The sequence below is a fragment of the Adiantum capillus-veneris genome, chromosome 23 (genome assembly GCF_014529385.1).
Source record: "Adiantum capillus-veneris isolate H3 chromosome 23, ASM1452938v2, whole genome shotgun sequence".
NCBI classification, from domain to species: Eukaryota; Viridiplantae; Streptophyta; class Polypodiopsida; order Polypodiales; family Pteridaceae; genus Adiantum; species Adiantum capillus-veneris.
Window position 1 is genome coordinate 54821421 of NC_140953.1, and position 144179 is coordinate 54965599.

General features: G+C 43.9%; 2 protein-coding genes across 2 annotated transcripts; one reads left to right on the plus strand and one right to left on the minus strand.

Annotated features, from left to right (window-relative positions):
* Positions 1-13652: 13652 nt before the first annotated feature.
* On the minus strand, positions 13653-114893 carry FIP37 (FKBP12 interacting protein 37). Its single transcript, XM_086497686.1, has 14 exons — positions 114798-114893; positions 114670-114721; positions 70548-70609; positions 69720-69787; positions 69520-69556; positions 63668-63755; positions 63523-63587; positions 46387-46464; positions 45641-45688; positions 40997-41050; positions 38318-38479; positions 15814-15883; positions 14446-14501; positions 13653-14355 (listed from the first exon to the last, which is right to left on the minus strand). The coding sequence occupies exons 1-14, from the start codon at positions 114807-114809 to the stop codon at positions 14158-14160; spliced, it is 1050 nt and encodes a 349-aa protein (XP_086353812.1). The 5' UTR covers positions 114810-114893; the 3' UTR covers positions 13653-14157.
* On the plus strand, positions 93263-99729 carry LOC147427803 (uncharacterized). Its single transcript, XM_086497761.1, has 2 exons — positions 93263-94062; positions 99708-99729. The coding sequence occupies exons 1-2, from the start codon at positions 93263-93265 to the stop codon at positions 99727-99729; spliced, it is 822 nt and encodes a 273-aa protein (XP_086353887.1).
* Positions 114894-144179: the final 29286 nt, after the last annotated feature.

Consider the following 144179-nt stretch of genomic DNA (forward strand, 5'->3'; position numbering starts at 1 on the left):
CAAATCCATGGAAATAAAGTAAAAGCATAGAGGGGAGTGGTCTCATCACTTAATCACATTTTATGCACGCTTAGCTAGGGGACATCTCTGACATGAGGTTGGTCTTGTTGTCAAAATTATGGATGAAAAATGTAAATGGATGATGTCAGTTCTAGAGACAAAATGTTTGCATTTGGCATTTTGTGCCGTGGGTTTTATAAGGTCACTTTGTATGACAATTGTGGGAAGGATTTTGTATATGTAGTTATGGATTCAAAGGTTGTTTCATATGTAAAACTTTGACATGCACATTTTGGGCATCTAAATTTTGCCAATTTACTACATTTGAAAAACTCCAATATGGTTGGTTCATTGCTACCTGTTGAAGCATGTTTATGAAGGTTGTATTTTGGGTAAGATGCACCATTCAAAGTTTCAAAAGGATGGTTCAGTAAGGGCTAAATGCATGTTACAACTTGTGCATAATGATGTTTTTGGGCCTATGCAAACTCCATCCTTGGGTAGTTACCTATACTTCATGACTTTCACTGATGATTATTCCAAGCATGGATGGGTGTATCCACTTAAATCTAAGACTGAAGTGTTCATGTGCTTCAAAACATTTCTGGCACGAGTCAAGATGTAACACATTTGTTTTTGCTTGAGGTTGTGATGTGTGCTACCTATGTACTTGATAGGTGTCCTACCAAAGCCTTGTAGTTTAAGATTCCTTATGAAGCATGGCATGATAAGAAGACATCTATTAATCACATGTGCATCTTTGGTTGCTTAGCTTATGCTTTGGTACCACCAAAGTAGCATAAAAATTGGATGACAAGGCTGTCAAATGTATTTTTGTTGGTTATAGTTTTGAAAGCAAGGGCTACTAGTTGCACCATTCGTAAACAAAACGTATCTAGCTTCACTTGTGGAAAATTATGTTCAAGCCTTTTTGTCATGTATCAAAGGGAGTAATGTAAGCTTACATGACATTTATGACAGTCTATTACCTCTTTTTAATGGTGGAAATTTGAATGTAAGTTCTAGTGAGGTAAATGTATAGCCTATGGAGGTTTTTAAAAATTTCATGGATCAGCATATTACTAATGCATATTTAAATGATGTACGTGACATGGAAAGGGCTGAGAATGAAGAGGCTAGGAGTATGCCTAAATGGCTAGTGCATACTTTGTGTGAAAGTAAATTGGATGCATCTATGTCTAGTCATACTCATTCGGGTTCTTACCATGCACCATGCATCATATGCATCAAGTTGTTATGCTTTGGCTGTTTTTAGTTTACGTGATGAAAAGGAACCTTTTTCTTTTGAAGAAGCACATAATTCAAAAAATTGGATGGCTGCAACACAAACAAAATATGGACTTCTAGAAAAAATGTAGACTTTATGTGATTTCCACCTAGAAAAAGGCCATTGGTACAAAGTAGGTTTACAAGTTAAAACATAAACCAAATGGTGAGATTGATTGCTACAAGGTGAGACTTGTTGTTGCAAAAGGTTATGCACAACAGAAAGGTATTGACTATGAAGAGACTTTTTCTCCCACTTGTTGTGCTCATTTTCTATATGCATTGTCAACCTATTTTGGATGGAATGTAAATCAATCTACAATTGTTACTACTTTCTTGAATGGTGAAACATTTGAGAAAATATATATAACACAGCCTCATGGTTTTTTCAAGAAAGGACAAGCAAAGAAAATGTTCAAATGCAAGAAAGATTATGGCTTGAAGCAATCTGCTAGTGCTCGGTATGAGAGAGTTGACACTCATTTGGTTGAACAAGGCTTTCATAACATTCCAAGTGAAAGCACTTTTTATGTCAAATGTGAGGGTGATAGATATCTCATCTTCGTTTTGTATCTAAATGATTTGTTGAGTAGTGGTCCAAATGAGACACACATTATTGAATTCAAATCTGAATTGAATGCTACTTTCAAGACAAAAGAGTTGAGTATTTTGCATCATTACTTGGGCATATAGTTTAACCAGTGTGATGGAGGCATTGCTTTGTGTCAAGCAAGATGCATAGAGACATTACTATGTAAGTTTGGACTTGAGGACTAAAAACCTATTTCTACTCCAACTGAAAAAAATATGAAATTGAGTCTTCATGATGCAAGAGATCTTGTGGATGTCACTCCTTACAAGACTGTTGTTGGATGCCTTATTTATGTATGCAATACTAGGCCAAATATTCAATTTGCAGTCTCACAGATCAACAAATTTATGCATAGCCAAAGGTCTAAGCATTGGTACGCTATCAAAAATATCTTTTACTACCCATCACCTTATCTTTTTATTAATGCACCAAGAAATATACTCTTTGTTGTGCACCTGAGGTTTTTTAGCTTCTTCAAACTATGTGTGAATCCTTTACAACCCTAATTTCAACATTTTTGACATTTCTATGTGTATACAATGTATCTATGGCAAACAAACTAGAAACACTTCATCGTGATTGACTCGTATGCATTTATAGACACTAGCGAGTCACACGTATGCTTTTTATGGCAAATATGACTCAAGGTCTTTGGGCAGAGGTAGTACTGGTAGCACTGCACATCATCAATCAGTCACCTAGTACACCATTGAATTGCCAATTTCTATGGTGCAAAAAAAACCACATTATGATCATTTACATGTCTTTGGATGTGAGGCATACACACATGTGTCCAAGGAATTTTGGAAAAGCCTAGGTCCAAAGTCACACAAGTGTATTTTCCTTGGTCATGTTACAGATGGAGAAATGGGATATAGTCTTTGGCACCCAAAATCTCATAGTCATTCATAGTTCATAAGTTATCTTCAATGAATCCAAGCTACATAAAAATTCCTATCAAAGAGGCTGAGTATGGAAAGGTTACATTCAATGATGTTACCTCAGAATCAATGGAAACTCATAAGACTAGTGATGCACCTTCCACTAGCAGTGCTCTAATTGACGATGTAGAGAGCATTAGTTAGTCGTTGATGATCAAGTAGATCCTCACATCCACATGAGCGGTTTTAGCCAAGGTTAGATAGTCATGCTAAGTGACTGTGGTGAGCCGTGTGATTATAAAGAATCCTCGCTGCTCGATGACAACGTCCAGTGCAATCAAAGTATAACTCAATTTTCAATCATGAATCTTGGGACTAGTTGAGTTGCTAGAAGGCAAGCAGGATTTACCTTGCAAATGGGTTTCCAAGACGAAGTTTACATGTGATGATTCTAAGCCTAATTACAAGGCTAAATTGGTTGTTGAGGGATTGAAGCAATAAAAGGGAGTTGCTAAGGAATTCAAGCAGTAGAAGGGAGTTGATCTTTATGAAATATTCTTGCCCATGGTCAAGATGACTACACTACATGCAATGCTTGTAGTAGTAGACATTGAGGACATGGAGATTGTCCGAATGGATGTGAAGATAGCCTTTCTTTTGAGTAGCCTAGTAGGGAGGAGGTGTGTAAACTCAAGAAAGCACTGTATGGCTTACAGAAGGGTTCAAGGAAATGGAGGATCAATACTTGTATACACAAAAACTCATTGATGGTTCATTGTTCATTCTCAATTTATATGTAGATGCCATGATCATTATAAGAAAGTCCAAGTCCACTAAGGAGATTGTCAATTTGAAGGAAATGTCGAGCAAAAGCTTTTCTATGAAGGATTTGGGCAAAGCAAATCATTTTCTTGGTATGCTTATCAAGAGAGATAGGAAAAGGAGAATTTTTGAGTTGTCTTAGAAACTTTATGTACACACGGTCTTGCAATGTTTAAATATGCAGGGGGGAAGATAGTGAGTACCCCACTACCATCATATTTGAAACTAAGCAAAGAAGATTCTCCCAAATCAAATTCTAAGAGAGCAAAAATGGCATGTGTGCAAGTGTAGGCAACCTCATGTATGTAGTGAGAGTGGTTAATCAATATATGGTTAATCCTAGCAAGCAACATTGGATAACAGTAAACATATCGTGAAGTACTTGAAGGGTACATCGATCAAGTGATTATGCTTTGATAATAGTGATGCATCTATTGTTGGATACACGGATGCGGATTATGCGAGATGCAAAGATAATAGGAGGTCTACATCTGGCTACATATTCATTTTTGTAGAGGGGGCCATTTTTTAGAGATAATATATCCAAGATTGTGCAGCTTCTTTTATTGTAAAGGTTGAGTATATTGCAGCATGAGATACGAGCAAGCAAGCTATATGGTTGGCACGTTTAGAGATTTAGACATTTAGTACGTTCTAGTTTTGCATTGTGATAGTTAGTGTGCCGTTGCTTTGGAAAGAAATCCCATGTTTTACTCCAAATCAAAACACATTGAGGTGAGGTATCATCCCATTTGTGATGCGTTGATGGCTAACGCGACTAGATTTTATCAAATCCCACATTGATGACAACTCAACATATGATTTTACAAAGATCCTTGCTACGGAGTGATTTGCACATTGTATCGAGTTAATGGGTGTAGGGTGGACATAGTTGTACAAGGGTGAAGTTGTCATACTTCACAATTGTACGTACTAGTTTTAGTCATAGTCAGTTGCAACCACATTGGCCTTTAAGGGAGACATTGTTGGGGTAAACCCCATGAGTAATGCTACAACTATTAACTCTATCTACTCATCTCCGTCTCATGCAATAAAGGAACATACAAACATACTACTTTTATTGTGTGGTTCCTCCCATTTTTGTGTCACCTCCTCTCGCCCCTTCCCCGCATCGCACACACATGCACCACAGAACGTCTTATACAAATAAGGAGTTTATACATGAGGCTAAAGCCTCCAAAAGGGGGGTGCCAAATATTTTTTGAAGAGAAGACATCATAGGAAGGCAACAATGGCACCATCATTGTCCCCACTCACCCTAGCGTTGAATCTCAAGTAGAGAGGCACTAAATTGAGAAGAGGGGAGCATAGTATTTTTTTGGTCAAGAAGAAGGGGACTCTCACACACTCTCTATCTTTTGGGTGACAACAAAGGAGAGGGGATCTCTCAATATCTCTCTTGCTCTCTATCTTTTTGTCATGCTAGTTGAAAGGACTGAGAAGAAGCTCAAAGCACAACATCTCTCTCTATCTTTTGGGTTCAAATCTTGGGGAGCATGAGAAGAGGAAAAAAAAGGGCAAGTGCCTAGAATGAGTGAAAAAGCAAGATACGAGAAGAGGAAGAGGACCTTTGCACGTCCTCACTAATGCACTCTCTCAACAAAGGCAACTTTTTTCTCTCTTCCACTGTTGGACAAGAAGGTGAAGAAGGGTATGGAAATCCTTGATTTACAATCTATTTCAATTATCTACCTCTACTGTGCTTTGCAGTTGAGCACACATATAGCCAAGTTTCATCACACATTTATAATTGTTTATTAATTTAAGGTATAGTCTCCTATTTGATATTCCAAACATTTTTCTTGTGTCTTGTATCTTCTCTCTCTATTCCCTAAGCTAGAGGCATGGTGTCTCCCCAGCTCCTCTCCCAAACTGCTTAGACCTAGACAATGTTGTTGGCGGACTTTGTTCCTTGAGTAGTGAGTAGACTAACCACTTTTTGTAGAATGGTGATGTTGCTCAAACAAGAATCCACAAGCACCCCATCAGATGACTTATAATTGCCCTGCCTCTATTGAGTATATCCTACGATCTTTGCATTCCAAGAGACGCCATTCCGGATAGGAAGCTCTTCAAGCACTTTTTTGTGATTTATGAAGTACACCACATTTGGCATACAAGTCAACCAAGGCAGTGCCAAGTACGTTGTTTTTTTTCAACAACCCCTGGCTAGCAATATCATCGTGAATTATTTTTTCGGTATCAGCATCTTGCATAATGCCGCATGCCTTCAAGATACAAGCGTACGTGATTGCATTTAAGGAGCTGCCCTCTCTTTGCATCTGCTGAAAACAGCCTAGAGATTCCTGGACTTGCCTCTGTTGGGTATATCCCGCGATCATTGCATTCCAGAGACAACATTCCGGACAGGAATCTCTTCAAGCATTTTTTGTGCTTTATGAGGTACACCACATTTGGCATACATGTCAACCAAGGCAATGCCCAGTATGTTATTTTTTTTCAATAGCCCCTGGCTAGCAATATCATCGTGAATTCTTGTGTCCCTATCAGCATCTTGCATAATGCCACATGCCTTCAAGATACAAGCATACATGATTGCATTTGGAGAGTTGTCCTCTCTTTGCATCTGCTGAAAATAGCTAGCTTCTTGGCCTGCCTCTGTTGGGTATATCCGGTAATCATTGCATTCCAAGAGACGAAATTCCGGATAGGAAGCTCTTCAAGCACTTTTTGTGCTTTATGAAGTACACCACATTTGGCATATATGTCGATCAAGGCAGTGCCAAGTACGTCATTTTTTTCATCAGCCCTTGTCTAGCAATATCATCGTGAATTATTTGGCCGTATCAGCATCTAGCATAACGCCACATGCCTTCTAGATACAAGCATATGTGATTGCATTTAAGGAGCTACCCTCTCTTTGCATCTGCTAAAAATAGCCTAGAGCTTCCTGGTCTTGCCTCTGTTGGGTATATCCCGCGATCATTGCATTCTAAGAGACGACATTCCCACCCACCACAAGGCACAAAGCTTCAATACCTAACCTGTCACATATCTTTTGATTAACCTTGCTCAAACTCTGAGCATAGCCTGCTGATGACTGAGAGGTGGAACCCTTTCTTATCTGATTAACTTTTTCCTATCATAGTCCATCCTTGTATCTCTATGTGTGCTATCGATTGCCTTGCCCTATAAATTAGGGCATCTACCTAAGCCTCCTATCATTGGATATGATTTCCCAATATCAACCCACCCTTGCCACTAACTCGTGAGAAACCTCTCCTTACTTGCAGGGAAATAAACCTATTCCATAGCCATGACCACAATCACAAGCTCCCTCCCTTATTCTTATTCAATGTTTCTTTGTTATGATAGTGCTTTCTTTAAACCCTTACCTTTTACTACATGGATTTCCCCCTCACTTTGTTTGGGTTTACTAAAACTTCATCCAAACTTAATAGAAGGGGAGCGACAAACTACTACCATGCTATCAACATTGCCCCAGCTATTATCCCCACTACACAAATGATGAAGTTGGGGAGTGACAAACTACTACCATGCTATCACCCAAAGCCCCAATTACTATCTCCACTACACAAAATGTTAGCCTATCACAATCTGAGAGGTAGGATACCAATAATGATGTGGGGGTTGTGCATAGACGTCTTCTTGACAATCACTTAATTGGGATTGTTAGGTGATTTCTTTTCAAAATTCTTTGTGAAATGCAATTGTTCTTCTCCATTGATCCCTTTGTGTATATTGATTCCTAATGAAGCAATCCGCATAGTCTCTAGCCAAGCTGAGGTATATTGTAATTCCTTTAATAGCCATGGTTATGTTGATGCATCTGCCCCTTTCTTGGTCTCCTCACTTGTCTTGGAAGCTCTATCTACTTTGACATGGCAAGTTGAATTTTGGAGAGCGGAGGGTGAATTTGGTTCTCTAACATGAGATATTTGAAACGAAATAGTGTGGGAGGATCTCAAAGATTAAAAAATTCTAGTTTGGGATGGTAATCATCTCCCATTTTCACTAGATGTAGAGCTTAATAGATAGAACATATAGAATTAGTTATTTAAAATGTGAAATGTCCTTGTTCTAAATATCAATTTTTTTACTTTAGCTTTACCACTCAAAGTGACGTACCTAATGTTAAATTGCAGTTGGTTCACTCCTATGTAGAATGAGGGATGTCACAAGGATCAACCTTTGTAGACTAAGATGTGGTTGTGGTTATTTTTAATGAAATATTTCATCGTGTCTTTTGAGTGGAGAAAGGCTTGCACAAACAAACCATTTACCAATAAAAGCTCGTTGAAGTAAGCTCGCAAAAAAGTATCCCCGGGAGAGAGAGATCATAGCTTCTCAATGCAAAATGTGAGAGGGAAGAGAGGGATGCCATGGCACAAGCCTCCCAAAATGCAAGGCTCTCCCTCCACTTATGTAAAATGCTGCAGATGTGGAACCTTGGGCAATCAAAAAATACAGGGGGGGGGGGGGGGGGGGGGGGGGGGGGGGGGGGGGGGGGGTGTCCTAGACATCTAATACCATGTGAGAGTGTGAAAGCATGAGAGAGGGATTGAGGGAGAGTAGGAAAGTAGGCCAAAATCCATCTCCAACTGGCTCCAAGTAGGCATCTAAAAAGCTCAAGTGACCATAGTTTTGCCATAAAAACCATAAGTTCAAAATCTAGGAAAAGTGTAGAATAGGTGGGGGAAAGAGTCTCATTAAAATCAATGCCCTTCTCTTGAGCATATTCTTTTGCCACAATTTTAGTCTTATAATGATCAACACCACTATGAGACTGACATTATAGCTTGAAAATTCACTAAGAACATAGCGATCAACACTACCATGAGGCTTATATTCTAGCTTGAAAACCTACTCAGAACTGTTGGACTTTTTTTGTGGAGGCAAGTCACACAAAGCCCATGTGCCATTCAAGATTCACAATAGCATCATACTCGGATTGCATTGCAATCAACATCTTCTTTCAATTTTGTGCTTCATCAAATAATAGAGGTTTTTCCTCATCATACATACTAGGCACAACCAAAACAGAACTATTTGAGGCATGCTAATACCTGAGTTGTTGTGTCGAAATATTTTCTTCTTCATGCCCAATCTCCTCAATGTCTTCTTGAGCATGATATACGACACTTTTCCATAAGCATTATTCCTTTTTGGTGTGAGGTTTGAATTGGATACCACCGTGTAGTGCTTTGATCTTCTTCTTAGTATTTTCATGATCTTTTGCACACATATGCAAATGAATTTGTGTGTTCAGTATACCATATGAACGCAAATTTCTAGACTTACAAAATAATTCTCAAAACCACCTCGCACCTGCCTTTCACAAATAGAGACTATTACACAGTAAATGTAAAATACCAAGAAACTCTAAACATGTGGGAACATGTGGGATGCTATGGTCATGAAAAGACCTTCACACGTGGAGAAAAGTCAGAACACTAATCCATTCACAACCCCAAACTTTCTTTCCTTTTGTACAATGGCCCCTCAATCCATAATTATTGTCTAGACCCCTCAATCCATGATTACTTACTAGACTCCATAACTATGAGTCCATGTCCATGGCAAGGTCGGTCCCGTACTCGAGCTATTATATTTGAATCATGCTTTGAGCTAGTATATATAAGTATGTAAAGACATACATTTGATCTTTTTCCTTTTCTCTCTTTTTGAAGTTCCTCCTTATCATGGCATACGATGGAACATTTTTCCACAAATGTAAGAGCCCATATCAACCTTAATATTGCAAGATGAACACAAAAGGGCCAAAATCAAGGTAAAATGAAATGAAAGCACAAATCCCCCACATTAACATCTTCATACGCACACATTGTAACACATGGTATGGATTTTATATTGAATGTACACATTGTAACACATTTTATTGATTTTATATTAGAATGACTATGGTGTTTGCTAATAGGATCACATGTTTAAATGCTTAGTTTCGATTGAGAAATAATAGGTTGGGGCTATAGTGTACATTTTTTTAGTTCTTTGAAATTTATAATTTACTTATTATGATAGGGAAGTCTTATTGCAGTTTACATGCTTTTCCCTCGAGAGAGTTCCATATTGCATATCGTATGGCACCATATCATACGTATCATATGCATGGACCTACCTTGCTCCATGGTTCGATAAGATTCGGTTTAAGATTCCTTATATAGACTCAAGAATTTGTTTAACAAACTATATTATGCTAGAAGCCAATCAGTTGTATGTGTTTATATGCAAACTCCATTTTGATCAACTTCAGTTTGTGTGGTTGTACTGCACAATTCTAGGAAGAAAGGGGCCATAGTAGAGAGTATACAGCAAGTGCATATCAATTGAGCATAAATAAACCCTTAGAATGCTTCTTTCAGTCCTCAAACAATTGATTACTATATAGAAACATTAAGGTGTAATTACAAGTAGTGCTCATCAAATATGATACAAAACGTTCTTGAAAATTTGCAAGAAATGCTCTTTTATTTTAACAGTGCAACTTAATCTCTAAAAGATTATTCACGACATTGAAGTAGATTGCAGAGCATAAGCTTAAAGTACAGCACTCACTTGTGTAGCCTTATCAAAAGAAAGCTACAATTAATGAACAACAAAGAAGACCTACAAAACAAATTAGATTTTAGAACTATACACTAATAGCCTTTATTGCTTTTAATGGTTGGTTGTTGTCAAGGGCCTCTTAACCTTTGATTAATATTTTCTTCTATAGACTTATGAAATTGTTCAACATACTACATTAAAGGCAATCAAGTGCATCTACTAATACACAAACTCCAATTTGATCAACATCAATGTGTGGTTGTACCGCACAATTCTTGCAAGTAATGGGTTACACTTGAGAGCATACACCAAATTCATATTGATTATCACCAAACACTCACAGTGCTTCTTTCAAGGCTCAACTTGATTACAATAGAGAAACTTCACTATTTAAAGACAATCAAGGAGATTGCCTATGTTAAAAAGAAGTAGAACACACTGAAAATTAAGTTGATCCAAAATATTAAAAAAAGTATTTAGAATCCACAAAATAGTAATTAAAATTTGAAAGTTCATACTCTTAGGCATTAGCTTAGTCTATAAAGTTCTTGGCACAATTTATAGGCCTTTACTTTGGGGAATTTGAACCTATATATTTTCAAAAAGAAAGATCTTGTTTTATTCGTTTTCAAGTTTTGGTAACGAAGCGTTCCCCCAATGATTTTTCACTAGTGTCAATCTCATTAAAAAAATTATGAGGGTATTTTTTAACAAAAAACTTGGCAAATGCAAGTGAAACATCTTGTAATTGATAGGTTATGGTTAAGGAACATTTAGCACAATTTGTAAGTATGTACTTAAGGTATAAGTACAGCAAGTATTGCATGAAAGTATTGGTCCTAAGACAAATGATAAGGTTTCATAAGAGAGCATGTCCAAATATTATACTCCATTTGTAACTCCATTGAAGAATTTTCCATTACGGATCCTTGAGAATTTGAACTTCTATCGTCTTGAGAAGACTCAAGCAATAGATATGCATGGACCGTGGAACCACAAGATCTCTCAATACAAAGATTTATTGTAACCATTTCAAAAGGATAGAGTCAATTAGTGCAAGTACAAGAACAAGTACAACTTTGGATGCACATTTGTGGAGTTGGTTTCATTGGGGAGGTACAATCATCAATGAAGGCATGATATTGTATATGAATTTGATCATGTTTTCCCTATGTGTTTTTTCATGATCTCTTACCTCTATCAACCATATGGTCTAGGTTATCATATGTTTTCATAAGATCAAAGTGAGGAGGGGATGTTTTCGTTTTTGAATATGTGCTTTTTCCATGTAGCATCCTCTACTTCAATGTCTTTTATGTCACCAAGGAAGGGTGTTGATAATAATGAATTTTGTATTTCTTCATGATAATAATGCATTTGCTATTTCATGTAAAACCTAGAGTGAAACTTGCTAGTGAAAGTTGAGCCAAACTCAATGTCTCTTATTGCATTTATAATTTTGCTCAATAAATGAAAGTACTGATCTTACTTTGCAATAGATTTTGGATGTGGTCTAGCTTGTCATTTAAAACAAATTGTAAGATAAATTCTCACTTCTTCCTTTGCATCAGAACACTAGGCTCTATAGCTCTCTTTTCTACAACATGTCCTTTTTCTAACTAAAAACTAAGGTTTCTATAAAATGGATATAACACATCTTTTCAAGTATATCCAAACATATAAATCTATTCTAAGAAAATACACAAAATTTTACTAGTCATTCAACCAAATTGGTAATTCTTAAGAATGCTATGTAACACCTCATTAACTACACATGACCTAATCAACATGAAAACGTGAACAACACCTTTATAACATTTTGAACAAGATATCTTTAGGGGGAAACAATCTTTTAGACCAACCAAAGAAACTAGAAAGGATGAATTTGTACCCCATTTTATAAGTGACAACCCAATAATCATTAGTCTAACAAGAATGGATGCTATGATTGGTGAAGTTACAATCGGCTTCTGTAATAGCAAGTAACTTCATCACCGATCACCATTCTTTTGTGGCTCACATTGCATCCATTGTCAAATAAGTACCCTCATTTTTCTAGTTAGTGCAATTGAAAGAAGATGCGCAATATGCCCATCACTAATTATGATTTCCATCTACAACTATTTAATATATATTGCACTTATGCATGTATATTTGAATGAAAGATGCCATACAAATTTTATTATTTATAAGACCATAGTCGATTCCACAATCACATTTTCAAGGGCATTTTGCAAAAGTTTTCCTTAAGAGAGCTCGTATCTACAAAACTCAAGACCTATTGTGCTTGCCATAGCCATATTGTTTGTTCAATTTCATATCTTGGTCAAGCAGTACTTTGTGCAAAGATATGGTGTACAAACCAATAATATGTTTCTCTTGGACTACTACTAACCATGCTCAAAATGGAAGTATCAACTCTAATTCACAATGACATTATTGCACCAAAAGATGGCAACTTATATCGTCTATTTAGGTTAACAAGAAAAATTGTAAAACATAGATGAGAACATTTGTATTTGCACTCAACGCCTCTACATTGTTAGCATGTATTAAGGAAATGGAAATACTTAAGTAGATGGCTCCGCACCCACATTTCTATCCAAATCCAATCACAAGGTACAAAACCTCTATAACATCTTCATAATGATCTATGAAAAATTTATGTATTATTGTGTGTGTTGTTGAAACACGTGTACTTTTTTCAAATGTCATAAAATTCGAATTGAGAAATTCGAGTGATGTGATGCAACCATTTGTGAAAGAGGACTCTTCAACTTTACTAACATTTCGATCAAATAGCTTGAATGTTTTATTATGTCGTTTTCTACCGATGTCAAAATGCACGCATGAACACAAACAATGGGCACATATGGATAAAGCAACAAAAATTGTGAAGTTGTATATATATGTTTAATGCCAAATCTTCATGGCATGAGAAAATTGCAACAGGTTATAAAATTGCAATACCTTGTGAGTTTTTTGAACACAAACAATGGCACATGTGGATCAACAGAAATTGTGAAATTGTATATACGTTGATGCCAAATCTTGAAGACATGAGAAAATTGCAACAGGCTAAAAACTTCCCAACATACCCTTACATTAATTTTGGATGGATTGCTCCAATGTTTTCATAGTTTAATCTTTTTGACAATAGAGATCTATTGGCATCCTACACAATTTTGCACCAATGAGCTCACAAATAGAGGCAGTTTTGGTTGACAAATAATGAACTGTTTCATCATCCAAGCCCATGACACCACTTAAAATCCTAATTTGGTCATCTTCTATTGAGGGAGAACCAATCTTCCAATAAAGAGTACTTGGAGATGTTTGCAAGAATTTTGGAAAAATTGAAGGGCATTTTGGAATCTTAAGATATGACCCGTATTTTGGGTATTCCTGAAATTTGAGGGTATTCTGGGAGTTTCCACAAGTTTTAGGTAATTTTTCCTTCGATATTTTTTATGAAGTACCAAAAACTGTATGGACTAGTAAATGTAAAAAACAAGAGTTGCTTGTGTAATTATATTTACACCATCGACCTTGATGCTTGTCCTGGTAACAAAAAGTGCATTTCTATCTGGTCTGATTAACGAATGAACAAGTATTCTCAATTTCTGAATCCAAGACATCTGTTTTGAGCCAAAAAAAAAAAAGCACTTCAAACTGTCCATTTTCCTTATGCCTTGCTTTAACCACACTCGAGAACACATACTCAATTCACATGTGTAGTTCAGGGTACCCCAGAGAACTCTGATATTAAATGTACTGCATGGTAATACCTCCCTCCATAGATCACCTAGACCAAATGGCAGAAAGTCGATGTACCCTATGGCAGGATGAACCAACTCTTGAGAAGAACAAAAGCAAAGTGCCGATCCATCCCCACTCGAAGACCATTAAGGTGGGAGCTGCCAAATCCAACTCCCCAAATTCATGATTCATCTGGCAATGGCTTCCTACTAGCTGTCTCTTTTGAATGGCTATTTCACACTTGAATCACTCAGATCTCTCAACCTTAACTGCTAGCTCATTGGCCTCCGTGCCTTCAACTCTCTCCTCCGCAACAATGTCTTCTGCTTCCACCTGATTTTCTGCCTCCTGCACAACTTTTGGATTGTTGACCATCTCAAGCTGTCGTTGGAGCTCAAGCAGCATTTGTTCCTTCCGTTCTAGTTGCCTTTGGAGGATGTTCACCTGCCAGAAAAGTTGGATCAAGCCACTAAAGGCAATTTTCTTGAATCAGAATTCATTAGATGCTCTATGTTTTGGTTCACAGATTGATACCAACTCATGTGACCGTTCTGCCTCCTCACTGACTTCCTCCACATATTCATAGAGTTCTATGCAAAACACACAACCAAACAAGAATTGTTAGGACATTCCTATAAGATTAGCTAAAGACGACAGCTTTCTGCGCTTCATTCTACAACTTTTGATTTGACTGTTAAGGTGCTTGTTTTTTTGTGGTGCAAAGCCTTGTGATACCTCAAGAAGCAGGTAGAGCTTTGTTTAACATACAATGGGATGTATAACTCAATTGGGGAAGGGTTCCGACCTTCCCCTAGTGTTCGGGCACCTAAAGGTTGATACAAGACAATGTGGTGTGTCTAGTTGTATGTAAATGAATATGTCAGGAGGGAGCTTTGCAAAAGATTGAGAAACCTGTTTGCTTTATCCCACCTCATCATAAGGCTGCAGAGATCATCTTCTTTGCTTCATTGAGCAAAGAACTTTGTTTCATGCTGTAATATACGGATACTCACCATGTGACACTGATAGCATGAACCTCCCTCAGGTGGATCCTTCAGGGATACAAAGGGGGCGAACACAAGTACTTAGAACTTCTTTACATACATGCCACAGCAGCATACAAAACATCACCAAAATGGACGTTCCTTGACAAAACAAATCCAAAAGACAACGGTCGTGATTGTCGCTCAACATTCATCTCATGACTTCATAAAAGTCTCCGCAACAGGTACAAATGGAGGAGCTAGAGGCTCACAACAACAGCCCACAGTTCTTAACAGCTGCCAGCTCTCCTAGATCGGAAAAGATCTTGCTCTTAATCTGATGGATGGAATTTGTGTACCTATGTATTCCTTGACTCCTTTATGTTGACTAGACAGGTGCAGTAAAGTTGTAATGCCACTGCCAACTATTCATTGTGTGTCATCCACCAAGCACGGTGGGCAGACATAGGACCACCACACAGGCATGTCACAAGATCATCTCAATATAGCGCCCCCCCCCCCCCCACCAAAACAAAAAGAAAAAGAAAAAGGGGAAAACTCTTTGGCTGCTATTAAAGCTCATGCTTGCACCATGCTACATCACACTCTCCATCCCCCTCCGAGCACCCTATCAATACCACATGTTCAAACACCATCTTCTGCATACAGCCGTCGCACATACGACCCCCTCAACAACAGGCATACCCTTCTCACCCAATCCCTTCTTCTTGCTGTGTGTCATTACCCAACCACTCATGAGCCCCCACAATGTAGACCTGCATTTATACAGTAAACATACAACTAAAGAAAACTGCATCAGCAAAGAAAGCGTTTCTTAAAAACTTTTCAAGGCTCCAGAGAGCCGAAACTTTTCAAAACCTTCAGTTACATTCTAGATAAAAGGTTAGCAACAAAAAACCTTGATATCCTCGCTTCAGTTCTGCATTCAAAGACTTCTGCATTGCCAATTTAGTCCCCAGCTCATGTATCTGCAAGAACATCAAGCTCATAGCCTGCATTCATCTTAGGGTATTCACCAAATATATACACATGCACACCCCCAGCCCTACATGCACACACAGACACAGGCATGCTCATGCAGCATTATACTCGGGAGCAAGTGCACAGACACTGAGACACGCTGTAAACAGAAACCTCTGAAGCTCTAAATTTGCCATCATTCAAGGCTTCTTCACTTGGTCGCAAGGTCCACATCAGCTTTTGTGTTTGGTAATCTCCTTAAATTCAAAATTGAAACATCAGCCTTCCTGCTTTTCAGCAGTTTTCCCTTCGAGACCCTATGTTTTGTCTGTGGAACTCAAACCTTTTTCTCACCTCACTGGAACTATGGATTGTCACACCCAATGCACCGTTGCAAGGATTACAAATTGATAGCTTGGCCTATGCATGAGTGTGAGCACATATACTTGATATTTCTATGTACATACAAATGTTTAAAGGTCAAAGGATACTTCTCCATCATTCAAGGGGCAGCATGCTTTTAGATTAATTCTTTTTAATCCGAACATGTTTTCCAACAAATAATCACGAGGCCTGCTGTCATGAGATGCACCAAATACTTCCACAAAACAGAGTAAGACTCTCCTTCAAAGAAGTGAGGCGTCACTAGCTTAGTGTAAGGTTCATACCAACCCTAACAGAAGGGGACCTTTACATAAAATCAATTCGAGGAATTAAACATATCTTGGCCATATGTAGAAGGTCTATATGTCTTTCCTCGTTGTCTCATGCTTATATTTTACCCTTTAACTCGGAGGCTTCACAAGCAAGATATATACCTACGTGGAGCTACAAGAGGCTTTGAGAGGGGTGGAACCCTCTGGCCCAATTTAGCAGATAGGGGGGAGACTTCAAGCTAGGGGGGAGCTTAAACAAGGCCTGTGCTTAAGCAAGGGGGCAGCTTCGAGCTTAAAATTGTCAATAGAGGGGGTCTTCTCTCATTTGGACACACACACACGCACACTCTCAAGGGGGCAGCTTCGAGCTCAAAATTGTAAATGATATGATATATTAACGTCTACAAAGGGCCAATATGAACTATGAGAGAGAGAGAGAGCCATCTCTGTAGAAGGCAGTCTTTCCCTTCTCCCTTGCTGCTGAATCTCTAGCATCACCTCTCTCATGTGAGCCAGTTGCGAGAGGGTGAGATCATCACCGAGGGTGAGGTCTTCTTGAGGGTAGGCCTCTTCTTCAAGAACTCCTCCAAGGAAGGGAAACGTAGTATGAGTACTCTATGCTTTGAGGATTCTCCCAGGCCTTCACTCCTCTTGCCCACCCTCCATACCTTTGTGCGTGAATGCTTCTCCATTCCCATCATGAACATAAGGCTCGTGACCTCTTTTTCACCATTGTTGACATCCTTGAGGCCGGTAACCCTCACATGCAAGGCACGTAGCCGCCTTCTTTGCTCTTCTTTGAAGGTCATGTTAATGATGGCAGGTGTAGAAGAAGCCTCTTTACCTTACCCTTTCTTGACGACCTCGATCCATTTCTCGGCCGCCTCCACTTTCTTTTGTGTCTTCGTGATGACCTCGATCCAAGATGACTTCTTTCCTTCCTCCTCCTTGATGACCCGCACTTGTTCTTTGATTGTGTTCAGCTCCTCCATCATGGAAGGCTGAAATTCTCCTTCTTCAAGTCGCCCACTTTTGGCTTCAAGAAGCTCACCTTGTAGATTTCGGATGATGGAATCTTGGATAACCACTTTCTCCTCGAGCAAAGCGATCCTCCTACGCATGCCATCTCTTTCTTCGGTCCATCTTTGAAGAATAGTGCTCCTCTCCTTCCTCCACTCTTCCACTTCATTTCTCATTCTCTCCTTTCCTTCTCTATTGCCGACATCCGCTTCCCTGTCCGTATGAAAGAGGCCTTGTGGACGGGCGGCAAGGGATGCGTCTTCTTACACGTGGGGGAAGCCGTTGACACTTCTCCGATGCTTTCCATGAGAGAGAGAAAATGAAATGAAATGAAATGTTATATTAACGTCTTCAAAAGGCCAAAATGACCTATGAGACCAATCAGTTACAAAATAGTGAATCTAATACCATGTCTGGGTACAAAAGAACTAGAAAAGAACTAGAAGTGGAACAAAATACTACTACTACTACTACAATCTAAAACTATGTGGGTGTAGCAGCTGATACAATAGGTACCCGGTAAACTGGATGTAACAGTGTGTGAAACAAAGATGGAAGAAATGGTGAGGATCCATCCTCATCTACACTCTGGATGTCGAGAGAGTATGGCTCGAATCTTCTGTTGTAGTCTCCGTCGATGCTGTGTAGCTCCTCTCCTCAGTCGCGGTCGTCTGTATCTCTGTAGCTCCAATGCTCGGTCGATGAGAGTGCCAGTAGTGGTCGAATGAGTGTGGGACGAGCTCTGCAGTGGTGGTTGCTCCTCTGGCTGTCCCATATCTAGTGAAAAGAAATCTGTAATGTGTCTCTGGGACTGCCTCTCTCTAGCTCTCCCCAGTAAAGTGTCTCTATACCTGTATAACTCAAGTAGATATAGTCCAAGACATCTCTGATCCTCATAACTCATGACCCTAGATAGAGGACCAAAACCCTCTCTGAATAAGCAGTGGAAACGCCCCCGTATCTCATAGAACACTGTGCAATGACATATGTAGTGCAACTCTGTCTCTGGCTCTCTCTGGCATAATCGGCATATCCTGCTGTCTGCTGGTATCCCTCTGAATCTACCAGTCTCAATCTCGAGCTGATGTGAGGATGTGCGTATCTGACCAATGGCACAACGCAAACCATGAGACATATGTGTGTCCATGTAGCTGGGTCGAATCACAAACCCATCTCCTGTGAGGTGGAGAAGATGCTCTCTATAGAAAGCCATCTTCGTGCTCAACTCCTGAGGCGGCTCTATCCATGTCCTCCTGGTGTCGAGCTGGATCAGGTCCTGACGAATGAGTCTAGTGATCTCCACCCGTGTAAGAGACAGCGAGGGTGCCTGAAGAGAATACTGGAAAGGGGGCAACCTGTCCATGGTGAAGCCATGCGTCTGAAACCATGAAGTCATCTGTGCATACCAGCATGAAGTGTCCCCCTGTAGAGCTAACTGTCTGGAAGACTCAAGGACCAGTCTAGCATATCTGTCTCTAGTAGTATCCCATAGGCTGTGCACAAAGGACACTGATCTGGTAAGCGCCTCAATCTCCATGGGGGGGGCAGCTAGCTCTGCTCGAATGATCGCGTGAGGTACGGAGGCCTTGGCTCTAATCAATCGGGAGATCATAGATACCAAGGGCCTCTCCATACGTCTCCAACCATCCTGGCCTACAGAAGGTCCCCATACCTGTACCCCATACATCATAGCTGAGGCTACTAAAGTATCAAAGAGCCATAACTTTGTCCGAGGTTCCTGGAACTGAACCTGCGAACACATCCTCTCCAAGCCTCCCAAGGCCGCATAAGCTCTGGTCAGTCTAGTCTCTGCTGCTCTCCCCAAAGAAAACCTCGGCCCAGTGAAGACTATCCCAAGGTAAGTGTATGCATCTGTATACTCCACAATCTCTTGACCATACGTGAAGGTCAGTGCCGATCTCCTGATCCACTGCGGTGTGGTGTTAAACACCATGACCTTGGTTTTACCAAGGTTTACAGACAATCCACTATACTCTGCAAAACTGTGTAATGCATCCAACTGTCGCTGCATACCCTCTGGTGAGTCAGAGATCAAGACAATATCATCAGCATATAACAACAATGGGATCCACGTCCCTGCCAGCTGGGCACCTCTATCACCCTCTCTGTCAATGTAATCAGACACCTCATCAACATACATACCAAATAGAGTAGGAGACAATGGGCAACCCTGTTTCACCCCGATAGTGGAGTGAACTAAGTCAGATATCCCCTCTGGGGTGCGTACATGTCCCATCACTGATCTGTATAAAGCCATAATCCCCCAAATCAACACTGTGGGCACCCCCATCTCCTGCAGTCTGCGCATCAGTCGAGCTCTCGGTACCATGTCAAATGCTTTGCGGAAATCCACAAAGCTACAATAAATCCGTCTCCCATGTGACCTGCCCTCCTCAATGATAGCTCTGAGTGTCAGAATATGGTCAAGAGTGGAGAAACCCCTCCTGAAACCTGCCTGTCCCTTTGCCCGTACACCCTCACCCTCTGCCCAGTTACTCAACTGCTGCTCAATAATGGATGCATACAATCGTGCCAGTGTGTGTCCAACCATAATAGTGCGGTAATTTCCAGGCTCTGTAGGATCACCTGCCTTGAATATAGGCACAATAGTAGACAACCTCCAAGTCTCAGGTAATCCCTCACACATGGCACGATTGAACAACACTGCAAGAACCTCCATCAGCATATCCCTAGCATGTATAAAGTGCTCCGCTACTAGACCGTCATGATCGTAAGCCCTCCTGGTCCTCATCCTGTCAATGGCTCTCTTTACCATCTCAGTGGTAAAGAAGGTGCTCGTAGGTGGACATGGCTCTGTAGGATCTGGAAGGGGATCCTGCCAAGGAACCGTATATAACGATGTCGCATACTGGCCCCACACATCAGGAGAAGTAATCACTGGGGGAGGGGAGTGCTCATGGAAGAGTCGCCATGCCTCGCCTGAGTCTCTACTCAAAAACAACTGATACAAGTCTCGCTCCATCTGGGCCAGGTAAGCTTGTTTCTTCTTTCGCACAAGGCGCCGGAAAGCAATCCGCGACTGTCTGTAGGTGATGACTCCTAAATGAAGATCCCTCTGAAGCTGGGCTCTCATCTCTCTGCACTCAAGAGAGAGAGAGAGAGAGAGAGAGAGAGAGAGAGAGAGAGAGAGAGAGAGAGAGAGAGAGATGAATTGAAATGAAATGTTATATTAACGTCTTCAAAAGGCCAAAGTGACCTATGAGACCAGAAAGTTACAATGCGGTGTATCAGATACAAAGTCAGATTAACAAAATAAATTAAACTAGGATAACAAAATATAAATACTGCGGAATCCTAAACTAAGCTGATAGGTGTGAAAGGTGAAAGGCGTAAAATGTGTGAACTAAGCAGCTAAATGTGTAGACAATATGGGAGGGAAGTAGGGATCCATCTTCATAGAGATCCATCTTCATCTGTACTCTGGACGACGAAAAAGTATGGGTCGAATCATTTGCTGTAGCCTCCTTCGAAACTCTGTAGCTCCTCTTCTCCATCGGGGTCATCTGGATCTCCCTAGATCCAATGCTCAGCCTATGAGAATGCCAGTAGTGCGGGCAAACCTCTCCACTGTTGGCTGCTCCTCTGTCTGTTCTTATGGGTGTACAGTATCTAGTGTAAAGAAATCTGTGATCTGTCTCTGGGGTTGTCTCTATTCAGCTCTCCTCAGTAAAGTTTCTCTATGCCTGTGAAACTCAAGTAGATATAGCCCAAGACATCTCTGATCCTCATAACTCATGACCCTAGATAGAGGCCCAAAACCTTCTCTAAATAGACAATGAAAACGGCCTCGTGGCTCATAGTACACTGTGCAATGACATATGCAATGTACCTCTGTCTCTAGCTCTAGATGGCATAAGCGGCATATCCTGCTATTTGCTAGTGTCCCTCTGAATCTGCCAATCTCAATCTCGAGCTGATGTGACGACGTGCGTATCTGGTCAATGGCACAACGCAAACCATGAGAAAGATGCATGTCCATATAGCTAGGTCGAATCACAAATCCATCCCCCGTGAGGTGGAGAAGATGCTCTCTATAGAAAGCCATCTTTGTGCCCAACTCCTGTATTGGCTCTATCCATGTCCTCCTCGTGTCCAGCTGGATCATATCCTGACGAATGAGTCTATTAATCTCTACCCGCGTAAGAGACCTCAAGGGTGCCTGTAGAAGGTATTGAAAAGGAGGCAACATGTCAATGGTGAAACCATGTGTCTGAAACCATGATGCCATCTGTGCATACGAGCATGATGTATCCCCATAAAGAGCTAATTGTCTGGAGGACTCTAGAGCCACCCTGGCATGTCTGTCTCTGGTAGTATCCCACAGACTGTGTATAAAGGAGATTGATCTAGTAAGCGCTTCAATCTCCATGGTGGGGCAGTTAATTCTGCTCGAATGATATCATGCAGTACGGAAGACTTGGCTCTAATCAGCCGAGAGATCATAGATACCAGGGGCTTCTCCATACGCCTCCAACCATCCTGGCCTACAGAAGGTCCCAAACCTGCACCCCATATAACATAGTAGAGGCAACCAAAGTATCAAAGAGCCATAACTTTGTCCTAGGTTCCTGAAACTGAACCTGCGAACACATCCTCTCCATTCCTCCCAGAGCCGCCCCAGCTCTAGTTAGTCTAGTCTCTGCTGCTCTTCTCAAAGAAAATCTTGGCCAGTAAAGAGTACCCCCAGGTAACTGTATGCATCTGTATACTCCACAATCTCCTGACCATATTTGAAAGTAGGTATTGATCTCCTGACTCATTGCGGTGTGGTGTTAAACACCATAACCTTGGTTTTACCTAGGTTTACACACAATCCACTATCCTCTGCAAAACTGCGTAGTGCATCCAAATGTCGTTGCATACCTTCTGGTGAGTCAGATATCAACACAATATCATCAGCATATAGCAACAATGGGATCCACGTCCCTGCTAGCTGGGCACCCCTGTCACCCTCTCTGTCAATGTAATCAGACACCTCATCAACATACATACCAAATAGAGTAGGAGACAATGGGCAGCCCTGTTTCACTCCAATAGTAGAGTGAACTAATTAGATACCCCTTCCGGAGTGCGTACATGTCCCATCAATGATCTGTACAAAGCCATAATCCCCCAAATCACCTCTATGGGCACCCCCATCTCCTGTAGTCTGCGCATCAATCGCGCTCTTGGTACCATGTCAAATGCTTTGCGAAAATCCACAAAGCTACAATAGATCCGTCTCCCATGTGCTCTGCCCTCCTCAATGATGGCCCTGGGTGTCAGAATATGATCAAGAGTGGAGAAACCCCTCCTGAAGCCGGCCTGACCCTTTGCTCGTACACCCTCTCCCTCTGCCCAATTACTCAAGTGTTGCTCCAAAATAGATGCATACAACCGTGCCAATGTGTGTCCAACCATAATAGTGCGGTAGTTCCCAGGCTCTGTAGAGTCACCATCCTTGAAGATCGGCACAATATTAGACAACCTCCAAGTCTCAGGTAATCCCTCACACATGGCACGATTGAACAACACTGCGAGAACCTCCATCAGCATATCCCTGGCATGTATAAAGGGCTCCGCTACTAGACCGTCATGATCATATGCCTTCCCGGTCCTCATCCTGTCGATGGCCCTTTGTACCATCTGAGAGAGAGAGAGAGAGAGAGAGAGAGAGAGAGAGAGAGAGAGAGAGAGAGAGAGAGAGAGACTCTAAAACATTAAAAAAAAACAAGAAACCCTAAAAAACAGCAAGAAACGCTTGTGAAACCCTAAAAAATAGATAAAATCAGTGTACAAACCTTTAAAAACAGCAAAACACAGGTAGAACTGATGCTTTTGGGGCTCTGCTTTTGGGAATTCCTTGTAAGTTATAAGGACCCTTGGAGCCTGATTCTCGGAGAGCATCTGGATGCAAAGTCTCAAGGAAGAGGACCTTCGAGAGTTATACGTTTACGACTAAAGAATAAAGAAATACCGGAAGGGGCGCCAAGCTTTGGGGCCAATGCATCTAGGTGCGGAACTCCGCCATGCCGTGTCAACTCTCTCTCTCTCTCTCTCTCTCTCTCTCTCTCTCTCTCTCTCTCTCTCTCTCTCTCAGTTCAATTATTTGAAGGTTTTGTTTGTGTGTTGCTATTGATTTCTCGCTTGGAGTGTCCAAGCTTGTAACAATGGTATCAAAGCTTATAATGATTCTTCTTCTACGAAGAATCCGAACTTTTCTGTAGCACACATGGGTCCTCGCGGAGAATTTGACAAAGGTGACACCTCTTCGCGCGGAGTTGAAGAAAACCTGAAACTCGGCATGGAAACTGAAAAAACCAACGGAGATTGACGTTGCCTTCTTAGGAGGTCAATTCTAAGAACACTCCAAGGTGCGAAGGGCGGCATCTTACTTGAAAGGAGATACACAGACATGGTGGTCTACTCCGTTGTTACATAGAGAAGCACCTACGAAGTGGGTAAAATTCAAGAGAATTTTCACTTTTTTCTTGCATGACAGAAGAATATGAAGAAGATGTCATCACCGCTTGGCATCGTCCAAGAATGACTAAGAAGAAATGTTGGATGACTATTGCCAGAGGTTTTGGGATACCTATTTTTCAATGTCCTCATGAGTCGTTTCAAAGGGTCACTTTGAGGGACCACATTGAACGGTTTTGTTGTGGTTTGCTAAAAGAGATTCGATGTAATTGTCTTACGACAGAAGTCTTAACTCTATTTAGAGACTTATGGACATGCCTAGCAAGGTTTTGGCAGCTCATTGACTTAACCTACAGACAAGCCAAAGTCCACCTCAACAAGGCAAGAGTCTTTGAGTAAAAAGAAAGAACGAGGGATTGAGGAGAAGGAAATCAGATGATAATGCATTCGAGGGTTCCAACGAACCAAGGGAACCAGATGCAAGTTCATCAGGGATGCTTGAGAAGAAGTGGAATCACATGACACTGCATCCGAGGGTTCTGACGAAGCAAGGGAATCAACTGATGGTTCATTAAAGAATTCCATGAATTCAGATTGAGGTGCCAGTGGACAAGGAGGCCAGCAGGGCTTCCAATAGGTCACAGGGCACAAGGAAAGAAAAGAAACATAAGCTAGGTCCACCGGAAAATTTGGTCACAAGTACTTTTTGCTCTCGATGCAAAGTGGATGCGGGAGAAGAGCATCGCAAATTCTACGAGAAGAAGCTGTTAACTGTCATACATGCTCTTACTCAATGACGACCTCCTCTCCTTTATCATAGGTTATCTCGATGGGAATAAAGTCACTAATTTATTTTGAGATTTCAGGGATACTGACAGGCTAACAATATTCTGATGAATGACTTAATGTAAAGAAGCATGTTGAAATGGGAATTCCTACAATGTATATGTTACATGTGCTCTCTTAGTGTGTATTGTTTGAGTCCGTGTCAGAAAGATGAAATGATTGCAACATCTTAGTCAACTAAGGGGTGATGTGAATGTGATAGTAACAAGATTAAGTAGATCAAGACATGACATCCATGAAAAGATCAGTGCACTCTTGGTGCGATTGCTAAATAAGTTACAATGATCATGATTCTCATCTAAGACCTTGATGGGGATAGATAGTGATGTGATTGTCGTATGTGTGGTCTAGTATGTCGGTACTTTAGAGTCAGTGTCTACTGAAGCAGTTTCTGTCCTAGGTCTGTTTTGCAGGTGTAATTGAGAAGGATTACAATTCTTTTAAGGAGGAGCTATATCACAAATCGATGCCGTGGCATGGCTTACTGTGCAAGCGAGGAGCCTAAACTCTAATGGAAGAAGAAGCAAAAGTTTTCACCAACTTGTAGGTTCTGGCTGAGTGGCTCAAAGAGGGTTATGCTTAAAAACCTAATCCTACCAACTTACCAAAACTTGGTCGAGGGGCCTAAACCCTTTAAAATAAGATACTTTATTTTTGCGCAAAAAGTGTTGACGTGGAAAGCTACACAGATTTTTGTAAATCATGCTGAGGGCGTGGCAGATTGTACAGATTTCTGCGGATTGCGCTGGGCTTTTTGGGATGCCAAATTTTGGTCCTAATGCTTTTAGGAGTATAGCTTTTCATGTAGCTGCTTAAATGGGATAGGCCAAGAGCCTTTATAAGTGTGCCCAAGGCCTCACTTCTACTTAGATTTAGCTTGGGAGCACTTAGAGAAGGAGGACCCTCGGACATTGTACCTTTCGAAGCATAATAATAAAGAAATACCGAGAAGGGGTGCCAATCTTTGGGGCCAGTGCATCTAGGCACAAAACTCTCTCTCTCTCTCTCTCTCTCTCTCTCTCTCTCTCTCTCTCTCTCTCTCTCTCTCTCTCTCTCTCTTCTAGTAGTAATATTTGTTCTAGTTATTTTGTACCCAGACATGGTATTAAATTCACCATTTTGTAACAAATTGGTCTCATAGGTCATTTTGGTCTTTTGAAGACGCTAATATAACATTTCATCTCATCTCTCTCTCTCTCTCTCTCTCTCTCTCTCTCTCTCTCTCTCTCTCTCTCTCTCTCTCTCTCTCTCTCTCTCTCTCTCTCTCTCTCTCTCTCTCTCTCTCAGGTTCAGTGCAGGTTCAGTTCCAGGAACCTTGGACAAAGCTTTGGCTCTTTGACACTTTGGTCACTTCGGCCATGCTGTATGGAGTGGAGATATGGGGTCCCTCAATTGATTATCATAGCAAAGCTGGCAGTACCTATGGATGGAGATGTATGGAGAAGCCCCTGGTGTCTATGATTTCTTGGATGATTAGGGCCAAGGCCTCAGTACCACGTGACATTATTAGGGCGGAGCTCGCTGCTCCTCCATTGGTAGTGGAGGCACTCACTCGATCAGTTTCATTTATGCATAGCACTTGGGCTCTCCCTAGAGGCAGATATGATCGATAAGCACTAGAGTCTTCGCGATAGCTGGCACTGCAGGGAGATAGATCATGTTGGTATGCAGAGATGGCATCTTGGTTTCAATTACATGGCTTTAGTATGGATCGGCTACCCCCATTTCAGTACTCTCTGGATGCACCCTCCATCTCCCTCACTAGGGCAGAGATTACTAGGCTTATTAGACAGGACATGATTCAGCTGGATACGAAGAGGACATGGACACAACCTACACATGAGCTACGTACAAAGATGACTTTCTATAGAGAGCATCCTCTCCAACTCATGGAGGATGGTTTTCTGATCAGACCAGGATACATGGACACTTATCTATCCCACAGGATACGATGTGCTATTGGTCAAATACGCACATCCTCACATCGGCTAGAGATCAGACAGGCAGATTTAGAGGAGTACTCGCTGAGTCCACGAATTGTCAGGTGTGCCAGATAGAGCCAGAGACAGAGCTACATTACTGCCCAGTATACTATGAGATACGAGGCCGCTTTCACTATCTATTCAGAGAGGGTTTTGGGCCACTTTCTAGAGTCATGAGATACCAGGATCAAAGATGCCTCGGATTATATTTATTGGAGATTCGCAAAAACAGAGAGGACCTCTTGAAGAGGGGCACAATGAGAGAGATCCAGCAATAGCGGAAGATTACAGATTTCTTTCAGTCACAGACAGAGGAGTCTGAGCAGCCCCAACAACATAACAACACCAAAGGCATACTGCTTGATCGGGCGATAGAGTTGGGGTGATCCTGTCGTCCACGGATGAGGGGGCCCTCTTGACATAGACGCAGATTGCGACAGAGGATCCATACCATACTGGCGCGACATAGGAGCCGTCCCGACAGAGTGCCTACCCTGGAGGACATTGAATCTCTATAGCCTTTTGGATACTGATGTATTATGTATATGATGGCTCGACTGTCAGAGAGCTCCATTATATCAGCTCACCCTTTGTATCAGCTTTCACCCCACCCCTACCCACTATTTTCTTTTCAGTTCTTTGTACTTTTTGTACCCAGACCAGGTATTAGATTCACCACATGTAACCTTTTGGTCTCATAGGTCATTTTGGCCTTTTGAAGACGTTAATATTACATTTCATTTCATCTCTCTCTCTCTCTCTCTCTCTCTCTCTCTCTCTCTCTCTCTCTCTCTCTCTCTCTCTCTCAGTTTTGCTCAGTTGTTTGTAGTTTCTCTCGTGTGTTACAATATATCGTCGACTTGGAGTGTCCAACCAACTCTATTACACTCAGCCTCCAACTCTTTAGTCTTCTTTTTCTTCTTCATACTATCTAAACTATCGAAAGAGGATGAGGTCTCCTCTGATTTGCTAGATTGCTTTCTGTGCTTCTTGGACTTTTTCTTGGATTTTCCTTTCTTGCTCTTTCTTCACTTCTTCCGCCTTTTCTCGTCGTCACTAGAACTAGAGGCAAAAGAACTGTTGGAACTCTTTGAAGAAGAAAAATCGGGGTCATCCTCGAAATGAGCACGCTTCTTGGATCTACTAGCCACCTTGAAAGTCCATCTCTGACCCAAACAACCGGGATAATCCTTTAACTTGCTTTTCTTCCGAGAGTGCTTTGTGGTTTTCATCAATTTACTGATCTTCTGTTCAAGAGCTTCATCAAACTCTTCTTGCGAGTACAGTTTCTACTTTTCTCCAACCATCTTTGCTTTTGTCTTCAAGGCTGACCTAAGAGGTGAGTAGAGAGATTCTCGCCATCTAGAGTGAGCCTCATCAAGTGGATGATCATGTCTTCAGGTACTTGACATATTTCGGGTCCTTGGAGTACTTGACTATTCTTTTCATACGCGTCAACTTAGAGCTGACGTCGGTACTCCGTGTTGTCAAGATTCCCTGCTGGAACTTGCCACGAATCCTTGAAAGGAGGCTTGCTCCCATTGGAATCTCTGTTGGTTTCTCTATTTTCACGTTGGGATTTGAATTTTCATCATCTCCCCGTAGAGGACTAGTCGGACGAGTGTCGTCTCTATCACATTCACTGATAGAGGCCATATGTGCTACAGGAAAAGGATCGGATCCTCCCTACAAGAAAAATCGTCTGACCTCTACTACCACTCTTATAGGCTTTGACACTCACAAGTGAGAAATCAATTGAATCACACGAACGGAAATTGCAACAATTGAACCAAGAAGAATCTTACCAATGATATAATCACTTATGTCCTACGCCACACGATTTTCCTAGTACTCGGTGACTAAAAAAAGGCGTGTGCGATAAGATTCTCCACCTAAAACTATCTTTTGACCTGCCCACTCTGTAAAGCACTAAACCACCTTGGACAGTGACACCCACTAGTATAAAGTGATACCCACTCTTGTAAAGTGACATCCACTGTGTTGCCCACCCTAAGCGTTAGCTTGCCCCTGAAGCCTCCGTGCCCCTTCTATATAAAGGAGGCAACGCCTCATTGTAAATCATCTCTCGAAGCCTTAACATAGTATCTCTCTTAGCGAGCGTATAATCTCTCAAGCTTAGCCTATCCTTTGTACAAAGCATCACTCTCAAGTTAAGCCTTGCCTCTTGTGTACATCTTTATAGCAATCCACTGCACACAATGTGTATTACATGTTTGTTTTCCATAATACATACCTTCGGCTTGCCTCTTGCCCTTGTGTACGTATTTTGGTATCAAAGCTTAGTTCTTCATTAGTGTTTTAATGAAGTTCTTAATTCATTGATATATGAAACTCGGCTCTTTAAAGCTATTTGCTGCAAGTTGCAAAGCCTAGTTCTACAATCCACACAACCATACGACCTTGCATTCGACGTAGAACAGCAATGAATAATTAAGTAGACTGTATTAAAGAACTAGGTTTTGCAACTTACAACAAAAAGCTTTGGAAAGATTATTTTCATATTTCAACCAAGTAAAAACTTCATTAGAATATTAATCAAGAACTAGGCTCTGATACCAAAATATGCACACAAGGGCAAGAGGCAAGCGGAAGGTATGTATTATAGAAAACAAACACCTAATACACAGTGTGCAATGGATAGCTATAGATATGTACACAACAGGCAAGGCTTAACTTGAGAGTGAAGCTTTGTACGAAGGATACGTTAAGCTTGAGATATTATGAGCTCGCTAAGAGAGATACTATGTTAAGGCTTCCAGAGATGATTTACAATGATACGTGGCCTCCTTTATATAGAAGGGGCACGATCGCTTTAGGGACAAGCTAACGCCTAGGTGGGCAAGGTAGTGGATGTCACTTTACAAGAGTAGGTATCACTTTACACTGGTGGGTGTCACTATCCAAGGTGGTTTATTGCTTTACATAGTGGACAAGTCAAAAGGTAGTGCTAGGTGGAGAATCTTATCGCACACTTTTTTCTAGTCATTGAGTGCTAGCACAACCATGTGGCGTATGACATAAGTGATTATGTCACTTGTAAGATTCTTCTTGCTTCATATGTATAACATAGATGAATATATGTAATCATATATATATATATATATATATATATATATATATATATATATATATATATATATATATATATATATATATATATATATATATATATATATGTGTGTGTGTGTGTGTGTGTGTGTGTGTGTGTGTGTGTGAGAGAGAGAGAGAGAGAGAAATGAAATGAAATGTTATATTAATGTCTTCGAAAGGCCAAAATGACCTATGAGACTAAACTGTTACAAAATTGTGAATCTGATACCATGTCTGGGTACACAAAGACTAGAACAAAAATATTACTACTACTAGAATCCATCCTATCTGCACTCTAGATGTCGAGAGAGTATGGCTCGAATCCTCCGTTGTAGTCTCCGTCAATGCTGTGTAGCCCCTCTCCTCAGTCGTGGCCATTTGGATCTCCGTAGCTCCAGTGCTCGGTCGATGAGAGTGCCAATAGTGATCGAATGAGTGTGGGCCGAGCTCTGCAGTGATGGCTGCTTTTCTGGCTGTCCCATATCTAGTGAAAAGAAATCAATAATTTGTCTCTGGGACTGTCGCTCTCTAGCTCTCCCCAGTAAAGTGTCTCTATATCTATGTAACTCAAGTAGATATAGCCCAAGACATCTCTGATCCTCATAACTCATGACCCTAGAGAAAGGACCGAAACCCTCTCTGAATAAGTAGTGGAAACGACCCCGAATCTCATAGTAGACTGCGCAATGACATATGTAATGTAGCTGTATCTCTGGCTCTAGCTGGCATAAGCGGCATATCTTGTCGTCTACTAGTATCCCTCTCAATCTACCAGTCTCAATCTCCAACTGATGTGAGGATGTGCGTATCTGACCAATGGCTCACCGCAAACCATGAGACATGTGTATCCATATAGCTGGGTCGAATCACAAACCCATCTCCTGTGAGGTGGAGAAGATGCTCTCTATAGAAATTCATCTTCGTGTCCAACTCCTGTGGCGGCTCTATCCATGTCCTCCTGGTATCCAGTTGGATCAGGTCCTGATGAATGAGTCTAGTAATCTCCACCCGTGTAAGAGACATCGAGGGTGTCTGAAGAGAGTACTGGAAAGGGGGTAGCCTGTCCATGGTGAAGCCATGCATCTGAATCAATGATGTCATTAGTGCATACTGGCATGAAGTGTCTCCTTGCAAAGCTAACTGTCTGGAAGACTCAAGGGCCAATCTAGCATATCTGTCTCTAGTAGTATCCCACAAGCTGTGCACAAAGGAGACTGATCTGGCAAGCGCCTCTGTAAAGATTCTAGGTACTAATCTGTAATTAAGTACTTATAATCATGATTACGACTTAAAAACTTGAACTGAACTCAGAAACTAGACTTAGAAGACTCTGTGTTGATTGATTGAATGTATAGGAGATGAAGAGACATAAATGAAAAGACATTGGTGAAGAGACATGACTTTAGACGTAAAGACACATCCTTTCAGCGAAAAGCTGCAACCATTGGGCGAAGAGTCGAACCCGTAGAGCGAAGGGGTGTGACCAATGTCGAAGGAGTGTGGCTTTTGGCGAAGTGGTACGTCTCTTGGGCGAAGGGGTGTGACCATCCAAGCGTAGGGGTCCTCCTTGGCATGGCACTTCGCGTATCTACAACTAGGAGTAGATGTAATGTTGTTAACATAGTCACATTCCCATTTAAAATGAGAGCCCGTGTCAAAGAAACGACTTCTGATCTCCAGAAATTGTCATTTCATGACTTGCAATTGGCACATCATCATCCAGCAAAGAATCAAAGAAAGCATAGTCGTCTTCAGACTCAGAATCTGCACCTATCTCCTTATCTTTGTCTGGTAACGAAGTATCACATGGAAAAACTTCTTGCTTAAAATCATCTTTGTCTTCAGCAATTGATTCACGACAAGTTAATGAATTCAAAAATTCATCAATTAGAATTTTTGCATCTGTATCGGAGATCATATTCTCTTCATAATCCACTGTAACATGTCGCTTGACTAGTACACGTGAGGCTTGATTCACTCTTTTCGTATGAGAAAGCCCGTGTAAAGTCAATTCACGTCCATCTTTGAACAAATTAATAGTATGTCCTCGAAAGCTAATTGCTGGATCATATTGAAATAACCAATGCTGACCAAGAATCGTGTCGTAATAATATAAAGGCATGACTTCGAAATCCTAAGTTTGAATCTCAAACTGCAACTGTCGAACGGTCCGATCACAAGTCAAAATTGATCCATCTGCTAATTCCACATCATATAAGTGAGATGTCTTCTGAGTTGGCAAACCAAGCTGTTGAACTATCTGAGTGCTGACAAAATTATTAGAACATCCGCTGTCCACCAAAACATTGATGGAACGACCATTGAGAGTTCCAAGAAGGCTCAAAACTTTCTTTGAAAGAGACTTTCTTTGAAAGAGGCTCAAACACTGAAGAATTGCACTGAGCATGCTTCATAAGAATAGTCGTATCCTCTGAAACAAGAATCGTATTGACCACAAATTTTCCTTTATCCTTAGCAGAATCTGGTTGTTAAGAATTCGATCATGTTTCCGCGTTGGAATTTCTTGTCGAATTAAACGGATTGGTTTCTTTGGACATTGATACCATCTATGGTCACCACCGCAAATTGTACATAATCCTTCTTTCTTTGAAGTCGAAGATCCATTTGATGAAGAGCCTTCCTGAGTATTGGAATGCCGATCTTGAGAAAAATTACGTCCTTTACCACGATCAAGTGGAGGAACATGTGAAGAAGATTTGCTTTGAGATTGTCGATCTTGAGAATAGAACCTTGAAGTTGAATAAGGTTGCGTTGCTTGCTGTCTGAATTGAGACTGATGTTGTTGACTTTGGCTATAGCTGTCTCTGCGATCGCGCTGTGAAAAGCGAGCGTTGTTTAAAGATCTGTCACCAAGGGGAAAATTCCATGTAGGGCGCCGATTATCGCCAAGATGCTCCACATAGGCAATTGCAGCACCCAAGGTGGTAGGGTTGTATTTGTGCACATCGTCCTTCAAGTTGAGTTCGAGTCCGTCGATAAAGCTGTGAAGTTTATCAGAGGGACTAAGGGTCTCTATCTCCAAAGTTAGCTTTTGGTACTCTGTGATGTACGCGGCCAAGGAACCTGTCTGGCTCAGGCGGCGAAGAGAAGACCGGGCATGAAAATCCACATTGGCAAGTTTGAACGCCTTGCGAATAGCACGCCGGAATTTATCCCAAGAAGGTGTGTGTTTACCATCAGCAACCCGTCGTTGCCACCAAAGAAATGTTGTATCCTTGAGTAGAGAACTAGCGAGTGCAACTTTTGTACTCTCCACCAAGTCCGTGTTGGACAAGTAGACCTCCATTTTGAATAGCCATTGGTCCAGCACGCGCTTGTCGTGGCGACGAGTGTATGATTCCGGCAGTTTAACATCAAGCTTCTTCTTCTGTGCAACATTAAAAATTTTATAAAGTAATTGAAGTTCGCGATTGTCTACCTCTTCAGTTGGATCTGGTTCGTTTGGTTCGTCCGCTGAAGCTTCGGAAGAAGGTGTTGAAGATGCTGCATTAGTAGTCTGAGAAGCAGTAGGACAACTTCGAGAAGTGTTTTGCGTCTGCATCTCATCCAAGCGAGTGTGAAGTGATGCAAGGCTTGTGGAAAGTGTGGCCATCTGCTCCTTAATAAGAGTAAGGGCATCATCAGATTGACCACCTCCGTCTTGAGAATTTGGCATCATTACGTCTCAAAGAGAACTCTCGAACAGGTGCAATTTTTGGGATGGGCACTCCGAGAGCGGAAATTATTTAGAACGGGTTCCGGCTCTGAAAAAGGCTTCGGAAAAACATAAACACTTAGTGTGCAGAGGGGTACACTCATAATTCTTCTTTGGTATCTCGTCTATGTACGAGAAGTAGAGGGTAGGTGTAGGAAGTCCGTTGCCAGCCATCGTGCGCACACAATGAGGCTTCCAAATGCTTTGGTGCTGGAGAAATGCAGAAGGACATTCGAACTCGGTGGTGAAGAGCACCCACGCTGTAAATAGGCCATCGCTGGAGTGTTTGGGGTAATTTTTTTAATGGTTTTGGGATATTAAAGGTGTTCACACCGCAACATGTTGGCTGGCCACTCAATGAGTAAAATTGAGGTCATTATAATAAGGTACAATTGACTTGCTCTCATCGTAAAAACTGTCCAGCGTAAAAAATAAAACCCAGCCAGCGCGTAGAAAGAAAGTCCAGCCAACGCCGCAGCCTCAGTCGCTTGGAGGTTCCAAGAGTAAATACATCTCAAACTATTTCCAATTTCCTTTTTTATACTCCTCCCACAAATAACCAACAAGGTCCAGGTCATGAGTAAAAACACAATTTTCAATCATTAAATACTCCTCCCGCAAATAACCAACAAGGTCCGGGCCATGAGATATTCGGACATCATCAAGCATCGATTCTTCTCTTCAGTACTCCTCCTGAGAAAGCTCGAGCCATGAGTAAAATATAGTCAACAGTCACAATTTCCTCTTGAATACTCCTCCCAGGAAAGCCCGAGCCATGAGTATCCAAAAGTGTTCCCAAAAACATTGAAATCTGTATTAAAACCAGAATCGACCAATCTCAAATTGGCACCAATACAAGAAACAAATTCCAAACAATATTTTCAAACAATTGCTTAAGCAAAATTTCATGTAAATGGTTCTCCTCGTTGCAAAAGAGTGGATCTCCAGCTCCATGTTCCCGAATGCTTTCTATTGTCTGCAAAAATAACCCAAAACATAATTTTGACCCATGCTACAAAAACCCTAATTTGCTGTTGAAAACCCCAATTTTTCAAAATTGTCAGAATCAAAATCCACTTGTGTCAATGTGTAGGGCTCATCGAGAGGATCAACTTTGACTTCTATTGCATATCCAACTTCTCAACCATCGAAGAGATTTTTAGAGGGCTCTGCAACTTAGAAAAGCGCCGAAAAGCATGTTTTTTGTGCTTTTCAAGGCAAAAATGAACTCCTTCATCTCCTCCTTCTCTTGTCATTTCTTCTTCATCTAACTCCATAGCTTCTATGTGTAGGTTCATGTAGGTCCCGATTTCTCTCGAGAAAAGGGATTTTTTTTTTTTGGTGAAATCTCGAAGTGCCATCTTGCTCTATCTTCTTTGGAAGGACCGGTATGCTTTCAGAAAAGCACACAAATGGTGCTTTGATACCACTATGACGGGACCGCACCACGTGCCAACGGAAAAGAACAGACTGAACAGACTTTAGACGCTTCCAAACAACTGAACTGAAAGAGAGAGACTTTATACGAGACACGCAGTAGTAGAGTTCCACCCCCAGAGTGCACTGGCCCCAAACTGTGGCGTCCCTTTCAGTATTTCTTTATATTGCTTCAACGAGGTACAACACTAGCGGCACTGCTTTGCATCTCCTGCAGGTAGAATGCCAGAGAGTGGGCCCTTAGTATATATTTGAAGGCCCTTGGCCATCCAAAAGCACTTTACATGAAAAGATTTAGGCAGAAAAGCATCTGGTCCCAAAAGCTAGCGCCCAAGGCTGCCAACGCAATTTATAGAAATTAGTACACCTGTCACGTCATCAACTCGGCGCAATTTATGTTGTGTGTGTGTGTGCGCGCGCTTTACTTTTAGGCCCCATCGGTAGGGGTCCCGTAAGTTGTTGGGGGTTAGGATTTTAATCCTAACCCTATTTTATTAATAGGCCGCTTGGCAAGAATTTGTAAGTTGGTAAGGAATTCATCTTCTTCTCCTTCTGCTAGGGTTTAGGCTCCCTCAACCGGGATCTACAAGTTGGCTAGGGTTAGGGCAAGGGAGTCCTAACCCTCTGGGTCCTCAGAGGCTTGACACGTCAACAATTTTTGACATGTTGAGACTAGCCACATTGCGCTAGTGTCTAAAGGAGGAGGAAAGTCCGAAGGACAAGCTAGATACTTTTAAGGTAGCTCAAGGAGAAAAAGGCCAAGAACAATTTCACTACTTGCTATTTCACTCTAGTGTGTGGTGTACTTCTCAGTTTTGACCGCCTTGTCGGTGACTTGTTGGTTACACACAAAAGGGAAGCCACTCCACCTCTATAACAGCTCGACAGAATTGACAAGAAACTTTTATGGTTGTGGCTGACGTTGTTCTTGCTCTTTCATAATTTGCAGGTTTGTTTGAGTATGTGAGAGGAATGGCTGCAAAATTATGTCTCGATATACTCTAGTGCATTGTGAGTTCCAGATCGGGATGGATGGGCTGTTTGCATCTGAATGTTCAGTGTGCCTATGTGGATGCAGGCTGTTATCCGAAATCTTGTGTGGATTAAGATATGTGTTGATGCATGCTTTGTGGATGTATTGTCTTGTGGTGTCTGCATGGAGTTAGTGTGTACTAAAGATTTGGCTTAAGTCTATTTTGCAAGTGTAATAAAGGGCAACTACTCTTCTTTGAAGGGGAAGGAGGAGGAGGGGGTAGTGTTATTTTAGAAAGTGACGATGTGGCATGTGGCCTTGGAGAGAGGAGGAAGAGCCGAGCAACGTGAGAACCGAACTGGCGGACCTAGAGTCAATGTAACAGTTTGCAAATCGCCCCGCAATTCACGGTGGCGTGATAGATTGTACGGACACGATGAGGACATTGCAGGTTCATGAAGGCGTGCTGATGTGGTTGATTTAGACGCTAAAGAGCTTTTGGATGCCTGTTATGAAAGAACTGACTCTCAATGCTTTTGTCATCAGTTTTGTAGCAGTTGACTGTCGTGCTGTTTGAGTTGCAAAATAGATCATGATTTTTAAAGTCGCTTTTCGGTGTTGTTGGATCATCCCTAAAAACGAGAGGCTAGGGGTTCCATTAGAACACATCAAGCTTCAACTTTGTGGATGACTCAGAGGAAGAACGTGGCTCTTCGACACTTTCACTTTGACTTCAGAGAGCGTAATAGCTGCTTGTCAAATTAATTCCTGCGTGCAAAAATAGTTTTCCTGTGAAGTGTATTGTGCTCGTTCACAATTGTACCAATGCCCCTACCTCTATCTGGTGTTCCTGAGTCTTGGCTTGCAAGAGACACTCCCTCCCAGTCTAAACTAGTATTAAAGGATGAGTAAGTGTTTTTCTTGCATCCATAAAAATAACATCAATCTCTGTTGTGAGCCTCTGTGGGTGAAAATCCCGTTTGGCTGTGCAAAATAGGGACAATCCTGAAATCCGATTGGCTTTGTACGCCATCATGTCAAGACTGCCACATGGTAGCAGCAGCAGCAGCAGCAGCAGCAGGTGAAAAGGAGCCCATCACACAGAGGCATCGCAAAAGTGCAAAAGAAAGTAAAGCACTGATAAAAATGGAGCAGAAGAGGCAACTACAGGCCTGGGTCTGGGTGAACCACTCTCAGAGCACTTTGAATGTAATAAAAAATACTGCAAGGGGGACAGAAAATCTCTCCGGGGCGCATTCTGCCTACTCGTGTTTTCCAGCTGTCAGCTCATGTGCGCGCACCCACACACCCCCCTCCCAAAAACATATAAAAAATGCCTCGACAAACAAGGAAAAGTCCAAATTCACATAAAACTGCAAACTGCAAATTATATCATGTCTCAAGGTATGCGAACTACTCTTTGATACCTTCAGGTTATCTGCACTCTCACTGGAAGTGTAGTTGAACAGAGCAAATGGGAATTCGAGGGATGGGTGCATATGGAAATTATATCACTTGGCTGTGGAGACAGTACAGCAGATTATATGTCATTGCTAGATCTATCAAAATCTGTACACAGAGGGGTTTGATCCATTCAGAAGAGTTATATAATAGCAGATGGCTAAGTGCTGATGGAGTTTCGCTTACCAAAAACCCACACTGACTACCTTGGTCTCTATAGCAAAGGTAGACGTTAAGCCACAATTACAGATTATGAGTTTCTTCCAGCCATTTAAATTTGGAACTTCACCTCCCAACAGGAGTTACTCAATGACGTCTGATGCACACATCCAATTCAACTGATAAATGAGCAGCAGCTCCAGTTCTCCACCCGACCCTCATTATCCACACCTTTCATTAACTGGATTGATGAATGTCTAAGGAGACATAAACAGGCACAGAGGCCACAGATACATTGTGCACAGAATGGAAGATAATTTCCTGCTAACCGATAAGTCAATAATGAGCATATGGTAGTGAATAGAGCTAGATGCCATTCTTAGGAGTACTTCCCTACTCCATCCCTGCCATCTGGAGCCTCGTCTAGTAGGCTAATTTAAATATTCAAGCCTAGTCTAAGATCCACAAACACCCACCAGCCCCCACCCCCTCCACCCGTCCACAAAGAAAAAAAAAACCACAGCCAGATTTTCTCTTTTCTAGGCACGAGATACCACAACGATGCCACTACTGACAGCCCAAAAAAGCATATGAAAGTTTAAAGAAGAGAATATTTAAACACGACAGCCAGTACAAACCTTTCCCTCCGAAGCTTCACGTCCAATCTCCTCATTCTCTTCTTGTAATGTACGACACTTCGCCATAAGCATTTTCCCATTTTTGCTATGAGGTGTGAATTGGACAGCACCAAGGTCGTCTTGCAGCTCTTTAATCTTCTTCTCAGCACTCTCAAGCTCCTTCTGCACACATATGCATATGAATTTGTGCATTATTATACCATATGAAAGAAAATTTTCTAGACTTACAATAGAACTCTTAAAACCGCTTTGCACCACATATACTAAGTGTAGTGTTTAGGGGGAATAGATTAGAGAAAGGAATTATGATAAATAACACTTTTGAGTACACAGTGTAGACACAAACTTGATTGCTAGATTGAATAAAAGTGCGTACAAAGAGCCTCATTATATAGAGCTAGTGTAGGTATCTCATCTGGCATCATATGGGTGCTTAAATCAGCCTAGTCCACTTGCGAACTCGTAGATCACCTTCAGGCCACTTTAGGGACCTCTTAACTATCTCTAGGTGAGTCCACAGCCTCTAGTAAAGGCTCCCTTGGGTACCCACACCCCTTAGGTTCTTTTTCCACATGCTACCACATGGTTCTATGCCACCTATGCATCCTAGTAGACGAGAGGGTTAGCTACCTCCCTTCACATACAAAATCTATTGCACATTAAATGTATTTAAACACATGTACACTGACACGGTCATGAAAAGACCTTCATACATGGAAAAAAGTCAAAACATAAGTCCATGCACAACCCCAAACTTTTGCTCATCATGTACGACGACCCTAAATCCGTAATTATTGTCTAGACTACAAAACTATGACTCCATTGTTCGCTAGTTGCCAATACCTTACATCGTTAGTACCCCCCATCCTTCCCCCCGCCCCCCCCCCCCCCCCCCCCCCAAAAGAAAAAAAGGACCCTGCAAAAAAATTTCAAACAAAAAACCAAAAAAGAAGCAACACCCCCTGGAAGTTCTCTTCTCCCACCTGAACCCCCCTTGCACCATGTGTAGGTGACAAGGGCAGTCACTACTTGCAAAGAGAGGTTGATAAAAGGGGCAACCATGTATAACTCCATGGACACAGACAAGAAGAAAGCCTCTGTATGCAGAACCATATTGGTGTGTAAGCTCAAGAGATGCCTTCGAGTTGAAGTATAAGCCAAGGGAATGGTATCACAAGTTTGATGCATCCACAAAGTCAAGGCTAGGAGTTTGGCACAGAATTGATTGTTGCCTATATGCCGAAGAAAGCCATTGAACGTAGTCTTTTGATCTTGATTCTTTATGTGGTTGGCATGCTTATACTCAAGAAGAAGAGTTTTGAGGTAGATGCTTTAAAAGGTAAGCTCCAGAAGACCTTGATTTGGGTGAAGCAAAAGACACTTTTGGAATGCGGATTATTTGAGACAAGAGTAAGAAAGTTGTTTACTTCTCTCCAATATAGGAGAGATGGGGCCATCCGGGGGGGGGGGGGGGGGGGGGCGTGGGCGGGCGCCAAGGTTTCTTATGTATCTGCTTTTGATGCTTGCCATGATTAAGACTTGTGCAGACATTGCATTAGCAATGAGAACTGTTATCAAATTATGGAAAGTCCTAGCAAGAATCACTAGGAAGTAGTGAAAGGTGTGATCAAATACTTCAACCTTTGGGCATTTTAGTTTTGCATTGTGATAGTCAAAGTGCTATCTATTGAAATGGAATTGGAAGTTTCATGTGAAGGCAAAGCACATGTGAAGTATCACTTCATTTGTGACGCGCTTGGGGACAAGCGCATCGCACTCGTCAATATTTACGGAAATGACAGCCTGCAAATTTCCTATGAAAGGTCTAACCCCCAAGAAGTTTGCACATTGTCGACTCCTTATGGGCAATGGATAGAGATACAGACGCTATACATGTTGTATATATATCCATAGCTTGCTTAAAGGCACGTTTCCTTTTAGATGGGAGGTTCTTGGATATGAAGGCCAATGCCCCCTTAGCTAACCAATTTTTCATTCTTATCAATATAGTTCAACTAAAGGGAGCTATACTTGCTGCAGAAAGCTCCAGCCATTCTCTATGTCTTTCTTTTCTCTTGCTCTCATTCTCGCCTCCATGGGTACCCTTCAAGAGCAGCAACAGGGAGAAACGGCGCACAAAGAGGAGGAAGATAGCACAGATGGGGAGGGAGCAATGGCAAAGGTTTGTTGCGCAACAAAAGGGGGCAGCAATGGCAAGTCTTTCCAAGGTTACATAGTTGTCAAGTTCAAGCGCAGGTATTGCCCACTCCAGACTTGCCATTATTAGGGTTGTCACACTGGGATAATGTCAAAGGCATATAAACAGGCATGCACATGAAGTTCCAGAGATCTTCATGGTCACTTTTCATTGTTTGAATATAGACAGGTATGTGCATATCCAGTAGCTTTGTTAACTTTTCTACTGCCATTAACAAATCATGCACAAAAAAAAACCCTATACTAATAAAGCTATGAATTTTAAACTGCCTACCAAAATAGACAAAATAATCAAAGCTAGCGACTTACATACTCCACATCTCATAAGTTGAAAAGATTACTACATGCAAATCAGCAAAACAAGACATTCGAACAAGGCACAACTTTAAAAGCAGTACGTTGAAAGTGAGACTTGACTACAAACAAGAAATACTTGACACTACAAAAATTAAACTGCAATACCTTCATCCGCGTAAACTCTGCATGTATAGCAGGATCAAGAAGTAGACGTCTAGCCTGATAGACATCCACCATTTGTGAGCAACAAACGTGAACAAGTTAGCCAAATTGAAAAGCGAAAATTTAGTCTTTTCGACAAAATAAATTTAAACAATTTTAGGCTCGTTTGTGATTCCAGATGTAGTTGTCCTTAATTCTGATAATTCTGAAAAACAGTTGTCCAGAGCATGATCTATATAAGTTGCGCTCACGGCTACTGTGTTCGCCTGCACTTCCCTCCCATGCCATCGCTATTGCTTCCCCCCCCCCCCCCTTATCCCTCTCATCCCATCCCTCCTGCTGCATCCTCTCCTCGGCGGGAGTCATCGTCGGCTCCTCGGATTCGTCGTCGAATTTCGCATTTGCAATAGCAGACACAGATGGAAGCTCGTGCTCGCTCAGAGGGACTCAAATGAAGTCCCCCTCGTCCGACCCCGCCGAGCCCACCATCCGATTTGCTGGCTCTATCGCCAACAGAGCAAGCGAGCCTTGCAACAGAGGTGGAGCCCCTACAGGCCACCTCTGTTATCTGCAAGATCATTGGCAGTCGACCTAGCAGAGGCGTGGCGCGTGACCTCCTACAAGCATGTCTCTTAGCAGAGGTGGGAAAGGTCATCGACATACAGCTTCTCGGGCGAGGGTACTACCGGATCGAGTTTGAGACTCCCAAGATAGCCGCCAAGGTCATTTCGATGAGCTTGCTGGCCATCTGAGCGGTCAGGGGCTCATTTCCGACAGTGGCGCCATGGTTTCGACCCAGCTTCAGCTGTTCTTGCCGAGGAAGCAGATCTGCCCTTTTGGTCTACTTCCTCAGCCTGAGGAGAGAGTACCTCCCGCTTCTTTCCAAGATTCGTTCCGAGATCGGGACAGTCTTGGAGACCCTGCGCACTACAAATTCAGATGCTGCCAAGGCTGCAGGTATTCCCACAATACGCGTTTTGGTTCGAGACACTCATACCCTCCCAAAGGTAGTCCTTCTACCTAGGGTGAGTGGTGGGTGGCTATGCCAGAGGGTGGAGTATTCGGGACTCCCAAACTAGTGCTTCATTTGCAGACACATGGGCCACTTAGCAAAGGCCTGTCCTCACAAGAGATCTCGACCCGCATCGCATGCTCAGCTCTCCAAGGCTGAACATGCATGGCAGACAGGTATCCAGGACACATGTTGGCACTTCGTCAGAGACCAACGACCAGCCAGCTAATGGCTGACAGCAAGTGCACGGTCGCTGTCGACAAGGTGGGGCTCACTACACCGCCCCCCCTAGTGGCCGACCTCCTGCAGCCCAGCAGCATTGGGTTCCGACAGGGAACCGTTTTGACCCTACAACAGGATTCCCCTGAGGAGCCTCCCTCCACCCCAGCTTCACCACCGCCAATCCCTCAGCCTACAGACTCCTTTGCCCCCCCGCCCCCCCAACTTCCCGCTTCCCCCTGCTCGGCCCTCAACTTCATTACCCCACACATCCCACATTCCTCCTTCGACACAGGGGATTGGACACTCATCTGCATCTTTTCCTCATGCAGAGCAATAATGTGTTGAGGGGAACTTCAACATGTGGGAGGACCCCTCACATAGGATTGGAGGCGGCCATGCTACTATGCACGGGGCTGAATTGGCATCTTGGGAGCGCTTATGTATGACCTTGAGGATTTCAGATGTTTGGCAGCATGCAGGCTTTGTGAGACCCCAGACAGCCTATCCTTCTCTCGATCTGAGGGTGTGAATCTATCTCGGATAGATTACTTCTACGCCAATGACCACAAGTGTGACATGGGAGGATCTCTATGCATTTTGGCAAGGACTACCTTTTCAGGTCATGTGCCATTGATTCTTATTGTGACAAACATACGGAGGAGTGCGAGTGCGATGATGCGCATCCTCGAGAGGATCTACTCGTTATAAAGCTCAGAGAGCGGGTGGTGGCGCTTTGGCCAGAGAGTTTGGGCACTCAAGGCACCCCTGCAAGTAGAGTGGCCATTGGACTTGCTGAGCTTAGTGGCTTCTTCCTCCAGGAGCCTGCAGCTCGCTTGGCTGCAGCCAAGGAGGAGGAGAAGCATCTCAGATAGGGCATTGCATCCTTACAGCAGATGCAGGAGCGCCACCTTGACAGTCCTTGGTTGGAGGAGCAGATGCAACAGGCTCGACAGAAGTTGATCACCATTGAGAAGCGGCGTCATGAGTTTGAAGGCATCTCAGTGGAACCAGGTGGGCGACAAAGTTACTCGTGAGTGTTTGTCAGTTGAGGAGACTTGATGGGTCGGTTGCTACAGAGCCTCAAGATATGCGTGCAATTGCTACTGACTTTTACCGTGAGTTGCTTTCAACTGAGCCACTATCAGAGCGCCAGGATGCATGCAGAGAGCAGGTTTGGGTACCTAGTTACTAAGGAGATGCGTTAGAGACTAGAGATGCCTCTCCAGCTGGACGAGCTCCACAAGGCCCTCAGGGCACTCCCCCGAGGTAGCTGCACAAGGAAGGATGTTTGACTCCCAGTTTTTTCTTCTAGTATTGGGAGCTCCTTGGTCCGGATCTTTGTATCGCTTACCAACATTTTGTACATTGGTGAGATGCCTGACAGCATGAGTGAGGGTCTGATATACCTTATCCCCAAGGAGGGAGGCTCCTTGGATGAGATTCGGCAGTGGCGGCCCATCACCATTCTCAACTTAGCCTACAAAATCTTAGCAAAGATTCTGAGTTTGAGTGAGTTTGCTACACGGGATTCGTGCCCGGGTCTCTCATACGGGCGACCCTTGGAGCCCGTCCATCAGGTGGATTTATACAGAGATGCGTGGAGTTGGCCTGAGCAAGAGTTGGGAGGACCGTTTTGCTGCGAGCCTGCTTAGGTCTTGGGAGCAGCTACAGAGTGGCCTAGAGCAGCACCAGCCCACATGCATGGAGGAGACGAGGCCACTTGGTTGGTAGCACGCCTCATGTTTTTTGGGTCCCATGGCACACGGTCCAGACCACATTCTTGGAGACTAGCTACAAATTTCACGCCTTCCCGAGGAGATTTAAAGTAGGCAAGGAGATTTACCATGTTTCTGTGGCTAGTTGTGCATAGAGCTACTGCAGTTGGGAGTTGGTTGGTACACAGTGATTTCTCGGTAGCATGTGCAGCCTGTGGCCACCCTTTATAAAGTCAACGTCACTGTCTGTGGGAGTGTCCCACGGAACAACAAGTTTGGCTTCGTATTCTTCGGCTGATGCCAGCACTTTCCATAGCCCGACAGTACACTTGGGGTGCTGCAGCCTAGTCCACACTCACTGGCCTTGCGCTCCGTTTTGAGATGGCTCCCACCAGCAGGATAATAGTTATTTAGGGGGGTCGACCTACACTTCAGCTTGCGACAGAGCCCATCCCCCAGGAGTGGTGTAGTGATAGAGAGTGGTGTTGGGAGCTCATCTGCGTCCTGACACTCTGGTTCATTTGGCGGGCCTGCTGCTTTCGCATCTTCGAGGCTCACCCTATCCCACCGGCAGAGACTGTTCGTGACATTTGGCTGGAGCTGATCCATACGCTCAGGGGTCAGTTTGAGAGACTTCAGGGCAGCTCTGACTACATGCGGGAGGGCCGCGAGGCTTTCTTGCGACTTTGGCGCCCAGGGCCTTTCTTCACCATGGTTCATGGTGTGCCTAGATGGCACTACCGGCCACCAGTGTGGTTGTTTCCTCCTCCCATCTCATGATTTAGCCCTCATTGTACATACTTTGTCTTCTCACTGGGAGAGTCTCCCCATGTTTCTGATGTAGCCCTCTCTTGCAGAGGTTGGTTGTAGCCCTTTGGGTAGTTTTATTAACTGATGGAAGGATCTTTTTCTTGTCAATTTTTTTTTCTCAAAAACAGTTTAAATTATGTAATTGCCTTCAGTGTAGTTTCATGTAAATAGAAGTGCACTTCATTTACTATTACAGGAGCTATCATAGGAGTATGAGCAAAAACCACTTCTCTTTCTTATGTTTGGAATACACACACTTGCTATGGATTGCTATCTATTTTCTTTCGCAGTTGCTCATTACTTTGTAAGGCTTAGGAGCTTCCTATATACAAATATGGATGGATAGCTCTCGAGTCATCTAGATGTCTAGCCAATGAGGGAGATATCTTGGATAGATTGCCCCCATTTGAGTACTCACCGTAGCTTCTTTTGAGTCGTACACAGATCAGCCATATTATCACACAGGACATGTATGGAGACACATTTGCTGTATGAGATAAGATGTACTAGTCGTTAGATACATGCCTCCTCATATCAGTGGGAGATAGAGACTGGCAGATACAGTGGGGTGCCACTGGAGAAGCATACATGCTGAGCATGTCAGTTAGCACCAGAGACTAAGGAGCATTATACAGTAAATGCGCTGCTTACGATGAGATCATTTTATCATACACCCCTTCCCTCGTGTGAAAAAAATTCTCCTGCTTGCACGTAACAAAAAAGTAAAGAATGCCCATGTCCAGATGAATTATATCACGTATCCCTCTACTTGAGGACCCAAAGGGACTTCTCAAAAGATTGTAATTTTCATGTGGGTATTTGGATACAAAGTAACTTTATCTTGCAATTGATATGGACTCATTGACTGCGTTCCAAAACCAGACAAACCTGAACTGCTGGTGGCTTCATCATTAGCTTCAAGTCATGCACCATTGTCTGTGAAATTGAAGCATCAACAAGTGTATAAATACTCTATTAGGCAAGACATAGGTTGAGGAGTAAATAATTTAAATTAAGCAAAAAATAATACACGCGTGGAATGGAAACATCGGCTATTTAAAATGGTCATCCCCTGTCACAATATACTCAATTTACCTCTACAATTTCCGCATTAGAATTTTCCAGGTTTTACAAATGACATTTTTCACAAGCATTCGATAATCAAAATCAATGGGTGCACTACATGAGGCTCCATACCAACCTAAAAATAAGTTGTTAAGTCTCATTCTTTGTTCAGGTTTGGTGAAAGGACATGACAGAGTCATCAAACTATTTTATGTCATACTTTACTAACCTTCTTTATGGACTTAGAATGAAATATGGAATATATTATGAACTTTTGACAGCTTGAGTAGTTATTAGCCACAGACTTTTGTTATACAAGAGTTTCCAAAGGTTTCCAAATGCCAACAATTCAAGTTTATTTTTTGTGATTCTTACCAAAATCAGGCAATCATGTATCAATGGAATGCAATCTGCGACACTGAAAAAGATTTGTCCAACAACAACATATGCTTCCATATCCGCTTAAGCTATTACAATAATGTAAAGAATCCAAGCTTGGATACTTGATGTGAATTATGCACCTTTCATGGACATGAGCTTCAATGAATCCAAAGGGTATACAACAATACCTTTAATTGTACAATTTGTTGCTCTTTATTTGAAAGTTTGACAAGCATAGCACCTTCCCTCCTTTTCGCATTGAAAATCTACATCAACTTAAATGAACAAACAACATAAGCGACCAATCACTCTCCATGTCATTGGTCTACAAGTTATAATAAAGCAATGCTCACGTACATGCCCTGGGCTAATAGGAGGCTTAAAACATATTTAAGGCATTACTCACACACAAAATTCGTGATTCAGGACTTTGTGTGACATTGTTCTACAAGTTTAATATAGCATTACTCCACACGAGTGGCGTGAGGTTGCAACGTATTTCTCCATGGCTTGAAAAATATCAAAACCAATCACTGATTTTTGTTTAAGCTTTACATCAAAGAGAGAAATTTTACAACCAAGATCATTTGTCAAATATCTAAAATAGCCTTAGTCTTATAGCATCTGGAAGTTCCAAACCAAACGTCACATCTAGATAAATGTGCTCACTGAGTTCCCTTCATTCGTGTCCTCATGCATGAAGATAACTCTTACGACTTGTTTGAGTATTACAAGTCATGCCCTAATTTTGCAAAAGAAGACTTTCATACACAACTTTCAGAAAAAGGAAAGTGCAAACTTTTGAAAGGTTGGCAATGTCTCAACTATCAAAGAGTTCTTATCTTATATGATCCCAATTTCACCAACAATTTCATCTCCCTCCACAACGCTCAACGGCAAGGCACAAGAATCAGGACGACTGACAGATTGAAAGGACAGTAGGACGAGGCGATACTCGTTCCAAAACAGAGTTTAGATAGAAAATTATGGATAAATTAGCATTATTTTTCTTTATGAATTTATGAAATAAGACTTTTGGAAGATGATTTTGAATGAAACTAACGTTTTATGAAAGAACCTGCTATTTGTGAGCAGATAACAGGATTAAGAATGAGATGATGATGATTTTGAAGCAGTGACAACTCCCAACGAATCATGAAAATTGAATCACGACTGATTCAATGGAACTGTCATGAGCGTATCAAGAGTTCTTGCAAGATGAGATGGCCACACAGCTAGAACTGAATGATTGGACCATTCTGTTTAGTATGAACTTAGTGATGGATTGGGATCCCTGGAAATGATTACTCGCAAACAATAGTGCTTGAGACGAATGATTACTCGTATACGACAGTGCCTGAGTGCAAAATCTCATAAACATGATCGCAGTAAGGATTAGTTAATTCGACATCAGTGAGGTCCAGGATGGTTCTAGATGCGATTACTAAATACATTGCTGGCAGTCATGGTCTGAGATTTTGAATGAATTTTTCTATGATTGATTTGCTCTGTCATGTGATGTCATGTGACGTGACTGTCGTCTTTGTACAAGTGTTGGATTTGTGTCGTCTAGTGCGTCAATACTTGGTGTATGGCCTTTGTCTGTTTTGTAGGTGTAATCGAGGGCGATTACAATTCTTTCAAGAGGGGGGTATGTCACAAACTGATGACGTGGCAACACAGTCCGGACACAGACAAGCTGACGTAGCAGTACGACAACATTGCTGACGTGGTAGGACAGTATGGACGTCCATAAAATGAGTTGGCAGGCCGATGATGTGGCAATTCCGCGAATTGTGCTGACAGCATGCTAATATGGCAGAGCTGTACCGCATTTTCCGCTAGTGCTTTCTGGTAGTTTTTGGAGCCAATTGCTTTTGAAAATAAGATGCTTTTGGGATCAGTTGCTTTTGGAACTCTTTGCTTTTTGAGTTTAACTGCTTTTGGGGCTCTCCTTTTGGCATCCCTTGTAAGAATAAAAAGGGCCCAAGGGCCTCACTCTTCAAAGCATCTGGACGCAAAGTCTGAGAGCCGAGGACCCATGGGAGTTGTACTTTGATCAAGCATTAATATAAATGCACCGAAAGGGGCGCCAGTGTTTGGGGCTAATCTCTCTGGGCACGGAACTACGTTGGGCCGTGTCGACCAAATTGCATGTGATTTTAAAGGTGTGAAGTATTTGATTCTCTCGTGTGTCGGGCTAGATTCCCGTCTTATTGGTGCCCAAGCCTGTGACAAGTCTTGTACCACCTGGATCTTTGTTGGATCCATACTCACTTGGTAAGTTGGTTATGAGAGACTATATGACCGAGATAGTGTATCTCTGTCACAAATTGCTCACGTGTCAAGCCACTGAAGAACAGAGCCAACCTACACATCCCAGCCGAGGCCCTAAAGAAGCAGTAGCAGCAGAAGAAGAAGAAGCATAAGAAGTTTCCACCAACTTATGAGACCCCATCCGATGGGACCCAAGTGACCTAAAGATGAAGCAAGATCCACTCACACACACAGAAGAATCGCGTGGACCATAATGACATGCCAGCTGTAGGAATAGCCTGCAAAATGCGTTGACTTGCTGACGTGGCACATGTACGGATTTCCCCCGTTTTACGCTGATGATGTGTCAGTTGTGAGGATTTCCGTGACTTGCACTAATAACATGGCAAGTTGTACGGATTTTTCGCAAAACGCGCTGGCAGCTTTTGGACCACTTGCTTTTGAGTTTGAAGCTTTTCATGTAACTGATTTTCATAGGCCAAGGGCATTTAAATTTGTGCCATGGGCTCATTCTTTGGTGCACTTCCGAGTAAAGGTGCAAAGCGTGGAGTACCGGTTTGTATTGAGTTGAAGCGATATAAAGAAATATCGAAACGGGCGCCAAGGTTTGGGGCCAATTCTCTCTTGGGGTGGAACTCCACCGCTCCTCGTCTCGTGTGTCGTGCATCTCTTTCAGTTCAGTTGTTATTTGAAGTGCTTAAAGTTGTTCAATATGTTCTTTATCGTTGGTGTCCGTCCCCGTGACAATCTCCATGAGAAAGAACTCACTTTTCTTTGCATTAAAATGCAACTCATGCTTTCCCAATTCCTGAAACAATATGTCCAGACTCCAAGTGTTTCCGATGTTCCTCCTCTGTCTTCGAAGAAACGAATATGTCATCAAAGAATACCCCTGTAAAATTTAGGTGTGGACTAAAGATCCAATCCGTCATTCGATTGAATATGGCAAGAGCATTGGTCAAGCCGAAAGGCATCCATAGAGTCCATACGTAGTGCAGAAAACAGTCTTATGGACATCCTCAAGGGCGATTCGTATCTGATGATTCCCGTCCGCTCTTTAAGTCTATGTGACTAAAGATGCTTGCACTCTACAACTTATTGAGAATATCATCAATCCGAGGGATCGGAAAGCGATTCTTGATGGTGATCTTGGTGAGAGATCAGTAGTCTATGCACATTTAAAATGTGCCATCTTTCTTTTGCACGAATAGAACTAGAGAGCACTAGGGTGAAGTACCTGTTGTACTAGACCTATTTCTAGAAGCACATTGACTTGCTTCAAAATTTCCTCTTGCTCAACAAGACCTACCCTGTAAGGAGGTTGGTTAGGAGGAGAGCTACCCGGTATGAGATCAATGCGACGATCTTTCAGACGTTTATCCTTTTCCCGTGCGAAACTCAAGTCTTCATTTCCTTTTTGATGGAGATATGGCTTACAATAAGGAATAGCCAATTAGAAAAAAAAAAATATTACTCTTGCCCTCATGCTCAAAAGTAAGGGACTTTTCCACAGTCTGGGACCGGTTGGATGTGGAAGTGCCACGGCATACCCAAGATGGCATCACATCCCTTGATGGGTGCCATCAAAAATGATTTACGGTCCTTATACTCGCCAGTCCAAAGATTGAGTTGTCCTTGCACGGGAGTTGCATTGGTGGTCAACCCCTCGAATGCCAATCTGAATGTGACTAGAGTGCCTACCTGAGCCGCTATGAGGCCCAAGTGTTCTACAATATAAAGTGAGATAAAAACCTAGGATCATAAGAGGATCAATACCCGCTCTTCATTTAGAGATTCCCAGCCCTTTAGAAGCTAATGCTTCCCTTTTTCCGTTTCCATATTCACTTGTACATCCGGAATGGAATTCGAGCTTTTCTTCTTCGTTTGTTCTTTCTTCGAAGATGCTTGTTCCTACCATTGTTGCCAAACACGGCGGTCGGGCTTCATGTGTCCTTTCTCTCCAAAGTAGAAACGTCTCCTTCTTCTCTGAAGGTTTGTACTTGGACTGGGGAGAGATATTTAAGTTGCCTTCTGGTGCCCTCTGGTTCCTAAGGCTGATCAGAGTCCTCAGAGGGATGCTTTTTGACTTGGTTGTGTCGAAGGAGGCAACGGTAGATGCAATGAAGACAAGCACTGGCTCGTGATCCGGTGGACACCTCAACTGCGATCTAGAACACCTGCAATGCCACACACATGACAAGGCACTTGTGGAGAAGAGAGATCACTGAGGTACAAAGAGACGTAAACTGAGAATGAAAGAGAGAAAGAAAAGAAGAAAGAAGAAAGAAAGCTTTATTAACGTCTTCGAAAGGCCGAACTCGACCTATGAGACAATATCATATACATGTGTTGATGCTCTAGGCATCGGAAAATAAAAAAAGGGTACAAACTGAAATGAGCCTATACTATGCAAAAGGGTGTGGTAGGGTGGTGCATGTGGTGTACAATGTATAGAGAGAGAGAGAGAGAGAGAGAGAGAGAGAGAGAGAGAGAGAGAGAGAGAGAGAGAGAGAGAAGCTATCCATGCATAGAATTGTCCGGCATAGAATTGTCATGCCCAATGGATAGACCCGAGATACACACAACTACGACCGCTACTAACATTGCCAAATGCTCCTGCACATGAGACGACTAACATGGTCTCCACATGGGCTGCCCTAGCCTCCTGAGAAAGCGAAGCTCAGGCAGGATCTCCACCTAGCAAGAGAACTGATATGGAGGGAGATGGGCATACCTCATGGCAAGGGTGCCATCTAGAGAGCATAGAGGTGGTCATCTGCATCATGATGATCGTCGGCTCCATCTGGGTGCTCTGAGAAGAAAAACGCAAGGAGAGCTGCCCATCATCTGTTTGGCGGTGCTGCCCTATTGCTGGGGATGGAAAACGCTAGGGCCGAATAGGAAAATGTTGGGGCTGATCTGTAGCAAAACGCTAGGCTGATTTGCACCCTCTACCCACCGCCCCTCCTAGGGTTGCCAAGGCTTTCCAATCAACGAGCAAAAAAAACCGAGCAAATATGAGAGACAACCTTGACAAATTGGCTAGAGCGCAAGGTATATTGAAGAAATACTCATAAAAGAGTTAAAACTAGGCTACACATGGCTCTAGATAAAGTATTACAAAAGCACAATTAGTTGAAAGGCCAAAAGTAACAAGATAAGACATTGATAATGCGACTCCAAATCAACACTGATCATCCACATTGAATCGAAGCGACTATAATACCACTTGGGGTTGTAATCAATAGCAGCAGCCCAGAATGGAGCAATGGCCTTTGCAACCCTTTGAAATAGCACTCATCATCTGCGTCGGTTAAAAATACACTGAACTTTGATTTTCTACGAACACTATGCAAGAGAACAATAGCTTTGTGGCTTGTTATATATGAGCAACATATTGAAAAGTAGGTTATAATGTTGAACAACAAAGATGAAATATAGGGGTGCTTAGGCTTAGTTTAGATGAAGGCATCAGGTTCACAAAGGGTGGACACACGTGCATAGAAAGGTTTGCTTGAAGCTCTTCCTGCACAAATGCAGGATGGAAAACCATGGTTTCTGAGGGAACCTAACCACCGGTAGGCCTGACAACCAGCACACAGTTGCTTTGCCAATCAAAGCAAGCGACATAGAGGAAACACCCTTGAACATAGCCTTATGATGTGTCCATCGCATAGTAAAGAAATAATCCTTCTCTCTCATTGGCTATAGTTGTCCTACCAACACCCCAGGCTCTTTTGGTCTGTAAATGTGGTTTGAAATGTCTCTTTAATTATGTCTTTCTTATACTATATGAAAGTCTCTCTAATTCACAAAATACTTTATTGAGGGACTCGCTCATTTTTTTTGTCGCTCAACTAGACAAATCTAGGGAGATGCCTGAACTCCCTCTCAGCTTCTGGAAAGGAAGACGGACCAAGAAGCTAAAGTGAGCAATCTACAACTGTAAAGAGGGGACCGACTCGACGAATCTAGAGAGATGCTTGAACTCCCTCTCAGCTCCTGGAAAGGAAGACAGACCAAGAAGCTAAAGTGAGCAATCTACAACTGTAAAGAGAGGGTTTGGTGGATGAGGATATATGCAACAAACTGTGCATTAGAAAAGTATCTTGCAATAAATATGATCCAACTGCTACCCCCCAAAGACGTCCGGGAAGTAAAATATTATCTGCTTCAAATAAATCCAACTCTAACAAGAGTCTCCTCAACTCAACCAACTCATAAGTTGCACAACTAGCATTTGCAAAAGAAATTGTTGCTAACCGCTCCAAGAAAATGCATTAAAACTCTAGGTAAAGGCATAACTACTGGTATCCACATCATTTTCCAACTCTAAAGTGCTCCACCCTTGAGGAGAGAGTCGGAAACTTGCACCTCCGGTCATAACCACGTGCCAAAATCTCCAAGCTACTACGGAACGTCCAAAGAATAAGACAACCAAAGCTACTGAGAAATCAATTGTTCGATGGCGAAGAACCAAAGAATTGCACCAACCACCATATACAATGATGAACTACAAAATGTATCTAAAGGAACTTTATCAGAACAGAGAGTGAAAATTGCTATTGATCTTCATATGTCTAAAACACATCCCGAGTGGATATCATGCCACTCTCACAGTGAATCGGGAACAAACATCCACCGAAAAGGGACACACAGCAATACTGAGACTGCAGCTAATACGATAAGATCGAGAGACCTTGCACCCAAGCTCTACAAGAGAAGAACAAGGTGCTATAGAAAGCCACCAAATAGACTGTCAATCTTGTCCACTACACATGGAACCACTAAAATTGTACGGTAGTCTTGGAAACTAACATCCCCCTCTCAAGGGACAACACCCAAACCATGGATATCTGTGATAACTCTCCAACAATCTCCACTTGTGTAACTGGATGACCCAACGCAGGTGAATCCGAAAGAAAATGTACATGTGGAAACTCGAACCAAATCTGGGAGAATCGAGAAGACCGTCTCCCCACTATGAAGAATGCTCGAGCTAGCTATAACTGGTTCCTAGTCCAAGAAGGACCACTATCCACTTGTATGAAACAACATGTCAATCTAAGGATAAGGAAAGTAGGTGTGTCTTGGATGGTACAGTTTCAAGGGATCAATCTGGAAGAGAAGGCGTAGGAAGTACTCCTTGGATGCACTAGGAAGAGCAACCGTCACACCACAAATCCGAAAGACGAAGCAACCACCAAAGTATACCTAGATGAATCCAGGATAAGCCCAGATTCACCCTTGAAGGAAAGTGCAAGGTATAGACCCATGGTAGTCACCCACAAGACAATATAACCATCAGCTCCATCATGCATAGTATTGACTACATACCACGACATCTCCAATAACGTCGTCAGTGCCCAATAGACGAAGCAACCACCATAGTGGCCGAAGAAAACATCTGCCAAGATACTAACTGCACTATGAGCTAATTCACACCATCCAAAGCCGCAAGAAATGGACAAGGAAACCAAGGACTAGAAGACATCGTGCATGGTACTCCATTGAATGGAGCACCGGTAGTCGACCGAAGATAATAACCTGGAAGCCCCCTCTCAACAAGAAGCATCCTCAAAAAATACGCTCTGAGGTAGCAACTGACTCAACCCCACGTCGGAATATAGAGGAAACATTGTCATTAAAAACTCTAGAGCTGAAGTCGAGAACTCCCCTCAAGATAGGAAGCCCCCTTTCCCACTCAATCCTAAGAAAAGAGAATAAGTACAACCAAGGATAAATCTGAGACAACCTGGAGTAAAACTGCTTCCTCTATAACTAAATAGCAAAAACCTCAATCTCAAGGAACTCGAAACTCAGAGAATCACACCATCGGTAAACTCGTACTGCTAAGAATAGGAAGACCTAAAAGGTCGTCACCTGAGGATCATGTTTGCCAAAGAAGTCGTCGGGGTCCAATACAACCTAGCTATCGAAGCAAACTCCCTGAGATCAAACCAAATGTCCGCCACTCCTCTGCATCTACCAAGATCAAACCTGTAGGTACAATGCTTACAACATGTCAAACCGGATGCACTAGAACAATCCCCCTTTGCCTATCAAATCCAACTCCAACACATGCAATGGAACATGCATCTGACCTACTGCATACCGGATGAACAAGAGTCAACTGAAGACGGAACTGGAACTTCCATCCTTAGATGGACAAGCAAAATCAAAGGACATCCTCTGCTTCTAGAAGGAAAGTGATCCCCCTTTGTCATCCATGATCTACAATCTCGTACAAAAGTGCAATTGAATCATCAACCTGCTACCCGAGCCTTGAAAACCTGCTCCAGAAGTGATGAAGAAGATCCCAGTGCTGTCCAAAAGCTTCTCTCTGAAGAAGCTGGAAATGAATAGCTCCCCCTTTGGATCCAACAACCGCATGCTTGCACCCCTTGCGGGAAGGTGCGTCAACATGACTCCATCTGGGAAGACCAAAGCAACCCAGCACTGCTTTACATCTTGCAACCTCCATCAGGTTCCCCTCGGTGAAGAGAGGTCGGGGTAAACAAGGGTAAAAGGACGAGGAAGACGTAGACCACGCTCCAAGCCTCCACGTACCCGAATCAGCCCCAAACTCGAGAAAAACCAGAAAAAAACAGCAAGCTTTTTCTCTCTCAATCAAGTCCAAGACAGCACCAGATCAGCCAAATCCAAGCATCCAAGGTGGTCGTGTCACCGACGAGGGCTCTGATACTACCATGTCAAAGGAGGCAGCGGCAGATGCAATGAAGACAAGAACTGGCTCGTGATCTGCTGGGCACCTCAACTTCGATCTAGAGCACCTGCAATGCTACACACATGAAGAAGAGAGATCATTGAGGTATTAAGAGACACGTAATCTGTGAGAGAGAGAGAGAGAGAGAGAGAGAGAGAGAGAGAGAGAGAGAGAGATCTGGGAAAGGCTCTCCATGTTGATAACAAGCTGCTTATACAAGTGACCAAGGGTGGTCTAACATTGAACTATCATGCCCAATGGATAGACCCGAGGTACACACAATTGCAACTGCTACTGACACTGCCAACTACTCCTACACATGAGACCACTGACATGGTCTCCACATGGGCTTCCCTAGCCTTCTCCGAAAGCGAGGCTCTGGCAGGATCTCCTCCTAGCAAGAGAATTAATCTGGAGGGAGATGGACATGCCTCATGGCAAGGGAGCCATCTAGAGAGCATAGGACATCTTCATTCCACAACCTGCATCCCAGATGTGGTGCTCTGCATCATGATGATCGTCGTCTCCATTTGGGTGCTTTGAGAAGAAAATCGCAAGGAGAAATCCCCCTGCTGCCCGTCATCTGCCTGGTGGTGCTACCCTACTACTGGGGATGGAAAACGCTAGGTCTGAATGGGAAAACATTAGGGCTGAATGGGAAAACGCTAGGGCTGAATGGTAGTAAAACGCTGAGGTGATCTGCACCCTCTACCCCCTAGGAGCACCTTGCACCCAAGGGCTCTGTGCACACATTGTCTCCCTCTAGTTCCCCTGCCTTGCCTATATACCTCCATAAGCCTAGGTTGGCCAGCTGTCCACCAGCCCCACAACCTCTAAAATAGGAGAAGAATAGAAAGCACTAGCGTTGGATGCCCAAAGGGGTTCTGAGAAAAAACAGACAAGGTTAAGAAAAATACTCCCAGCCTACAGGAGCCTAATGGCCACGGAACCAAGCCAAAACCCAAGGCTAAACATGGCTAGACATATCCCGACATGAGAAAACAGCCTCACACTGGCCGAGCACAACCACAAAACAACCCTCATTCCCTAACACCTATCCTTGGAAGAAACTGGGTTGGTTCGATTGGACGAATCCAGAGAGATGCATGAACTCTAACAGCTTGCCATGATCATCATAGACCGCTCTGTCTTACACAGTACGTGCTTTGTTCCATCCGTCTGGGGGTACCACTAGAGCGTAGATCCTCCACAATGATTGCGAACTCCATCATCCGTGAAGGGTATTATGGGGATACACCTTCATACTCTTTCAAAGCTGTGGTTAAAGGCCTGCTACGAACCTCCGCATCTTTCCTCGTCGGAAATCTTCATGAACCAACCAATACTTGTCAACATAGGCCGTGACTTTCAAAAGAACCAACCAATACTTGTCAACATAGGCCGTGACTTTCTCATGTTCCTTCTAGGCGAGCCAGACCCATTCCTTCCGAATGCCCTTCTCGAAGTCGGGCGGAAGGAATTATTCGTAAAATTCAGCTTTGAACTGAGTCCCCGTTCTGGCTTGAGTACCTTCCAGAATTTTGACCAACCATCAGCAACTTCAAAATGTTTGATAAAAGGCAGTGCCTTGAAGATATTTTTTCATCCTCTGTAATTGTCAAACTTAACATCCTTGTCACCTGATTTGAAAACTTGCATCTTGTGGTGACGCTTGCAGTTGTCCTTCTTGAACTTGGGCTTCTCCTTAGTGTTATGTAAAGAAGTAGTAGGCGTTCACTTGTAAGAAGAAGGTTTAGATACAATATGAGAAGTAGAGGTAGTATAATCAAGAGAGAGTGACGGGGAAGAGATAAGAGACACCTTTGCTTTCATTCAGCAGAGAGAATTATTTTTCCTAGCCCTTGCTCGATGTAGGCCTTTGTTCCGATCCGAAGATCCCTTGTGTGCTACAGCGCCTTTTTTCGTGTTTTCCTCATGCAAGTTATCGCCACCAGTAGTGTTTTCTTGACGCCTATCGACGTTTGTTCCTCACAGCTTCTTGAGTCCGTCCAAAACCTCCTGGACAGCCAGCAACGTGAGAAGCTGCTGCAATTCCGCGAGTTGAACTCGTACTTGCTGGAGTTCTTCTTCAATGGTTCTCCCATGACTCGTCATGATTCTTCCCGTTCCTTCTTAGAATCGTCCTCCTTTGCGGAAAAAGAGAGGCGACCGAGCTCTGATACCATTGTCACAAACGGGAGCGAACACAAGTAATCAATAAGCTGAAATAAATAGAATATTGACCAAAAGAGATGAGGGAGAAGATCAACACAGTATTGGGGAAGATGGCCCGTCCCCCTCCCCCCCCTTGAGAGAATCTTTATTCAGGGACAATCTTTTTACAAACACAAGAATTGGAGTAACCCCTCCATTCTAGTTCTTAGACTCGATGGTCGTTTCCTTCCCGTTAGGGAAAACCCGAGAGACTAGCTCTCAATTCCGTTTTCCTTCCGTTCACTCTCAAAGCGTCAAAACAGATTGACGACCCAACTAACCCGGGAAGTCAATCCCTTTCTTCTGCTTTTTCTCGTGCTTTTTGGATTTTTTGTTTGCGTCCAAAAGCTGACTAATCTGTGTCTGAACCACCTCTTGTAATTCTTGCTCATTAAACATCCTCGTAGAAGGACGTTTCTTGATTGCCGTTTTGATGGGTGGTTCTGTGGCCTTCTCCCACTGGTCTGCGAGGGATTGGCAAATTTTGGATCCTTCGCAATTTTAATCATCTGCTTTGTTGCCTCGACAACCAATTGTCGACGTTCCATCTCTTCAATCTTGAACTGAGTAGGCCAAGGTGGGCCATACTCTTCCTCTGTTTGCTCATGAGAATCTTCTTCGTGATCTCCTCCCGCATTCGCAGATGCAAAAGAAGTCGACTGATTTTTGTTGGAATCCATAAGTGCCGAGAGAAAAGGATCGGATTTCCCAGTAGAAGAGAAATCGGCCGCGCTCTGATAACACTATAACAAACTTGGACACCCAAGTCAAGATTCTACCGCGACACAACATAGATTCACTTCAAAACAATTCACAAAACTGACACGGCTCGGTGTAGTTCCGTGCCCAGAGGTATTGACCCCAAAGACTGGCGCCCCTTTCGGTATTTTTTTTTGTATTAATCTGTGTTCAAAGTACAAGGGAGCAGGTAAGTGCTCACTCTCAGACTCTGCGTCCAGATGCTCTGAGAAGTGAGGCCCTGCCCACTTATTTAAAGGTACAAGGGATGCCTAAAAGCAAAGCCCCAAAAGCGCTTAAGCTCAAAAGCTTTTAATCTTAAAAGCAATTGTCCCAAAAGCTATCCTAAAAACCAACCAGCGTTATTCACACTAATCCGTACAGCTACCACATCAACCATGTCAGCGCAATTTGCGTAAAACTATCACGTCAACAATCTGCGCGTTTTGCCAACGTGTCGGCGCGTTTTACAGAATCTGCTGCCACGTCAGCATTGTGCGTGTCCGGGGGCCTACTGCCACATCACTAGTTTGTGACAGGTGAGATCCTCTCTTGGCACTAGGGGATGGCTCGTCAGCTGCCGAGAGGTGTGTTCATTGGGAAGGGAAGAGTTGGACCTGCTGGAAGATTGAGGGCGAGGGCTGCCCTAAGTGCCCAAGTGAGGACACCAGTCGGCTCCTCTTCCAACTGCAACTTGTATTGAGGGGCAACCACAAGGGCAGAAGGTGGCAGCCGAGGGATCGTGCTAATTGCTATGAGATTGATCTTGGGAAAGGTGAATTCCGATTGGCTTTGACTTGGACTCAAGATGTGGATACGCGTTGTTTTGGACAATCCTTACTGTAGTGATCCTGAGCCTCAAGGCAATACAAAATGGGCCAAATGGATGGGCGAGTCGGGGGATGAGGCGGTCTTTGCTCTTGCTGCGTGGAGGTGGATGCTGAGGTGTAGAAGCTCTGAAAGGCTGAGGGAGCATTAGCATGATAAAAGCTCTGAGATGGAAAAGTGTTTTGACCTTCCATAGGAGGTGTAGTCAGCAAAGGTGGTATGTAGTTTGGATGGCCACAAGGGAAAACCATGTTGGAGAGTAGGAGCCAGGCTCTATTGTAGTTTCCGTAATCCCTTTAGGTAGTAGCAATCCTTGTGTTTATGTCCAAACTTTTCACAGAGGTGGCAATATGCCCGAAGGGGGCATTTATCTGGAGGATGCCTTGGAGAGCGACATGAGCTACACCACACCACATGCTAAGCACGAAGCTCTTCTAGCCCTCTCTTGATTTGGTCCAAAGCTTCTTGATGTGGGGACTTCTCTTGTCGAAGAGAGAAGGACCTCTCCTCTTGAGAGCTCTTTGTAATTTCAGTGCTTCGTGTTCCCTACGTGTAGAAATCAAGGGGTTAGGGGCACTTTCCATTAGAACTGAGGCTTTCTCTACTTGAGGGGGGTCGTTGAATAACCGCCTTGCTCCTTCTATTCCGGTAGCAGCCACGACAAACTCCAACAAAGTGGCTTCACGTCAGAGAGTCCCCTGTAGCTGCTGTTGAGACGTCTTGGGGGAGCCTTTTCCACCCACTTTTTGACCATGAATTCTCCTGTTTGCTGGAAAAGCTTGGCAACTAGCGACTTCGTTCTTGTCATGAGTTTTGCAAAAGTCTATCTGGTTGGGGCACTAAGTTTTCCAAGTCATCTAAAACCTTCTCTTGAAAATCACCTGGTTTAAAAGCTGAACAAAATTGTCACCTTAGTGCTTCGCAAGTCGTACCATTTGTCTGCTAAGCCATCCAAGGTGGACGGAAAGAGCACTAGGTAGGCATCTTCTTTGTTTAGGCCCCAACCTTTGCAGAGGGATATACACCTCCTAGCGTGACCGTCTCCATCCTCTATGGAGAGTCCTTTGAAAGTAGGAAACTTTATGTTCACCTTAGCTAGTATGCTTGTTAGCTCCTCCATTGCTGCCTCGTCTGGAGCCTGCTGTAACACAATTGGTGGAAAGTGTACTGGGGAAGGTGACAAGGGTGGTGAGGAGCTGGTTGAGGGAGTTGAGGGAGGCGGGGATGGAAGACTTCTACTCGGCACAAAAGGCTGGCGCTTCCTGAGGTAGTACTACAGAGGGCTCTGTAGTGGGCTTTGTCGATCTTCAGATTGCCTTGTATGTGTCATGCAGTAGCAACAGACCCACCCAAGCTCTGGGCACAAAGACCCTTGAACTTGCTGGATAGTCTAGACCCACTAGACCAGACTCGACTAGGCCGCCACTAGACAACTCCAGCTAGACAAGGTCAAGAGACTAGACCAACTAGACCAAGCTGGACGAGGGCGAAGGTGGACTAGACCAAGCTAGATGAGGCAAAGACCAGCTAGACCAAGCTAGACGAAGGTGAAGGTGGACCAAACCAGGATAACCCAAATGAGTCTAGACCAACACGCTAGGCCAGGTGAGAGACTAAACTAGCTAGCTTCTCGACCATGTATGCTTCACAAAGTGAGACTCCAGTTGAGGTCCCACTGGGTGTGCCAAAAATGAGAGCACCTGTAGCAGGATAAGTATGTCGTGCTCTCTACTGTGGGTACTCCTCATTGCAACATGCATGAAACCTTGCTCCAATAGACTGAAAATCTTTAGAGCAATGGAACAAAGCAAACTCAAAAGACACAACAGCAGACTCAGAACTCAATGGAGCTCAACATACTCATGGAACCAGTACAAACTTTGACTGACAGCACACTCGCCTCCAAGCCAAGGACTCACAGATACAATGGGGGTGTCAAGGCTCCAACTTTGCAGGGAGAGTGCAAGTGTGTGATGCTAGACACAAGACACAAGATTCTAGACTCATAGAAAGTATGATGCACGTTGCCCCGACGACTAGAACCAATTTAGCATACGGCTAACACAAATATCCCTGACAGTCCAGCTACGTCTATCTCTGAACAGTGGTGGCAGTGAACTAGCCACGTTACGCACTAGACCACCGCTTTTTTTTTGTTTTGTTTTAGGAGTTGGGGATGGGTACCCTTTTGTCATCTCCCCAAAACAAAGCCAAAACAGATATATACAAATTAAATACGAAAGGGAAAGTGACGACAAAGGCTTCAATTGCACCCATACTCCTAGGGTAGATGCTTTTGTCAATGTTTCCCCTGGACTACGTGAGGACTCGTCTCCCCAAGAGGCCATGCTTATCTACTCTCTTAGATCAGAGCCCATGAGAGACCCACATCGCTAAAAGGTTATGGGCATGGCAGCGACCAAGTACCTCAGATCAGAGGCCCACATATTGCTGGACTTGCTCGGCCTTCCCTTCGGAGTTTCCTCTGCCAGGTAGCTTATCACTCACCACGCACGACGGTTTTCCCAAAGGAAATGTCATACCCGCTTGGAAGGACCTCGGCTCACAGGTGGCGTTCGTTGGTATTGGTGGTGCCTCCCTTCCACCTCCCAATCCCGCTTTGGCAAGGCTGACCCCCCGCAGGGCAAGGTACTTGACTGGCTCTAGCGCTCATCTATCGTCACTTTGGGAGAATATCCAGTGATCTGTTATGGCACAGAGATTATGGGGGCCCACAATCAGCGTGTGCTCCATTCTTTGCAACACCTCGTCACCATCGGGATACGAATGTTAGTCGGGAAAGCAGCAAGGTCAACCTCCGTGGGGATGGCCACCCTCCATCACAAATTTAACATCCCTCCCGTACCTGTATTCTGTGGGGGACAACGAGCAAGTGCTTTTGACAAGTACCACTTGGCTTCATCCACTTGGATAGGCTCCTTGGTAAACAAGAAGCCCAAGAACCAATCATTCAAGAAATGGACTTGGACATATATCCCTGCAACTAACTTTAGCTCAGTAAGCTACCACACATGGATCAAGTGGGACGAGAGGCACTCATGCATTGCGTTGAAACCCTATAAGATGACCGGCTATGAACAGACTCATAAATACTTGTTGCAGCTCAATACGAGCATTGTAGTAGATAGGCGTGATGAGAGAGCGTTGGTTCTCGCAAGGATAGGTGGCTCAAACTAGCAGATAGTTGGAGGCACGGACACAGTGTCTGTCCACTCTGCTCCCAGTTAGAGGGTCGATCGCTTTTGCATTTGATGATGAATTGCTCGATGCTTGATGGTCCTAGGGGACAATGGCTAAACCAATTCAACTCCACCTTCAAAATATCGACCCGCCATTGGACCCAAACGAGATGATCGTTATCCTCCTTGGTGGAAGGCTCGCAAGAAGCGGATACCCTCATGGGTACGCCGTGATCCGCACTCGAGGAATGGAATTGCAAGGCACGTCCCTGTAGCAAAGTTCCTCGATGAAGCTATGCCCCGGTACTTGAGTGCTCTGCATAGGCGGATGGAGGGATAATGCCTTCCTTCCTATGCTTAATCTTATATTCCGATCCCTCTCGAGGGAAATGACATTATTCTCCCAAAGCGACGACCACCGCTCGTGTGTCTGCCACGTGTCACTGCCCAGGCGAGAGTCCACCCAATGTGAACCCGACCAACTGTAACTGCTCGTCCAGTGCAAGTGACATTGTAGCCTTGCTACAGTGTAGCCCTGCTATAGACTCTAGACTCATAGAAAGTACAATCCATGCTGCCCCGACGACTAGAACCAATTGTGCATGCATACAACCATAAAGAGCAACCAACGACTGACACAAATATCCCTAACAATCCAGCTATGTCTATCTCCGAACACTGGTGGCACGATAAACTGGCCACGGTGTCCACTAGACCACCGCTTGTGTGTCTGCCACATGTTAATGTCCAGGCGAGAGTCCACCTAGTGTGAACCCAAGACCAACTGTAACTGCTTGTCCGTGCCAGTGACACTGTAGCCCTGCTACATAAACAAAGAGACAGAAAGATCACAAAGTGCTCCAAATGTGGAGCCCAGGAGAGTGCCACCAAAGGGATCACAAAATCTGCATTCATCCTTTATGCCTCGAAAAATCCAACTCTTGAGGCTCAATGAGATGAGAGAATAAAAAAATTTCCTTTTTCAGCCTGTAAACACCCTGCACAATCAATATCTCGTCATCAATGTGTTCAAGTTGCAATGATGTTTTGCTGAGGCAGAAGCTTGTTACATGGGCCATAGGAAGGTTAAAGGATATGGAAGCCATCTTTTGGTAAGAGCTGTTGGATGCTTATTGGCTTTTCAAATTGTACAGATTTAACCTTTGAACAGTGCAAGTTCGTTTAGGGAGACGAACACCAACTCACATTCTAAAACACCATCAGTACAGATTACATTTAAAATCTTTCGACAAAAACCTTCAAAGGTCAAAAGCAGATCCGCAATAGATAACCATCCTAACAAATACAAAGAGATTTTGAGAAACATGACTAAAACTCACCTGATCTTTCAACTGCCCTTCTGAAGCTTGAGATTTCTGAAGAACGTCCAAAACCACTTCTGGTTCTGCATTATAGACACAAGAAAAAATGGTGAGTATGGCCGAAGCAGCCCTAAAATTAATCAGAAATTTCTGGAGAACCAACCAGGGATGGTGCCAGAAGGAAGAAAAGAATCATTTTGAAAGGCTTTCCTCCATCTCTCAAGCTCCAAGTTTGTTGCTTCGACTTGAGCCTGAAAGACGAAAAAGCAAAACATCTGATGCCATACAAGAATTTTCTTGAACGTGTATTTTTTCCACAATCACAATAAGAACCTTTGGTTAAGATGAAAGAAGCTTGACATACATTGTTTCACAAATAAGCAGATAAACAAGAGCACTTCAAGGTAGATCCACAAGCTTGTACTACTCTTTAGACATCTGACACATACACAAGTGATTCTTCTATTCATCCTGAGAAAGCTGCGTCAAACTACTGAATAAAGGCTAACACCTTATTCCTATCTCTAAATCCGGAGAATTTATCAAATTTGACGACCTGTCCTCCATCGTTGAAGTCTTTCTTTTCCAGTTTGGGCTCCAAATAGTCATACATTGTTGGTGCGACCCAACGGCATCCCATGAGTTAGAGGAAATCCCTCATCTTCCTCATCTGTCTTAATCCTCACCTTCCTCGCCCTTCGGATAATCATAGCGCCATCTGTGTCGGCGAGATACTACTCTCTTCTTCCTCGGTCTTTGAACCTCATCTTCTTCCTCCTCACTGTCATCCAAGTCATCGTTCGCACAGCCACGGACTCTCTAAGAACCGAATGCATCGAGATGAGCACCATTGGCCACCATGTCGGAAAAAGCTGGCCAAATAACTGGGAAAAGACTTTGACTGTCGTTTTCGGACCTCGAACATGCCCCAAACTAACTAACTGTTGATACACTTCTCTCTCTCTCTCTCTCTCTCTCTCTCTCTCTCTCTCTCTCTCTCTCTCTCTCTCTCTCTCTCTCTCTCTCTCTCTCTCTCTCTCTCTCTCTCTCTCTACCAGAGCCCATGCAGCATTGGGTAGATTGGAAAGGATGTGTTCACAGGTTCAGTTTCAGGAGCCTAGGACGAAGCTCTGGCTCTTTGACACTCTGGTGGCTTCTGCATTACTGGAGCTGAGATCTGGGGACCTTCATTAGATCATCACGGGAGGACAGGCCGCAGTGATGGATGGGGGGACATGGAGAAGCCTCTAGTCTCTATGATCTCGCGGCTCATTAGAGCCAAGGCCTCAGTACCACGTGCTATTGTTCGAGCAGAGCTAGCTGCCCCCCCACTAGTGGTTGAGGCCATACACCGCATGTGGGAACTTCCCAGAGACAGATATGCTCGCCTTGCACTTGAGTCCTCTCGACAGTTAGCCATGCAGGGAGATACAGCATGCTGGTATGGGGAGATGACATCATGGTTTCAGGCGCATGGGTTCAGCATAGACAGATTGCCTCCCTTCCAGTACTCACTGGATGCACCCTCTCCGACTCTTACACAGTCCGAGATCACCAAGCTCATCCGCCAGGACTTGACTCAGCTAGACACCAGGAGGACATGGATACAGCCAGCACAGGAGCTGGGCACGAAGATGGCTTTCTACAGAGAGCATCTCCTCCAGCTTACGGTTGATGGCTTTGTGACGAGGCCCAGATACATGGACACCCACTTGTCTCATGGGATACGATGTACTATCGGCCAGATACGTACATCTTCACACCAGCTGCAGATCGAGACTGGGAGATACAGCGGAGTACCAGCAGAGGCCAGGACATGCCCCCTGTGTGACATCGAGCCTGAGACAGAGTTGCACTACACATGCCACTGCCCCGTCTACTACGAGATACGAGGCCGCTTCCATTGCTTGTTCAGAGAGGGCTCTGGACCATTCTCCAGAGTCATGCAGTACGAGGATCACAGATGCTTGGGTTTGTTTTTGCTCGAGCTACGCAGACACAGAGAGAGCCTGATGAGAGGAGAGGCTAGCTAGTCCCAGAGACAGATCATAGATTTCTTTAGAGCTGCCACTGGACACCCGGAGGAGTTACTACCACAGCAGAGCTCGTCGTCTCACACCAGAGGCACACTGATCGACCGAGCGACTGAGCTTGGAAGATCCAGACGCCCACGACTGCGGAGGACTACACAGCATCGACGGAGGCTACATCAGAGGATTCGGATCACTTTGGCTCGACATGCACGACGCCCGGTCAGACTACTGACCATGGAGGAGATTGATGAGATCCGCCAGCGACCGATGCTGGATCTCTTGTGATCTGGCTATCCCAACTAGCTGCTGTTCACACCTAGTAGTTTAGGATTCCATAGTATTTTATTGTGACATTTGTCATTTCATTTTTGTCATTGTTGTCATCTTGTTACCCTGTCTCTGACTTTGTATCAGATCCACCACATTGTAACTTTCTGGTCTCATAGGTCACTTTGGCCTTTTGAAGACGTTAATATAACATTTCATTTCATTTCTCTCTCTCTCTCTCTCTCTCTCTCTCTCTCTCTCTCTCTCTCTCTCTCTCTCTCTCTCTCTCTCTCTCTCTCTCTCTCTCTCTCTCTCTCTCTCTCTCTCTCTCTCTCTACCTACTATTGTACCTATCTTCAAGTCGGGAGACCCTATGGAGCCTAGGAATTATCGCACTATCATGATTGGACACACATTGGCACGGTTGTACGCATCTATTCTTGAGCAGCAACTGAGTAGAGGCAGAGAGGGAGGGGATACGCGCAGCCGGGCAGGCAGGGTTCAGGAGGGGTTTTCTACTCTTGACCATATCTTGACACTCAGAGCCATCATTGAGGAGGGTAAATCGCGTGGGAGACGGATCTATTGTAGCTTTGTGGATTGCCACAAAGCATTTGAGATAGTGCCTAGAGCTAGATTGATGCGCAGATTACAGCACATGGGAGTACCCACAGAGCTCATTTGGGGGGTGATGGCATTATACAGGTCAGTAGTGGGGCAGGTACGCACCTCAGAGGGTCTATCCACACCGATTCACTCCACCATTGGGGTGAAGCAGGGCTGCCCGCTCTCTCCTACTCTGTTTGGTATGTATGTGGATGAGGTTTCTGACTACATTGAGAGAGATGGTGATAGAGGTGCACAGCTGGCAGGGACATGGATTCCATTTGTTATATGCTGATGATATTGTGTTGATCTCCGACTCTCCGGAGGGGATGCAACGTCACTTGGATGCTTTGAATAGGTTTGCCCAGGAAAGTGGTTTGTCCGTCAACCTTGGTAAAACCAAGGTCATGGTATTTAATACCACCCCACAGTGGATCAGGAGGTCAGCCCCAGCATTCACATACGGCTAGGAGACTGTGGAGTATACAGATGCGTACACTTACCTCGGAGTGGTTTTTAGTGGGCCAGCATTCTCATTGAGCAGGGCAGCAGAGACTAGACTGACCAGAGCCCATGCAGCATTGGGTAGATTGGAAAGGATGTGTTCACAGGTTCAGTTTCAGGAGCCTAGGACGAAGCTCTCGCTCTTTGACACTCTGGTGGCTTCTGCATTGCTTTATGGAGCTCAGATTTGGGGACCTTCATTGGATCATCACGGGAGGACAGGCCGCAGTGATGGATGGGGGGACATGGAGAAGCCTCTGGTCTCTATGATCTCGCGGCTCATTAGAGCCAAGGCCTCAGTACCACGTGCTATTGTTCGAGCAGAGCTAGCGGCCCCCCCACTAGTGGTTGAGGCGCTCACCAGATCTGTCTCCTTCATACACCGCATGTCGGAACTTCCCAGAGACAGATATTCCCGCCTTGCACCTGAGTCCTCTCGACAGTTAGCCATGCAGGGAGATACAGCATGCTGGTATGGGGAGATGACATCATGGTTTCAGGCGCATGGATTCAGCATAGACAGATTGCCTCCCTTCCAGTACTCACTGGATGCACCCTCTCTGACTCTTACACAGTCCGAGATCACCAAGCTCATCCGCCAGGACTTGACTCAGCTAGACACCAGGAGGACATGGATACAGCCAGCACAGGAGCTGGGCACGAAGATGGCTTTCTACAGAGAGCATCTCCTCCAGCTTACGGTTGATGGCTTTGTGACGAGGCCCAGATACATGGACACCCACTTGTCTCATGGGGTACGATGTGCTATCGGCCAGATATGCACATCTTCACACCAGCTGCGGATCGAGACTGGGAGATAGAGCGGAGTACCAACAGAGGCCAGGACATGCCCCCTGTGTGACATCGAGCCTGAGACAGAGTTGCACTACACATGCCACTGCCCCGTCTACTACGAGATACGAGGCCGCTTCCATTGCTTGTTCAGAGAGGGCTTTGGACCATTCTCCAGAGTCATGCAGTACGAAGATTAGAGATGCTTGGGTTTGTTTTTGCTCGAGCTACGCAGACACAGAGAGAGCCTGATGAGAGGAGAGGCTAGCCAGTCTCAGAGACAGATCACAGATTTCTTTAGAGCTGCCACTGGACACCCGGAGGAGTTACTACCACAGCAGAGCTCGTCGTCTCACACCAGAGGCACACTGATCGACCGAGCGACTGAGCTGGGGAGATCCAGACACCCGCGACTGCGGAGGACTACACAGCATCGCCGGAGGCTGCATCAGAGGATTCGGATCACTTTGGCTCGACATGCACGACGCCCGGTCAGACTACTGACCATGGAGGAGATTGATGAGATCCGCCAGCGACCGATGCTGGATCTCTTGTGATCTGGCTATCCCAACTAGCTGCTTAGTTCACACCTAGTACTTTAGGATTCCATAGTATTTTATTGTGACATTTGTCATTTCATTTTTGTCATCTTGTTACTCTGACTTTGTATCAGATCCACACATTGTAACTTTCTGGTCTCATAGGTCACTTTGGCCTTTTGAAGACGTTAATATAACATTTCATTTCATTTCATTTCTCTCTCTCTCTCTGTATTTCTGGGTTGGTTAGTTTGAGTGCTATGTGAGCTCATATACAGTGACGTGCATCAGCAAATTCGCAAACCAGTTAAGAGGGCACAGTGTTTGTAACACTTCCTATAGAGAGGCCGTGGTATGTAAGTGCTGAGTATTTGTTTCTTGTCCTTTCCACATCTCAACGTCTCTCTTGATCCATATTAACAAGATGTGCCATGATATCGTAACTAAGATAAGTTTGATAAAATACCAAAATATTCCTGAAATTTGGGAAAATTTCCAGAATACCCCTCAAATTTCAAAAACCCTTCAAAATAGAGAGCTATCTTTAAGTGCCTTATGTATAAAAAAATTCACCAATGACATCACAAATAGAAATGTATCTTTAAGTGTCTTACATATATAAATTTTCACCAATGACCTCACAAATAGAGGCCATAGAGATCTATTTTAAGTGTCTTTTATATAAAAAATTTCACCAATGACCTCACAAATCGAGGCATTTGTATCTACTAATAAGAAGCCACTTCAGCTTGAGAGCCCACAATACCATCTCAAATCCTAGTTCTATCATCTTCCGTTCAAGGAGAACTAAGCTTTGTGTGATGTTTTGCCAAAAGGGGTAGGAAATTTTGGGAAATTATAAGGGCATTTTGGGAATTTTTGGCAAAATATGAGGGGCAATTTTCCCTAAAATATTCAAAAATAATTTTCTGCCACAAAGAATAGAGAGTATAATACGATCTTGAAGATCTAGATAGCTTTTGATTGATAAAATGCAACACTCTGATCTTAAAGGATGGCAGCAGACGCTTTTACTTGCTAGTCTTAAAACTCCTTAAATATAAAACATACGCCACATTGCCATGCCTAGACAAGCCACTATATAAACAACAGCTTTACCTCATTGCCCTACACAAGTTGGCTAATGCAAAACGGCTTGGCTGCAGCACTTCATAAAAGACTCTTAGTATGTTTTAGTGTAGCTTGTACCTTGGCACGCTCACGGATAGCAAAAAGTCAAAGCTCTTCACTGGTCAAATTATATGCAGGCTAACCTGAAGTGAAGCAATCTTATCATCTCGTTCTTCCAGGCTACAAAACAGTTAAACCACATAGTTCCACATTTTTAGAAGAAAAGCACTTAAAGACAAAACCACACAATGAAATGCATTTGGCACGACGTGGATTCTTAAAAGATTTACAAACAATAATGAACCATCCATGATCAAGTTCTCAGTTGTAGAGAGAGGAATACCTTGCTCTCAGATTGATGATTGTTGTAGTGGCATGATCAACACCTCCTGTAAGAGCAGCTCCATATATCTAATACATATAGCAAAAAAAAATTCTTAAATAAAAACAATTCTGCTCATAGTCTTCAAATTTACTTGTGCACAATTACAAGCCACTAGCCGATTAACAACTTATTGATGCCTATTTGAGAGCTCCAGTAGGACACCTCAATGATACCTCAGCTGTAAGTCAGATGTAAGCAGTCCCACCTTATTTTTCAATAAAAATGTGACAGCTTTCCATGCCTGACTGAGAACCTTTAATAAGGAACACTGATTGTCTCAGCTATAAGCATGGTCCATAACCATTCCAAAAGAATTGTCAACACCCTTGGTAAAGCAAAGCATTTAAGCATGTGAAGCTTCTTCCATTTCCCCACCCCCACCCACCCCTCCCCCGGGCCCTTCCCTCTTTTTTGAAAATCTGAGCTTGCAATCACAGCGACCAAAACTCTCAAAGAGCTACTGATTCTAAAGAGCTTAAAAAGCTAATACAGCTAGCACACTAATAGAGACCAAAAGAGCTTAAGGAGCTACTCATCCTAAAAAGCTTAATTAAAAGTCCAATTCTTTTGCAAACAATAAATGAGAAAGGCCCCTACAAGTCCTCTATGCACTTTGATCAAGCAATATGAATTCGCACAAAGCCCCAACCTACAGACTACATGGACACAATCAAATTAGTGTGGCATCCTTCATCATTTCACTCACGAGCACTGCGAAGGTGAGAGAGAAAATATGGCCCACCCAAAACCTTTATAGGTTAAACTTTGAAAAACAAACCAAACTACCTTCTTTTGAGGAAACAACTCTTCATCATCATCTTCTAGATCCCCAAAATTCCGTTTGGTGCCTGCCAACAAAGCCCAGCAATGCAAATTTCAATTTATGTTATTGTACAAAGTGACACTAATATTCTGCATTTCTATCATCATATATCTACTGGTAAAACAAACACAAGCAACAAAGAAGTTGCTTTTAATTTCTCTTGTCAGCTTCACTGAACAATGTGTGTTCCATCACATAAGAAAAGTTGAAACATATGCACAAAGCAAACAATCAAGAAACACACAGATACCTATCAGAAAAAAAAAGATTTAAGATTGAATTCAAAAGAAGACTAACAGACTCATTTTTTGAACTCCATTCACTTCTCATGTCAAGTTAAAAAAACAGAAAGAATGTGCTTACTTTAACGCTGGTGTTCACTGTTTTGGATTGGTATTGGACAGATAGGGCACAAATTAAATAATATACAGACCACACAAATAAGGATTAAGAACGGGTGGTGAAACACTACACAAACTTGATACGACATCCAAATCGAAACAACTTCAAGACAAGACAAACAATTGCACTAAGAAAGAGAGGCGTTTTTCTCACTCAGATGCACTGACCCCTAAGATAGGCATCTTCGCAATAATTATTTCTAAATGGATGTTTCAATAGATTTACAATGCCTCTCTGCACCCAAAGGTTCCACACACTACCTCTACGTACAAAATTACGTCCACTTAGACAAGTCTTGAGCTGTTACACGCTTGGACACTCCAAGCGAGAAATCAATCGCACACATGAACAAAAACTTCAAAATCACTGAACTCTGAGAGAGAGAGAGAGAGAGAGAGAGAGAGAGAGAGAGAGAGAGAGAGAGAGAGAGAGAGAGAGAGAGAGAGAGAGACGGTACAGTGGAGTTCCGCGCCCAGAAGCACTGGCCCCAAAGAATGGCGCCCGTTTCGGTATTTCTTTATTATTGATCACAACAAGGTACAACTCGCAAGGGTCCTCTGCTCTCAGACTCTGCGCCCAGATGCTCTACAGAGTGAGGCCCCAAGGGCTCTTATAAACAGGACAAGGGATGCCCAAAAGCAATCAGTTCAAAAGCACTTCGCCCCAAAATCATCTGCTTTCAAAAGCTAGCGCTGGAGACTCCCAAAAGCAGCCAGCCTAATTTGCGGAAATCCGTACAGTCTGCCAGGTGCCACCAGCAGCGCAAAACGCGGAAATTTGTACAGCCTTGCCACATCAGCATCCGTACGATCTGCCACGGCAACATGTCAGCACATTTTACGAAAATCTCTTTCAGGATTCAAGCTTTTGTCTCTTAGGGTTTCGGGCCTTACGGCCAGTGCTTCATAAGTTCTTCAAGTTAGTCCTTTTAGTGTCTCTCGTCCACTTGGGACATTTCTCTTCCAGTTAGCCATGCCACGTCATTACATTGTAGTAATGCACCAGACTCCACCAATCCAGCACTTCTATATAGACATCAAGCACTGATCAATCACATATAGCAATCTCGACCAAACCACACTAATCTTTTCAGATGTCTTGATCTGCTAAATCTTGTTACTATCAAATTCATATCTTTTCATTTCACATTTCAATCAAGCAAACCATGCCCATGACCAAGACAATTCATAGACATAGCATGAAGTTCACAAAATCACACACTTAGTTAACACAGAACACGGTGTTTCAATCATTCAATCCAGCCATCTCATTCCATCCAGAACTTTTGATGCACCTAGATCACTGTGTAGCCATCTCATCCTTCCGAAACTCTGGATGCACTCACAACAACATCCAGTCATCTCATCCAGATAGACATCTTGATGCACTAGAATTTCATTCACTTAGGCATCACATCCATATCTCACCGATCTCTAGCAGATGTCGGGATGCAATAAGTTCAAATCATGATCTATTGTAACATATTTAGCCATCACATCTAGATCTTTCATTGATCTCTCGTAGATGTCTTGATTGACTAAATCTTGTTACTATCTCATCTTTCCAGAGAACAAGACTGAAATGTTGTAGTCATCTCGTCTTTCAAAACATGCACTCAAACACTACTCACCTGAGAGAGCCCACAAATTCATTTCAGGAATTTCCCAGTTCGAAGTACTTCTTTCATAAAGTCATCCAGCTGAATACTGTCAGCCCCATCAGTATCCCTGAAATCCAAAGGAAGTCAGTGACTTTATTCCATCTAGGTAATCTGTGATAAAGGAGCGGAGTAACTCCGCTCTTGTGCAGTTCCCGGCTGCACCAGATTCAACCCCTTGATTATCGGGAACTCTTAGAATAGTCGAAGCTAGACGAAAAGCCTCAAGGTAAAGTTCCAATATCAGAGGAGTATCTGCTAGGTCCTCCTCCTCCATCCACTTCGCATCTGTCGGATAGTTCTTAAACTAAGAACCACCGTATCACTTTACCTTTCACTTTTCTTTCCATGTAGCCAATATCCTTTTTGGAACAAGAATCTCCTCGGTCTCTTCCACTTCAGGTTGCTCCTCGAGCTCCCTATCCAGTGGCAACTCACTTGGATGTGGGGAATTCTGTGATCTACCAATTGATTCCCTTCCCTTTCTTTCCTTGTGCCTTGGGACGTGTGGGTAGCTTCGCTAGCCTCCCTTGTTCATTGGCACGTCAGTCTCAATCATCGGAACCCTGAGACGCTCTATCATCTGATCCCCTTTCTTCTCCAGAATCCCCTTATGAACTTGCATCTGGTTCCGTTAGTTCGTCAGAACCCTCGGACGCGCTACTATCTAATTCTCATACTGCTCCATAATCCTGTGACGAGCTGTCATCCGGTTCCCCTAATTCATTCTCTTCACTGGCAGACTCTTGCCCTGTTGACGTGGATACTATCATGTCCGTAGAATAAGTCAATGAGCCGGCATGCATTCCAAATCCTTGCTTAGCATGTCCCATAAGTCTCTGGATAAAGTCAGACTTCTGGTTTAGACCATACTCTCGAATCTCTTTGGGCAATCCACAACAAAACCGGTCAATCTGGTGTCTCTAAGTAATCTTCCATAACAAAGACATTGGCAAATAAGTATCCTAAAACCTCTGGCAGTAGTCATCCAATGTATCTTTCTTAGTCATTCTCAATTGATGCCAAGCCGTGATAACATCTCTTTCATATTCGTCTGATATCCAAGTTGATATGAAAAATTTCTTGAATTTTAACCACGTCATGGGTGCTTCTCTGCGTAACAACAGAGTAGACTACCATGTCTGTGCATTTCCTCTTAAGTAAGATGCCGCCCTTCACACCTTGGAGTGTTTTCTGAAGCGACCTCCAAAGAAGGCGAAGTCAAACTGCTGTACAAACTCAAGGGGTCGATGGGTGTCCTGGTAGCCTGAAAATGTCTCAAACCTAATGGCCTGACCCCCTTCCTTCTAACTCCTTAGTCTTCTTGCTCATCTGGTCACTATCAGAAGCGGACAAGTTCTATCGTAAGACGGGCACCACGTGCCAATAGAAAAGAACAGACTGAACAGACTTTTAGCACTTCAATAACAATTGAATTGAAATAGAGAGAGAGAGCACACATGACACGGAGTGGCAAAATTCCACCCCAAAGAGTATTGGCCCCAAACCTTGGCACCCCCTTCAGTATTTCTTTATATTGCATCAACACAATACAAGCCGGTACTCCAGACTCTGCACCTTCGCCAAGAAGCATGCCAGAGAATGAGCCCTAACCTCATATTTAAAGGCCCTAGGCCCCAAAAGCAGTTTACAGTAAAAAGCCTTCAAACTTAAAAGCATCTGGTCCAAAAGCAAAGCCAAAAAGCTACCAGCGTAAATCACGGAAATCCGTACAGCCTACCACGTCATCAACCAGTGCAAAACGCGGAACCCGTACAGCCTGCTACGTCATCATGTCAACGCAATTTTCGGAGTTCTGCCATGTCATCAGTTTGTTTGTGTGTGTGCAGGTCCTGCTTTATTTTAATCCTTTGTCACTTGGGGCCCCATCGAACGGGGTCCCCATAAGTTGGTAGGACTTCTTCTTCTGTTACTTGTTCTTCTTAGGGTTTAGGCCCTGTAGCGTAGATTGTGTGTCGTGCTCTCTGCAATGGGTGCTCCTCAGTGCAATGTGCGTGACAATCTCACTCAAAACAGACTGAAAACAAGAAACAATAGACAACAACTAAACTCACAGAGACACAACAGCAACAGTAGACCACAACAAATGACTCGACTATCTCAAAGAACTGATACAGACTCTAGCGTGGCAGCACACTCAGCTCCAGCCCAGGACTCTCAGGTACAATGGGGTGTCGAGGCTCAGATGTGCAAGGATGGTGAATTGTGTATAGACTCTCTCTAGACGACTACATAAAGATGATAAACATGACCCAACAGCTACTACTCATATGTGCCACCATAAAGAGCCACCAACGGCTCATAAATGTCAGCCATCTAATCTATCTCCAAACTGAATGGTGATGACCTGGCCACGATGTCCACTAGACCAGTCCGTATCTCTGCTGCCACGTGTCACTGCCCAGCCCAGAGAGTCCGTCTAGTGTGAACCAACCTAGACCAACTGTACTAATTGTGTGTCCTGTGAAAGTGACACTATAGTCTGCTACAGGTTGCCCGCCACAAGACCGCTCACCGTCTCGGTGAGAGGAATACTGTTGAAACTGTGAAGGAGAACCACTAGGTACTGCATCCGTACATCTTTCTTGAAGCAGGTATTAGACCCATGACCTTACATACCTCAAAAGTGGAGTTAAAAAAACTGCAATGCTTGCAATCGCCTTAAGCCTCTAACTAGGCAGGAACCCTGTATGTATGATTGCATAGCCCAGAAATCCAAATTGGCAAAAGAATGAGGCTCTACAGCAAAGAGATAAGCTCAGTTTGATTCCAGTGCATCTTTATCTTCCCTAACCATAATGATAGGAAAATGACCTTGTCCATGCTTGCAGTTGCAGATGAACCTTGCCACACTTTTTGCAACAACACTCTTCTCGAAAAGAGGGATGACCATAAGTCCGAGTAACACCGCAAATAGGGTTAAGCTCCATCATGATGGCAGAACGAAAAAGCCTTCACAGCAACAGGATGGCAACCCAGTGAATGCTTGAGAGCCTACTGATCATGCTGGGTGGGGGAAAAACTCGCTGAGGCTGAGAGGGGTGGGGAGGGCTAGATAAGGGCGAGGGAGAACTAGATAGGGGCGAGTGGTGGAAGGGGGTGGGTAGGGGCGAGGGGGAAGTGGGTAGGGGCGAGGGCAAGGGAGGGGGTGGGTAGGGGCAAGGGGAAGGGGGAGGGTAGGGGCGAGGGGAAGGGAGGGAGTGGGTAGGGGCGAGGGGGAGGGGGAAATTGGGTAGGGGCGAGGGCAAGGGAGGGGGTGAGTAGGGGCAAGGGGGAGGGGGAGATTGGGTAGGGGCGAGGGGTGAGTAGGGAGGGACTAGGGGGAAAGAGTCACAGGCGACTATCATGCTATGGATCATGTGCCTATGGAAAGCAACAATTGCAGCTGCTGAACAACAGAATGCAAGAGCCGGCACCAATGGAGGAGGGCCTGCCGCCAGGAGCCTACAGCAGCAGGGGACAGCATTAGTGCCTGCTCTGTTTTGGTGACTCTCTTGTATATGATGGGAACAACAATGTTCGGCGCTCTTGATGATCTCTTTGCCACAACTGTGAACCCTAAGGATGTGGGCATTCTGATTGTGTGTAGGGTCGAGGGGATAGGGGTAGATAGGGGCAAGTAAGGAGCACCCAGCTATCATGAGCAAGACAGCTATCATGATCTTGGAATTCATCTTGCAGGACGGGCTCTGTGAAGGGAGTTTGCTAGACACTGAGGAGAGCTTTGTTCTAGTCGGAGAAGCAGACACCAAAGGGGTTGATGTTTGAGGGGGGGTGAACTCCTGTAGAGGAGATTTCTTACTGCTTCTATGCTTCTTCATAGGCTCAGGTGGCTCATTAGGTTTAGTTACTGTGGAAGCATTTGAAGAGGGTGTACCTTCAAGCAAAGAGTGAATAGAGACTCCATAACAAGGCATAGATTTGGTAGCCTCCAACCACTCCAGCAGATCTTCGTATGACCCCTCAGGTGTAGTAGGTTGTTCTTGTTCAGGGTTGGTTTCCATTGACAAAGAAACTTGCTGCACCACTGGATCCATACCTCCTTCTAAGAGAATGGGTTGCATCGGGGAGCCAAAAGTATGTATCCACATTGCGTCGTTTCCCCAATCATGAAGTGCTTTAGTGTGTCGCAGCCATGGTCTTCCAATGAGCAAAGGAAATACGCCCTCAACCTGGGGAAGACGAACCACAACAAAATCTAAGTTAAAAATAAAGTCTTGTACCTGCAGAGGCACATTGTCCACTATGTCCACTGGGTAGACTGTCCTCTGATCGGCCAATGTAACTGTGAAGGGAGCGAGGCGAGTAGGCTGAAGACCTAGAGCTAACATAGTGAACTCGGGCATCAGGTTGATGCCAGATTCACCATCCACTATCACTCCTGAGAATTTCTGACCCAAAACGGACACTGTCAGGCGAGGGCTTCTATAATCAGTGAGTGGAGTAGCGGGATTGGATATCATATAGCATTCTGATGGTCACACTGGGAGGTGCCCGCCAGTAGGACCTGCTCCAGGATAAAGTGACTGAATAACAGCAAGGGTGTCACTTCTAAAACTCGCATCTAGTCACGGCATGTCATAGAGAGACACTTGTTGGAAGGTGTTCTTCAAGATTGTCTCTGCTGTAAGCTTCTCTTTTTCTCCCTGTTGTTCCTCTGGTACCTTGATCTTCTGTAGATCGGAAACTGCTTCCAAGAAAGCTTCATCAAGATCGGAGAGCAAAGATTTGGATTCCTTCATGGCACTGGGGGATGGCTTGTTAACAGCTGAAGGCAGGGTATCCACTGGTGTGAGAATGTGTGGGGGAGTTGAACTTGCTGGAATGCTAAGACCGAGAGCGGCTCTCTGGGCCCGGGTGAGGATGCCCGATGGCTCCTCTGCCAACTGCAGCGGCTTATTTTGAGGGCTAACCACGTGGGTAGAAGGGGGCGGCTGAGAAATGGTGCTCACTACTATCAAATTGAGCTTGGAAAAGGCAAACTCATTCTGGCTCTGACTTGAGTTCGAAGCCGTGGACGCACGAAGTTTAGGGCAATCCTTATCGTAGTGATCCTTCGTTTCAAGGCAATGACGGCAAGGAGGGGACCCTTCTGGCAGGGAGCATTTGCTTTGGTAATGCCCATATTCCCCGCATCTGTAGCACAAAATGGGCCGATTCAAAGGGCGAGCCGAAGGGCGAGGTGGTCCTTGCTCCTAGTGCATTGAGTTGGAGGTGGAGGCATAGAAGCTTTGAGGTGATGAGGGAGCATGGGTATGATAAAAGCTTTGAGACGAAAAAGTACTTGGCATACCTTGCATAGGAGGGGCTGTCAGCAAAGGTGGCAACGGGTTTTGATGGCTATAGGGTCAGACCATGTTGGATGCAGGTGCTAGCCCTTGTTGGAGAGAAGGACCTAGACTTTGTTGAATTTGCCGCAATCCCTTGATATAGTAGCAATCCTTGTCTTCGTGCCCAGATTTTTCGCAAAAGTGGCAATAAGCCCAAAGGGGACAATCCTGTGGAGGATGTCACAAAGTGATGATGTGGCGGACAGCAGAAACCCTAATTTCTGCCAGAAACCCTAAAATTCCTGCAAACCCTAATTTTTGCCAAAAACCCTAAATTCCGGAAATCGCGGAGGCGGATTATTAAAAAAAAAAATTCCGCCTCCACGATTTCCGGAATTTAGGGTTTTTGGCAAAAATTAGGGTTTGCAGGAATTTTAGGGTTTCTGGCAGAAATTAGGGTTTCTGCTGTCCGCCACGTCATCACTTTGTGACATTTTTTTTTTAATAATCCGCCTCCGCGATTTCCGGAATTTAGGGTTTTTGGCAAAAATTAGGGTTTGCAGGAATTTTAGGGTTTCTGGCAGAAATTAGGGTTTCTGCTGTCCGCCACGTCATCACTTTGTGACAGAGGATGCCCTGGAGAGCGACAAGAGTTGCACCATACCATAGCTTTAGTCTCGTGCTGAGACCGAAGCTCTTCTAGCTCTCTCTTGATTTGATCCAAAGCCTCAAGATGTGGTGGTTTCTCTTGTCTAAGAGAGATTGATTTCTCTTCTTGGAGAGCGCATTGTAGTGTTAGGGCTTCAAGTTCTCTGCGCAAAGAAGTCAATGGATCAGCAAGACTTTCCGAAAACACAGAGGGAGTGTCTATGTGAGGGGGGTTGGTGAACAGCTTCCTAGCCCCCTCTATCCTAGTAGCAGCTGTGATGAACTCCTCCAGAGTGGCATCGGGTCGGAGACTCTCTCGGAGTTTTTGCTGAGAAGTTTTGGGAAGCGCCTTCTCTACCCACTTCTTAACCATAAATTCACCAGGTTGCTGGGGAAGCTTGGCAACCAGAGACTTGGTTTTCTTCATAAGTTCTGCAAACGTCTCCTCTGGCTGGAGCACCATGTTGGCCAACTCATCCAAAACTTTCTCCTGATAGTCACCTGGCCTGAATGCTGCATAGAACTGTTGTCTTAAGGCTGCCCAAGTTGCAAAATGGTTTTCTGCAAACTGGTTGTACCATTTGTCTGCTAAGCCATCCAAGGTAGATGGAAAGAGTACCAAATAAGCATCCTCTCTATTAAGACCACGACCGCTACAGAGAGATACAAACCTCCTTGCATGGTCGTCAGGATCTTCTGAAGAGAGTCCTTTGAAGGTGGTGAACTTGATGTCACCTTGGCCAAAACACTTGCCAAAGCCTCCATGGCCCCTTGCTGAGCATGTTGCTCAATAGCCTGTTGTAGCAGAATAAGAGAGAGATTTACTGGAGAAGGTGATCTGGAAGATGTGGAACCTGATGAAGGAATGGGTGATGTATGTGGAGGTATGGGTGATGAGGTTGATGGACTTCTACTAGGTACCAAAGGTCGTCTTCTGTTACAGTACTTCAGAGGGCTCAGTAGTGCGCTTTGACGCTCGACCGACTGCCTTGTATGTGTCATGCAGTGACCACCAATCCAACCAAGCTTTGGGCAAGAAAACCTTCAACTGGTTGTAGGTCTAGACTCTACTAGACCAGGCAAGTGACTAGACCAGGCTAGACCAGGGACGAGGAGGACTAGACCAGGGTCGAGGAGAACTAGACCAGGGACGAGGACTGGTTGGACCAGGGCGAGAAATGACTACGGCGAGGGAGGACTAGACCAGTTGGACCAGGCGAGAGGAGAACAGTGCAAGGCAAGGTAGGCAAAGCTAGATAGACCCAACTAGCTTCAAGATTTGTACCTCACAGAGTGAGATTTCAGTTGAGGTCCCACCGTGATCGCCAAAATGAGAGCACCTGTAGCGCAGATAGTGTGTCGTGCTCTCTACAGCGGGTGCTCCTCAGTGCAATGTGCGTGACAATCTCACAAAACAGACTAAAAACAGGAAACGATAGACAACAACTGAACTCACAGAGACACAACAGCAACAGTAGACCACAACAAATGACTCGACTATCTCAAAGAACTGATACAGACTCTGGCGTGGCAGCACACTCAGCTCCAGCCCAGGACTCTCAAGTACAATGGGGTGTGGAGGCTCAGATGTGCAGGGATGGTGAATAAGTACTCTGTGTATAGACTCTCTCTAGACAACTACGTAAAGATGATAAACATGACCCAACAGCTACTACTCATATGTGCCACCATAAAGAGCCACCAACGGCTCATAAATGTCAGCCATCTAATCTATCTCCAAACTGAATGGTGGTGACCTGGCCACGATGTCCACTAGACCAGTCCGTATCTCTGTTGCCACGTGTCACTGCCCAGCCCAGAGAGTCCGTCAAGTGTGAACCAGCCTAGACAAACTGTACTAACTGTGTGTCCTGTGAAAGTGACATTGTAGCCTGCTACAAGCCCCTCGATGCAAGTTGGCTCAAAAATTTCCGAGGGACATTCAGAGGAACAATCAGTTTGCTCTTTATTATAAGGAGTTAGCTTCTCCTTTCGGCTCTTTTGATCAAGGAGTTAGCTTCTCCTTTCGTCCAGATCAGAACTCTTGATATTCCGGCGTAGTAAAATTAGTCATCACACCCAGACCGTACTGATCTTCCACGGGTGTCTTGATGCACTAAAATTACATACTCAGGCAATCTCATCCAATTAGGAATATTCAGTGGTTGGTACATCACAATGCAACACAAATGCTCACATATGCATGTTACAAGACATAGAAACATAAAGCCGCCGATGAACACTCCTCCCGCATAACCTAACAAGGTCCGGGCCGAGAGATATTCAACGACTCCCTCATCACTCCTCCCGCATAACCTAAAAAGGTTCGGGCCGGGAGATATAGAGGCCTTTTACAACCAAACGCCCCCCAGACCGCAGCCTGCATCGTTTGGAGGTGCTGAGTGTAACCACTGCTCAGACTTCTTAATACTCCTCCCTCATAACCATCCAGGTCCAGGTCAAGAGTCACAACAACAATTATATTACAAGCATACAAACAAACGCTCCCCAGACATCCCGTCTGTGTCGTTCGGAGGTTCAAACAATAGCAAAACAACATTTCTCACTACTCCACCCGGGAGTAAAATCACCAATCACTGAAACCAGTATTAAAACCACAGTCAAATATCTCAAATCGGCACCAAAACAAGTTCAAAACAGATACTTTCCATTTCAAACAAATGTTTAAACATTACTTTCTAGCTATAAACAAAAACAAATAGAGAGAGTTCGTTCGAGGTTTTGTTCGGACAACCGAACTTTGAGGACGACTGGCTTGTCCTTCTGCATCACCGTGATGGTTCAGTTCCGAACCTAGAGAGTCACATCATTCTTGTCGTGCCAAGGCATGCCCAAGAGAACGTCGCAATTGCCCAACTTCATGATGTGGAAATCAGCTTTTCCATGACAATCTTGAATAGTCATTGGAAGAGCACCAATGAGCGGTATTACTTTCTGAGTTTGCCCCGTGGCTAGCTCAGCTTCAATTTCTCCACCCTCTGCATCATAATCAAAGTGCATCTGCTTTGAAAATTCTGGATGGATGAAGTTCTTTGTAGTTCCGGGATCAAAGAAAATAAGGGCTTTGATGCCATTGACTTTGCCATATGCTCGACACAATTCATTTGTACTCTCAAGGCGTATGCCATAAATATCAGGAACTAGTCCAATAGCGGGTCTAGCTCTCTTAGCACGAGGTGGCGCTGGGGTTCTATTGACCGTTGGTGCGGGCGTCGGCTCCTCTGGTCTATCAGTGCGTTTGGGACAATTAGAATGATTATGCCCTGTTTGAAAGCATCCAAAGCATCGGCCTTCTTGTAGCAAGGTGTCTCGTTGTTGAGGCGTCAAACGAGGCCTTTGCGGTTGATTTTCACGAGACTCGAGAATTTGTTCGTTGTTGCCGACAGTTGTGGTTAGCGGCCGGAGATTCTTCTGTGGTACACTCTAGCATTTCCTTCATCAGTTTGTAGCCGACAGCAGCATGGTCCATAAGTTCTTGCATGGTAGAGACTTGCTTGGATAGACAATATTCCTGCAATGGTAATGGTAGTCCAATGGTGTATCGCTCACATTGGGCCTCCAAGGGAACAGATCTAAAGAAGGACACCGGAAGGTACACGTTGAGAAACCTTTGGTTATATTCGTCCATAGTTTCGGTGGCAAGCATTTTCAAGTTGCCCCACTCTACCAAAATCTGGACTTCAAACATCGAAGTCATGTAACTACGTGCAAAAACTGTCTTGAAAGCTTGCCAGGTCCTTGGAGCATGTTGTTGTGTCGCGATTGAACTCCACCATTGCATAGCATTATCTTTAAAAACTCCCGGTGCTCGAGAAATCTTGGATTCTTCTGTATAGTTCCCCAAAGCATAGATGTTGTCGAATTGTTGTAGGAACTGTAATGCTTTCTTGCGATCTTTCACCCCGGAAAAAGTAAAAAATTTGATTGTCGTGCCACCATCTTTGAAATCTTTGTGTCGGCTAGCTGCATATCCCGGATATGGATAATAAGGGTATCCCCAACCATTGTAACCTGGTGGCGATGGTGGTGGAGGTGGGGGCAATGGCGATGGCAAAGGCGGTTGCACTGGATCAGGGTCAGATGGCTGCACCATATTCCTGAAGACTCCCCTGATTGGAACAGACGGCTGAGAAGGTTGCCGGTTGGAAGCTCTCGTACTTTCTAGTGCCGGAGGAGGAGGTACCACCTGGGGCATCGGAGGGGGTAACATTGTTACCATATACATGTGGTAGTGATGTGTGTGAACACACTAGGACCGCCGGGGCATTTTTTCCCTCTTTAGGAGGTTTTTTCCCCCGTGCATTGTATATACGCCCATCACTCTAGGGCTATCTATCTTTTCATTGCGTACTAAGTAACATACTCTCTATTGTGTACCTTAAGCTTCCTTCATCTTCTCCAAGCTGTGTGCGTTTCTCTGCAACCCTAATTCCAAAAATTGGTATCAGAGCAGGTTGCGTCCTCCCGGGCTTAGTCGCCAGCCGCTCCAGCACACGCCTGCTCACTTTCTCCGATTTCAGTGAGCTTTGGCAAGCATTACGCAGGTCGAGAAAAATCTCGGAAATTGCTCGTAGAGCTCAGTGTGCTCAGATTTTTTATTCTGGCTCATTTCGGCCTCCGTTTCCACCACAGGCGGTACTGCACAGGCTATTTCGTCATTTTGAGTAGAATTTTTGTAAGTGCCGTTTTCTGCATAACAGGTGCCTCATAGTCTTCTACGGTTCGTGCTATATAGCACATGTTGTTCCCGCTCCGTTTCTCCTATTTTCGGGCAGTTTTCACATCAGGTGCAGCATTTACCATGGCTGACAACAACACAGATGTGTTCAAGATGTTTGCTGCTGAGGACAGGTTGGATGGGGACTACCCTATGTGGGCTTATATGATGCAACATGTTCTTGTGTCAAAGGGCGTCTGGAACATTATGCAGGGCATTGATGTACGTGCTAGTTCAGAGAATGTAGGCGATGTTGAGGATGTTGCAGGTCTTGCTGCAAGGATTGTTGCTATTAGAGTTGTTTTGCCTACAGCAGAACAAGCTCATTGGGATGTAAAGGATGCGCAGGCTCATGCATTGATTGCGTTGTCTATGGAGCGCACCATTGTTCCTCACATTCGTTCAGCAAAATCTGCAAAACAGGCTTGGGATATTCTAGCAGGTCTTTATGCAAGCCGCAATGAGGCTAAAATTGCTTTGCTGCATAAAGAGCTGGAGTCGAAGATTATGCATGAGGAAGATGATATGGACACTTTCCTTGCTGGTGTCAAGGATATCAATGAGCAACTTATTTCTGCAGGTGAAGTCATTTCAGACAGTTCCCTTGTGCAGACTCTTCTTGATGCCTTACCAGATTCCTACCAGACTTTTGCTAGTACTTGGAGACTGATGACCTAAGGAAATCCTGAAGTTGTCAAGTTTGATGCATTATGTACATTGCTGTTGCAAGAGTCACTTTCCAGAAAAAACAGAACTAGGTAGCGTGCACTTGAACAGGCTTTTATTGCTTCTCAAAGAAAGGGTGGTAACAGCAATGCGGCCACTTCTTATGGTTCTCCTGCGAGTGGCAAAACTTCTGTTCCTAATGCTTCTGCTGGCAGCAATTCGTCTGGAAATTCTGGTGATAAAGGCAAAAAGAAGATGCGTTGCCATTATTGTAAAGCTAATGATCACTTGATCAAGTCGTGTCCTAAGTTGAAGGCCAAAGAGGCTAAGAAGAAAGAGGGTGGTTCCACTGCAAATGCTGGTTCCACTACGAATGCAACCATTGTTGAGTCTTCTGTGAAAGCAGACTGTGATGCTGATGTCGATGTAGAATGGGCTTTTAGTGCAGAGTGCACTTACAATCCTATTGTCCATGATGCATGCTTGTCAGTTGCTGCACATTCACAAATGTGGTATTTCGACAGTGGTGCTACAAAGCATATTACCTCACATCGTGAATTGTTTACCTCTCTCGAGTCTATCCCTCATGGAAATTAGGTCACTTGTGCCAACAATGCCTCTTATCCGGTTTAGGGAGTTGGAAAGATTGTGCTTACGACGGTGAAACCGTTGAACATCTTCCCACCCAAAAACAAAAAACAAGACGCTCGCTACTGCCCCCCCCCCGTCCCCACCCCGCCCGCCCGCCCGCCCGCTGGCTACCTCTTGAGGCCCCGCACTCCTCCCGCCTTCCCCCCTCCCCCCCCCCGCCTTCTTCTCCCCGAAGCATCCTACACTTGGCTCTGGTAGCACTATGTCCTTACACAGTGCTCGCCGCGCTCGGCTGCAGAGTCGCTTCACCGCCCGCTTCTTCGACACAGTAGTAGACACAGATGGAGGCTCCAGCTCCACCACAGAGGGACTCGTCCGAAGCCCCCTCGCCCGACCCCGCTGAGCCCACCATTCAACTTGCTCTTTCGCCTACAGAGCAAGCGAGCCTATCCGCAGAGGTAGAGCGCTTGCAAGCGACTTCTGTCATCTGCAAGATTCTCGGCACCCGACCTAGCAGAGGAGAGTTGCATGACCTTCTCCAGGCAAGCCTTCTCGCAAAGGTGGGCAAGATCTTGGACGTGCAGGTACTCGGACGAGGTTATTATCAGATCGAGTTTGAGACCTCCGAGATGGCGTCCAAGGTCATCGCCATGAGTCCATTGACCATCCGAGCAAAACGAGCCCACTTTCGACAGTGGAGACATGGTTTCGACCCTGCTTCGGATGTTCTAGTAGAGGAGGCAGACATCCCCATCTCCGTCTGCTTTCCGGGTTTGCGGAGGGAGTACTTACCACTGTTGTCCAGGATCGGCTCAGCCAGTGGGATTGTCCTAGAGACACCTCGCACGGCAGCCTCAATAGCTGCCAAGGCGGCTCGCATTCCCTCAGTTCGCGTTTTGGTCAGAGACACTCACACGCTCGCGAAGGTTATTCTTCTGCCTCGGGTGAGTGGGGGTTGGTTTAGACAGAGTGTGGAGTATTCGGGCCTCCCGAAACAGTGTTTCATTTGTCGACAAATGGGCCATCTAGCGAAGGCCTGTCCACGGAGGAGGCCTCGACCTACACCACAGCCTCAGCTCCAACCTGCAAGGGCTGGCCAGCAGACACAGACAGAGACACAGCACACACATGCAGAGCCACCCTCTGAGCCTGGGGCTCCAGCGGAGGAGAGATGACAGCAAGTTCGTGGTCGACGACCCTAGGGGCCACAGCGACAGCTTAGCACTTAGAGTGGTCCTCAGGCGCCTACTCAACAGCAGTGGGTTCCCACGGGAAACTGGTTTGGTCCTCTTGAGCAGGATGAGGTCCCTGCTCCAGCCCCCACCCCAGCTTCACCCTCGACAGCCCCTCCCCCTTCAGAGTTCCCCCCCCCTTCCTCATCCTCCCCCCCACCTCCTGCTCCCGCCGCCTCTTCCTCACGCCCCTCTACCTCTACCGCTCCCCCTCGCCCCTCTTCTCCACCGCTCCCCCCTGCTCCTTCTCCCTCCCCTCCCGCTTCAGTTCCACAGTCGTCCCAGGGGGCAGGGCCTTCTCCAGCTACTAGGAGATCTCTTGGCAGCACCTTTGCCACGAGTCGCTTGGCGAGAGAGGGACAGCCTTTCTTGCGGCCCCCTCTACAGGTGCAGACGTCCTCCCTTGCAGATATCCCTCGAGGTCTGACGAGCATTGACATCCGGCGCCAATGGGATTTCTTCGACTACGACTTCACTCGTTTTCTCGGCGACCCCTCAGCAGACCATGAGACAGCCTGCTTCAAGGTCCATGTTTTGTTCCTTGCAGCTAGAGGGACAGAGGCCTTGGACTCAGCAGTTGGCTTCGCCTTTCCCCTCTACGGCAGGGACCAGACAGAGTGGACTCTCGACTCAATGTTGGGATGGTTGCACACACAGGTCCTAGAGTTCTCTCACCACATGGGAGAACTAGGAGTTATAGACTTGCTTCAGACTCTATGGCCATTGGCAAAGTTTGCGGTGACACCTCCAGATTCAGCAGGATGTAGACACATTGTGGTTTACTTCTTTGCCGATACACAGTGCTTGCCATGCTATGTATACATTCATGAGGACTCCTGGACAGAGGAGGTTGCTCTACGTACGGCTCGCTCTGCTTGGGCTTGGGCCAGGCACTCGTTACAGTCACGCCTATCTAGAGGACGCTCGAATGCGGATTACTCCCCATCTAAGCCAGCCTCGAAGATAGCCCGTCTAGCTGTTGCGACAGCATCTGTTCTCTCTCGCTCCCCACGAGGATCGTCTCATGGAACATGCAGGGACTAGGTGGGCCCCAGTTTCAGCGTCAGCGGGGCCGACTGCGTCAGGAGCTTCAGCGCTGCCTTGTGGGAGGAGAGATTCATCTCCTTATGCTTCAGGAGCACCATCTCTGTGAGAGCCACATTAGACGTAGTGGTCAGCTCTTGCGTGGACGATATGACACTTTTTGGTCAGTTGCTTTTGGACTTGGAGGCATCCAAGGTGGGGTATGTATGACTATTGCGGACTCTTTCCAGCAAGCCATTGTGGGCAGAGGGATTATTGTGCCAGGCAGGGCTCAGTGGATTATTATGCAGGTTCAGGGTTGCCTAGTGGGCTTCTTGAACATCTATGCGCCCAATGTGGCAAGTGCTCGAGCAGAGTTTTGGTCACAGATAGTTGAGTCTCTGCCGCAGGCAGACCACTAGTGCATAGGAGGAGACTTCAACATGTTGGAGGACCCTTCTGACAGGATAGGTGGTAGCCACGCTACTGTGCATGGACTTGAGCTGGCAGCTTGGGAGAGGTTTTGTATGACTCTGAGGGTCTCGGATGTTTGGCAGCACTCTGGTTTTGTGAGGCCCCCAGACAGCCTTGCCTTCTCTCGTTCGGACCGCAGAGTGGGAGGAGTGAATCTATCGCGGATAGATCGCTTCTACACTAGTGACCATTTCAGTGACTTGGAAGGGACAGTGGGCATTCTGGATGGGACTTCCTTCTCGGACCATGCACCAGTGATCCTCACAGTGGCAGACAGGCAGAGGAGTGGGAGCACGATGCTTCGCATCCCAGAGAGGGTCTTGTTGGACTCAGCACTCAGAGAGCCGGTAGAGGCTCTTTGGACAGAGAGCTTGGACAGGCAAGATTCTCCTGCTGACAGAGTGGCCTCACGCCTAGCTCAGATTAGCCGTTTTTTTCTCTAGGAGTCTCTGGCTCACCGGGCTGCAGCGAGAAAGGAGGAGCAGCGTCTCAGACGGGGCATTGCTTCGCTACAGAGGATGCAGGAGCAGCATCCAGACAGTCCTTGGTTGGAGGAGCAACTACAGCAGGCTCGTCAGGAGCTTGTTAACACAGAGGAGAGGCGACATGAGTTTGCTTTCCACCGACAGGCGGCTCAGTGGACCCAGGTGGGCGACAGAGTGACAGGTGCTTTCTTTGAGGCAGTGGGACCTCGACATTCGCATGCCAAGGTCAGTCAGTTGAGAAGGCCCGACAGGTCAGTTGCTTCTGAGCCCGAGGATATGCGTGCAGTTGCTACTGACTTTTACCGTGAGTTACTGTCTGCAGAGCCCCAGTCAGAGCGTCAGGATGCATGCACGGAGCAGGTTTGGGCACAGATGCCTTGTCTTGTGACTGAGGAGATGCGTCAGAGGCTTGAGCTACCACTTCAGCTTGACGAGCTGCACACGGCTCTAAGGGCCCTCCCCCGTGGTAGCTGTCCAGGTGAGGATGGACTCACTCCCAGTTTTTTCTTGGAGTACTGGGACCTGCTTGGCCCAAATCTCTGTAGTGCTTTTCAGTACATTTTGCACACAGGAGTGATGCCTAACAACATGAGTGAGGGCCTAATCTACCTCATTCCCAAGGAGGGTGGCTCCTTGGATGAGATTCGACAGTGGCGCCCCATCACCATCCTCAACTTAGCCTACAAAATTCTTGCCAAGGCTCTGAGTTTGAGGATTTAGCCACTTCTAGAGAGCCTTATACATGGGACTCGGACAGGTTTTGTCAAGGAACGCAGTATCCTTGACAACATCTTTACTTTTTGGGAGGCTTCTGCCCTGGCACGGCTCCATGGTGAGGACCTAGTGATTCTTCTTCTCGATTTTGAGAAGGCATACGAAAGAGTTGACTGGGACTTTCTAGACACTCTACGCAGGATGGGCTTCTCAGATGCTTGGTTCAGAGGGGTGTCAGCTTTGTACAGACAGGCTCACAGTCGGGTACTTTTGGCAAGAGGTAGAGGGGATTGCTTCATGCTCACACGTTCGGTCAGACAGGGCTCACAAGATTGGATGCCAGGAGAGGGTTTTAGGTGGATTCCCCCAGGGACTGCAGTTCGGTACTTGGGCCGTCAAGTTGGTTTGGACTTGTCTCCCGAGCAGCAGATTGCTCCCCTTCTCCTGTCGATCAGGAGAAAGCTGTTACATTGGAGCTCAGCACGACTTTCTTTGAGTAGTAGTGGCCAACCAGGTGTTGTTGGCGACTATGTGGTACATCACTTCTAGCTGGATCTTCTCGAGTTCTTGTATCAGCCAGGTAGAGAGGCTGATCAGGAACTTCCTTCGGTCAGGACGTGATACTCAGATAGCCCGAGCCAAAGTGGCTTGGCAGGTCATCACTCTTCGTTGTTCACAGGGAGGGCTTGGGATCATTGACCCAGCACAGCAAACCAGAGCCCTTCTTGGGAAGTTCATCGTCAAAGGACTTCTTCCAAGTGAGGAGCCCTGGAAGGAGTTCCTGTCACGAGGACGTGGCAATTGCTAACCTTAGTTGTTGGTTTCTTTCCAATGATTTTTGTTTTATTTTTGAGACCCTCTTTTTGAAGTTGCAAATGGTCGGACATTGTATGGCCAATGTGAACGGTAGTTTCACCCGCAGACGGGAAGTTTTGGCAGCCATGGAAATCTTTCCCTTTTTGCATCTATTTGTTCACAGATGCATTACAGGTCAAGGGCAGCAGAGAGGGCGCTCAATTTATGCTGGGGGGATGCTTCATTGAGAACCTGTCACAGGTTAAGAGCTATGGAGTGTTTGCTTTCCTCTCTATGTACAGTTGGGTGCTAGGAGTGATGACCTGCACACTACACACTGCTCTCTCTCTCCCCTACGTGCAGTTATGTGATGCCCTACAAGAGGGCTCTTCGTTTGACTGATGTACAGCTCTGTGGTTTCATGCTTTTGTGCTGAGGCAAGAGCCTCCTTGAGCAGGAACAGGGGTAGCCAACTGCTACTCCAAAGCAGGCACCGGTGAGGGTCATAACCTCACCATACAGGTACATTTTCAGCGCTGTGTATGCGCTGTAAATTGACTGTTTTTCAGCCATATGGACGCCAGAACCATTGGGAATGGGCAGAAGACAGCTAGGGGACTGTTTAAAACTGAAAACATGGCAAAAACCAGTAAATACGACGTGCTGAATTTACTGTTTTTGGGCAAGAATCAGAGGGTATACGCCAATGCAAGTGAGATCCAGCAGGGGAATTGATTTCTCGCAAGTTTTGGGGTTGCTATGCTACCAAAATTTGGCCAAATCAGGTAGTATCTAGCGGGATACAGGTAAAGGATTCCCAGGACTCTACTTTGTAATTTACCCTATTAAAGAATAAAGAAATACCGAAAGGGGCGCCAATTTTGGGGCCTACAAGTTGTCGGCGTCTGCTCGGAGCATTCTAGCTTTCGAGCCGTGTGTGATTAAGTGTTAATTCCCGTCGCAAGTTTCCTTTGCAAAGTGCTCTGTGTGTGTGTCTAAAATAAAGAATTTCGGGTGAAAGCCAACGCCTACCGCCCCACGGGCCGGTTTCATGGTTCCATCGCTGGGATATCAATCACTTTTTCCTCAAGAAGTGAGCCTCGGTTGTTTTGGGTAAAGACAAAGTACAGGAACCCGGGATTATACTATGGCCGACAAAGGGAAGAGCATTATGGAAGAGGGGTCCTCTTCACAGGACAGACAGGAAATTCTGCATGTTCGCCCTGCCAAAAAGTGGTCAAATTAGGGCTGATTTTTTGCTGCGTTTTAGGGTTTGCAAGTATGAACCAAGATGAGATAGGGAGAGGTCTCACGGTGGTAGATTGGCCACTAGATCTCCTGCGGGAGTGATGTGGGTCTGCCGGGTGACACGCTGCTTGCGGATTCTCTGAGGCAATTGCTTGGATTCTTTGACGCATCGGTAAATCATCTTGAAATTTGAGCTTACTTGGCCGTGGGTAGTACGCTACAGTGTTGTGGAATTATGCTCGTTTGCAGAGGCAAGAGCTTCTTGCACATGTAAAAAGTTAAGGGACAGGTTGCAAGATGCTATGTGGTGAAGTTCAAGAACTATCCACGTATGGATGGAAAGTGGATGGAAGGGCATTAACTGTGAGAGTCACCAAATGTATTGCAGCTTTACCTTGAGGCCTTTGGGTTACAGCCTACGTATGCCCCAACCCAATGTCTGCAAAGGAGGGGTAATGATAGAGCTAGCACATTATATGTACATATGAATTCAGTGTGATAGATGGAAATGACAAAAGTATGAAGGTCTCATTAAGTCATTTGTATCTATGTGTTAAGACCTTTCTTGCGGATACATGCGATGATAAAAGAGTGCTGACAACACAAGATCATCAGTGGCGTGTATTTATGGTATGCAATCGAGGACGTTTGCGATTTCAAGAGGGGGGTATGTCACGAAGACGTGGCAATTGCTAACCTTAGTTGTTGGTTTCTTTCCAATGATTTTTGTTATATCTTTGAGACCCTCTTTTTGAAGTTGCAAATGGTCGGACATTGTATGGCCAATGTGAACGGTAGTTTCACCCGCAGACGGGAAGTTGGTCAGCACTTGAACTCATAAAGTAAAAGGATGTCTAGGCTCAGTTCAAGATCATGTAGGTCCCCCCGTCGCAGTTAGCAAGTTGGTGGATACTAGGAAGTGAACTCAATAAAGGCATAAAATCAAGGTGGGATCACCAACAGAAAGTATCCGACAGTTGGGCCACATTGCACTTTTGGATGCGGTCCCAATGAGGATAGATGGTTAGAAGACCAGTGGGAGCCCAACGGAATGCTATTTTGGGCCACGAATCTATTCGCGTCATTAGCTTCAGAATGACGAGGGGAACATTTTATTACTCTGCTGCAAAGTGAACTGATGCACCAATTGAGAGATTTTTAAGCAGGAAGCCCAATGCGGGAAATTTGCATGAATGAGCGCCAAGTGGCACTTTTTAGACAATTTACCAAAGTCTGGGAGAAGAGAACTCGTAATTGACTTTTTGGAGCAGTTTTGGAGGCTGTGTAACTCTGATTTTCAACCATTTCTCTCCATTTTTGAGCTTCCCATGACTTTACCTAGGACCAAGGAGCTCATTTTCAACATTGGAAGGCATCAGATGCGTGTTTAAAGGGCTGTTTTGCTGCGTTTTCAGCGATACGCAGGTTTTGGCAGCCATGGAAATCTTCCCCTTTTTGCATCTATTTGTTCACAGATGCATTACAGATCAAGGGCAACAGAGAGGGCGCTCGATTTATGCTGGGGGGATGCTGGTTAAGAGCTATGGAGTGCTTGCTTTCCTCTCTATGTACAGTGTGGTGCTAGGAGTGATGACCTGCACACTACACACTGCTCTCTCTCTCCCCCTACGTGCAGTTATGTGATGCCCTACAAGAGGGCTCTTCATTTGACTGATGTACATCTGTGTGGTTTCATGATTTTGTGTTGAGGCAAGAGCCTCCTTGAGCAGGAACAGGGGTAGCTAACTGCTACTCCAAAGCAGGCACCGGTGAGGGTCATACCCTCACCGTATAGGTACATTTTCAGCGCTGTGCATGCGCTGTAAATTGACTGTTTTTCAGCCATATGGACACTAGAACCATTGGGAATAGTGCCCCACTGGCAGAAGACAGCTAGGGGACTGTTTGGGACTGAAAACAGGGCAAAAACCAGTAAATACAGCGTGCTGAATTTACAGTTTTTGGGCAGGAATCAGAGGGTATACGCCAATGCAAGTGAGATCGAGCAAGGGAATTGATTTCGCGCAAGTTTTGGGGCTGTTATGCTGCCAAAATTTGGCCAAATCAGGTAGTATCTAGTGGGATACAGGTAAAGGATTCCTAGGACTCTACTTTGTAATTTACCCTCTTAAAGAATAAAGAAATACCGAAAGGGGTGCCAATTTTTGGGCCTACAGGTTGTCGGCGTCTGCTCGGAGCATTCTAGCTTTCGAGCCGTGTGTGGTGATTAAGTGTTAATTCCCATCACAGGTTTCCTTTGCAAAGTGCTCTGTGTGTGTGTCTAAAATAAAGAATTTCGGGTGAAAGCCAACGCCTACCGCCCTACGGGCCGGTTTTAGTTCCTGCTACAGCGACTTCGTGCTAGGGTGCCTCAAGCAAGAGGCCCCTGGTAACCTTCGACCAGGTGGATCTTCACAGAGATGCGCAGAGTTGGTTTGAGCAGGAGACTGGAGGACCGCTTCGCTGTGAGTCTGCTTCGATCTTGGGAGCTCCTGCGGCGAGGCCTGGAGCAGAGACAGCCTACTTGCACGGAGGAGCGCCTACGGCAGCCCCTTGTCTGGAACCCCATGGTTAGCACTCAGAGAGGCCACTTGGTTGGTAGTCGGCCTCATGTTTCCTGAGGTCCCATGGCAGCGGGTCCAGCGCGCTCTTTAGGTGACTGGTTAGAGTTCACAGGCTTGTCAGAGGAGGTGCGGGGTTTCCAGCTAGAGGGCATGAGAGGGGTGCAGAGCATGTGCCAGGACATCTCAGAGGCAGTTCAAGCTGAGTGGCTCATGCCTCTCGAGCCATTAGCACCCAGGTGGATGGGAGCCTTCACGCGACTGGAGCTTCTCATCTCCGTCAGGGCCTGCTCAAAGACTGTTCCATCCCTTTTCTTCGAGCTTCAGGGAGGGGGACGCCTACAACGAGTTGCAATAGAGGCCCCACAGGTGGCAGAGTGCTGTTTTCAGAGGATCCGAGTAGTGGGCATCTGTGGGAGGACGTATGTCATAGATCCTGACCCAGCAGCTCTTGAGACTGGACACTGGAGGCTGTGGGCTTGGGAGTGTTGTCCGCTAGTACGAGTTCAGTGGGATCCTGGTGAGTGGCTTTGGAGGGACCCCTTCTCTTCTGCAGACCACCCAGGAGTCCCATTCTTTCAGTACACTGTTCGACTGGGACGTCATATACTACCAACACAGAGAGAGGTCCGCCCCGCTGCAGCACCTCATGGGCAGGAGGAGGGTCTCACAGCTGAGTTCTTGGCAGCCTTCTGGGAGAGGTTGTGGGACTCAAGACAGCCGAGGCGAATCGTCCTGTTTCAGTGGTTGGTCGCACACAGAGCTACAACAGTTGGGAGCTGGCTAGTGCACAGTGGTCTCTCGGCCGCATGTGCAGCTTGTGACCATCTTGTGGAGAGTCAGCGTCATTGTCTTTGGGACTGTCCCTCCGCCCAGCAAGTGTGGCTACGAGTTCTTCGACTGATGCCTGCTCTCTCCACGGCTCGACAGCACACTTGGGGAGCAGCGGCTTGGTCCACCCTCACGGGCCCGGCACTTCAGTTTGAGCTATCATCCACCAGCATGATGATAGTGATACAGGAGGGGCGACCTACACTCCAGCCTGCTACAGAGCTTACTCCACAGGAGTGGTGCAGTGAGAGAGAGGAGTGTTGGGAGCTCATCAGTGGCCTTACACTTTGGTTCATCTGGCGGGCCCGTTGCTTCCGCATCTTGAGGCTCGCCCTGTGCCACCAGTAGAGACTGTTCGCGATTATTGGCTAGAGCTGATCCATACTCTCAGAGGACAGCTTGAGGGACTACAAGGCAGCTCCGACCGCATGCGGGAGCACAGAGAGGCTTTCCTTCGACTCTGGCGTCCTGGGCCTTTTTACACCATGGTCCAAGGAGTACTCCGATGGCATTACCGACCACCTGTGTGGCTTTTCCCTCCTCCCATTTCTTGATTTAGCCCCATTGTACATATGCTTGTTTTTTCATTGGGAGAGTCTCCCATCATGGTTGTTTAGCCCTCTCTTGAAGAGGTGGTTGTAGCCCTATGGGCAGTTTCAGTAACTAATAGAAGGATCTTTTTCTCAAAAAAAAAAAAAAAAAAAGCTTGTGCTTACTGCTGCAAATGGCAGTTTCTTCCCACTTGTTGATGCACTTTATGCACCTGGGATCAAGAAGATTCTCGTCTGTATCCGCTAGACTTGGACTTGTAGTCAAATTTGCGGATGACAGATGTACAGTTCATGATCTCAGTTTTGGTGATGAAATTGTTGCATCTGGCCTTTTGTGCCGTGGGCTGTATAACCTCACTTTGTATCACAAGTGTGGACAAAATTTTGCAAATGCTGTTGCAGATTCAAGGGCTATTTCAGATGCAAAACTTTGGCATGCACGTTTTGGTCATCTGAATTTTGCCAGTTTGCTGCATTTGCAGAAATCTGATATGGTTGCTTCTTTGCCACCTCTTGAAGCACCTGTCAAACATGTGAAGGCTGTATTTTGGGTAAGATGCAGCGTTCTAAGTTTCCAAAGGATGGTTCAGTTCGGGCCACATGCAGGTTGCAGCTTGTGCACAGTGATGTTTGTGGGCCCATGCAAACTCCGTCCTTAGGCAATTACCTTTACTTCGTGACTTTCATTGATGATTACTCCAGGTATTTCCGCTTAAAGCGAAGTCCGAAGGTTTTATGTGCTTCAAACAATTTCTGGCTATGGCTGAAAATGTCTCGAAATGTACTATGGGCACCCTCCGTTCCGATCGAGGGGGGGAGTATATGTCTCATGAATTCAATGCATTTCTAGCTAGTCGTGGGATAAAACACCAATGTACAGTGCCTTATACACCTCAGCAAAATGGTGTTGCTGAGAGGAAAAACAGGTCACTTACGGAAATGGCACGATGTATGATCAAAAGTCAAGCTTTGCCGCATTCTTTTTGGCTTGAGGCCATCATGTGTGCCACTTATGTACTAAACAGGTGTCCTACGAAAGCTTTCCAGTCTATTACTCCATATGAAGCATGGCATGATAGAAAGCCTTCTATTGAGCACATGCGTGTTTTTGGCTGTTTGGCATATGCTTTGGTGCCACAAACACACCGCAAAAAATTGGATGATAAGGCTGTCAAATGTATTTTTGTTGGTTATAGTGCTAAAAGCAAAGGTTACACGTTGTATCATCCGAAAACAAAACATATTTTGGTTTCACAGGATGTAGTGTTTGTGGAAGATTCTGTTCAGCCCTTACTGTCATGTACTAGAGACAGTAATGTAAGCTCACAGGACATTTATGACACTTTGTTGCCTCTTTTTAGTGGTGGAAATACAAATGTAAGTTCCAATGAGGCAAATGTATAGCCTATGGGGGTTTCTGAAAATGTTATAGATCGGCCTATTATTGATGCAAATGTACATGATGTACTTAATGAGGAAAGGGCTGAAAATGAGCAGGCTAGAGGTATGCCAAAATGGCTGGTGTACACTTTGCGTGACAGTAAATTGGATTCACCTTTGTCTAGACGTACTCGTTCAGGCTCTCGCCATGCATCTTATGCATCAGATTGTTATGCTTTGGTTGTGTCTAGCTTACAGGATGTTGAGGAGCCTCTGTCTTTTAATGAAGCACAGAATTCAGAAAATTGGATGGCTGCCATGCAATCAGAATACGATGCACTTATAGAAAATGACACATGGACTTTATGTGATTTGCCTCCTGGCAAAAAGGCCATTGGTACGAAGTGGGTTTACAAGTTGAAACGCAAGCCGGATGGTGAAATCGATCGCTATAAGGCTCGACTTGTTGCAAAGGGTTATGCACAGCAAAAAGGCATAGATTATGAAGAGACTTTTGCTCCCACTAGTCGTATGACTACTATGCGTTTTCTATGTGCATTGGCAGCTCATTTTGGTTGGGATGTACATCAATAAGACATTGTTACTGCTTTCCTGAATGGTGACATATTTGAGGAAGTTTATGTAACGCAGCCTCGCGGTTTTGTCATAAAAGGACAAGAGGACAAAGTGCAGATGTAAGAAGGCTTTGTATGGGTTGAAGCAATCTCCTCGTGCTTGGTATGAGGAAGCTGACACTCATTTGGTCAAACGAGGCTTTCGTAACAGTCCAACAGAAAGCACATTGTATGTAAAGCGTGAGGGTGATGACAGATGTACTTCTCATTGTGGTTCTTTATGTCGATGATTTGCTGATCACTGGACAAAATGAGAGACATATTGCTGAATTTAAGGCTGATTTGAATGCCACTTTCAAGATGAAAGATTTGGGGCTGTTGCATCATTACTTGGATATACAGTTAAGCAGTGTGATGGTGGTATTGCCTTGTGTCAGAAAAGTTACATAGAGACATTGCTATGTAAGTTTGGACTTGAGGATTGCAAACCTATTGCCACTCCCATGGAAACAGGTTTGAAGTTGAATCTACATGATGCTGGCGATCCTGCTGATGTCGCTCTTTATCAAACTACTGTTGGCTGCCTCATTTATGTATGCAACACGAGGCCGGATATTCACTTTGCAGTCTCACAGGTCAACAGATTTATGCATAGCCCAGGGTCTAAGCATTGGCAGGCTGTCAAGAGGAATTTCTGCTACCTTAGTGGCACTTTACATCTTGGCTTGTTTTATCCCAAGGGGGATCATTGCCGCCAGACTTACATGCTTTTTCGGACTCAAATTGGGCTGGTTGTTTTGACACGCGAGTGTCCACAAGTGGTTTTTGTTTCATGCTTGGCAGTTCATGTATATCATGGTTGAGCAAGAAGCAACCTACTGTGGCCACTTCGAGTTGTGAGGCTGAGTACAGGGCAGTCTTCACAGCTACGGTTGAGTGTGTATGGCTCAGACGCCTTATGGCTGATTTGGGTGTTGAACAGGACACTGCCAACACTATCTACACTGACAGTCAGAGCGCATTGACAGTTGCGAGGAACTGACAGTTGCGCATTGGGAGTGGCTAATAAGTCCGGGTTGGAGGGCGAAGATAACTCAAATAAAATTCCAAAAAGCTCCGTCTGCTCTTTTGTAGGACCGGTATGCTTTCAGGAAAGCACACGAGCACACGCCTGATGCTCTGATACCACTGTCACAAGACGAGCACCACGTGCCAATAGAAAAGAACAGACTGAACAGACTTTTAGCACTTTAATAACAATTGAACTGAATTAGAGAGAGAAAGAGAGAGAGAGAGAGAGCACACGCAACACGGAGTGGCGAAATTCCACCCCAAAGAGTATTGGCCCCAAACCTTGGCGCCCCTTTCGGTATTTCTTTATATTGCATCAACACACTACAAGCCGGTACTCTAGACTCTACACCTTCGCCAGGAAGCATGCCAAAGAATGAGTCCTAACCTCTTATTTAAAAGCCCTAGGCCCCAAAAGCAGTTTACAATAAAAAGCCTTCAAACTTAAAAGCATCTAGTCCAAAAGCAAAGCCAAAAAGCTGCCAGCGTAAATCACGGAAATCCGTACAACCTGCCACGTCATCAGCCAGTGCAAAACGCGGAAATCCGTACAACCTGCCACATCATCATGTCAGTGCAATTTTTGAAATTCTGCCACGTCATCAATTTGTGTGTGTGTGTGTGTGTGTGTGTGTGTGCAGGTCCTGCTTTATTTTAATCCTTTGTCACTTGGGGCCCCATCGAACGGGGTCCCCATAAGTTGGTAGGACTTCTTCTTCTGTTACTTATTCTTCTTAAGGTTTAGGCCCCTCGGCCGACATCTGCAAGTTGGCTCCATTCTTTAGGCTTTGATACGTCAGCAGTTTGTTACAAGTTCTACTCTTCGAAACTGCTAGATGGCCTTTAATGCCTTCTAGACTTTTTTTAAAATTTGCTTTTCTTGCTTTTTCTTCGCTTCTTCCGTCTTTTCTCATCCTCTCTGGAACCAAAGGACGACAAACTGTCGAAACTCTCTGAAAAGGAAGAAAAGTCTGAGTCATCCTCGAAACGAGCACGCTTCTTGGATCTGCTTGCCACCTCGAAACTCGACCTTCGGCCTAAATAATCGGGGAAATCCACCGATTTCCTCTTCTTTCAAGAGTGCTTCAAGCCTTTCATTATCTGGTTCATCTTCTGGTCAAGAGCTTTGTCCAGCTCTTTCTGCGAGTACAGCTTCCGCTTTGCAACACTCTTGTGTGCTTTCAGCTTTTCTCCCAACCTGAGAGGAGAATCAATGGCCTCACGCCATCTCAAGTGAATCTCATCAATCGGGTAATTCTTCACGTGTTTTGCAAATCTCAGGTCTCTGGAGTACTTGATAAGTTTTTTCACACACATGTTAATCTACAATTGTCGCTTGTACTCTGCTCTGGCAAACTACTGTGCCGAAAATTTGCCCAATTCTTCATTCTTTTCTTCAGTTCCCATGCCCGATTTCAACTTTTTCTTTGCCTTACCGCTTAGATGTGTTATTTCTGTTAGAACCCACGTGTAATCTGGGGCTTATGCCCCCTAAGACAGAGCGATGAAGACGAGAGCGCACTCGATGCGTGATGGACGAAGGGTGGGAGTGGCTAATATGTTTGGGGTCGGGACACAAAAATTCTTTCACAAACAAAAATCTTGTCTGCTTTGTCAGATTCTCGTCGAGAACCTACGTGTGCTGCAGGTCCTCCGTAGAAGAAGAATCTTTCTGAGCTCTGATATCAGTGTTGCAGGCTTGGACACTCCAAGCGAGAAATCAATAGCACACACGAACAGAAACTTCAAAATCACTAAACTTTGAGAGAGAGAGAGAGAGTCGACACGGCACGACGTAGTTCTACGTCGAGAAGCATTGGCCCTAAAGACTGGCGCCCATTTCGGTATTTCTTTATTATTTATCACAACAAGGTACAACTCGCAAGGGTCCTCTGCTTTCAGACTGCCTCCAGATGCTCTGCAAAGTGAGGCCCCGAGGGCTCTTATAAATAGTACAAGGGATGCCTAAAAGCAATCAATTCAAAAGCACTTTCCCCCAAAAGCATCTGCTCTCAAAAAGCTAGCGCTGGAGACTCCCAAAAGCAACCAACCTAATTTGCGAAAATCTGTACAGCTTGACACGTGGCACCACCAACGCAAAACACGAAAATCCGTACAACCCTGCCACATCACCATCCGTACAATCTGCCACGGCAACATGTCAACGCATTTTACGAAAATCTGTTTCAGGGTTCAAGCTTCTGTCTATTAGGGTTTCGGGCCCCACGGCCGTGTTTCATAAGTTCTTCAAGTTAGTCCATTCAGTGTTTCTCGTCCACTCGCCCATTTCTCTTCTAGTTGGCCATGCCACATCATCACTTTGTAACATGAACTTGCTAAAAGCTACTTATTTACAATAATACTACAATGTGCATGTAACAAACTTGGGACACCCCAAGTCTAGAATCAGTGGCGACACGAGAGAGAGATTTACTTAAAACACTTCACAGAATCAAGTCACAGTTGAATTGAGTCGACACAGCCAGGCGTAGTTCTGTGCTAAGAAAGATTGGCCCCAAACACTGGCGCCCCTTTCGGTATTTATTTTTGTATTAACAATTGAGCAAGTACAATTGCCGTGGCTCTCCTTTACTCACCGGCTCGTTAGCTCTGAATGAGCCAGAGGGAGAGCCTAGGGTCTTATTTAAAGGCCCTTGGCCTTGGAAAAGCATTTTACATGAAAAGCTTGAATTCCAAAAGCATCTGGTGTCAAAAGCTAGCGCCTAAAGCAAACAGCGCAATTCCATACAGCAGGCCACGTCAGCAACGCAGATCGCGGACATTTGTACAGCCAACCACGTCAGCCATCTTCTACGCAATTTTTTATTGTTTTGTGTCCCTTTGGCCCCTCGACAATTGGCAATAAGTTGGGAACAACTTATAACTTGGAAATTCCTTCATTTTATGTCCTCGGGTCATGCCACGTCATCAGTTTGTGACATACCCCCCTCTTGAAAGAGTTGTAATCGCCCTCGATTACGCCTACACAACAAACAGAGGCCATAAGCCAGTTCAGTAGACATTGACTCTAAGTACCAACGCACTAGACCAGACCTCAAGGTAAAGTTCCAAAATCTGAGGAGTATCTGTCAGGTCCTCCTCCATCCACTTCGCATCTAAAGCCGGATAGTTCTTAAATTTCACTAAGAGCCACCGAATCATTTTACCTTTCATTTTTCTTTCCTTATGCACTAAAATCTGTTCTAGAACGAGTATCTCCTTGCTCTCTTCCACTTCGGGGTTGCTCATCAACCTCTCTATCAATTGGCCCCTCACCCCAAAGGGTTTCAATAGACTCACTTGAAATGCATTGTGAATCTTCCAAGTATCTGGCAACTTGAGTCTGAAGGATACATCATTTATCTTTTCTTTAATCTGGAAAGGGCCATAATATCTCATGCTAAGCTTTGGGAAAAGCCGCTCCTTTCCCTTTCGTTTCCTTAGGCGTGCCTTCTCAAAACGTAAGAGCACCCAATCATCTTCCTTCAACTTCAAGTCGCGTCGACGTCGATCCGTTGCCTTCTTGTGCCATGCTTGAGACTTCTCTAGAGCCTCTCAAACCTTAACAAAAGTAGTGTCCAAGTCCCTCATATACTGATCGGCTTCAAAAATCTTGTCTTTAGTGCTTAGAGAGGGAGGGACCTTCTTAGCACCTTTGATTACCTCAAATGGCGCCTTCCCCGTCGAAGAATGAACCATGTTATTGTAGGCAAATTCCACCAAAGGCAAATATCTTTCCCATTGAGTCTTTTCATCAGAGATGTAAGACTTCAATAAATCCAAAACAACTGAATTGGCTATCCCAGATTGCCAATCTGTCTGCGGGTGGAAAGATGACGAGAGCTGCAACCACTTGCCAATGTTCTCTCAAATAGCCTTCCAAAACAGCCTTGTAAATCGGGGATCTCTCTCAAAGACTATGGTCTCAGGCATGCCATGTAACCGAAATATCTGTGTAATGAACAATCTCGCTAAATGATCCAGCTTAACTGTTTTCTTTACTCGAATGAAGTGAGCTTGCTTGCTAAATCTGTCAATGACAGTCCAAATGCCATCATGCCCACTTTGAGTCTTCAGAAGATCAAAGATGAAATCCATAGCAATGCTTTCCCAGAGGCGGGTGGGAATGGGTAAAGGCTGTGGTAATCCATGTGCCTTATGCCTCTCAAACTTGACCTTTTGGCATACAAAACAACTGCGAACAAAGTCGTCCACATTGTCACAAAACGGGAGCGTACACGAGCACTTAGAAATCTGAAAATTAAAATACTTTGCAAATGTGAGAGAAGGGAGAAGATCGACACAGTATTGGGGACCAGAAGATGGGCTGGTCCCCCCCCCCCCCGTTAAGAGTATTCTTTTATTCAGGGAGAATTCGTATACAAGCACGAGAACCCGAGGAAACCCCTCCGTTCTGTAATCTTAGACCCGAAGGTCGTACTTTCCCGTAAAGGGCTTGGGCACAAGGCCGTTCCTTCCCGTAAGGGACTTAGGCGCGAAGCCGTACTTTCTCGTAAGTGACTTAAGCGTTAAGCCGTACTTCCCGTGAAGGGCCTTCCCGAAAGACGGGAGATTCCTGCAAAACAAACCACACAAACACGCGACAACAATTCGTATGGCGAATCCAAAATAGATACCTGTCGCTCTTGCGTGGAAAAAAACGACTTCCGTGCTTCGTAGTCTCGCGATCTCTTGCAGCAGAGTCTTCTCTTGCTGACGTTGGTACCCCCTTTGAGTGAGGGCATGTGGTGCTTTTATAGCTCCCTGGCCACGGCACGAATAGCTGCTCGCATAGAGATCGCGGCCTTTTTTTTTTTTTTTCTGCGCTGTTCTACCCGAAATAGGGAGAGAGAATTCGCTGGCTGGTTTTGTTGCTTTATCTTCTAAGTGGTTGCCCACTTATTAAGTGGGCGGCTGGTATATTTTAAAATTGGTCTGAACCTGCCCAAAAACTCAATAAAACCTTATAAGTTAAAACCAATGCATTTCACAACACTTCCTAGGCGTCCCTGGATGCAACCACATGCACGAATGCAATGCAAACATAGATTCCTTGCGGGAAAGTGTCTGCCTTCCCGCGATTATTCCTGCTTTTCGTAAAAAGCTTCATTGAACCCATCTTTATTCTTGTGCTTGCATTCTTACGCGTATTTTCTTACTCAGTTCGGATTTCCTCCTTAGCCTACGGGATGCCCCCTTACTGATGCACCCGTCACCCATCATGTGACGCATCAGGGGCACTCGTAACCCGGCCCTTTCCACCGAACTTACGGAAACTCCTTCGCGATGTTTACCGTCACCCATCAAATGACACATCAAAGTTGTCCGTTCCTGATGGCAGTTCCTGTAGCTACAATCTTTTAACAGTTCTTAGTGCACATAATAAAATATCCTAATTTCATAAAAAGAAATTAATCATTAAAAATAAGAAATAGTCCAATTAGCAACATCCCTCTGGCTTCTAAACAGTTGACCTCAATTGTAGTGCTTGGACATATACCTCCAATATCTCGGGATAAGCTGCTAATTCCTCCTGAGTCATCCACTGAGCATCTAAGTTCGAATAATTCTTGAACTTAACCAAATACTTCCGTGTTATCTTTCCGGACTTAAGGGGCCGCTCCTGATGACTTACAATCTGCTCCGGTTGGAGTATTTCTTCTGTTTCCTCAACCTCAGGAGGTTCCTCAGCACTTGGCTGACTTGGAGGCGGTCCCACATACGGCCGGAGTAAACTGACATGGAAAGCATTGTGGATCCTCCAATTAGGCGGTAGCTCTAATCGGAATTTAACATCATTCACTTGCTCAGTGATCTTAAACGGCCCATAATAACGGGTAGAAAGTTTTACCACCTTCCCCTTATGAGACGCTTGTTTCTTAAGTCTTGCCTTCTCAAACTTGAGTAAGACTAACTGCCCGACTGTTAAGTCGAGATTCCTCTTGTGCTTGTCTGCAGCTTTCTTATGCTTTTCTTGAGAGCGTAGAATAGCTCTCCTCACTTGCCCGTAGGCTGTGTCCAAGGCCCGGACAAATTCGTCAGCTACGAAAATCTTATCCTTAGTTAAAAGGATAGGTGGAAGCAAAGGCTTACCATAAAGTATCTCAAAAGGTGCTTTCTCCATCGATGAGTGTATGGTATTGTTATACGCATACTCGACAAGAGGCAAATATTTCTCCCAGTCAGATTGCCGGTCTGACACATAAGCTTTTAACATATCGAATACTGTGGAATTGGCTATCTCACTTTGCCCGTCCGTTTGAGGATGGTAGGCAGATGAAAAATTCAGCTTTGTACCAAGATTATCCATCAAGGCACGCCAAAAATTTCCTGTCATGCGAGGATCTCGATCGCTCACAATAGACTTAGGCATTCCATGATGCTTAAAGATCTGTGCTAGAAAGACCCTAGCCATATGATCTGCTTTGATTGTTTTCTTGACTGGTATAAAGTGTGCTTGCTTGCTAAACCTGTCCACAATGGTCCAGATCGTGTCATTTCCAATCTGAGTTCTAGGGAGGTCCATGATGAAGTCCATGGCAATACTTTCCCAAGGTTCATTAGGCACAGGCAAAGGTTGTAGCAACCCAGGCGTCTTATGCCGATCATACTTCACTTTTTGGCAAACCAAGCATTCCCTGACATACTTATCAATGTCTGCTTTAAGACTAGGCCAAAAGAAATATCTTTCCATTGCTAAGGTCGTAGGGAGAATACCCCGATGACCCGCATAAGGCGAAGCGTGTGCTTCATCCATGATCTTCTTTCTTAATGGTTCCGCCACACATATGGCCTGATGGTGGTAGAGATAACCGTCCCGAATGGAATAGGGAAACTCATTCTCTCCACGATGTAGCTTTCCCCAAATGGTGGAGAAGTCATTCGGATACAAATCCGGTAGTGCTTCTAATTCTTGGTGATACACCGAAGTGATAGCGTTCACCCTTGGCCGCCTAGACAATGCGTCTGCGACCACATTCTTGCTCCCAGCCGTGTGAAGGATCTGGAAGTGAAACATAGACAAAAAGTTTGCCCAACTCATCTGCTTCTCAGATAGTTTCCTTTGCGTAAGAAAATACCGCAAACTCTGGTGATCAGTCTTGATCACAAAATCCGCTCCTAGCAGATAGTGCTTCCAGTTGGATAAGGCGTGAATCACAGCCGTGAGTTCCTTTTCGTAGATTGATGCATGCAACTCTGCATCCTTAAGCCGTCTGCTTTCATAAGCCACTGCATGGCCTTCTTGGTTTAACACTGCTCCGATGCAATCGCCTGAAGCATCGCAGTGAACCTCAAATGGTTTCCTTAAGTCAGGCACTATCAAAATAGGTCCATGGCTTAGCAAGTACTTGAGCCGATCAAAAGCTCCTTGTTGTCTCGATCCCCATCTGAAAGGAATCTTTTTCTTTGTCAAATCATGAAGTGGTCCTGCTACATGGGCAAATCCTCGGACAAACCTTCGATAATACGAACATAATCCCAGGAAACTACGTACATCATGTACTGTAGTGGGAATAGGCCAATCTTCTACCACTCGGATCTTGGCAGGATCCATACTCACTTTATTGTGGGAGACTATATGGCCGAGATAGTGTATCTCAGAGAGAAAGAACTCGCTCTTCTTTGCATGCACATGCAACTCATGCTTTCGCAATTCTTGAAACACTAAGTCCAAGTGCTTCCGATGTTCCTCTTCTGACTTAGAGAAGATGAGTATGTCGTCAAAGAATACTCCCGTAAAAGCTCGATACGGCTGAAAATGCGATCCATCATGCGATTGAACGTCGCAGGAGCATTGGTCAAGCCGAAAGGCATTACCAAGAATTCATATAGTCCAAAGGTTGTGCGGAAAGCAGTATTATGGACATCCTCAGGGGCGATCCGTATCTGATGATACCCACTCTTTAAGTCTATGCGACTAAAGACACTTGCACCCTGCAACTTATCAAGTATATCATCAATCTGAGGGATCGGAAAGCGATTCTTGATTGTGATCTTGTTTAAAGACCGATAGTCTATGCACATTCGAAACGTGCCATCTTTCTTCTGCACTAGTAGAACTGGAGAGCAGTAGGGTGAAGCCCTTGGTTGTACTAACCCTTTCTCTAGAAGCTCGTTGACTTGCTTCAAAATTTCCTCTTGCTGAGCAAGACTCACCTGGTAAGGGGGTTGATTGGGAGGCGAGCTACCCGGTATGAGATCTATGCGGTGATCTTCCGGGCGTACCGGAGGGAGTTCATCGGGAAGTGTTTCCGTGAAACAATCCTTGTACTTTTCAATAAATTGAAGACACTTCCCTTTCTCCATTTCTGTGTTTCCTTGAACATCTGGAATGGAGTTCGAGCTTGGTGGTGCGGGTTCCTTCCTTGCTTTCTCTTGCCTCGTAGAGGCTTGCTCTTGCCGTTGCTGCTTTAGCGGGCAGTCCGGTTTCATATGTCCTTTCTCGCCACAGTAGAAGCATCTTCCTTCCTCTCTGAGAGTTTGAAGTTGAGTAGGAGAAAGGTACTTAGTTCGCTTGCCAGTGCCCTCTGGCTTCTTAGAATGATCGTCTCTAGATGGAGGACGTTTTCTTCCTTGGCCCCCTTGGTCATCGTAGACCCCTCTTTGTCTTGCACGGTAAGTGCTATGCTCCATCTTTCTAGGCATCCCAGTTGAGTGCAAATCCTCAGCAATGATTGCTGACTCCATCATCCTCTGAAGAGTATCATGTGGATACACCTTCATACTCTTTCGAAGCTGCGGTTGGAGACCCGCTTCGAACTTTCGTTTCTTTTCCTCGTCGGCAATCTTCATGAAGGGAGTGACCTTCAGAAGAACCGACCAATACTTGTCCACATAAGTCGTTACTCTTTCATGTTCCTTCTGGGCAAGCCAATCCCATTCCTTCCGTATGTCCTGCTCGAAGTCAGGCGAAAGAAATTGTTCATAAAATTCAGATTTCAAGCTCTCCCAAGTTCTGGTTTGAGAACCTTCCAGAATCTTGGCTAACAACCAATTACTTGCCGTTTCCTTGAGGTGCATCCCCACATGGCGTAATTTGGATTTTTCTGTGAAGTGCCCATTGGTAAAGGCGACTTCAAACTGTCTGATGAAGGACAGTGCTTTGGAGATATCTCTCCATCCGTTGTAGGTTTCGAACTTGATGTCCTTGTCGCCTGATTTGAAGACTCTCATGCGATGTTGAGACTTGCGACCTTGCTTCTTGAATCGAGGCTTATCTTTAGGTTGATGTATGGTAGTGGCGGTAGTAGCTGCTTCCTTCTTCTGACGAGATGATCGAGAAGTAGAAGTATAATCAGGAGAGTAAGATGGAGATGAGATAGAGATGTCCTTGCTCTCGTCTAGCAGAGAGAGCGCTTTTTCCTGGCCTATCCTTGAAGTAGGCCGTTCATTCCGATCCGAAGATCCTTTGTGCACCTCGGCACGTGCTTCTCTCTTGCCTCCTGTGGTCTCACGCCAACAGTGTTGTCTGGATGCTTGGCTGCATCAGTTCCATTCGTTTACTTCATTCCGCCCAAAAGCTTTTGGACGTCTGGCAGCAGTAAAATTTGTTGCAACTCCGTAAGCTGAGCTTGCACTTGTTGAAGCTCCTCTTCAACGCTTCTCCCTTGGCTCGACATGGTTCTTCCCGGAATCGTCCTTCTTTGCAGAGAAAGAGAGGAGTCCAAGCTCTGATACCACTGTCACAAAACGGGAGCGTACACGGGCACTTAAAAATCTGAAAATTAAAATACTTTGCAAATGTGAGAGAAGGGAGAAGATCGACACAGTATTGGGGACCAGAAGATGGGCTGGTCCCCCCCCCCCCCCCGTTAAGAGTATTCTTTTATTCAGGGAGAATTCGTATACAAGCACGAGAACCCGAGGAAACCCCTCCGTTCTATAATCTTAGACCCGAAGGTCGTACTTTCCCGTAAAGGGCTTGGGCACAAGGCCTTTCCTTCCCGTAAGGAACTTAGGCGCGAAGCCGTACTTTCCCGTAAGTGACTTAGGCGTGAAGCCGTACTTCCCGTGAAGGGCCTTCCCGTAAGACGGGAGATTCCTGCAAAACAAACCACACAAACACGCAACAACAATTCGTATGGCGAATCCAAAATAGATACCTGTCGCTCTTGCGCGGAAAAAAACGACTTCCGTGCTTCGTAGTCTCGTGATCTCTTGCAGCAGAGTCTTCTCTTGCTGACGTTGGTACCCCCTTTGAGTGAGGGCATGTGGTGCTTTTATAGCTCCCTGGCCACGACACGAATAGCTACTCGCATAGAGATCGCGGCCTTTTTTTTTTTTTTTTTTCTGCGCTGTTCTACCCGAAATAGGGAGAGAGAATTCGCTAGCCGGTTTTGTTGCTTTATCTTCTAAGTGACTGCCCACTTATTAAGTGGGCGGCCGGTATATTTTAAAATTGGTCTGAACCTGCCCAAAAACTCAATAAAACCTTATAAGTTAAAACCAATGCATTTCACAACACTTCCCAGGCGTCCCTGGATGCAACCACATGCACGAATGCAATGCAAACATAGATTCCTTGCGGGAAAGCGTCTGCCTTCCCGCGATTATTCCTGCTTTTCGTAAAAAGCTTCATTGAACCCATCTTTATTCTTGTGCTTGCGTTCTTATGCGTATTTTCTTACTCAGTTCGGATTTCCTCCTTAGTCTACGGGATGCCCCCTTACTGATGCACCCGTCACCCATCATGTGACGCATCAAGGGCACTCATAACCCGGCCCTTTCCACCGAACTTACGGAAACTCCTTCGCGATGTTTACCGTCACCCATCAAATGACACATCAGAGTTGTCCGTTCCTGATGGCAGTTCCTGTAGCTACAATCTTTTAACAGTTCTTAGTGCACATAATAAAATATCCTAATTTCATAAAAAGAAATTAATCATTAAAAATAAGAAATAGTTCAATTAGCAACACACATCCTTTTTGAGTCTCGGCCAATAGAAGTAACGCTCTACACCCTTCACGGTGGTATCAATGTCGCGATGACCTGTAAAAGGTGGACAATGACACTTTGTCAAGACCTTTTCCCTCAAAGGCTATGTAATATCCGAGTAAAAATATCCACAAAGTCAAGATCTATAGCGTACTGGTCAACCATATCCTCGAAGCTTTTGTGATGAATCACAAAAATAGCCAAAACTAAGGGCTTCCGAGACAATGCATCTGCCACTAAATTTGTATGTCCCTGAACATGGACAATCTGGAAGTGAAACTGTGACAAGATGTTAGCTTATTGCATCTGCTTTTTCGAAAGCTGCTTCTGTGACAAGAAATAGCGTAAATTTTAATGATCCGTAAAAACTGTGAAATTGGCTCCGAGTAAATAGTGTCGCCGCTGTGTAAGAGCATGGATCACTGCCAATAGCTCCTTCTCATAAATCTATACTACCAACTCTCACCGTGAAAACATCCAAGAATATCGTCGATCCTTGGGATAGAGAATTTGTTCTTGATGGTGATTTTATTAAGAGCTCTGTAATCAATGCACATTCTCCAAGATCCGTCTTTCTTTAGTACTAACAAAACTAGAGAACAATAGGTTGGATGAGACCTTTTTCTAGAAGTCCTTTCACTTGGTTCATGATTTCTTCATTCTAGGCTCCGTTCGGGCGCCGCTAGAACTGCCTCCACCGGTGGCCACATCCTATCGGACGTAATTCCAAGTGGAGCCGCCAATTCAGGTGAAATAAAGTTGGCCTTGGCTCCTCCATCAAAGAAGATAAGGGCTTCCTGATCTTTTACTTTGTCCCATGCGCAGCAAAGTTTTGTGCTTTCATCCATCTGACTCGGGCCCGGTCCCCATACAATCTGGTACCAGTCCTGCTTTTATCTTGCCTTTTCTGCCACATTCTTCTGCTGCTCTGGAGCTCTCTGGCCTACCTTCTGATTGTCCTCGTTGTGCCCTTTTTGGGCACTTTCACGAGATATGTCCCTGTTCCCCGTAGCCTAAACACTTCCCCTCTTTGAGATAGTCTGCTCTCTGTTTCTCAGTCAATCGGGGTCGTGCATCCTTCTTTTTCTGGAACTTCTTCTTTCTATTGTCATTTGTCGAGTTTTGTGCGGTCCCTGGTGTCGAAACTTCATCAGTGGGGTAAGTCAGGTTACCCGAATGTATCGAGAATCGCGATTAGCATGTCCCATCAGTTGTTGTATAGACTCGGACTTCTGCTCAAGGCAGTAATCTCGGATCTCTTTGGCAAGTCCACAGCAAAATCGCTTGATTTGGTCTTTGAAAGTGACCTTCTTAATAGAAGAAGTCGGTAAGAAAAGAATCCCAAAATCTCACAATATACATCCAAAGTGTCACCCTTGGTCATCCGAAGATGGTTCCAAGCAATTCTCACATCTCGTTCGTACTCCTAAGTCAACCAAGAAGAAATGAAGAACCGTTTGAATTTTAACCACTTAGTCGGAGCTTCTCTCCTCAAATGAAGAGTGAACCACCATGTTCGTGCATTTCCCTTCAAGAATGATGCTACCCTCCTCATCTTGGAGTGCTCTGAGTAGCACGCTCCGGAGAATGCTATATCAAACTGCTGAATGAAAGCTAAGCCTTGGGAGCGTCTTAGAATCCAGAAAAGGACTCAAACTTGACTGACTATCCACCCTCTTTGAATTCCTTAGTCTCTTTGCCCTTATCTTCAAGAAAATCATGCTGGTTGGCTCTGTAAAAGTGTTTCTTCTTTGCATAAAACATGTGATCATCGAAGTCCGAACTGTCAGAGGATGACTCCTCATTAGAACTGTCAGAAACTAGCCGGAATTTGATCTTCCTTGCCTTTTTCTTGTTTTTTCCAGAATTTGGATTCTTGCTTCGCTTCTTGCCCTTTCTATCCTCCTCGCTCGAATCGGAAGAGGAAGAGCTAGAAGAATTGTCAAAAGAAGAAGAAGAATTGGGTAGTCCTTCAAAACGTATATGCTTCTTCTGTTTTCGTGCAGTTGCAAAAGAAGATTGACGGCCCAAGTATCCAAGGTAGTCAGTCCCCTTGTTGCGCTTCTTCAATTGCTTCTTTGATGGCTTTTTCGTGTCTAGAAGTTGATTGATACGTTTTTCGACGACATCAATAAGTTCTTCTTCAGTGAACATCCTTGAAGTAGGAGGTTTCTTGATAACCGGTTTTATTGGAGACTCGATGGCTTTCTGCCAATGAGTATGCACTTCATCCATCGGGTGCCGGGTCAAAAATTTGGCATATGTGGATCCTTTGCAAACTGGAGCATCTGCTTTGCGCACTCATCAACCTGCTGTTAACGTTGCATCTCCATGAGCTGATACTCCGTAGGCCGAGGTGGTCCGTACTCGTGCGCTGCATATCCGCTTGAATTTTCCGTACCTCCTCCCATTTCCGAGGTGGCAGGAGTCGTCTGATTTTTGCATGAATCCATGTGTGCCGCGAGAAAAGGGATCGGATTTCTAGTAGAAGAGAGATCGATTGAGCTCTGATACCACTGTAACAAACCTGAACACCCCAAGTCTAGAATCCGTTGCGACACGAGAGAGAGAGAGAGAGAGAGAGAGAGAGAGAGAGAGAGAGAGATTTACTTAAAACACTTCACAGAATCAAATGAGTGTTAAATTAAGTCAACATGGCCCGACGTAGTTCCGTGCCAAGAGAGATTGGCCCCAAACACTGGTGCCCCTTTCGGTATTTCTTTTTGTATTAACAATTAAGCAAGTACAATTGCCTTGGCTCTCCTCTGCTGCTCACCGGCTCGTCAGCTCTGAATGAGCCAGAGGGAGAGCCTAGGGTCTTATTTAAAGGCCCTTGGCCTTGGAAAAGCAGTTTACATGAAAAGCTTAAATTCCAAAAGCATCTCGTGTCAAAAGCTAGCGCCTAAAGCAACCAACGCAATTCGCGGAATTCCGTACAGCAAGCCACGTCAGCGCGCAGATCGGGACGTCCGTACTGCCAGCCACGTCAGCCAGCTTCTACGCAATTTTTTATTGCTTTGTGTCCCTTTGGCCCCTCGGCAATTGGCAATAAGTTGGGAACAACTTATAACTTGAAAATTCCTTCATTTTATGTCCCCGGATCATGCCATGTCATTAGTTTGTGACAGTGCAAGTGATTTTGTTGTTTGATCTGGGATCGGAATATGATGTTATTTGTGATGATGTAGTAAAGATGTTTGATCCAAGATCTGAATATGATGTTATTAGTGATGATGTAGTGAACAGTGCCAAGATTGAGGCGAGTCCTATATTGACGATTGGGATTTGGGTTTGCCGAAGGAATGGACTCTTTTCTTGCACACGTTTGTCGCCTTGTTCACTTAGCTATTCAAGGAATTGAGTTTCATTTTACAGGAAGTACTATGTGTTCGAATGATTCGCCAGCACGCATTGTTCGAGTGTTTCATTCATGACGCTTTCCTGTATTTTAATCACCGTCTCTATGTGATCCCTTTCCAAAGGCATGCCATCTTGTACGTTGAGCACAATTCACTCATGAATGAGCACGGATGTATGCGGATGGTTCATGAAAAGCTGAAAAGTATGCATTCAAGGAAGTCACATTCCATGTCTCTTTCTTGGCACGATACAGTTGTAGAAAGAGCACAAGAAAAATGAGCACCAAGCATGGGCATTTCCATTGTGAATTGCCATAGTTGATTACTTTAGATCAAAAAGATATGATTCGATCTCATTGTTTGCGTGTGTGTGGTGAACGGTTTGGCACTCTGTCCATTTGTTCATCTACATTGCATGCACAATCTTTGAGGAAGACGAGATTTTTTTCCATCACTTTACATGGAATAGGTATGTTCATGGTTTTGTGTTGAAAATGGTTTCAAGAATTTTCAACCATGGAGATTCTTGAAGAAGGAAGAAGCATGACTCTAGACGAAGTTGAAGCATTGAAGGAGCCACAGAAGACTTTGTGTCGCTTTCGGCGCGGCCCAAAGAAGCAAGCGTTGCAGACCTTTATTCAAGTACCACACGACCCACACATCAGAGTGGACCGGCAAAGAGTCCCTTCCAAGATTCCGGATGCTATTGGCGGTCTCCCTCAACGCCATACAGTTCGGTACCAGTACCTCACTTTGAAAAGGAGGGGATGTCACGTAACACATCCAACCCTATGTGTCAGTGGACAAGCTACAGCATGATCAGGGTTCAGTTCAGTCAAGTCAGTCTAGAATAGGAACTAATCTGGCACTTTTGTGAGTCTGTTCGTAGACCGTGCATGTCCAGATACTTAGATTAGATGCATATCCTCTGGTTGCAAACAGCATGACCATCAGATTCCCATCAGATCCCATCAAGAGCATTTTTACATTGCATAGACCTATTTTCCCTATTTTTGACATTTTTCACTTATTATTTTTAAGTGACTTTTGTTAGAAAGTAGGTAGGGCGATTTTGCTAAGTTTGTATATAAGCAAATTTAGCGCTAGCACTTTCTGGCAGAAGAGGCAGCAGGCTCGCTCAACAGGTAACTTCTCAGCAGAATCCAAGAGGCCTAGCTTTTTTGCTCCACAGCATAAACCTAGCGTTTTTGGACCAGATCAGCCAGCGTTTTTGCATTGGCAACAGCTTGGCGACAACAAGGCAGAAGACTCCTAGCGTTAGCAGATTATCCACAGCCATACCATTTTCAGCCCTAGTGTTTTTGCATCTACCAAGCATTTCAGCGTTTTGCAGATCTACCGCGACGGAACCAACACAAGCACCAATGTTTTCAGTTTTCAGCACTTAGACATGGTAGAACAAGTCTTGAACCTCGCAGATCTCACCTTCCCGCAGCAGTTCCTTGCCGCACGGTGGGATCCATCGAAGTTTACAGATTCAGCCCGGAAAACACAGATTTCAGCATCTGCGTTTTCAACGCGTCGTCGTCGCATTGTCGTCATCGACATCGTCCTCGACGTAGAGTCAGAATTCAGCAGATAAAGATTTGCAAATTTCAGCCCTTAGCATTTTCAGATTTCAGCCCGTCTTGTCATCGCCCTCATCGTCGTTGACATCGTCGGCAAGTCCAAAGCATTGTAGAGATTTGTGCAATCAATAGTAGACCGCTCTGGAGGAGGGTTTGACAACATCTCCGGTGTCGTATTCTCTTCTCTCTCTATCTCTTAGACTCATGCACCTTCATTCACAGTATTCACCACTTTGTTTGTGTCCATTGCACTCTCTCACTAAAGGAACGGAAGGCTCTCACTTCCGTAAGTAAAAGGAACCTTGAGCACAGTTTGGAGCACCCATCTTGAGCAAAGTTCAACATTCACTTCCGCTGCACCTAACAGTATGATGATTGATCAACATGCGCGCATTCTTACCACGTGTCATATTTTGGTATTATGAGTGCAAAATCCACTTTTACTTTGCAATCTTGAGCTCCAAGTGTTGTTTAGTATATGTCAAATATTAAATTTGCACAAAGCAAGTGTTTTCTAACATGCATCCCTTGGCCCTTCCCGGCATTCCTCACATCCGCGAGACCCATACCTGTCCCCATGTAACTATAAAAATAATTGTTGTGAGGCAAGCAATCACGATAACCTACAAGCACACTACTTATGAACAAAAATCCATACAAACGATAACACAACGTTTTCCAATTCAAGACACAAATAGATAAAGTGAACCGCGATGAGATGCTATGGTTCCAAAACTAGCACCCCTTCCATTTTTCTTTACGAGTGACATGTACACTATAGGGGCTAGAGCTACGTAAACCAACGCCCACAGGTCCTTATAAAGGCTCGTAAAGCATATAGAATCGTTTAGATGAGGATGGCCACCCATGCAAAAGCAGCCCATGTACTTCCTCTCACTCTTTTTATAATTTGCATAGCCAAAAAGAAAGATCAGTCAGTGGTCACAACTTTCTTCTTTGGCCTACGCTATCACTTTAAGTGTCCACATTGTCATATAAACAATTATTGGCTCCAAGCAATCATATCGCATAACCTTCTTATTGTGTGTTTCATCATTCATATTCAAGCACCCACCTGTGTTTCTAAGTCAGGAAAATTTCTTGCCAAATAAAATGGTGACAAAAAAAGGATGGGCCTATCTCCAAGGTAGCTCTCTCTCTCTCTCTCTCTCTCTCTCTCTCTCTCTCTCTCTCTCTCTCTCTCTCTCTCTCACTCACACACACACACACACACACACACACACACACAAAGGACAAAATTCCCACCCGCTGAGGTTTTGGGGTCTTCAGCTTCGTCACCGCCAAAGTCGAACTCATCCTGCAAGGCAATCAGAGGGAGTAAGAGCAACCATAAGCAGCAGAGCTCTGACGCAGAAGAAGTAGAGAGCACGAACGTCTTCGAACATTGGCCTTCCTCAATTCCCCGGTTCAAATCCTGGCCATCGCGTCAGGTGAACAAGTTAAAAATGTCAAAAATAAATAAAATCAACGAAGATGCTTTCATGTTGGAGAAGGAAAATCAAATGAAGGAAAAGGGAAGGGTAAACTAATCTTGCTTGGTGGGCCTTGCTGCAAAAGTTTGTCGGGAATGTAAAGGCTAATACGATTCGAAATACATGAAATTGACGACAATAGTAAATGACAACCGATTGACTGGACATGAAATTGAGGACATCGAAACAACGAATGATCATTTTTGAAAGCACATAAAATTTAGAAATAGAAAATCACGTGTTTAGAATCATGAAATAGTGAAGTGAAGTAGGTGAGAGAGTGTAGTGATGATTCAATATATAGTCGGACAATGTGAAGCAGAATAAATAGATATAGTAGAGTCAATATGTGTGGATTTGAAGTATTAAATTACTCAATAGAAAAAAAAAGTAGTAGATGTCATGTTTAGAAGTATACCACGACACCAACAATGTAGGAGAGGCATTTAAAATTAGTGAACACGAAAAGAAAGCAATTTACTAGGTACATTATATGAAGTTGTTGAGATACTAATAATTTTATTTACCAATATTACATCAAGGAGTGTGACTTAAGGAAAGAAAATATGTTGTGTTGGCAAAACGATAACTTTTAACGAGGCATACGTAGCAATGGCAAAGATAATTCAAATCTTTCTTGTCTTTTTTAAGAACGTGTATTTCTTGCAATGAGGGGGATGAGCTTGCAAAACATTGTATCTATTGATGAATGATTTTCATAATATACATGTCATATACAAATTCCTACAAATGAACAATTGCTCAAAAGAAAGTTTTCATTGAACAATTGGTAGCGTAGAATGTCGCCATGCATCTTGGAAGGCGGATGTCGAGTGTGTTCTACCTTTCTTCTGTTATAGTTATTCGTAATGCACAAAACATTAAAAAAATGCATTAACTATTGCAATACATGACTTGCATTGATGAACCGTAAGGAAAGAAGTGTGTGTCTAATTAATATGTACAGAGAATGATCGAGATCAAGTGTATACTAGTGGAAAAAACATGTAGCTAAAGTAAACTAAAGGAAGCATTAACAAATTCTATAACAAGTAAATACATGAAGCAACAATGGGCTGCAATAAAATTGAAGTGCAAAAATAACCTGCTAATCACATACGGGCGTTTTTCGATTGTGCAACACAAAGGGTAATGTTTGTGTCAAGCTATAGAAAAGTAATGTGAATAGTTAAAACATTTTGTCTTGCAATGAGGCAAAGAGTGAAAATGATAAATATATAGTGCACATCATGCAGAAGGGCCATGCAAAAGTATGGTGGGGAGTCGGCATTGGGGTCTCTTCATATGCCCTACCATGTAGGCTACATGCATCGACCATGCAAACGCATAGGCATTGGGAATTGGAGACAGATAACGAAGCTGCTTGTATGCTCGAAACGTCCACTGTTCTGAATATTATATGCTTTATATGACACATATGATAGGAGTTATCACAAATACAAAAGATGTAGAAAATAGACCTAACATAAAGAGGAGCATAATCGAGTTAAATTATTAGGGTACAAATCCCAAGTTGGGGGTGTCTCATGTTATGTTTAGACTCTACACTACACTGTCTAAATTTAAAAAAACTAAACTACACTATTATATTTAGACTCTACATTGCCCCATTGTCTACATGTCTTTGAATATTGAGTGGGGGTGTCTCATGTTATGTTTGGATTCTACTAAAACCTATTAAACTAAGGCGGATGTGACGATGGGATAGACATGTGATGGTCGACCAAGTTGGTGTGTTGGTATTAAACAAGGGAGAGGAAAAATATGGGATCACTAGTGTCTGAAGTTGAACGTTGACTAGACAGAGCTAGAGAACTATTTTCACTAGAGTGGTTACTTGTCACATGTCCCACGGATGAGAACTTCATGGATGCATTAGTGAGAAATTGTTGTTACTGTTGTTGTTGAAATGTGAAAAAACCATTGAACAAGTAGCTTCCTTTGCCATTTAGTCCAGTCATCCCCCATGATAGCTCTCCCACTTCTTGATTCCTGTAACAACAGAATTGACCTTGCCTGCAAATGGAGTTGTTGAGGAAAGAAATGGTAGGAGGATGAAATGTAAAGAATTATAGGGGCGTGTAAATGCAGGCATATACCAGCCATCCATTGCCAAGAAAGCAAAGAGAAATGTATCTCATGTGAACGTAGAAAATCACATTATTCCCACCACGTAACATTAAACAACTCAAGTTCTTATGGTTAATGCCCATATTAAGAGCTAGGGTGTCTATCAATCCTTGCTATGTTGGTCTCTACGTTCATCATCGCCATGATTGCCACCATATCCATTGTATCTATCCCTACGACCATCATGCTCTTTGTGAGTCCTTCGATCAACATCCTTGTGGCTATGATCTCTTTTACTATGGTCTATGTGGTCATCATCATCGTCACTGCTAGCATATCCATTATACCTATCCTTGCAATCATCATGCTCTTTGTAAGTCCTTTGACCACTAGTATTGTGCATGCATCTTTGTAATTGGTTGCATGGGAGGCCACATACATGACAAGGAAAGGATGGAAAAGGTGCGATATCATGGTCAGGTACTTAGCAAAAGTAACTTGGGACGATTTGGAAAGATTGCATGTTGGCCGCATACCACGAAGGATTTGAACATTTTATGAGGCAAATGTAGCGAGGGGAAGAGCAGGTTCTGGCAATGCAACCTCTAACTTGATGCAGCTTCTCCCAAGTTGACTAGTTCTTGAAGATGTTGTAATCTTTCTTGCTGTCAACTTAGACTTCCATGATGTTAGCGACTTTCTTATCTTGTCGTCAATCTAGCCTTCCCTGACGTTAGTAATGGAGTTACATTGTCTTGGAGTTGCCTAGCATTGCGAAGGTCATACTTGTGACATGAATATACCAATAACACGTGGTCTCTGGGTAGTGATGATTAGAGGTTGGCAACCAAAAAGACTCTATCAAAATACAACTCTATATTGTGTTTTCTTGTGTGTGTGGGGGGGGGGGGGATAGGGACGCATGGACAAAGTGGTAGATTTCTTGACTTAAATCTTCAAAGAAGCATAGATCATGACCCGTTGTATTAGGCATAATTTTCATGCTTGCATAGATAATAATTGTATGCTACATGTAAAATTTATAAGAAGAAGAAGCTTATAGGTAAATATATACAACGCCATGATTTGTAAGAGAAGAAGAACAAGAATTAGAGCCATCTTTAACATAAAAAAAGGCCTAAGATCTTTGGCCTTCTAGGGATGTCATGGCTCGGCACGAGCATGACAAAAATTTGTAATTTCTTGTGGTTGTCACTATAATTTACTCACCATTTTGAGTTTTGTGGGGCAAAAAAAGATCCCTTTAGTAGAAGGAAGAGGGGATCTCTGAGTGGTTTCTTTTGAGGAAGAAGAGAAATAAAAGGACTTTTTGGATATTGTAGGTATAGTTCACGAGACCTTCAAAATCCCCCCTTCAAGAGCACGTGAGCATGAGAAGGGGTGGAATAGAAGCAGACGAAGAATTGAAGAAGTTTTTAAGATCATATCAATAGAGTTTAGAAGGAAGTAGAAGAAGCAAGAAGGAGAAGAAGGGCAAAATCCCAAAAGACCAAGAGATCTCATGAATCTATTCAACAAATCTTGAACTCAAAAACTATTACTCAAGAGGGAGTCAAAATAACAATCCCAAGAGGTCCTCAAGATGTCTACTCTTGTGATAACGACAGAGGGAGAATTCAGGGTTTGCAAAAGAGCTCAAGCACAAGGTTCAGTTGAAAGGAAAGGAACTTCAACACCATCGGAGTAGCAAATACTCAATGCCATAGCCTACAACCCCTAGAGATTTTGTTTGTAAAGGCTAATTAGGTCTACCCAATCTCAAAAAAATAAAAAGCCTTTCAAAACATCTTAAGTGCGTAAGTGAAAGGTGATTTTAGGAAATGAAAAGACCTATGAAGACGGAAAGTTTTGTGTCCATATAAAGAGGTGGTCCATTTCCCATTGGTGCATTTGTGTTTTTGGCTTTCTAAAAGAAGCCTTAGAGGAGTGTTGGGTTAGGCATACTTTCATTGTTTTCAGTGATGATTGAGACATACCCGTAGCTCCTGCACTTCCTCCCAGGCGGTTAAATTTTGAGGGCCAGTGCCTACGTGGCACTAACGAAAGTCACCGATTTTATTGGTCATGAAATTTTTAATGGTGAGCGCTTTTGCCACATAGGTAGAAGTGCTCAAATTTATCATCGCCCCACTTCCTCAGCACACACGTAGCATTGCCTTGTTTCTCTGTCCCCCCCCCCCACCCACATCAAGTGGAGACCCATGAATTATGATTGATGTCATTCTTGCTATGTCTCTTGCTTGGTAAGTTTCTGTAGACTCAAGTGTTTCTTGCTGGGCTCAAAAAATCTCTTCCTATTTCAGGCTCTTTCGAGGCGCTTGAGTGTTGTTCTTAGAGCAGAGTCCCCCTATGTGCTTGAAGTACTAATACGAGTATCTATGAAATTGGAAATATTGGGATCACATAGTGGTTGAGAGAAAGGAAAGTCTCTCCTAGAAGTAGAATGTGAAGAGTGTGCAACTAGAAACAAGGGAAGGAGTGATGAAGAAATAGAATGTGAAGCTAAAAGATAGGAAAAACTCTAATTTCCAATCATTATCCAAGGAGCTAGATTCTTAGAGGTCTCCCCCATAGGCCCACTAAAGGCAATTGTGCAAGGCCCTTAGAAAAAAATAGAGGCAGGCCCATACACTCATTTGCATTTTTGAGTAGCTGTTTCATTTTCATTTTTGAGTAGCCCCCCCCCCCCCCCCCCCCCCCCCCCCCCCCCCCCCCCCCCTCCTACATCTCACAAATTAGAAACAAGAGAAGGCGTGATGAAGAAATAGAATGTGAAGCTAAAAGATAGGAAAAGGTAATTTGAAACTCTAATTATGGTTAGTCATGGAGCTAGATTCTTAGACGTCTCCCTCATAGGCCCGCTAAAGGAAATTGTGCAAGGCCCTAAGAAAAAATAGAGGCAGCCCCATACACTCATTTGCATTTTTTGAGTAGCTGTTATTCAGATCTTGCAAGACCACCTTGTAATTTTTAAAAGGGGCCCTTCAAGCACTACCCCCTACATCTTACAAACACCATTGAATAGGAAGAAGCATGTCACTTTATTTACATCATGGGCTCATCTACCAAATATGTAGCGGTTTAGGGCTTGGAGCAAGTTTTCTTTCTGCTTGACGTTGAATTATGGGTCTCTACATCAAATCCCAAAGGGCCCTTTGATCGTTGAAGGCCCCTTCAATTTGGAGGGCCTATGGGGGATCCCTCTTAACACACAAGAAAAGGAGGATATAAAGCATGTTACAATTTCCAAGGGCCTTGTCTCCTAAGTCCCCTTAGATTATGCTAAAAGGGACTACTCAATGCAAGTATTCTCATAAAGCTAGGTGGGGCTTGGCTATTAGATTCCTTAAAAGAAAGAAATGCTTTGCTTTGCTCTTTTGGAGAGAATGCAATCATCGAGTCTCAACTCTATACGGCACTAAGGGATAAATATGGAAAAGTTTCTGCAAGAGGCTCCACCCCATTCCCCATTTTCTCAAAAGTAACCATCCTCAGATTTATCTTTGTCCCAAGTCGGTTTCTCACATTCCTTGGCACACCCAAAGAATATCATAGCCAACCAACATTGATAGTCATTGCTCTCCCCTTTTCACATTCTCCTTCATCGTCACCTCCAACCTTGTATCGAAGAAGCTGATGAATAAGCATACCCAAGCCGTCGCAGTCAAGGGGCTCAAAACTATCTATGAGATTATCGATACCATGGTAGAGCAGAGATGATGAATATAGAACGGATCGTCGCCATCGGTATACTAATCAAAGAACTCATAAAGAGATAATGCTTGAGAGGATAGATAAGATGGTACCCTGGCACTGAATCAAAGAAGAAGATGGTCATCAAAACATCAAAGTAGCGTCGACGTCTATAGAGCTTTCACAACCTTTTTAACTTAAGTCTCTTTAAGTAAGCTGTCCCATAGCATAACATAGCAAAAAGGATGAGGAAGTTGTACTCAAAACCAAAGGAGATTTTTATTTCCACGACATTGACACTCTTTTAGCAAGCCATAGGAACAAGAGGTGAGATTGATATTGTTTCCTTTGCAATTTTAAGAAAAATTTGATGGTTTTTCTCCCAATTCCTCAAATCAATGCCTACATACGTGACTTGACAACCACTCTCAAGACTATAGGCGCTTGTTACAACCTTATTGTCCTTGGATTAATCCTTGGATTAATCCTTGCCTTTTTCCTACGAATTATCTCAGTACGGTTTATCCTCATCATTTTCCTATTTTAGACTTGCTAACTCAAAATGTTGGTTGTTGATGAGCCATTCGTACACCTCCTTTCTATTTTATTCTTTCCATACTCGGGGACATGGGCATGCAATCATATTGTAATGAAGTAAGCACTTACTATCGTTGAAAATTATATTATGATTAAACTTTAAGAGAATTGCTACCTTGTGGGGTGTCCTATTGTCTCCCTAACAAATTCTTTATGGTTATTTTTGCACCTCTTTGAAACTACTTGTGATTCCTTTTTTTTTTGGGCGAAACTCACAATTGTGAGTAGATTATATTAGCAGCCCAAAATAATTACAAGAAACTACTTGTGATTCTAACAGTTTGTAGGATAAATTGTGTACTTGACCTTAACATCTCTCACTATGATTCTACCTTTAGCTTGAGGAGGAGTAGCTCAACTACGTGAGACATCCTCTACCACAAATGGTCCTCTCACTTTTTTTCTTGAGCTTAGTGATACGTTGCTTAAGGGGGTACTCCAAGACTGGGTCTCCTTTCTTCAATTCCTTCGTTAGTAGATGAGAATTAAAAAATTGCTTTTTCTTTGTTTCTCTACATAGATGTGAGCAATGGCTGCTAGTCTTTGCTCATCTAGTTTCTCAAGTTCTTTGATTGTTTCAGGCTTGCCCATTCAAGTTGATGTGCTACTCTCAAAGTAGGCATAAAACTTCCATGTGTAGTATATCATAAAGTCAATGGACTAGATTGAATGAGGATTGAACAGAGTAGTGTTCAAGGCAATTTTGTAATCTATTCAATACACCTGTGATGTAAAATGTAACAACATTCCCCAATAGATTGTTGTTCCTAAACGGACAAATCTTTGTAAGAACACAACTTAAGATCTTGTTTGTATGTTTAGCTTGGCCATTTTCTTGTGGGTGAAAGGGTGCATATTTGTCATGAACAATCATAAACTCATTCAACAAGTACTCAATCACTTCAATTAAAAAATGTGTTCCTCTATCACTAACTAATTTTATCGGCAAGCCATACCATGTGAATACATACTCATTGTCACTAGCATCATTCTTCCTCGTGGCTTGTGATTCAGCGTAATTTTTTAGATAATCGATGGCTAAAAGGATATAGCTAGCTTCTATATGCTAGATGTTTTATGGGCCCCACAAAATCTATCCCCAATTTACCAAAAGCATGCACTCTCATCATTGGTCTCAAAAAGGCATGCTATCCTTCGTCTATGGTATTATTGCTCTTTGGCATGCATCACATCTTGTAGCATACTCTTTATCATCAAAGAATACAATTGGCCATGATATTCCAATCACCATTATTAATATTCCAATAGGATATGCTTAAAATTGACCTCCTGCTAATCCCACATGTGCTTACTCTAAGATAGAAGAATATTCCTCTCCACTCGCACATAAACAATTTTGAGCCTTAATCTTAATAGCTTTTTGTTTGCATTTTCTCATTTCTCAAGAAATGTTTTGCTTGAAAGGAACTCGATCAAACATTTTTCCCATATGAACACCACCTTGAAGGAATATAGGGATGTATTTGCTTAGTCCTATAGGGATCTTAAAGGGTGTATCTAAAGGTTTGTCAACATAGAATTCCTATACGAGATAACACAAAGCCTTCACATCAAAGGGTATACATGTATAATGAAATCTTTCCAAAGAAAATCAAGGAGAGTAGTAAATCTCAAAGAAGTTGAACTTATTATGTGATCAAGAACACTGATTAGGTATCTTCAATTGTGGTAGTGCCTTAGAAGAATGGCAAATTGAGAGTCTATGCAAATCTCAAGAAGGTGAACACAGCCACTATCTACAATAACTATCCTCTACCAAATCACTAGATATATCTTAGATCAGAAAAAAAGAAGCTTAGAACTTTCTGGATGGTTTTTTATGCTATAACCAATTAGTTGTACATCCAAATTATCAACATAAGGATGTCTTTGCTACAAAGGCACTTGTGCCATTTGGATTGACCAATTCTCCAAAAATATTTCAAAGACGGATAAGTCATGCATTTAAAGAGAACCTATGAATATTTTTGGAAGTGCACATGGATAACCTATGTGTTCATTCTTCACTAATTGTTTAAATCCTAAGAAGAATGTATTCATGGGATGACAAGGCAAAAATCTTGGACCCCAAAACCCCTTTGCATCGGCTCTACAACAAGTTCTCAAGTCTCCAAATTGTGTTTCATTAGAGGCCCTAACCAACATTAATGTCTTAATGGGATATCAACGGATCTTGAAAAGGTCAAGGAAATTATGCAATTTTCTAGACCCATAACAATTTGTGGCTACAAGCATTCACAGGACATTGTGGATTTTATTGAAGCTTTATATACATGTATGTTTTGCCTCCCTATGGCTTAATTACTAACCATTTGGACAGACAAATGTGAGCAGTCATTTGGACATGTATGTTAACTGCATTTCAAAAAATTGAAAGACTCATTGGTATTTGCTCCTATTCTAAAGGCACCACACTAGAATAAGTTTTTTATGTGCACATTGATGCGTGAAACTTTATTATTGCTTATACGATTGGCATCTCTAGACAAAGGTACTTAGGGTCAATGGATTTTACAATCTATTATGCTAATAAACAACTTAATATGGCTAAGAAAAGTTATTTGACAATTTCAAGAGAAGTATTGGGTATGATATATGCTGTAATTGTTTTTTGGCATTATCTATTGGCAAATAAACCTGTGTAGGCATGTCCTTGTGTTATTCTCACAAGTTCTTGAGCTTTTTTGGATAAAGAGTGGGCACCCACCATAATGTTGCAGCATGTTAACTTAATACACCCCCTCCCCCCCCCGCCTCTCTTGCCTTCTTGATGCACTATTCACAAGAAGAAGTCAAACGATGAGCACAGTCACGCTGGAGAGAGAGAGAGAGAGAGAGAGAGAGAGAGAGAGAGGGGGGGGGGGGCGGGGGGGGGATGGTCTAAAAAGAGTAAGATGTTGTATTTTAGAAAATAATAACTACTAAAAGCATCAACTAGCAAATTAAAACTAGAGGAATATCTCAAGATTCCTATGAAAACAAGGTGAGGAGTCACGAATGGCTGCTGAAGTTAAGGGGGCATGAAATTTAAGGGGAGTGGTGTAAATGAGTGCCTAGAATCACGTCCTTTTTGTTGTATTTTAATATAAAATCATATTGTTCATTGTACACTGTACAAAATCATAAATGCCTTTAAAAATTGTATTGTCCATTGTACATACATAATCACAAATGCCTTATATGTTACGAAGGGCCCCACTTAAACAACAAGGTGAAAGGAGCACATTGACATTTTAAAACAAACTAAAATAAAAAAGAAGTAAAATAATCTGTGTACTGAGACATGGTTCCATAGAATCTTTAAATAATTTAATGAAATGGACCTTAATGAAAAGCTTCTTTCACAAATCAAAATGTGAAGAAAATTTTCATTGAGCCAATACTTCACATCATGGGATCGAATGCACTACTTAATCCTTTGTTCTCTAAGGCCATTTTGAGTAGACCAAAAATGCTAATCCACGATGTGGGTGGCACAACAAGGGAGCAATGTAACCAAAGGCCGTTGTTTAGGCTTTGGCCAAGGGGCCGATTTTTTGCTAACCTTTGGCTATGGCATAGCTGAATCCACCCCCAACAGGCACCTCCCTCCTTGAGGGTGGCGCTTCCTCATTACAGCCTCCTAAATACACTTAGAAGAAGAAATAGCCCCGTAAAGTCCAACAATATCTAAATGATGAAGAGTTCGTCCCCTTGGTGCACAATGAGCAAGAAATCTTCACTACCGATCGATCCCCTTGTTTCCTCTCGGCCAACTCATAATGTCAACATTGAACTTTACAAACAAATCGTTGAGGTGGATCAATCACCCAAGCTCAGCAACAGCCAACCCATCCCCCTTTGATCAGATACCCTTCAACCCAACCCTGTAGAAAGTGAGCTAGAAGTAGATCTCCCTCTGGTCAAAGGCCCTAAGAAAGTAAGAGAGGTGGTTTCTATGGAAATACACAAAGACAATAAACATAATCGCACCCAAGTCACACAGTCACCCCAAAAAATCTCGGGTAATCCAGGCAAAAAACAAATTAATTCCATATTTGAATTACGGTTGCAAGGAAGCACATATAGGTTGGAGAAGATGAAGAAGGTCAAGGCACACAATAGAGAGTGTATTTCTTAGTGCACAAATAGAAAGATAAGATAGCCCTAGAGTGATGGGCATATATACAATGCACGGCGAAAAAACCTCCTAGTGAGGAAAAAAGTTTTGCATAGGCTAGCAAACATCACTATGCACAAGTTGTAACATGTATGTAGCCCTTACCGAAGCATCCTTGAACACTACATCTTACCCAAAACATAGCCTTCACAAACATGATTAAAAGGTGCTTCAAGACGTGGCAAAGGAGCAATCATATTAGATTTTTGCAACCATAGTAAACTGGCAAAATTTAGATGCCCAAAACGTGCATGCCAAAGATTTGCATCTGAAATAGCCTTTGAAATCACAAGTGCATTTGAAAAATGTTGCCCACACTTGTCATACAAAGTGAGCTTATACAACCCATAGCACAAAATTCCAGATGCAACAATTTCATCAGCAGAATGAAGATCATGAACTATACATATGCCATCCACAAATTTGACAACAAGACCAAGTCTTGCAAGTGCAGATACAGACAAAAGGTTCTTTTTATCCCTGGTACATAAAGTGCATCAACAAATGTGAAAGAACTACCATTTGTAGTAGCTAGCCCAATCTCCCTTGACCAGATAAGAGGCATTGTTGGCACAAGTGACCATATTCTTGTGAGGGACAACCCCAAGAGTGGTAAATAAGTCATGATGGCAAAGTAATGTTCTTTGTAGCACCACTATCAAAGTACCAAACATGTGATTTTGTAGCGACTAACATACATGCATCATGGACAGAAGGATCATAAGAACACTCTGCAATGATTTTCCATTTTGCATCTATATCAACATCACAATCTCCATTTTCAAAAGATTCTACAATAGCTACACTGGTAGAAGATCCGTGATGTCTTTCTTCTTGGCTTCTTTGGCCTTGAACTTAGGACATTGCTTGACCAAGTAATCATTAGCCTTGCAATCATGTCAATGCATCTTCTTCTTGACTTTTTCAATAGAATTTCCAAAGAAGTTGTTGCCAACATAAGCACTAGACATAGGTGACATGCTGCTCATAGTAGAACCTCGAGAAGTGGTTGCATTATTGTTACCACTTCGTCTTTGAGAAGCAACAAAAGCCTACTCAACCCGCTTGTTGTTTAGCCCTATCTTTCTTGAAAGTGACCCTTGTAACAACAATGTGTACAATGCATCAAACTTGATATCTTCGAGGGTTTCCTTGGGTCATAAGTCTCGAAGTACTAGCAAAAGCTTGGTAAGAGTTTGGTGACACGTCAAGAACAGCATGTACAAGTGGATTTTTAGAAATAACTTCACTTGCAAAAATAAGTTGCTCATTGATATGTTGATACTAGAGCAAGAAAAGTGTTCATGCTATCTTCCTCTTACATAATCTTTGTCTCCAGTTCTTTACGAAGCAATTCAATTTTTTCCTCATTGTGACTTGCATAAAGACCACTCAGATCATCCCAAGCCTATTTTACTGATCTTGTTGAGTGGTTCAAAAGCTTGTGAATCAAACATCAATAGATATGCTAAACTTGCAACATCCTCAATAGAGCCTGTATCCATAGAAGGTGGACGTACATCAATGCGCACCACAACATTCTAGATGCCCTTTGACACAAGAACATGCATCATCATGTAAGCCCACATTGGGTAGTTATCCCATCCACTTTGTCCTCAATAGGAAACATCTTGAAAACATTTGTGTTGTTGTCATCCATGGTGAGTGACTACACCTGATGTGAAAACTGCAATGAAAGAGGAAAAATAAAGTAGGACAACGCGAAGAGGATTGAATGGGACTTGTTCTGTAGAAAAGTATACTGACACAAATTCTGCACAACATAATAAAATTGTTTGTGCAATAATAATTGTAGTGGAAACCAAGGCCGAAATGAGCCTGAATAAAAAGTCCAAGCTCAATGATCTCTCCCAAAGTATTAATCAACTTGCTGATGCTTGCCAAAACTCGTAGAAATCAGAGAATGTGAGCGGAGGGTTAGGAGGACGGGACCTACTCTAATACCGATTGTTGGAATAAGGGTTGCAGGGATGCACACATAGCTTGGAGAAGATGAAGAAGCTCAAGGCACACAAAAGAGAGTGTATTGCTTGATGTGCAAATAGAAAGATAAGATATCCCTAGAGTGATGGGCATATATACAACATACAATAGAGAGTGTATTTCTTAGTAAATAGAAAGATAAGATAGCCCTTGAGTGATGGGTGTATTACTCTCTATTGTATATACAATATACAATAGAGAGTGTATTGCTTAGTGTGCAAACATAAAGATAAGATGCCCTAGAGTGATGTGTTAAGTAGATTTACCCCTTGTAATTTTTTTTCTCAAACACACATTTGTAAGGCCCCCGTTATGAGGAGAAACCATCATGCATAAGAAAAATCACTCGCCAAAAAAGCAAAACTTCATAGGGCTTGATTTGATATATTCCTTTTTTTGGAATATCATGGTTGGATGGTGGCCAAAAAGTGATAAAAAACTGGCCAATTAGTGGCAGGTAGTCAATGGCCGATTGGTCGATGATTGGTGGTCATGGTCAATGGTCAATGGCCAATGGTCAGGCAGATTTGTCTACCCATGAGTAGCTACACATGGGTGCATCTACACATGGACGATTGCCTCTCATGAGAGAGGATATTCCATACGTGCTCCTTTTTGCCTATAGAAGGAGGCTTCTTCTACACATGAAAATAGCGTGAGAATTGAAGGTGTGTGTGAAGTATGTGAGGTGGTGAAAGAGAGTGAAGCAAAGAGAAGTGAGCAAGGTAGTGTGAGAATTAGGCGAGAAGTGCATTAAGGGTTCCTAATCCCTTTGTAGTTACTTCAAGTTTGAAGTGTAAAGTCATTCAGTGGCTTCTTTCCTGTGGATGCAATCCACACTTGGGTGAACCACATATATCATGTTCTCTCTCTCTCTCTCTCTCTCTCTCTCTCTCTTACCTCTCTTGTGTCTGAAAATTATCTCAGTCCATTAAGTATACCACTCTAATCTCTACTTAGCTACTCATTGAATTCCTAACAACTAGTATCAGAGCGGGGTTTACTAGTAGCTAGAATATCTTAAGGAAAGTATTCCTTGAATTGAGTGGGAGTGATGGCAGAGGAAGGTAGGTTCAAGATTGAGAAGTTCAATCGTAAGAACTACCAACACTCGAAGATACAGATCAGATACTATCTCTACCAAAAGGATCTCTATTTGCCTCTAAGAAGTCTTGTTAAGAAGCTTGCAACGATGGTAGATGAAGCTTGGAATTTCCTTGATTGAAAGGCATTGGGAACATTCCAACTTTGCTTGGCGTCAATGGTGGAATTCAATGTTGCAAAGATGATGATCACGGGGGAAGTAAGCATGAGAGTTTGATTGCAAGCGAGCGAGTGAGAGATAGAGCGAGCGAGTGAGAGTGAGCACGTTTTTCGACATCGACATACGTGCCTTGACATCAATGATTCGCCACTGCCTCTACATTCCACCATTTTGACACCCGACATCGGCACCGAGTGCACCAATCGCGCTCTATGGCACCGTTTTGACTCCGAGCACTCTTGGCGGCTATTCGACTTGCACATTTTTGCCCGTCGACGAAAATCGGCACATACCGATACCGACATGCAGGTTACATGTTACATGGGGGATTTTGAGTCTGTTTACACACAGATTCTCCAAGTTTTCAGACACTTTTAGACACATCGCTTTTTCAAGCGATTTTGGCAGTCTTTTCGACAACAATTTCTTTGCAAAAAGATATGTTTACATATGAATTTTTGTGTGAGCACCTAGTGCTACTGAGCTCTTTTGAGAGCAGATGTCCCCGCAGGGATCACTTTTACTGCATGCAACAATTCTTGTCGTCTGTTTGAGCGTGGTCACTCATGTATGTTGAGTTGCAGACATTGTCCATTGTACTACGTGTGGAGCCATTTTTGGCTATTTTGGCAGTTTTTCCTTGTCATTTCTGAGACTCGAACCGGAAGAGCCCTTTTTGAGATTGTGGCTAGTTCTTTTGTGTCTACATTAGCCTTTGGAGGGTCGATAGCGTGAGGTTTTCTTTGAGCTGAGGTATTCTCAAATGTTGAGATAGCTTTGGTGATACAAGTAGTAGGAGCTCCCCTTACAATACCCTCGCCATAGGACATGTATCTGGATGATTTTTTGTGCTTTTGACACCGAGTTGGCGGTCACACAACAGTGGTTTTGCATAGTATATGCCCAGTGATTGTTCTTTTGAGTAGTTTATGCATTTTTGAGTTGATTTTTGACTCTCATACAAAGGAGACTTTGCCAAATTTTTCCCGCGAGTCTGTTTTATTCGTTCTTGGGACTTCTAGCTGTTCTTACTTAATGATTGTACTACATTTTGGTTTGAGTTTTTGCTCCTATTCTAGGGGAAACTCTGCCAAAATTTTCCCAGGCAATTCACCATAAAGTTTTTGGCTACATTCTCTTAATCATGGCTGCGAGTAGTGCTTTCGAAAGAGAAGAGTACTACATCAAAAAATTCGATGGCCCAAACTTTGTCATTTGGCGGCAGCGCATGAAAATGTTTTCATAAACAAAGGCTTGATTGCACCCTTGCATGAAAGGAGAGAGAATGTCTACACTGATGATGAGTGAGATGACTTGAATGAGCGTGCTATGGTGACCACTCGTCTGCACCTTGGTGAATCATTTTACTTTACCATAATGGTTAAGACCAATCCCAAAGATTTGTGGGATGCTCTATGTCAGGCTTGGGATTACAACAACGCCTTAAACAAGGTTTTCTTGATGAATAAATTGATGCACATGAACATGAAAGAAGGCACTAATGTTAGTTCTCACTTGAATGATTTCAGCAACGTGTATTCATAGATTACTTCAAAAGGTCTAAATTTCGATGATGAAATGAAGGCCATTTTCTTGCTATGTTCGCTACCATCATCATGGGATACTTTCAATACAGCCATAAGCAATTCTGCACCCAAAGGCAAGCTAGTTTTCAGTGATGTTGTTGGTGCATTGCTCAATGAGGAGATTTGATGTCAATCTCTTGATGCAAGTGGGCATGGTGATGCATATGTGGCTAGTGGAAACCGTAACAAGCAAAGGTAGCGTGGTTGTAGCCGCAGTTGTTCAAAGGATTGCACGCAAGGTCGTAGCAAGAGCCGCGACAAAGACATACAAGTTGTAGAGTGTTACTACTACCATAAAAAGGGACACTTGAAGAAAGATTGCCGTACGATGCAACATGATAAGGGCAAAGAGAAAGCAAAGTGTGACAAACCTAAAAACAACGTGAAGATTGAAGGGCTTAATTAATGTGGTTGAGTATCCAATCATTAAGAGAGTTTCTGAAGTTTCAAATGATGTGTTGATTTTCACATTCAATTTGAGTCCTGATGCATTGTTACCTCATGATGAGTGTTATGCGCAGAATTGGATTGTGGACTCAGGTGCTAGCTTTCACGTGACTCCTCACAAGGAGTGGTTTTCTACATACACTGCCACTCATGGCACGATGAAGCTTGGAAATTCTTATGAGCTTGATATATGCAGTGTGGACAGCGTCAAGTTTTCTATGCGTGATGGCACTGAGATTATGCTGCACAATGTCAGACATGTACCCAAATTGACAAAGAGTTTGATGTTAGTTGGACAACTAGATGATTTGGGTTACACTACCATATTTTCCCATGGTTCTTGGATTATCAAGAAGGGAAATCTAGTCATGCTTAAAGGCCAAAAGTCTAACTCATTGTACTCATTTTATGTCTCTTCTGTGAAAGAGAATTCTATTTGTGTAGACGAGCTACCGTCTATAGAGTTGTGGCATAGCCAGCTAGGACATATGAGTCAAAAGGGAATGAAAGTCTTGCAGTGTTTTGGCTATATCCCTGTGTTAGATTACTCTAACCTCTCTTTATGTAAGCATTGTATTTAGGTTGACATCAATGCCTTTGGACAAATAGTTAGGGAGTTCTCTAGATCTTGTTCATAGTGACTTGTGTGGACCTATGCCAGTCAAGTTTCTAAGGGGAGCGTTATACTTCCTAACATTCATAGGCGACTCTACTACAAAGGTGTGGGTTTATCTCTTGAAGCAAAAAAAAAAAGACGTCTTTAGTGTCTTTCAGAAGTTCTTAGCATTTGTAGTGTCATAATAATCAATATCTAATTCTCCTAAATGATTTTCTCATGTTAAACTGATCATTTAATATGGGGAAGTGCTAGGGGAGAAAAAGCTAGAATATTGGTTAAGCTAGCAGACCGGGCCACAATAGGGATCCAAAGGAGGGAAAATAGGGATCCAAAGGGGGGGTCATCTGCAAAAGAGCAATGTGCAACAATGGGCTTAAAAGACCCTAAGGTTCATCCCATTAAGACTTCCAAAATGCTAAGGTTCCAAAATTCAAAGGTTGTGTCCAAAGGCCAAACACTAGGGAAATTGGATGCTTAGTGTGTGTCACAAAAAGTCTTTGTCAATCCCTACATAGAAGGGGGCGAGCCTTGCAAGTAGGGGATGAGAGAGAAACTCACACACACACACACAAGCTCCCTTTACACAAAGGGAATGAGGGACACATGTCAGCTCCCTAGCCCAGATGCCCACAAGGTGTACCCAACTCGTATTGGATGGTCTTGGAGGTGGACCAATGAAAATTAGGCTAGAGTAAATCTAGTTTAATGAATTTAAAAACACTTAATAAAAGAACCAATAAGAATTAAGCTCTCTAGGAGACTATTGGACAGTCTCCCAAGGGGACCAAGGAGCATTCAACAGCCCAATGGCTTGCCTGATTCCTATTGGCCAGAAGGCAAAGGGGTCTTATGAGAGTTTAGTTGAATTAAATAATTACCTAAAGCTCTCACAAAAGGGGAAAGGGGGACACATGTCAGAAGGCTATCACTTATGCTGCTTAATTACCATTGGCTAAGCCTGGGGAGGTCCAATAGGATGCTAGCAATAGCAAATAGCAAGAGGGGTAGAGGGGGCTGATTTTTGCAAGGCATTATTATCACACACACACTCACACAATCTCATGTGTGAAGTAAAGAAGACTCTCTCTCCTTCTCAAGCTTTAATGGAAAGCTTATCACCTACTCCAAGCTTGTGAGAAGGAAGGCCTACACCAACAACTCTTGGCTTTGTGATGCAAATCCAGCCAAGAGCCAAGCTTCAATGCATGCTCATCTCCTCTACCATGCTAATTACTAAGCTAAGCTATGCTAATATGAGTGATTATGTGAGGAGATGTACATCTTTCTCGTAAGAATACTCCTTCTTCCTCTCAATCTACTCTCATACTCCGCTAGCTCTCACCATCTTCGAAGGTGTGTGAGGTCTTGGGTCTGAGACCGTGAGGGAATGGATGTTGTGTTTGATAAGTGTTTTGCGTAGTGCATGAAGTTTCCATCTTCATTGCAGTAGCTGATATTGAAGGAACACAAGAAATTGTATTGTAAAATGTCTCTCTTGATGGGAGAAACCATAATACAAAGCCTTTTGGAGGGGGGACTGGCTCCATGGAAGTCCGGTCCTCAACTGTTGTCAATTGCTTAATTTCTCTCTCTTTTGAAGTATTGTTCATGCTATCTAACTAGGTGTTATGCTTTTTGTTGCTTTCTCCACCCAAGCACTCTTGTTAATCTCATTAGGAATCTATTCTAATGAAATGCTCACTATGTTCATGCTATTTTCCGCTACACACAAGTTTCTAGGACATTAAATTTTACATTGGTATCAGAGCACAAGGTTTCTCTTTTCTTGCTCAAGAAGGGAGGTCTTCAAGCTAGCTATAAATGGTTGGTACTATTAATTGCATGTGAGTAAGTAGAATAGGGATTTTTCAGCCTTGCAGTGCGCCTGCCTTTGTGTAGTTAACGGGGCATCACCGTCGAGAGCTATGGTCTTAATAATGGATTCCTATGGGGCTTGCCTACGGCTTAACCACTATTGAGCTATTAGAAGCTTGAGAGGAGCCGGTGCTGTTTTGGTGTTGAACGACCCTCTCTTCTATTCCTTGCAATTAATGGTATTCGAGCCACGGGTACAGTAGCTTGAGTGCTTTTCCTAAAGGGGTAAAGAGGAGTAGCAACTAGGGATTGAAGTGCCAAAGTACACCTAAAAAGTTTACACCTAAAAGCTGTTAGAATGGCTGACAATAATAAAGAGAGTGAAATTAATGTTGATAACTTTGATTTTGCTAATGAGCAAGCTACTAATGATGCCCCGATGCTTGTTAACTATCTTGTTTCTAGGCTTCAACAAGCCATGGGCAATCCATCCCTCCAAAGTGAAGTGCAACGGCAGCTTCGTGCTCAAGGGATTCTCCAAGCTCCCCGCCATGACGAGAGAACACCTAGTAAGCCTCCTTGCAAGACGTCCAAAAGAGGTCTCTCTCCGATTCGGGAAGAAGAAGAGGATCCCTATGAAGGGCTCAAAAATTTGCTCCTTGATGACGCATCTTCTTCTCAAAGAAGAATTCAAGGGCCTCCACCGAAGGAACGAGAAAGAAGTGAGTCTCCCGCCACCTCGGTGGAGATGGCTCCATGAAGACGGCCGGCTAAACTCTCTCCATCCCCTCCAAAACGGAGAAGACCATCGCATACTTCTCCACACCATACTTCAAAGAGGAATGACAAACAACAAGAGAAGAAAAAGGCAAGAAAGAGGACACACTCTTCTCCATCTTCTCCATCCTCTTCCTCTTATGAAAGTGATGGTGAAGACAACGAAGATCAAGGCAAGAAAAAGGTGAGAAAGAGGTCACCCTCTTCTCCATCTTCCTCAAATTCTTCCTCTTCTGAAGAAAGTGATGGTGCAATCCTTGAACCATCAAAATGAAGAGGCCATAGGAAATCCTATGCCGCATGGAAGAGGTCATCCAAGCTCAAGAAGTTCAAAGAGGGAGGGAAGAGCATCTCTTTCCTTACCTATGATGGCACTTTTGGTGCTACGAACAAAGTCTTGGCCTTTATTCAACAATTTGATGCGAGCGTTCAGAGACTCAGGGCTTTACGGAGTCCTCTAAGCTACACCATGTAGGCACTTTCAAAAGTCCGCCAGGCAATGGTGGTCTAGCCTACGGGCCAACGGTGAAGCTCCACAAACATGGAAAGCTTTAAGAGATTCCATTATGAAGCAGTTTTTGGCCACCGATGCCAAATACAAAGTACTCACCGAATGGCAAAGCTTGAAGCTCTCTCCCTATGAATCCATCCACAAATATGTAGACAAGTTTTGGGACCTACAACTCAAAGCCACTGTCTTCAAAAAGTTGGATTTTGGAGAGCAAAAGCAACAATTTTGTGCGGGCTTAATCGAAGAAATGGCGGAGTATGTCAACTCCCAAAGGCCACGCACCATATCGACGGTAATACATCATACTATGGTGGCCTATTTCCAAGCAGGGGCTAAGAGGAATTCTAAGCCCCTTGAAAACAAGGGTTCCAATGAGCCTAAGGGGAAGGACAATGCCCAAAAGTCTCCTAAGGGAAACTCCAACAAAGCTAAAGAGAAGGGATTTTATAAAGGCAAAAACAAACTCTCTCCTGAAGAGCTTGAGCGTTATTGCAAGGATAACCGGTGTTTCAAGTGCGGGGAACAAGGGCATGCGTACCACGCTTGTCCCCAAAAGAACAACTGCCATGATCCCCCTAGAGCTACCTTGGTCGAAATCCAAAAGGAGGAAACTCACCACAAAGGATCTCCTCTATGCCATGCTTGGGGAAAGGTAAGAGAACATGATGCTTTTGCTCTGTTTGACCCTGGTTCTACTCACAATTTCATATCCACAAAGTTGTCCACCAAGCTAGGCATCCAAGCCTATGAGATGGGAGATGTCCTACCCGCTGATGGTGCTTTCAAGGGGTAAGAAGCTTCAGCCACTCTCTTAATTGGGAGATTGAGGCTCCATGTCCAAAGCTATGTGGACAAAGAGGAATTCTTTATGTCTTCTCTCAAGCATGAGGATGTAATCGTAGGGGCACCATGGTTTGATTGCATTGTTGCCAATGTTAAATTTCCTGAAAGGAAAATCTACTTTAGGTTCAGGGAAAAAGATATGTACATAGATGCTAAGGTGTTGGGTAACACCATACCCATTGTACATACACAAGCTTTCAATAAGTCAATAAAGAGCTCTATTTCCGTGTACATGATTTTTGTTAAAAATTCTCAAAATGACCTAATGCTTTAGCAAAAGAGAATATAAACAATCAGAAGGAATTAGAGTTATCCAATTTTCTCAAGGAATTTCAAGATGTTTTTATTGACGACATCCCTTGTGAACTACCTCCTAAACGAGGCAATGATGACCATGCAACTGAACTTCTTCTAGGAAGTTCACCGCCTAATAAACCTTCTTATAGAGTTTCTCAAGCTCAACAAGAGGAGATTATGCACAGCAAGTGCATGAGTTAGTTGATAAGGGCATGGTTAGGCCTAGCTCATCTCCATTTTGTTCACTTGTGTTATTAATGCAAAAGAAAGATGGCACATATCATATGTGTGTCGACTATAGGGCACTAAATAGGATCACTATCAAGAATAGGTTTCCCGTTCCACGGGTAGAAGACCTATTTGATAAGCTGCAAGGGTTGACCTACTTTAGTAGGATTGACCTAAAAAGTGGCTACCATCAAAAAAGGATAGTTGATCAAGACATTGTAAAGACACAATTTTGCACTACGTTTGGTCTTTATGAATACATTGTCATGCCTTTTTTCTTGACCAATGCGCCAGCCACATTTAACCGCTTGATGGAGAAGCTATTCAGGCCTCATTGAACCTTTACTGGAGTGTTCTTTGATGATATAATCATCTACTCTAATCCATTAGACGAACACAAGAGACACCTCCAGGTAATATTTCAAGTTCTAAGAGAGAATAAACTTTATGTTAAGCGAACGAAAAGTGAGTTTTTCTTAGAAGAGATAGGTCACATTATCTCTCAAGATGGCATCCAAATGGATCCATCAAAGTTAGAGGTAATAAAAGGATGGCCTAAACCAAGGAATCTTCATGAGTTAAGAAGCTTTATATGTATGTGCGCATACTATAGACGCTTCATAGAAATGTTCTCACTAATAGTAGGACCACTACATGACCTAACAAAGAAAAACGTTAGGTACACATGGTCTGCCAAGGAGAACAATGCTTTCGAAAAGCTTAAAGAAAAGCTTATCTCTCAACTTGTGCTTACACTACCGGATCTCTCAAAGCCATTTGAGATCCAATGTGATGCTTGTGGTGATTGCCTTGGAGCTGTTTTGCTTCAAGAAGGGCACGCCATAGGCTATGAGAGTCGACCCTGTTGAGCAAGCTCTAGGCATATATGACAAGGAACTCTGTTAAGGCGGTTACGCCGCTAGCGGAAGCTAAATAGCGAGAACTCAACCAACAACAGAATTTGTCAGACGAGGACGGAGCTTGACCCGCAGGCGCATGGAAACAACTAGGTGGGTGTCAAATCACCTACTCGACCTTCTAATGACAATCACTACTAAGGAAATCAAATCTAAGTTCTAAAATACGCAAGTGACTGAAATCCGTACTACGAACGAATGCTATACGAAACAGGATCTAGAATCATTGAATCGATCTCAAACTCAAGGGGAAGTCTATACACTAGGTAAGAACAACACCCTAAAGACTTGAACTGCAAAATCAACCTATAACCACTCCGTGCGGCAAACGCGTATGAAGACAGGCCGAAAAATACAGGTGACCGAAACTTGACCCCGATGGTACTAATGTGTAGCTCTACTCGTTGTGGTTCTATAGATATGCTGCACGCTCTATTCCGACACACGAGTTGGAAGAAAACTCACACCAAAGCTCGTAGGAACTTACCACACGTAGAAGCCGATAGCGCGCACTCTTGGTATCTGTGCGTAGCTCTCACCGTTGCTAACACAATGGCGGTGTCGCTTCTCCAATGGCGGCCCCGTAGCTCGCGTAGCAAGAAGATAAGACTCTCTCTCTCTCTCTCTCTCTCTCTCTCTCTCTCTCTCTCTCTCTCTCTCTCTCTCTCTCTCTCAGACACAGTCACGGCGCTCAAAAACTCACTTTGATTAATAATTGAATCTCCTTTAGGTTACAAAACTTTGGCTTATATACCTCAGCCTTGGAGGTGAGAACATCTCTAATTATTTACATCAACAGGTGAAATTACTTCGGGATTACAAGCTGGAAACTCAATTGAGTCCCGTTACTTAATGAATGGCTCAAATCAAAATTAATGTCGGAAAGACATTTATTACAATCAATGGTTACAAAATGATGGGTGTGAGCAAAAATGTGGGTGTGATCCTCTGCTGGCTCAACACTCCCCCCCTCCGCGTTCATGTCGTCCCTGACATGACTTTTAGGCTTGGTCAATAGAGTCCTGTCGTCTTGAGCATTTGCAAATGTGATTCGTAGCGTAGGTTGCCGAATGGTCAAGGTTGGGCCGAAAAATATTTTGCTTTTCGTGAGTGAAAAGGCCAACCGGGTGTTGAAAGCTTCTTCAAATGTTTGCATGTGGAAGCTAGGCAAAAACATAATTCTTTGGTATAAGAGATGTAACACACTTTTGGTGATGGCTGCAATGAAAGATCATTACATCATATCCGTCACTGTGTCGGCCGTCGATAGTAGACTCGAGGTCGTGGCTTTATCTGGCGCGAACACTTCAATGCATGCTAAGAGAGTCCTGCAGATTTTCTTTAGCATCTGACACGAAAGGTCAGGAGAGCCAGTAAAGAGTTTGATGGTGCCCGTTAGGGTTTTCACCATGTAGGCTTTACCTATTCTCTCTCCTTCCTTTGGTCCTGGCATCCTTGGATAATTAAGCCAATTTGGCTTCTTTTCTGCAATCCTGCCATGCTCTTTCCAGTTTCTGACTCTTGGCACCGGGCAGAAGGTTGCATCCTCCGAATCTCCTTTGGAGCCTCTACCAAGTAGATGAGGTAGGCTGGGTATTTGTTCAGCCAACCTTTCCTCCATCTAGGTTGAGAATCTACAATCTTCTTTGATTGTTCATCCTTTGTGATGTCGCCTTCGTAAAGAGCGACATACTGCTCCTCCTCTATTCTCTTTTTCGTCTTTATCACTTCAAATTTCATCAGAGGGAAAGGCAGGCTGGGTTGCATCCACTCTTCATGGAGCACTTTTGTGTCTAAACCTTGAAGTCTAATGGAGATGAGGAGTCTCCTTTCCATTCCATTTCCGCCTTGGCACTTTCCTCTGTTGACTTTTCTATTTGGTCCTGGAGCCTTTGTTCTTCTTCTTCAGAGATTCCTGAAGTTGAGGCCACTTCTTGAACTGGGGCTGGATCTTCAATTGTGGTTGCCTCTCCAGTTTCTGGTAGCTCTATGGCTGCTCCCCCTGCTTCTTCTTGTGGTGTGTCTCTGTTTCTCTTCTTTGTTGCTCTTGGAGGTCTTGGAGCTGTTTGCGGAGGGCCTCATTTTCTGTCCTTAGTGTTTGGTTTTCTGATGTGAGCCTCTCCTCTGCAGCCAATGATCCCTCCGCCATGTGCAATCTTTGCACTTGCTCTAACCTTAGCTCTCTTTGCAAACTTCTGACCTGATCTTCCAGAGCTGGTACGAGGGCTCCCTCTTGTTCTGTTCCTGCTCTGCTAGCTCTAGGGGTGGTCCTGAGTCTCGTGATTGTCCTTTCTTGAAGTTCGACTCTTTCCCTTAGCTCAATGAGCTCATCCTTGGCTGCCTCCAGCTCATCTTCTATTCGCTCCTTTGCTTCCTGTGAACTTGTTACCTCTCTTGAAGCTTCGCTAGCTGGTTGGAGTATCAAGCCGTCTCTCTCGTTTTCTGCGTCGTAGAGTGATGCTTTATGACTTTCAGATTCAGTCATAGCATTCTCTAACTTCTTCTGCAACTCTGCTTCCTTTTGTTTTGCTGTCTCAATGCTACTTCCTTTGCTCTGGATCTTTCTTTAATCTTGCTGAGCAGTTCATGCACCATGTGCATGTCTTTTTCATCTTCATCTGTCAACTTGACAGCTCTTTCTGCCACCACCTCCAATGGCTTCGGCTCTTCTAGTATGTTCTGTTCGTCCATTTTCTCTTCACTCTCCATTGTACCCTTTGTCTTTTCTTCGTCCCTTTCCGATCATCTTGTTTTCGTAGGGATATCCCATAAACTGCCTCCAGGGCCTCTTCTTCACTGTATCCGATCGCTACCAGATCCTCATAATCATTTTCTTTTGCTGAACTGGATCTATCTCCTTTTCCTGGTCCCGGCCTCCGGCTTTTCCATAACTTCTGTTTCTATTTCTATTGTGGTCTCCTCCACAATAATTTCCGTCTTCTTCGGGCTTGGTACATCAGTAAAGGAGGGCTGATTGTCCTCAGTCATCTTGGCTTTCCCTTTGTTTGCTTGCCCGTCTTTCTCTTGAGGTTCAGTAGACTCATCTACTTCCTTCTTCCCCTTGTCGTCCTTTTTCAGCTCAGCTTTTTAAAGCTGTACTTCCTCTTCAGTATAAGGCTCGACAGGTTGCTGCTCCAGTATGGCCTCCGACTCCTCATAAGCTCTAATATATTGATCATATTGATCAACATGTGGCCTGGCTGAGCTGGTTCCGACTTTAGTGGGGTCTGGCACCCACATTTCTTCAAAGTCCCCTTTAGAGCTCTTTCCGCTCTAAACTGCTCCACCAGCCTTTCCATTCTTGCGGCTTTTTGACTTTTGGTTTGCTTGGGATCAGCCTTCTTCTTCGCTTTCTTCTTGAGCGGCTCGTCCACAGCCTCTTCAGGTTCTGAAACTATTTCTAGTTTTCGGCGTGCTCTTGTGGACGCCCTCTTGGATACTTCTTGCTGTTCTTCCTCTCATCGGCTTCTCTAAGCCACTCATTCTGGGAGGGAACCCGTGGCCTTGATCTCTAGCTCCAATAGCTTCATAAGCTATTCTTGTCAGAATTTCAGCTCCTCCTATGTACTTTGGCTTCTCGTTGTGCATGGCGATTACTTGCTCGTGGATGTATTGAGCGTAATTCACCTCTTTTGGCATGTTGCTCTTCAATGCCCATGTGATGGTAGTTGCAATGGCATGGGGTGGTGTCGTATACTTTTGCGGTCTTTTACTGCAAATATGGAGAAACTGGTTGTACAGTCGGCAAAGGGTTGCCGCTCTTTGGTCTGCCATATCTCCATAGGTTGCATTCTGTTTCTTGATCCATAGACCTCTATGGCCTCCCTTCTTTCCCTGACAGAGCTCCCTTTGTTGTGCAGCTTCAATGCATCTGCAATGAGCTGTGGAGTGATCTGTACTTCTACTTTCTCTCCATCCATGGCTGTCAATGTGGCTTTCCCATCCTTCTGAATGGATGTTGCCAACTCATACACTCTTCTTGTATCTACACCTGATGGTCTCGAGGTGAAGAACCTGTGCAAGTCAGCCTTTCCAGGTACCTGCTGATGTTCTCTGACCTGCTATAATCCACTAATTCTCGTGGGATCATAGGTACATCGACCGATTGCCCTTGAGGATCTCTGAAAGTCCCCTGGTAGATCTTTATTCCCTCTTTTTCTAGTACTGCTTCCTCCACCCAAGTCTTGGTTGGCTTGAGGGTTTCTGTTGGAATATCAAAGGTTCTGCTTCTGCAAGAGCATCCTTGATGGTTGGTCTTTTTCTCTTAGTTGCCGATGACTTAGCGGAATCCATGGATCCTGTAACTTCAATTTCAGAAGTTAGCGTCTTTTTAGTACTGAAAGCCGAAATGAAGCTTTTAACTATTCAAATGACTTGAAAATTGAAACATGAGCTATTCAGGGCCTAAGGATGCAGGGTAGGTGAAAAAATATGCAAACTGGGCTCAAAATCATGCTGGAGACATCATACGCGTATGATGTCTTTTGTGTCAAAATGACTTCATATTGGTTGTGCTTGTAGCTGATAGTGTATACATGAGTATCATATGCTTGGATTTGAGTTTGGATCCCATTTGGTCAAGTTTTGGCCAGTTTAGTCTGGTTCAGGCTCTTGGCAAAATTTTGAAAGGGAATTGGATTTTATGATCCAAATTGGGTAAAACTTGGTGGTTCACCTTCAAATGGCATGTAGATCACTTCTGTTTGGTGGTTTTGAAGCCCTGAGGTGCCAAAATCACTAGTGAGACATCATACGCGTATGATGTCTTTTAGTGCATTTTTGGACCAATTTTCTCTATAAGCTTGGTTTTGGCTTTAGATAGCTTATTCAGTGGATTTATCAAGTTTGGATAGAATTTGGACTAAAAATGGCTCTGGAGACATCATACGGTATGATGTCTTTTTCATCAATTTTTCATGGGGATTGGTTCTGTGGACTCTCCATGTGCTAGTGAAGGACTGTTTATACTCAAATCTTGGTTTGGACTTGAATATGTTGGATTTGGGACAAAAATAGGCTTTGTATGAAGGATTTTCTCTTAATTGGGCTAATGGGGTGATCCACTTGACCAAATGGTTCCAACTTCATATGTAGCATGTATTAGATATATATAATGGATGTATGATGACAAATGAGCATTTTTGGCTCTGTAAGTGCAAATAGACATCATATGCGTATGATATCTTTTGTGTCAAAATGGTGCTTTTTGGTTCCAGATAGCTTGTAGATGTGTTAATCAACAATCCTACAAAGTTTCAATGAGTTTGAGTTATTTTGACAAAAATTAGGACCAAAAATCAATTTTATGGCCTACTTTGTGTCTTTTGGTTTTCCTTGGGTTTTCTAACTCCAATTCTCATGATACTTGGTTCATAGGATGTGATTAACATGTGGAATGAGGCTATGCACTCAAATGTTGAAATGGATGTGAAAATCATGTTGTGAGACATCATACGCGTATGATTGTCTTTTCTTGAAATGTTGGTCTTTTTGTGCAAAGAATGCTTTGTGCTAGTGCCCTAAGCCCTGCTAACTAGTTTTCAACTTAAAAAGTCATTAGTTTAGCTAAAAGCCCCCTTTAGGCATTTCAGTCTCCGAAGTCGTCTTTTTGCCTTGGAGTTGAATTTCTTCAACTTTTCTTCTCGAGAGTTGCATTTTCCAGCTCATTGGATATGTTGTGAAGCCACCTATTTGGTTGAACTTGACTTTGGCTCCCGCGTTCTCCATCTTTCTCCATTTGGTTGCCGAAAGCGTCTTTTTCACCATCGGTAAGTGAATCAGCTTTCTTTTGGGTTTTGCTTGCAAACATAAGTCATCATGTTTATTTGAAGCTGCTTGTGAAGTTTCATGTCATTGGTCGTCAATTTAGCCGTTATGCCAAAATGATGCTTTGTGTGTCCACCGCCGAATCGGTTGTTCCGACCTACTTTTGGTGATCCAAACCCGGAGATACTCCATGGTTGCATTGCCCTCGATGTTGTTAAGCTTCCTGAGAAGTTTTGTGTCGTTTCGACAACTTTTTTTCTGTTTGCCTCTTGCAGGCTCTGTTGACCTAGGGTTTTTCCAGTCGTTCTTTCTGGAGCTTTGAGTGCTAGAAACTCATCTCCTATACTAGGGTAACCCACCTCTAAGTTCTTGCAAGGTTTGGTTAGGCGGTTGTGCCCCTACCTAGCGTTCCTCCCCATTCCCCGTCTGCTCTTGTTTCTTGGTTTTGGTGAGTTTTCGCGACAAAAGTTAACGATAAGCATCAAAAGCTTATAGCAACGAGTCTACCTCTCATGTCTGGTGTCCTCTGAGCTCTCGTAGCAGTCGTAGAAGGCGGTAGAAGGTCGGATGCTCCTGTGTGCTCTTTGCTCTCTCCAAGAAGGTAATAGTGGAAATGAGCTTGATAGTGAAGTGAAAAATACTTAACTTCGGGCTTCCCGGATCACTTGTTACCAAATTTGACATGTGCTCCTATCTCGTCGTGAAATGCACTTTAGGATTTGAAATTTCTCAATTTGGACTCCGTTTGACCTGTTTCTGAGAAATCTGTCCACTTTGCCAAAATTCTGTCATTTTGGGCTTTCCGCAACTTTTTCAGAATTGTACCCCATTTTTACCATGGGTTGCCCTTGTTATTAGGATCATCACCGTCTATTCTTTTCTTTTTTCCGATCTCATTTCACTTGCTTTTTTATTTTTCTTTTACTTTTATTATGAAAATCATAAAAAATAAAGAAAAATAGAAAATTGAAGCCAAAAAATTCCAAACATACACGATAATTAGCTGGTAACCCTGTGTATATGAATATACACTTCTTTGTGATTTCTGGACTTGGATTACCACTTTTTTCCACTTTTTATCTCCAAAAACACTCTTATTTAGTGATATTTACACATCTAGAGACCCAAATTCATCATTTGATCTCTTCTTGTTGCAAAACAAGGTATATAAGGGCATAAATATTATCAATATCCGCAATCAAATATAAAAAATTGCAAAATCATGTAAGACACTGCCCTTGTAATATAATTTTTGTTTTTCTTTGTTTTTCCCGCTTGTAGCTGCTTTGTAGCTCCTGTATACCTCCCCCCCTCCTAGTCTGAGTCCTCCCGGACGACTATGAAGTGTCTGTGGGTGAAGCATTGTAGTTGTTTTGGTCATAAGTTCCCAATGCAATTGTAGAGCGATGATACAACAGTCTTTCCAATAAAACTGCTCTTTGTTTGATTGAAGGATTGGTGGTCGGGTTTTGGGTTGGTTTTGGCACTTCGGTAGTAGAATCAGTAGATGGATTCTTCGTTACCTTGTTGTCTTTTTTCACAATCCAAATCTGCTTCCGCTTTGCTTGTGCTTGCCACAAACTCTTTGCGACCCAAACCTGCTTTGTTCTGTGTGTTGATTTCCTCG

Bases quoted from the DNA above. Each gene is read 5' to 3' on its own strand.
- LOC147427803 (XM_086497761.1), top strand. From the start codon at position 93,263: ATGAGAGGGGTGCAGAGCATGTGCCAGGACATCTCAGAGGCAGTTCAA. The intron at 94,063-99,707 runs GTCCACCCTCAC...AATCTGTTTCAG, and splicing joins ACTTGGGGAGCAGCGGCTTG to GGTTCAAGCTTCTGTCTATT.
- FIP37 (XM_086497686.1), bottom strand. The intron at 69,788-70,547 runs GTAGTTTGGTTT...TATATGTATTAG, and splicing joins AGTTGTTTCCTCAAAAGAAG to ATATATGGAGCTGCTCTTAC. The intron at 63,756-69,519 runs GTTAGCCTGCAT...TTCGTCTTTCAG, and splicing joins ATAAGATTGCTTCACTTCAG to GCTCAAGTCGAAGCAACAAA.